We start from the raw sequence: 124,572 nt of genomic DNA, 5'->3' as shown, positions 1-124,572 counted from the left end.
GGTACAGAGCTTCCGTATAGCAGGCTTTAAACAGTTTTGAAGGCGGATTTGTAAAGCCCTGCCTGGTGTTTCATGAGGCCCGATGCCGACGTGACCATGAGATGAAGCCCAGCTCTTTCGACATCAAGTAGGGGGTGTAAAGGCGTTGTATAGCGAACTACAGCAGATGTTACGCGTCCTAAATGGCAGAAGATATTAGTCCTTGAAATTTAACAAGTACAAGTGCTTGCAATGACGTATTTCGCATGGAAGAAAGCTTAGAGCTCACACCTGAAAATGTTTGTGGCAGTAACGTTACGGGCAGCGTGTATAAAGGAATGGCGCTTCGATGAGCTTGGAAATGATCGCAACAGAATATATCTTTAAGAATTCAATGTTGCGTCCCAACTTTCGAAACAAACTTTCGTCTAAACCAGCGAAGGCTATGAGTTAGTACGTTTTAGCAGCTTGATTATAAGTACCTGCCATTCGCCCGACGCACGCCATGCCGAACTCCTGACCAGTTGAGTGCCCTCGCGACCTTCAGGAACTTGATCGCAGATATCTGATTCATCATCACGCATAAACTTGTTTTCAACTGTCATACGATAACGAACTATTATTACGAGAAACTTTAAAGCATATTATTTGGTGCCAGCATTCGACCAAATGGACGAAGAGCTAAGCTGCAGCATCCTTTCCTTTTTGGGGCTGAACGTGCAATGTTCTTCCTCAAGCGTCGTTTCTTGTCTGCTTCTCTTACCTTAAGCCAACTGTTCTATGCACTCGCATGCGCCCAAAGCACGTGCTGTTGTTACCTGTTCTCCTGCATTCTTTTGTGAAATTTCACAAATGTTCCGCTTTCAGCATGGATAGCACACTTACAGGTGCGTGTATCATAAAGGACGAAGTCCAAAACGCGAGCCAACATCCACAACGCTTCATTGTGTATACGAAAACTGGAGAAACTCGTAAAATGTGTCTGCTTTTATTACGACAGCCATTATATATACCTTTCTGGCGGATTTTTGCGTCGGCGCCCACGTGAGGTTCCGTGCAAAGTCCCAATTGATATCGTCTAGCGTCGTATATTCTACGCTCGAGTGAAAGTACACCCCTCCGCTCCTTCCCACCCATACTGGTGGGAAGGGGCGGAGGGGGAGCAGCGTGGCTCTGGCTGAAACTCCACGTTGTTTGCGCTATATACTGGCAGGCTTCAGTAAACGGCTCATACCTTTGTACGTGTTGTCTCATCACTTGGTTTCAGATGAAATGATAGCGCGGAGGTCTTTTAGCTAACTGCAGTGGCCGCTTTTCCTTACGCCGGCTTTTTGTTGAGTTACGAAACTTAGAAATACGAGCACGTAACTTATACAGGGACTTAGGAAGACAAGGACAAGCGCATACTACCAACTGAACGTTTATTTCGACAGCATTGACATACGTATACCGACATATAGAAGTATCGCAAGAACAGCCGATAAGAGAACACAGCAAAGACAATACAAACGTTAAAAAAATAACAGATATCACTGCCATACCGGACCATAGCCTGGATTGTCTTGCAGAAAATAGTTTACCTCTGCGGCAAGTGCCGCTTTCCAAAAACACGAGTTCTCTATCTGACAGGGCGATTGAGGGTTTGCTGACACAAAGGTGATCACGCGCTATGCTTGCAGCTTCAATAATTATTCTTGCGCGTTCATCTTTATGTTTATCAATCACGGCTGTGTTACCAAATTATACTTTGCACCCACACCTGCTGACATGTCACGCCAAAAAACCATCGTTCCTGTTACGTACGTTGGACGCATGCTCACGCAATCTGTCATTTAGATATTTCCCGCGCGTGGCTCGTACGCCCAGCAGATATTTCCCGCGTGAAACGTTAAGCTAATGTCTAGAAACCTCCGGTGCTGTCCCTTTTCATAAGATGCCTCAACCCGCTCATCTTGGCTCATGAAATGCCAAAATATTCATCAGTTGGGTTTCTAGACCTTATGTTAACGTTTCACGCGGAACATACCTACTGGGCGTAGGAGCAACGCGCGGAAAAACCTCGGTTGCCGTACACGTCAGCTCCTAGCAAACTTTTGAAAAGAGGCATTGTGAACACCTGTTTCACTAATGCAATTGACCGATCTTGTGTTCATACAATGGCAGCCAGCTTCGACAATCAGATCGCTAGGCTTAAGTCAGCTGGGTATCCGGAGCCAGTCTTTGTCTCCGTGGCTGAAGGCGTCCGTAGAAAACGGAAGGCCAAAGACCGTGTAAGCAACGGTGCTGGAAGGAGGAAAAACAGCAGCCGTGAAAAAAACGCTGTCGTTCCATACATGCCTCAGGTCACCCACCGCTTAAAAAAGGTTGAGCAGCGCATGGGGGCGCGTGTAGTTTCTTCGGCTCCACATACGCGTAAGCTTTCTCAGCTGTCAAAATTGACGTGCGCTGCAAGACACAAAAAACGACTGTGCAAAACGAAGCACAGAACTCAGTTTGTTAACGGTGCCATTAGCGTTGTCTACAAAACCCCACATTCATGCGGCGGTTATTACATCGGTCAAACCCGGGAGATGTCTAAATGACAGATTGCGTGAGCACGCGTGCAACGTACGTAACGCGAACGGTGGTTTTTTTCGCGCAACATGTCAGCAGGTGTGGGTGCAAAGTACAAATTCGCAACGCAACCTTGATTGATAAACATAAAGATGACCGCGCAAGAACAATTATTGAAGCTGGAAGCAGAGTGGGTGATCACCTTCGTGTCAGCAAACCCTGAATCGCCCTGTCAGATAGGGAACGCGTGTTTTTGGAAAGCGGCACATGCCGCAGAGCTTAACTATTATCTGCAAGGCAATGCAGGCTACGGTCAGGTGTGGCAGTGATATCTTTTGTTTTTTGTCGGTTTATTTTCATCGCTGTGTTCTCTCATCGCCTGTTCTTCCAACACTTCTATCTGTCGGTATATATATGTCAATACTGTCGAAGTAAACGTTCAGTTGGTAGTATGCGCTTGTCCTTGTCTTCCGAAGTCCCTGTATAATTTACGCGCTCGTATGTCTAAGTATCATGAATCACCAACTCGCCCAATCAGTCATTTTAACACGTTGAGTTACGCCAGGTTGGATGCTAAGAAGTTAACTGCTAGCCTTATAACATTCTCGCTTGTTGCTGTCACATTCCCTGATTCGTCCATGCGGCCAAACTCTTTTTTTTTTCAACTAATGCATGAGGTTGGATCATGTGATAAATAAAGCGACCTTACGTGTCCCTTGTCATTTTTTGTACCTTTCTGCATTTCGAAACGTTGTCTCCGGTTGCCTGAGACTCTTAATCCATTTCTATTTTGCACATAAGACACCCCGTAGTTGTCTGCGCGATGCACGGGGTCTCTTATTGACTGATTGTTCAAGAACTATAAACATCTCCTTCAGCAGCTCACGATATGTTAGCATTTTTCATCCCAACAGCCGTATTTGCAACTTTAAAACGGGCACTAAAACGGCCCATACAGGAAACGTATCACTGCTTCGAAGGTCTTATTAGGCATGCATGCATAGTAATATGATTGGTGAGCAAACGCCAAGTGGATCGCAAATATTTCGCACGCGCGCGCGCGCACACACACACACACACACACACACACACACACAATATATATATATATATATATATATATATATATATATATATATATATATATATAATTCACGCTGCCTCCCCGCTATTACTTGTAACCATGGTGTAGAAAGAAGAGGTGACTCAACGCCGCGAGCAACCCTGGCCAAATTTTGTTCGGGTTGACGTACGTGCTCATAGGTGGCGCTACGCGAATGGAGGCCGCCAACCACTAAGCGCATTTGCACAATCTATACCGAAAAACGCGTCACAGCATTCTGGGCTCTTCATGCGCTGCTTCTTGAAAGGCGCGGCGTGACCGTGCCTCTCAGCTGTCCTGTTTCGATTTTTAAAGACGATAGTCTTTCTTGGGGAACTTAAACGCAGAAATTTTGGTCTGTCTGTCTTTCTGTTTGTCGGCACGTCCCTCGATTCAGCCACTCGGCCAAAGTTGAACCCCTTGCACAAGGGCCAGCCATCGTGAACGGCTCACTAGGTTCATACTTGTCTACATGGTTGATCAAAAAGCAAACATTACGCATATCTGAGGCGCAACATCACTAGATAAGTATTAGGTGGTGTGTTCCTTTAATAGAAAATACATAGATACGTAATTCTAGAGACCCTAGTTTCTTAAGCTGCGCTGAAAATGCGACTGCGCCGAAACTTGGCTTCCACCGTGCCCTCTGCGCGAGCTCATTGTTGTGTTTCGGTTTCAGTTCAGTATTGCACTGTACGAGTGCCATGGGGTGTCGCTCTGGCATTCCTGCTTTACCCAGGCGACGTGAATATAAAAGAGTGTGTGGAGAGTACTCGTTGAGTGCGGACGTTTCTTCTGCTTCGGCGCTTCGCGCCAAACCGCGTGTTCGGGCTGGCTGGCGTCCCCGCCGGTCGCGTTGGTCACCGCCGGTCTTGCCTGCTGCTGCGCCGGGAACACCAGCCCGCAACACAGCATTCACGTTTCCCGACGTATTGCCAGATGGCGTTCATATCTCACGCAGCGCCTCTTCTATCGTCTTTACACGACATTTGCAGCGAAGCGCGCAAATACGCGGCCAATTTTTCTCTCTCTCTCTCTTTCGAAAGATAGCTTGGGCAGTCTGGAAATATAAGAGGCACTCCATCTTAAGAGAGCAAAGCTCTCTGGGGCGTGCCAACCAAGACATTATCGAAGTCAGAGGCGTAGCCAGAAATTTTTTTCTGGGGGGGGGGGGGGGGTTCAACCATACTTTATGTATCTTCGTGCGTGCGTTTGTATGTGTGCGTGTATATATACGCAAGCAAAACTGAAAAATTTCGGGGGGGGGGGGTTGAACCCCCCCCCCCCTTGGCTATGCCCCTGATCGAAGTAGAAAGCCTCCCATGCTTCGGTCACCAGATGTGGCTCGAAGTGCTTTTCGCAGAGGTGGTCGGTGAACTGCAACATCCGATCTTTGCGAGATATGTTATTCCTCCATAACCGAAGGCGCTCTCCATCTTTCGGGGCGGAAAACAGTGAGAGTTTCTCAGTACACGACTTGCACCATGTCGTGCAACGTGGAGCGAAACACTTCTTGCCCATCGCGCCCTAGGCCCACGCACCTCACATAAGTTCACAGGATGAAATAAAACGACCACGCAGTAGCTGTAGTTTCACAAAACACGAATACAGGATTTTCGACATGAAACGCGGCTTCGCGGACTCAGTGAAGTGGCGCCCAGCAGGTTTGCCCACGTTCTACCGGCCCCCATGCGCCAGGCGCCCTCCAGTGGACAGAGGGCACACGTGAAGAGCTTTTCGACGCGGCTGCTTCGCTGCGTCTTCGAGCCGATGTGTCACCTCTCCTTCCTACACCGTGCTCGTAACATCCTTCAAGGAACGCACCTTCAACAAACCTAATCTCAACGCGCAATAAATAGTGCTGGTCGTGTAACATATTTGTAGCGAACTGCGTTATTTATCCAATGTCCTATGAGTCAAGCTCCTTAAAATCTTTTATTTTAAACTTCTCCAAAAGATGATTGAAGTCAACAAGTTTTACTGAACAAAGGGATGCACATTGGCGCAAACAAAGACTCGCTACAGTAGAAAGCGGAAACCGTCGGGCACGACACCTTTACGCTTCCTACTATTTCTATCTCGAGTCTTTGTTTATTTGTTTGCGCTATGTATCCCTTTGACGTCATTCAATTCCCCAGCAACAATCTTTTACTGATTCGTCAAGTCGGCAGTTCGTTTAGAAAACAGCCTTCATCCTTCCAAGACAAGTACATCATCTGCCAAACATCATCATCATCGTCAGGCTGAATACGCCCACTGCAGGGCAAAGGCCTCCCCCATGTTTCACAAATCAACGCTGTTCCGTGCTTTCTGCGGCCACGTTATCCCCGCAAACTTCTTAATATCATCTGCCCACCTAACGTTCCGTCTCCGTCTCGCGAGTTGCCTTGTCTTGGAGTCCATTCTGTTAACTTAAGGTGGAATGAGGCTTCGCTTAGTCAAAAAATTCTATTTTTGATATTTTGCAATCACCTGATAGAGCATTTCTTTATCTATCTGAATATGTATCACACTTGTGTATTTGCGATTTCAAAAATATTTTTGGTGTTTTTTCTTCGACACGCTGACTGGAAATGTGGATATACCCGAAGTTATTTCTGCGTTTTTCTCAAAACAATGTTTTTTTGAAGGCTTGTGTACCTCTTTATCGAAAACGAAAAGGCATAAACAAACAAAAATTCTGTTGTCTAGTGGTATATACATAACTGGAATTAGAATGAGCAGCCTAGGTGTAATTGCTTAGCTTTAGTATGAAAAAAATTCATAAGTGGCAGTTTTCATACAACCGTCAAACGTAAAAAACATAACAAATCTAATTTTTTTGTACGCTCACAATTTGAGTTCCACTTTTGTAAAGCGTTGGTTGCTATCTTCGTACGAAATCGCAACGCCTTGCAATCAGTAGTTCTTAAGAAAAAAGTACATGTGTAGAAAAACTAGGAAAACAATAATTACAATACACTAAATGCAATTTAAAACTAATTTTGAGCTCTAATGGAACATGTGTACATCTTTAAAATTCCTTGCAAATTTTATAGTCATAGCTTTTATTACACTGCCATGCAGCCAAATTTTTAAACTCCTTTTTAAAGTCTCCCCCACCTTAACGACCACCTGTTATTTTGCCTACGCTCTACATGCCCTGCTAATGCCATTTCTTCTTCTCGATTTTGACTAACATGTCCTTAATACCCGTTTGCTTCCTGACCCACTCTGCTCTCTTCTTGTCCCTTCATACTGCACCTATCATTTTCCTTTCCATTGCTCGCTGCGTCGTCCTCCATTTATGTTGAACCGTCTTCGTGAGCATCCAAGCTTATGCCCCGTGTGTAACTACCGGTAAGATGCATCTGTGTACTTTTCTGTCGACGCATAGGGGGAAACTACCATTAATGATATGAGAATGCCTTTCAAATGCGATCCCCCTATTCTTATTCGTCTATTACATCAGTCGCCCGGTTTGGCTCCGCGGTCGCAACCTGTCCTATACATTTCCAGTGCCCCGCTACCTATCACAATGCGCTGTTCCCTTCGAGACAGCTAAACGTTACTTTATTTTTCTGCATAATAGTTTTCAGACCTACCATTTTGTTTTCCTCGTTCAATTCTGTAACCATTGCTTGTAGTTCATCCCCTGCGTTACTCATAAAGGCAGTGTCATCAGAGAATCGCAGGTTACTATGGTACTCTACATTAAATCGTATCTCTAACTGTTCCCAATCTGGGGCCCTGAAAACCTCCTGTAAGTACGCGGTGATCAGAATTGGTGAGATCGGGTCTCCCTGCCTTAAGACACTTCCTTATTTGAACTATTTCGCTTTCTTTGTGAAGGACTATGATTGCTATGGAGCGGCTGTAGGCTTCTTCCAGTATTTTTAAGTAAGATTCGTCGTGCCCCGCCTCCGCTGTGCCTGCATTACTACTGACATCTCGACCAAATGAAATACATTATGGGGAATTGTGGCGCCTAAGGCAATGGCATTTTTATATTTTTTACCTAGGCATATTGTCACCTTTATATGTAATAAACAATATAAAGTACTAGAAAAAGGAACTGAAAACCGTGTCCTACGAATACACTAACTCTTGTTTTTTATGCAGCAAATTCAGTTGGTGTGTATTGCCCCCCCCCCCCCCCCCCCGAGCGAAACAATGCAATGGTAAACTTCAAAAATTATTTTCTCGACTAAAACAAAAACTACTCGGATTAAACTTTCTCTGGACAAAGTTTCTATGATTGTCGATCGTATGCGCTTTTCCGCTTATTTTTTCTTGGACCAGCTTAGGGTGCTACAGACGTCTCAACATAGGACAATGTAGCGTTTTTGCCAAGTTCAGGATTTTATCTTAGAGCCTATGAACCGTACACAGGCAAAACAAAACAATTAGGAGGTAGTGCGATTTATGGAGAGTTTTATCACAATAATTTCTGCATTTGATCGATAATTGTCTTTTGTAAAAAAAAATTCCCAAGCACGAGAAATAACTCAACATTACCTACGCTCTAACGAGCAAAAAATATCAAACTGCCATAAGGAACTGTTCTATGATGAAATAACGATGCTCGAAAAACACAAAAAACATGGCTGATCCCCCCGTCATAGGAATCGGTAAAACACGAACGTGAAACGTGTCTTCACAGAAGTAGTGCTTATTGTGTAGTGATATATGAGAACTTGTACAATGTCTATTCGTGTATGTTGACAGCATGTCTCTATCGCGACGACTAACGCCCATGATGATGATTAAACCGCTGTGGTAGCTGACGGTGTGAGCATATATATGGACACAGCGAATCGTGAATCCCGCGTAAGGATGATGTCAACAAGCTCATAATCAACATTGGTACCCGGTATGCACTTCTTCAAAGCGTCGTCAATTAAGGAGAGAAACGGCACGGTGTGCGCTTTCTAGTAATGGGTAGCCGACGCCTGTGCTCATGCATACATAACACACACTGCGCTTCAGCAACGCGGGAGGTAGAGGTTCGTAGCCTGAGCCGCAAACGCGTGCGTCCCGCTGGCCTCTGTCTCGCAGGCGCTGCTCTCGCTCCACCAAGGCACGACATTCGCCCGTCGAAATCGCGTCCTTTCTGCAACGCATATTGCAGCAGTTTTGTTAGTCGGTGCTCTCGCAATTGAAGCAGTCGGCGGCAGAGAAATCCCGTTCGTGCACGTGGAAGCTGCACTACTCCGATGAGCCGACGCACGCTAACACGAATCCAAATGCAAAGAACGTAACCGCGTCAAGGGTGCTTCGGCGACGCCAGCGCGGCCAGTCTACCTTTCTGGTATCGAGACGCTTTAACCATGACCTCCGATATCACGTGCAATCTCGGAGTAAGCGCTGGTAAGTGTCGATCGTGAAGCATTACTTCTTTTCACATTTCACAGACGGCGGCACCGCCCCACTCTGCCCGCCGCGGAAGAGAATGTGTGAAAGACATAAGGCGCGTTCGCACCGTGTCTCGCATCTCCCGAGTTAGCTTAGTCGGTAGGGCGCAACGTCGTGGGTTCGATTCCCAGCGGGGTGGGGTATCTTTTTCTTGGATTTTTTTCATTCTCACCCGTTGGCGTCCATTTTATCAACGTCATATCCGTCACGGATGTACTTGGTGGACCCTGGCATAAAACACTTTCGTGTTAAAAAGCAAGTGTTGAAACTACGCCTGGAACAGTCGATTTATAGCGAATTTTTTTGCGTATCTGGTTTTCCATCATTTCGTGAAGTTCAAATGGCGCTCACGTGACCAAAAAAATTTTGCCGCTCGAATTATTTTGGGAAAATACTGTAGAACTAATGTCTATGTGTGTGTAATTTTCTGAGACTTTTTGAGAGAAATTGATTTTTTTCGAGCGCCCCGACTGTGACAGTTGGCGTGGAATGACCATTAAACAAAATTACACTTCTCTTGGAAACGCGCCGAATGGGACGCTCGCAGCAACAGCGCGTTTTTTTTTTTTATTTAGAGCCTGGTGGCACACATGTCACCACCCCGTTATAAAGGGGACGCTCATAGCATCCATTCATCTAGCACTGTGAGAGGAAAGTGTGAAAGGTAAAAGGCGCGTTCATGTCGCTCCTTTATGTGTTTGGCGGTAGCTCAGTGGGCTAAATGCCCGCCAGCCATCGTCGCGGACCGAGAGGTCATGGGTTCTACTCTAGTCAGCGGAACTTTTTCTTATAGTTTCTTTTTCCTTTGCCAAGTGATGGCTTTCAATTTGCTGATGTGTTTTCATGACGGAACTACGTCAAGTCTTGGTGGGCCCCGGCATAAAACACGTTCGTGTTAAAATATGACTATGAGGCACGTGGTGATCAAGGAAGCACTAGTGAATGAATGACATTTATCTTTCTGACTGGTACTATCGCATGCGACTTATCCTTCAACAAGCATATATATATATATATATATATATATATATATATATATATATATATATATATATATATATATATATATATATATATATATATATATATATATATATATATATTGTTAAGGTGTTTAATAGACAGCACTCAACGACAATGAGTAATGGCGACAGTCACGGCAAGGCACGAACTCCTTGCGCGAGCGGCGTTCTTTCTTCAAGCAACCAAAGAGGAGGACCCACTAGAAGGCGCTGGAGAGGGTAACCCAAAATAAATAATGGGGGGGGGGGAATAAGGTCATTCTGCCTTAAGAGGCAGAGAGATAGACCGTGAATTTATAAATATTTTTGGTATAATAAGATAGATTTAATCAATGTAGACAAGGTATTAGGCCAGCATGAAACAAGGAAGTTTTTCTTTTTTCTTCGAGCATGGTGGCAGACATGACACCGCCCCGTTATAAAGGGGACGCTCATAGCATCCATCCATCCATCCATCCATTACCATGTCACAAGGCTTCTCTAATATATATATATATATATATATATATATATATATATATATATATATATATTGTCACGTGCTACAGAACGACTTAAACTGCACTGGCCGGAGAGATGCACACAAGACTGGGAAAATGGCTGCCAACACAACAAGAACGACAACTCTGAGCGAGGGCGCGCACTGTCCCAGAACATCCTTCATTCTGATGCATTTCTGGCTAGCGCTCGCCGTACTGCAGTTCAGCAGGTGGCACTACTCCCCCTGTTACAAAAAAAGAGGCATCCTTTCGATGCTCTGCAAGTGAATATGCAAAGACGAAGAAAAGCAAGCCAGCAGACAGTACGCACATAGACAAAAACAAAGCAACAAGGTCGAGTCCCACTACCGCGTGAAGTACGGCTTCGGTCTTACAACGTGCACAATCTCTGTGGGGTGCTTTCGACGCCGGGGCGATGAGGCCCCATCGGGGAGAACTTTGTAGTTCACCTTACTAGCGCGTCGCAACAGTTTGTAGAGTCCAAAGCAGTGACTGAGCAGTTTTTGAGACAACCTTGGCGGCGAACTAGAGTCCACACCCAAACTTGATCGCCCGGATGGTATTTAACTTCGCGATGGCGAGAATTGTAGCGGCGTGCATCTGCAGTCTGTTGCATTCTGCTACCCCGTACCTCCACCAGCTGTCACGTGCTACAGAAGGACTTAACCTAGGAAATACTGCACCGGCCGAGAGACGCACACAACACTGGGAACATGGCCGCCAACACAACTCCGAGCGAGAGCGCGCACTGTCCCAGAACATCTTCATCCATTCTTGTGGATTGCTGGCTCGCGCTCGCCGTACCTCCCGTGTTGAGCAGGTGGCAATATATATATATATATATATATATATATATATATATATATATCTGCGTTTCAGATTTCCATAATACAGTATTGCGTTGTCGTTATCCTCAGCTTAATCAAAAGGTACTAAATTAGTCTTGCCATGAGCGCCTATATTTGTTTGAGTTCTCATAGTAAGACCTGTTAAATTGAGAAGAAAACCACAGAAGATATCGGAAAATATTAACGTGATAGCGTTAAAGAGCTCGTTTCGCAGAAATTCCAACGTCGGTGTTGTTGGTTGTGAGCAAAAAAAAAAAACATCACCTTGTCCGTGGCTGAAAAATCGAGAAAGATGCAAATAAAATAAATCATTGGTTCGAGTGAGAATTGAACCCAGGCCGTCTGCGTGGAAAGCAGGTGTTCTACCACAGCTCCACGCTGTTGCTTGAAACTTCCAGAAAAAATCAACACTTTATGAATGCCTTATCAGAAGGAGTCTCCTTAACGCATGTAATATTGCGTGGCAGAAGCGTAGAATCGCGCCGGGCGTCAAAACATGTGAATTGCTCCACGGGTGGTTGTTTTAAAGGCCGACCCATTACAAAGCACTCGCACATACTTAATCATCATCAGTTGCAAAAGCAACAACAAAGTGATCAGCTAGGTAAATTCGCGCGTTGACTTACGGACGCGTGGTGAATTATGGCGTAGTGGGCACCTAACAAATGTACTTGCAGGAGGCATTCCAGGATGGCTTGAGAAGGCCAATGTTACGCGTACAGTCGTTCGTTTCCTTACAGCACGGTTGAGGCATGCACCGAGAACCCAATCCAGGCTAGCATTTGAGAAGGCGCTGCGTACGGGTCCTGATAACGCTATCGCGTTCTACTCTTAATGGCGAAGCTGAAGCGTCCGCCAGAGTTTTTTTTTTAACATTTACAGAAACGACAAACGTTCTGATATGGGCTGTGGAAGGCTCGCTGAATTCTGAGAATCTGGGCGATGTCATGAAAACTCAAGACAGAAGTAGTGGAAAGGTTATGGAATATTTTCAGAGATTACATAATTACACTCAAAATCCAGTATACTTTTTTCTGTTCTCGATTACAAATTTGAGTAAAAGAACTCTTATCGGTTATTTCCTTCTACAAGATTCACTAGTTCGAAACAAGCAATGCGCATTTTCTATGTGTGCGTGCGCAAAGAGAATGGTGAAGTTCATGTAGCAGTGTTAGAAGACGTTTGTTTCTTGTGACCTGCATTAACTACGCGTTCACTTACCTCTCAGTTATTAAGCGCTCCAGACAGAGGTATTGCAAGCAGGCATTCCCCCACCAACTCAACACGCCTGATATAGGTGTACCTTCCGGGTTACATCGCGAAAGGGAAAAGAAAAAAAAAACATTGGACATTTGTGTATTGCAAGCATACTTAGATCCTAAAGTGTTAATGCCCGCAGACAATGCATCTAATGATTGAAAAGAATCTTGCGCGCATCTTTCCCCTTGGTAAAATAAGGAAGTTGTCAGCGTTTTTGTTATTGTTATATATTTGCGTACTGAGTTTTCTAAGGTCATCAGATCGGATTTCTCGCAGCTTCCGTATGCGCATATGCACCGATATAAAGGAGGAGAGGCAATCAGATCCTGTCGACCAGCTCTAAGCAGGAACAGTTCAAGATGAAGAACCTCGCCATCAGTATGTTTCTCGTACTAGGTAAGCTTTCTCATTTCGTAAAGTCTTTTTTGCGCCCTGTGTTCTGTGCAAGGGAAGATAATTGACGTTAGCCAACGTGCGTCTGCATTGCCTTATCAGAATGCTGGGTTCCTTTTATACACCAAACCCTCAGAGATCTACTGTGATCTGATGCTGTATAAAATTTGCGCACGTTGGAAGGGGACTGTTTCATGCTATTCTTGACACCGCTATGCTTAGAAGAAGAATTGGCCCATATGATGAATGTGCCGACAGCGATTAGTTTGTTTGCTACATTGATTCGGCCAGTGTATAGCAGAATGTAATAGTCTTGGCAGCAGAACTTTGGATAATCGAGCTACAGTGCAATAAGCTGATTGATATCCATAGTTTTTATTGTTTAGCATCTCTACGTTGAACTATTACTATCAAAACATGTAGGTGTTATGGAAAACGTAGGCGCAAGGCCGGATGGAGACAGTGAAATACTATGAATAGAAAAAAATATATTCAAAGTAATGATTGCTGTATTTAAATGATAGCGTTGCAGAAACTTGAAATACTAGTAATGATGAAACAAAACTTGTCACAACGTCCCCTCGTTTTTTTTTTTGATATTTCGCACGACCATACCACACACGTATTTCTTCCTTTATAAGCCAAAACTCATTTGATTTACCTAAAAATATTTCGCACACCGCTGCTTCTAGCAAAGCCACTTTGGAAAAGTGTCAGGCTCTGTGTGGGACTTGGTACTGTGCTAATTAGTTTACCATCGTGAGAGGAGACGACAAACAGTCAACTCGAAGCGAACGGCTGTTTGCTTGCTTGCTTGCTTGTTCCTCGCATTTGGCTCACACCCACAACGGGGTATTGGCCAAGAAGCCGGCGGTTAATGTAAATTCTAACTTTAAGTAAAAGTCTTCTTTCGGCCGAAGCAGCCACCAAATTCATTCTTCTCGACCTCTACCGCCACTCTAGCGTGGCATTACCCTCTCCCCCCACAAAAAAAACGAGGCATTGTCTCGATGCCGCAGCTTGAAACAAGAGTGAAAGCTGAGCCATAAAAGCTAGCGACGAGTTGAACAGATCCCACACCTTGCGGGAATCGGTTTCGTGCGAAGCAGTCAGCGAGTAGTTCTATGCTGCATTTTTCGGCTCTGAGCCAAGAGTAAAGAGGTAGATCGACGTGTTTTTGTAAGTGTAGTAGTTGTGTGCGCATCGTGGGCTTACAAGGCACGTCGACAACACTGGCGTTTAAAGGGTAACTTGTCGTCTGACCTAACGTCAGCTTTCACGTTATAGCACATACGTCAGTATTACCGAAACGAAGTGTACTTTACGGTGCGGTGATGTGAATGCCATACGTAACTAGTTAGTGCATTCGTCCGGGGTCGATCAACCCTTGAATATCGCTTGCTGAATCATAGGAATACAAATGTAATGGTTATTAGACTGCTAAAAAAGCGGAGCCAACACTAGAACCACAAGTGACGTTAACCTGAGATGACGTCTGTATCGTAGGAGTGCATATTTAGCGTTTCTTGCTTTTTTACAAGATTACACAGCTAGCACTACAACCACAAGCGATGTTGCACTGACATTAGGCCTGCGTAGAGTTTTTTCCAACGCAGTTTCTAGACATGGCGTGGCTCTGTGGTAAAATATCTGACTGGCATGGGGAATGCTTGGGTCCGATTCCTGCTAGGATACTAATTTTTATTCTTTGCATTCGTCGGGTCAACGCTGCCGATGTCAGTACTTCTTAGCACTGTCGCATTTAAATTGCCAATGTCTGTTCTCGCCGTTCCTGGATAGATATAAACTGTCAATCACCTGTGGCGCATACCCGCGTATACCGCGGCCCGTGGCAAACGGGTATGTGGCACACGTGTCTGGAGGAAAGGGTTTGACGACGTACGCAAGAGAATTTTTACGTTAATCGTGTCACGACGAGGCAGTCATACTTGTAAAGCCCTGTTACCCTCCCATGCGAATTTTGGTGTACACCAAGTTAAGGAGGCGATCACGAGAGCACCCAGACGTAGGAAGCAAGAGATAGATAGATAGATAGATAGATAGATAGATAGATAGATAGATAGATAGATAGATAGATAGATAGATAGATAGATAGATAGATAGATAGATAGATAGATAGATAGATAGATAGATAGATAGATAGATAGATAGATAGATAGATAGATAGATAGATAGATAGATAGATAGATAGATAGATAGATAGATAAGTCGCAGTCAGCGCGAAAAGTGCAGCTTTATCCTGGTTGGGTGAACCGCATCAGATGAACGTGGTCTACGAGAGTGGCGTGATGTTTCTGTTGGGAAACCTTCGTAGTTTACATCGCCTAAGCGATACACAACACGGTATGGTCCAAAATACCCGCACAAAAATTTTACAGCGAAGCTCTATACCTCTCGTTGGTACACAGGAGCACAAAACTCCAATGGCGCGTATATACCGCAGAAGTAGGGCCAATCATACTACTCACCACGAACGCTCGCGTGCTCCTCTGCTAGGCGGTGCACGCGCTCCTTGCGTTTTCAGTTCGGACGCTGAGGAATGGCATTCGGAGAGCTGGACAGACGAGCCGATGAATACAGCGTAGCGAAGGAAAGAGCGAAACGAGCAAACGTGTGTAAAGGCTCTGTTATCCGCATCGTGCGCTGCTGCTTTCAGTGGTACTGGTGGCGCCACCAACGGCGGACGGTGGCGATAGGTGGATATGCGCGGCTCATAGAAGCCGTGGGTAAAGCGCCTGTTACTCTCCGTTTTTCTATTCATGTTTCATTCTGGTTTGATATTTGTACTGCCGACGCTGCTCCACTAGACAACCATGCCGTCTGTTACGTCGATTGTTCTATATTATTTGTTTTAAAATGACAGGCCCGTTTTTTTATGCGTGCGCGCGATGCACTGCGTACGTTTCTTACGTGCATGTGTCCAAGTTGTTTGCGTGATCTGTTAACACAGATGAAATAAAAATTGTTGCAGTACAAAACAGCATTCTTGTTTCATTGAACACCCCAAACAGTACAACAACAATGACTATTACGGCTGTATGCCTGCTTAAGAAACGCACAAAAGACACACGATTTTATCTTCGCCCAACACTCGTAGCACTCAACTAGGCCAAGAAAACCAAAATCTAACTTGCTGAACGTTTTAACAGCCGTCACACAGCTGCATAATAATGCGTGAAAGTACTGTAGCAAATGACCATCAAACATGCACACAGCGTTTTTTTTTTGTTCACAGACCGTATTAACATATGAGAAAGTTCTAACTGCATTGCAATCACATATTTCGGAATATCTAATCACTTTCACCATTGAAGCCACAATCCTCTAACACATGCGCTCTAAATTGAGCATGGCATTACTCAGACTTATATAGGAAATGCGCACGCGTAGCATTACTCAGATTTATATAGGAAATGCGCACGCGTGCAATGTATCTCGTATGCTAGATTCTCCTTTGGTACGTGCAGCTCAAAATAAAATTCGATTCTAGAAGTAATGTTCGTGGAGTAGCGAGCATATAGCAGGACAACTACTTACAGCTTCACTTACCTTTGCAAAAACGGTATTCCAATAGCAATTCAATATTAACCGACGCAACAACGATAACAACACACTTGTTGCACACAGGCGTACCAGGTTGACGCGCGAAGCCAAGCGCGGTATTTTAAGTGTAGCACAATCGTGCGCGTACAGTACGCTAGAATATTCTGGCACAATGTCGTCAAGCTTGCAGTCACTTCAGCGGTTCCCACGATGTAGCACCAGTTGACGTCCTCGCGTCATCAAACTGCTACGACGCCGAGAACTACACACACAGCTGACTTGGAAAAACGCAGTCTTGCAGGAGGCCATCTTGTCCAGCAACCAACGGACAAAAGTACACAGCTGAGGCGTCTGAAACGTTGCTGTAGATGAGATGGCAGCTGAACGAAATCAGGGCTCATCGTCCGACGTGTGGCCACCGCCTTAACACAATATTAACGTTGCAACGTTCAAGGAAGACGCGACGAAAGCGACGAGCCCAGCCGGTCTTGTCGGGTGCGCTACAGCACAGTGCACAGCGCGCGCTCTCACGGCCACCGAAAGAAATAAAAGAAAGTGGAGAGAGGAGTTAGCTTGGAGCATGGCCAGTCGGTGGAAGCAAGAGGACGTGTCGCGTCGTCGGTGTGGCGTATTGTCGAGAGATGGCGCTAGTTTGTTTTTGCGCAACGGAATCGCAAACTTCATTGAAAATGCATGGGATCCTATGCGGGTTTGTGAGAGGGCACAACCGCCTTAGCCGAGCGGTGGCGCCACCATACCGATGCACGAGGCGGATACTCCGACTTCCGACGCGAGCTCGCGCGTAGACGTTGCGTTTCGTCACGCTGAGCCGGCGACGCTACGCCAGGCGCAAATCGGTCTCCGCTACAGTCGGGCCGGTTCCAACCACTGACCTCCATTAAAAAGGCTCGACGGCGCATCCCCGCTCTGCGAGACGGGCGCTTGTGAAGCCACCGGAAGGTCCTCTGTTTGTCCCGGAAGCTGACGTCTTCTGTCCGTCTACGTGGCGCAATTCAAATATTCTCGGGTGGCAGCTGTTGTTATGATCGTTTTTCTTTTTTATTTTTTCAAACTCTGCGATTACGCCTCACTTTAGACGCCGACGAACGCTACACGAAAGATGGCAGACGCCGTGCCGACACCGTCCGAATACGGTGGAGTGCTGCAACGTACAAAATGCGTAAAAAGTAATGCAACCTTAAGGTACTTACGCGTGAAATGTCTTCCCTGACGACTTTTCCGGTCGATTCGTACAGTTTACTGCGCTACAAGCAGGTATTTCTTTAAAAAAAGAAGAGAAAAGCTCTCTTCCGGGACAAAAACGGCAGCTTCCGGTGGCTTCACGCCCGCGTGCTCGATGCGCCATCCAGCTCCTCCTAGTGGAGATTAGTGGTTCCAACGCGCTGGGGCGATGGCATCTGGTGGAGCGCATGCGCAGTAAAGCGAAGAACGCGCCGCGCTACCTGTCGGGAACCGACGAGACAGCCCGCGAAGCAGGTTCCTGTACATGCGAGTCCGGCGCGTCTGACGCGAAATGCAGCAGTGTCTATTCGGAGCCGAGCGACTCCCGAGCACGCTAGCAGCCGTCGGCTTCGTCGGCGGTCAGCCGACGCCGAACTATGAAGCGCTGTTGGTTGTTGCTCCTAGAGGCTCGCTATAACGACTACCTTTCCGAGTGTTCAAGCTACGTGTCTCGATGTCGATTGGAGTCCACTGTCCGTTGATATAGCCGTAAAGCATTCAGCAACGTCTCCCATGGGGTAACCGAAAGCGATTGCAGTGCGACGAAATAGGTACCGGTGCTCATTACTAAAATTTCTCACAAAGATCAAGACCGTCTCTCGCGAAGCCTGACGAGGCTGCGGGCTGCGCATGTACCTACGCTGAACAAAAGCGCCAAGCTGCCTTCGGCGACTGCCTCGCCGTGACGTAACTTGTCACCTACGACATCAACGACCAGAACGCTTGAACGCGGAGGCAACGTTATGCTGTCGGCAGAAACGCGAAACGTGCTGATATGGCTGTCATCGGATTTTTCTGCTCCTCTTTCTGTCTATAACGTCGTGGTGCGCTCTCGATGGTCGATAATAGCACCCTGGTCGCGCAGAAAGTCGGCAGCTAGGACGATGTCTTGTCTCGGGAGCGTTCGCGAAGAACAAGGCAGCTGCAGAGAAACGTACATCCACGAATGCCGCCCCTGATCGTGCACATGCTGAGTGGGGTGACGACGTGCCCACTGTACGGATTTGTGCTCCGCACCATGGAGTGACAAGCTTCTCCATATGCATTGGTAGGTTTCCCCTCGTGATGGAATAGTCATGCCCGGTGTCTGATAATGCACTAACGTCGCGGCGGTCTTCGACTACCATAGGTATACCATAGGTATGTGCTGCCCTCCCAGAAAGCGCCGACTGCAAATACAAAAACTTCTCTCCGTCGGAAAGAGCGTCGTTGTCGTGTATGGCTTGCTGGTACTGCTCCCAGAAGGGCTGCCACTCCGTGACGGCGCCGCTAAACCGCTGCAGCTCGAGTTTCGGCAACTTCACCTTTGAACCGTTGGCTCTCAGGTTCCCGTTGCGAGGGGCCCGTGACGCCTCCGCTGCTGTGATGGCGTTCGCTCGTTGCGCTCCGGCTTGTTGGCTGAGCCTTGCGACGTAGGTTACTATTCTGTCGTTGTACGCGATTGTACGTGCGTAGTTCTCCTCGGCTTCTTCGTCCGGCACAAGCGGCTCGACAGCAGCGTCCACCTCGTTCAGCTGTGTTAGGAGGGCGCCGAGTCTTGCTGACAGCACGTTCAGTGTCGTTTCGTCTGCTTGTGCTTCTAGCGATGAATCTGCCTCGGATATCAACTTCGTCGCTTGGGTTCTCAGAGCGCTTCGTTTTTTCTTCAGTCGTTCCATCGTACCTCCGTCGTTGCGTTGCTTTCAGTACCACGATGGACCTCGGAGGTAAGTAGAGTCTTTCTTCGCCGCTGGCTTTAGTTTTCAGTTTCACAGGGCGTGGCTTGTGGCGTCGTTAGGCCTCGTTGTTAGAACCGTGAAGTCCAAGGCGGTTGCACCTCCAAGGATCGTTGAGTTAACGGTAAAGTCCGTCGGAATGCCGACGCATGATGGCCTCTTTGCAATGCTGAACTGATGGTCGCTTCAGCTCCCGGGTTTCGGCACCAAAATAAAGAAACTAGAAAAAGACGCCACACGCCATCGTTGTTCGTTTCGAAAGACTGATGTTTATTGCGATGAGAATGCCAGTGGTAAGAGTTCCGGATTACATGGTTGCCAGAGGACTATAGAAAACAAGCTGGTGTTAGGAGATTTTACATGTATGGCTAGTGAGCCAAGTGTCGCTTGCGTAACATTATGTGTACAATGCCATTGAGATAATTGTATGAGTATCGTAATTACCGAACATTGTTTGTGCGTTCGCATTGTTTTATATGAAAGCTTTGTTGGTGTTTCGTACTTATGTACTTGTGTGTATCTTTCGACATTGAAATGCCCTGTGAATTGTATTGAGAGTTTTATTGTGAATGTGACGCGCATTGTGTGTGGACTGAGTCGTGGACTCTGTATGTGGCACATTTTTGGTTATGTGTATGTGCGCGCTAATTTGTGTTGTTTGAATATTATGTGATAATATTCTTGAAGTGGGGGGCAGTGTCACAAATTAGCGTGTTGTAAAGCGCGCGCGCAGCCGCTTTCAAGCAGTTGCGCGACAGAACGGCGCGTCCGCGCGCCCAAGAAGCGCGAAATACGAAAAAACAAGCATCAAAAGACGCCGGCGCGCCGCATTCTCCTCACCCACTCGAGCCAGACGCAGTCAACACGATCGAACGCCCGGCAAAGCCTGGATCTTTCTAGAAGGAAAGGGTGACGCATCCGCGAGCGATGCCGCCGCGATTCGAACCTACGAGAAAGCTCTCGCCCTTTCTCTGGCCTCAGCTGTACTGCACGCCGAAGAAATCTCCCGACGCTTCTAGAAACCGGGGGAGAAGGGGTAAAAGCGTGCAATCGACGACAGTCAGAGTAGTGCAGTGAAGGAGTGGCCCGGTGATGGTGAAGTTATGCGAAGTGTGGCTCCGTTAGCCAAAGAAGACGTGTTTATGATGGTGTGCGGTCGGCCGATCGTCAATTTGGAAGAATTGGATGAAGACGCCGTGTGAGCCGTGACAAGTCACGACGACGGTTGGGCTACGACGATCAACGCTGGAGCTGGCGTGAGTGTTTCCTTGTAGAGAAGCATTCGATTACCGTCCAAGTATTGTGGACTGGATACGCCGTTATCTATTCAGGACTTTAACTGTCGTTGAATAGTTGTAATGCATGCGATTGCATTTGTAGCGTGTGATCTGTTTGTTTAGCTCCCGTTGTGTAAACACCATCTGAATTATATTGTGAAGGTGTAACTGGTACCAGCCGAGTGTGCATGTGTTTGTATTATTTGTATTGCCTTAACTGAGAATATATTTCGTTTTCGTTTGTGTTATCGACTCTCGGCTCTGACTCGGTCTTTGGACCACAACCGGCATTCGCTGGCGCACCAAAGGACCAACTCTAAATTGTCCGCGCTTTCGTGGTGCGTTTTCGGAGGGCCGTGACGCCAGCCCTTAGAATCCGCCCGGCGATTGCCGTCCCCATTAACGGGACAAGTGACAGTTGCGTACCACTGATCTTGTGAGGTCGCAGAGCGCTTCGATGTTGATGCTACTCCCGGCAGCTCCAATCTCGCCCATCAGTGAAGCGACATTGACCTGCCGGTCGTACAGAGCCGTCTGCTGCTGCAGCACTTTTTCCATCGTCGTGGCTTCGTTTAAAAACTCAGGCAGTCTTCGAGGGACGTAGAATGAGGCCAGCGAAGAGCTGCTCCTTAACTCCTCGCATTGAGTGACGCAGCTTCTTCGGCGATTTCCGGGTCAGCGCGATGGAAGAGGTGTGTCATGTCCTGAACGTACATCATTACGCTCTCGTTCGGCATTTGAAGGCTAGACTGAATGGTCCGCTCGGCTTCTTCACGGTCATCGAGATTGGAGACTCTTACCAGCAGCTGACGGCAAAACACGCGTTACGCCGAAGAGGGTTCATGGTTTTCGAACCAGGTAGCAGCGCCATCCTCCAGGCTAAGTACACATTCCTCAGCTTGTTGGCGTCGGTCCACCCGTAAAAATCAGCGGCGCATTCAAAGTGAGCCCACCAGTCTTCGACGTCCTCTAAGACGGTGTCATGGAACACCTTGGGCACGCGTGGCTATTGCAGAGTATAGTTAGCAGCCGTAGTGCCATCCATGCCGTTTAGGGGTGCCACTGACGTCGTCTAGAAAATAGCATTAGGCTCCAGGCGCAATCCTCGAATTCCTCGGCTGGCCCCGTGAGCAGGTGTTGTTATTGCAGATACAGGGTTACCAGGAGGCGCTTGGCTAATTGGCTGAGAATACCCAGTACTTCCACCGGTTGTCACGCGCGACAGAAAGTCTTTTAACAAGAAGTAAGACGCAGACAGAAAGACGGACTCAGATCTAGCAAGATGGCTGCACCAAAACCAAAAGACCCGATCTAGAGCGCGCGCTGTCCCAAAGCGACTTCTTGGCTTGTCTTTTCTGAATGCCAGTTCGCTCTAGCCCGAGTACGTGCTGGTGACAGTATACAGGGTGTTCAAGATTAAGCTGTAGGGCTTTCTTAAAATTCAGCAATGCGAATTACGTAAAAAGTACCTTTGAAGATAAGTTACGTAACCAGGGGGACACAAAGTGAGAGTTTAACTAATGCCGTCAGCCACCCAATTAACTAAGATTGAATAATAAACTTTTTAGGGACTGCAGCAAGCGGGCATGTTTGTGTAGAAAAGTTGGAGGCCGTTGCACTTCTACACATTTCCACTTGGAAGAAATCTTCTGGCTTGTCTGTACTCCGAGATATCCCGCTGCAAAGTTTAATTGTGGTTTGCATGATTACGCATGCAAGGCAATGACGACTAGCGCAACGATCCTCCCCGATGTGCGGTGTTTAATCTGACGACGGGTTGAAGGCATAGGCAAACATGATAACGGTTACCCCTTTGCTACTGGCTGGCGATGGCAAACCATAACTGCTCGTCTCATAAGAGAGCAACACTGCGCTGATCCTCACCTCTTTCCATGCGTAATCATGCAAACCGCAATTAACTTTGCAGAGGGATATCTCGGATCGCAGAGAAGCTAGAATTCTTCCATGTGGAACTATGTAGACACGCGACGGCCTCCAACATTTCAATGCGAACATGCCCGTTTGCTGCGCCCACTAAAAAGTTCATTATTCAATCTTAGGTATTTAGACGGCTGAGAGCAATAATTATTTTCCCACTTTGTGTGCCCCTGGATACATAACATATCTGCAAAGGTAGTTTTTACTTTGTAGAGCTGAATTTAAAGAAATGATAAAGCTTAGCTTTCAAAACCCGGTATATATAGATGTATTCTTTTTGTTCTTATGTGCCATTGGTAAAATCTCCAGATACATGATATGCCATAATTAGTTTTCAAAGTGTTATTTCTCAGTAAATTATTTTTGAATGCATATTCATTGCGTTGCTATTTGATATGCTTATTTTCTGCGCTACTTTCTATATTTTTTTATTTTTTTCCCCCATACGTATGATCAATAGCTATGCTCTACACGCATCATGATAGAACTGCTTTTTAAAGTGTTATAATGTTACTAAGTATTTTCCTTTCTATTCTCATTGGTGTGGTACTTAACATGCCATTTTTGATCATTACACTTCATTGAATTCCAACTAGCCTTAGGCAAGGGATTCACATGCGTTTCTCCTACTAGAGTATTTTGTCAATTGTTTTATGTCAGTAATTCCGATCAACTTTCAAGGTTCCTTGACTCAACAGAAGTATTCAGTTTTTATTATCCCGAATCATTGTTAGAATTTTTGTTTTCTTTCTGTATGTCAATGCTCTTATAGTCTATTAGAATCTGGTAAGTGCTCTTTAGATGTCAGTTGCCTGAGAGAAAAATACCTGTAATTCATTGTTCATCTAATCTTTTAATAACATAACAAACGTTCAAACATTTCAGCTGATTATTCGAAACACATTCACTCGTATGATCGACAGTGACACTTTCGAGCGTCGAGCGAACGGCCGTAGCGAATGGCTTAGAGCATTGTACTGCCACACATACCTTGCCATACACGCAGTGCTGTTAACCTGGCGCGTCTTTGTCTGTGCGAATGATAGGAAAAAGGTGTCATGCAATCGGAAAGGTCATTCGCCGTTTGGTAGCCAGCATTGCAAACGGATGGTTACATGAAGCATGACTTCAAGGCATGTTAGCATTAATAGCAAGAACTAGCAACCAATCTTGTCGGGTGTTATAACCGGCAGTGCAAAGATCCGGCCTGCAAGGGACGCTCATCGGCGTACCTGCCATACGCTGTCCGCGTTCCACAAGAACGCGGCAAATCTTCTGGTGCGCTGCGAGGAACGCGCGTGCACGGGAGTGCCCGGGGGCTCTCTCTGGCCCTCGCGTCTCGAGTGTGCTCTGGGCCCTTGTGATGTAAAGGCGCGTCTGTACGCTTTCTTTGTAAGGTACTGCTCTTGTAAATATGTAAATTAAACGCATCTTCTACTTGTTCGTAAGAAGCGTCGCAAGAGTCCTTCTTAGCCGGAGCCTGGGCGTCAGCCTGAATCCCACCGCTGCCACCAGTTGATGTGACCGAGTCGTTTCTTTACCTGTCAGTCTGATGGTTTTGTTGTGCATTGTTACACTGAAGTAATAACCGCAGAGTGCGATTATTTATAGCCATTACGAGACGTTTGCTAAACTTATGTCCGTATTATTTGACTGGGCGAAATACGAAAATACTTGCTACAATGAAATGCCGACAACAGCCAGTATATGTCTTCCCAGTCTGCAGTGAAATCGCAATAAACCTTAGTTTAAGGTATCAGACGGAACACTTATACTAAAACAAAGTTTCACCACAAGGGTGAAGCAATAAATGCGATAGCAACAAAATGGAATGTTATGCAAAGTAAGGCCAGCAGCTCACTCCTTTAGCGTGTGACCTGGCATAAGTGAACGAAGCAAAGCCAACTTCGCGGCGTCTCTAGCTTCAACGCGAACTTTGAGACGAAAACATAACACGTGCAAAGATTTCTGATCATTATGCTACGAGCGTAAGGCGCATCTGGGGGCGCAGACCGCCTTAAAAAATTTCCAGCCTGTACGTATGCGTGTTCAGACGACTGTCACGTTTCCCACGACGATGATAATTTCCCAAGTACATCCTACAGGTACTTTAGCGAGTTAAGACACTTCGCGCATTTTGACAACGTTCACGAAGTGTCACAGACTCGCTGATACGTCATTTGCACTGACACATATAAATGGCAAGAGCCAATTTCTGGTGTAATTTTGTCGAAGGCACGACATCCTTCGACATGAATGCACCATCGAGGACGCATAAAGCCGCATTTCTCCCATCCCGACGCCCAGCGTTAACGAACATGCACAACGCCTGTTATTTGATGCAATCGACACCTGTACGTAGCCGATGGCAAATGCCGTAACCACAGGCGCTCGCAAATCGCAGCAGCATACCCGGAAGAGGCTAAACGGCTTCTAAAACTCCCGGACCACTGTCGTAAAAAGCACTTTTTCCTGGTCGGCGGTCATCACGTGGCTTCGCTTTGCTCGCGGAGCCCTCTGGTCGAGCTGAAGCGGAAGTTTCTTTGACAGCCGGAGACTTCTGATGCGCTCGGCCTTAACTGGGCCCCAAACACAGTTTGTGGTGTCCGGGTGCGAATGCGTTGCACGCTCTGCTCCCCCGTCTCTCACTCTTTCAACAGTCTCAATTTGATAGCATTTGCCTGTGAAAATGGCTGATTTTCTGTAGGGCTTCAATGAGGATCAATATTTTCTAAATTTAGAATTCCTAAAAAATCTGCGCCTTCTGTCTCTAGCTGTCCAAGTGCTCCACCATTATCCTCTCCAGTCCCCGTGACCCAATTTGGGACCACTTGCTCGAGCAAGCGAAGATAATTCTGAAGCAAATATTTTTACCCTGAACTTGAATTTCTCGCGTGGAGAACTTTTCCCTTTTAAGCTCAACTGAGATGGCGCTCCATGTCCCGCATCTTTGACGCACGGCGTGTTTGAAAATTGCGTTTGCCAGCAAACACCAATTTTGTCGTCCTCGTGATGAGTAATAAGATTTTTCTGGAAATTCTCATGGTTTCTTTTTGCTCAGTATGTGTGACAGCAATACTTAAATGTCTTCAATCAGTTTGCAATCAGTTTTAATGCATGTGTGTTGTAAACAGCGCTTTGCAGCTCTGTATCATACTTGACGTCTCCGATCGGGGTCTGTGGACCTAAAGACCCCACAATCTTTATTTATTTATTTACTCTCATACCGACAGCGCGATTCAGGCATTACAGTGGGGGTGGGGGGGGGGGGTATACATAGCAGTTTGAACACCCAATAGTAGTCCACAATAAGCAATCAGTTACAAGATTGATGAAATATACGCATTACATTACAACAACACCGGCAGCTACACAGAGGGCGAGAGTGCGGGCAGCAACGGCGAGCAAGATGCCTCAAATTGCACGACGTCCAGAACAAGGGGTCCACTGAAGTGGAGGAGGAGATGGTTCGTATTTTTAAATAAATTCCAGTAATAAAATATCCGTCGTCAAACGGAAAGGGAAGTCAGTCTCGCTACCGCCGACTGCATTTGGTCATAAGGTTCTAGTGACAGGTAGTCGAAAGACGGAAAAAAGAAGGTGAAGGTGAATCTACTCGATATGCTTGCTAAATACAACAGGTTGATGGCCGGGGTCAGTTTAGTAGACTGCTTAGTGTCCTACTACCGCATTTCATCGCTCGCAAAAAGTACTCTCCGCATGTTCGCACAGTTTGTGGATATCGCATTTTGTAATGGGTGTAATGGAAGTACAAGAGGACGCATTAGTCTGCAAAACTCAGATGTCACCTGCTTGACTGCAAATTTCAGAACGCAACATCCTTAATTCAAGCTGCAACCTCTGTGCCCAACAGACGAGGACAAGGAGCAAGCGAAGAAGAAAACTAAAGAGAAGAAAGGCCGACTGGCCGACAGAGGCACAAGATGAGTCTGTTACATTCTGACGACTCGTGTTATAATACACCACGACACTTCCCTCAACACCTGAAGCTTATATAAGATGGGAAATGCAGAAAATCAAAGTTTGGAGATAAATTTAGAGTGCATACCTCAAAACGTGGTGTTTTTTTTTTTTTGCCTTCAGAACAGAAACTGCTTTGCAGACTTCGACACCCGTTAAGACCCGAAGGCCCCGTTTGTTGACAGCCAAATGTCGGTAGGTTTTTTTTTTTTTCATTGTTTATACGAAATAAGTATTCTCCCGTTTTCTGGTTGGCTCAACAGCACAAGAAAGAAATTCGAAATAAATTGACCAAACATTTTAATCTTGGATCTAAAGACGTTATATCGTCATGAGCCGTCTTATATCGCGTCTTGATGTGCGTTAGGCACGTACTGGCCGGCCATTCTTCTTCGTGTAGTGCCGGTGGAGTAGCTCCTCTTCTTGTTGAATTTCAAGCTTCCCTTGTCGTTTCAGCATGTCTGCCTCTGTTCAATTCTATGAAACACTGCCTGAACGTATCGTTCCTCTTTGTCCTCTCTCTATAATCAGGCATTGACGAAGAGAGCTGAGCTCTGTGTCTGCTACGCAGAGCTCGACCAATCTATCGAAACAATGACTCAGCCGAGCAGCATACTGGGTGTCTGTTTCACCCTCCGCGGGCTTCTCATTGTAGACTTCTTCACTGTTCATTGTTGTCTAGAAACAGAAATGCTCTAAAGGTGAAACCTGTCAGAAGAGCGATAATATCCTTAGTCTATCCACCTGCATCGCTCGGCGGCAACCTTCTATAAACTCTAATATTAAACTGCTCAGCGCAAAAATTTTACACGGTACACATACAAACGACGAGGACAAGCGCAGACTTCCAACTGATTTTTATTACAAAAACGCACACATATATAGGCTACAGACCAGAATAAGATCACATGCTTATCCAGGCACTTAAAAACAAAAAAGAGACCAAAAAAACCTAAAAGGCAAGAAAGAACCCCCAAAGAACCAAGATATCACCTTGGGACACCACGTGCCGAAGAATTCAAATACGTCAATTCTTTTTCCGATAAGGAAATGGACGGTTTACTGATGTAACTTCCTTGAGCTATTGTTGCGGCCTCAATTATGATTCTAGTGCCTTCGTTAGGCTGCGTCGCGAGAACACTTGCTTTTTCGAACAAAGGCTGGCATTCGCATTCAGAACAATGAGAAGCCAAAAAACCGTCCCTCCCAACATTTCCTACTTTTTGGCCATGTTCCTGTAGTCTTACATTTAGGCACCTGCCTGTCTGACCAACGTACTTTAGTCCACAAGACAAGGGTATACTGTACACAACTCCCTTTGCACACTCAACAAACTTTTTCCGGTGCTTAATTTTGCAATGTGTCGCGGTACTTCCTACAGGACTAGTTCGGACACACAACTGAGACAGTTTATTCGGCGCGGAGAAAACTACCGACGCACTTGCTTTTTGGCCTATCTTTTTGAGTTTATGTGAGATGCCGTGTAGATACGGTATCACTGCAACCCTCTTGGGATATGTTTCCTGTGAAGCGCCCCCCGTGTTACCTCCCCTTGACTGTCTGCGCAGCTTCTCAGGCGTTGGCCTGCCTACCTACTGCGGAGAAACACGAGCCATGCCAGCGCAGAGTCCGGCGGCGCTCATAAGATAAAAAAAGACGTCTTGGGCGAAGAACAGTGCGGCTGACTTCAGAGAATTTTCGAACCATGCCAGTGAGTCTTTATGCGAAAAGTGCCTACCAATATTCACAGATGTCCTAGATTGAATAAGATTTTGTCTTCAGGATCCGCTTCACCATGGCGTCCTTGTTGGCTGTCATGTGGCATGCGCAACACAGAACACCTAATCATAACTGAAAAACAGCAGGGACATTCTGTAGTTCTGTGAAGCAAGTCTCATGTTCGTTTGCACGTTTGGCATGAGTGGAACCACTACAGTTCGTTTTGTAACGCCGGCGTATGAATGCTGCTGGAACAAAGCAAGTTTTCCGCTCGACTGCGGTGGTTTTTCAGGCTGACTAAACCAAGCTGGAGAGACTGTGCTAATAATACTTCATATGACAGTTTGCGTGCTTTAAACTACCACTGCGGTATTTAAAACACGTAGACGTCTGATGCGCTTTGTCGCTGTCGGTGAGTAACCGTAAATGGCATAGCATACAAATGTGCACATTTAAATGAATAAAAAATTATTCAACAAACGTAGCACTGAAAAATAATAAGTATTGTCAAACTATCCCGAGAACAGGTCGGTTTAAAAGAAGGAATTAATGGGAATTCATTCACTTTCAACTTTGAAATAGCCCCCTTCCGTAGCATTACAGCATACCAGTGTTTATTCAACTTTTTCAGTATGTCTTAGAAGTTTAATTTCCGGAAGGTGTGGAGACAAGTTGGGCGACTTGAGCATCATTAGCGTGAAACTGTCTTATTTGAGATGTTTTTATTTTGAGAAAACAGTTAAATAATCAAAGGTCAAATCTCATGGGCAAAATGTAAATCACGTTTCTGTCGGAAAAATTGTGTGTGTGGAGCATAGGTCGGCAGAAAATATGGAGCTCACTCACTCACTCACTCACGAAAAGTATATTGCCCTTAGGCTCACTCGAACACAGACTCACCAAACTTTTCCTCAACCGGACTCACTAGGACTCAGACACACTGTAATTTTTCTCAACCGGACTCACTCGAACTCAGACTGGCGAAATTATAATTCACTCGGACTCACTCAGACTCAGACTCACGTTTCGATCTGAGTCTGAGTGAGTCGACTTATGAGTCCGTTAGCCTATAATTAGCATCATCTACCGATGTCAATGCTCTTTAACACCAATATCTGGTCTAATCAGCGCTCTAATTAGCACATTTCGATCTCGCCCCTTCAAATACGAGTTATCAGAGTTTGCAATTCAGTAAGGACTTCTTTTTATTGAAAGAGATGAATCACACGAGATTTTTTGTCGATTATTTGCCGTGAAAGAGTTTGCGGGGGGAGGTTAAGGCATCTCCCCCCCTCTCCCTGCGCAATACACGCCTCTGATCAATAAATACTGAGCTGACGTTTGAACGGTAGCACTTGGAAATACATGTGAGTACACGTGAGTATAAAAATGAGCCGACATAAGGCTGATAGTAATGCTGAAGTTGAGGTGACAGGACCATAAGTCGGCAAAGAATGTGGAGCTCACTCAGACTTACTCATCAAGTACATTTTGCCCTTAGGGTTCACTCGGACTCAGACTCACCAAAATTTTGCTCAACCGTACTCACTCGGACTCAGACTCACTATGTTTTCTCAACCGGACTCACTCCGACTCAGACTCACAAAAACATTACTCACTCGGACTCGCTCAGGCTTAGACTCACGTCTCGATCTCAGTCTGCGTGAGTGTGAGTGAGTCGACTCATGACTTAGTGTGCCGAGGTATGGTGTGGAGTGATGTGTGACAATGTATACGCTGCGGCCGTCCCAGCTTCACGTCCTCGTAAGCTCCTGAGTGTGAGGTTCATTATCTGAAAACGGCTAAATTTGAAAGCTCGCCATCCTGGCTGTGCAACAATTTCTCCACAGTCTACCTAACCTGAACCAATTCTTCATGCACGATCCGTGATTGCGAAAAGCATTACGAGCACGAGCTTTCTCCAGCCGCTGGCATGCTTAGCTCATTTCATTGAGCAGATATTTCGCTTTTCCGCAGCGACGACTGTTGCGTCGTCTTACGTTGTTGCCCGTAAACCTAAATGCAATTACTAGTTATGAACATTGACATAAAATATGGGTCATTCACGGTCGTTCATATCTATTCCTCCCAGCTTTTTTTCATTTTCCCCCATAAATTAACGCCGAAGCTCTAATGTCGGCGCTTTAATCCGATCGCCTAAATTATGCTGCAATCACAAGAGGGAGAATAAACCCTTCCAGGATATATTCTCAAAATGGCAGCAATGGCAAAGTGGCAGGATGCTGTGTTTCTGCGCAGAGACGCTATTTAAGGCTAAGTGTGCACGAATTACATATATAATTTATTTGTTGTATACACAAGAAATCTACAAACATTTTGCTATCCCGGGCTCCACGGACAGTTTGTCTAAGTGCGAAGTATATCAGTGGAGATCCCTGAACATCATCGGTCGGCGCTAAATTCTCGTTAATACCAATTATTTATCAAGTACAAAGTGCATCTGATTTGCAGTGCATGTTTTGTAGGGAGCTGTGGGTAGTGGAGCTTTTGCAAAATGCTTAAAACTGCCGTGCTCACGGCGTGGTAAGGCTACCATTTTGAAGCACATATTTATTGACAAAGGTTGGTTAGAGAAGTTATTTTTATGTAATACTGAAAATTTAAGTGTCTCCGCTGACAAAAACGTCGAACGGTCAATTTATAAAGAAAATGTTTTGTCAAGAATTATTTATCTTTGAGTTTAATTTGATCTTTTCATTTCTTTACTACGGAACACTTCTGCCGTCAAGGACCCGAGGTGAGCAAGAACGCTCTGTCGTCCTCGGAGCCGCGCTTCTCACCCACCTTCAATAGGAATAGCTTTATTGCACACCTTGGTTCTTTCGGAGAGCAAGATGGCTGACCATTACTAATCTTTACTCTGTTCCTGTAGGAAGCGAATGCAGTGAGCCTAGTTTTCACGAAATAAAAGCATTAGAGCGGTAACAGCATCACAAAACAGCGTTAATGCTCCTTGATCCTTAAAGTTTTGTAAGTGTTCTGCATACGGGTCATCGAGACGGTGTTCTGCGTGATTGAACGTACTGTACAGTCTCCCCGGCTATTGTTCTGTTCGTAAGAGCCGGAATTCCTCTGAAACGAACTACGAGCTTCAACTAGGCACACGACAATGCATCTCGACTCCGCGACGGAAAAACAAAAAAAGACACAGTCTCATGCTCTTTTTGACTGCGGGTATAGATGTCGTTGGGAAACAATGCTTCGGTTGCTTTGACCCGCACGAGACACGACAACCTGTACAAGCTGTCGCACTGGCTCACGCTTCTCTCACTCTTTCTGTCTTGAGATGCTTCTGTCTCAAGCCTTCTGCTTTCTCACGATTTCGGAAGGTGCATTTTTAATGTACTTGAGGTGTTTGATCAGGTTCGGCGCCGACATGACCAAGTAATGGAGGCGAGGTCTTTCCCCCCTGTACAATTCAAATGCTGGGCGTAAAGGCGTTGTATAGTGAACTATAGTAGATAAACGTCGAAAGCTGGGCGAGTTGGTAAGGTTTCATCTTCTAGCAAACTGCGCAGCAGCCGGGACACAAAGGAACGAAAGGGACAGACGAGCACATATGATGCACGCAGATGATAGTAGATGACGCACGTGCCGGATGGTTGAAGTGGTTGAAGTTAACCGCCATTTTAGTTCCTGTTGTAAAAAAGTACAACTGCTAACACGGAAGTGTTTCACATTGAAAAAAGCTGGAGGTCACACCTGAAAAAGTCTGCGGCTATAAAATTACGGTTAGCGAGACGGTGAGCTTAAAAATGAACCAAGCCAAACATGTCTCTAAGGATTCAATATTGTAATCTATCTTTCGCAACCGACTTCCGTCTAATTCAGCAAAGGCTAGTTGGTTCGTTTTTGCTGTTCGATGATAAGTACCTCAAGCTCCGAAGCTGCGCACAATGCCGGCCTCCCGACCCGTGTGGCTGACCTCGCGAGCTTCACAAACTGGGCAGCGGCAATCTGACTAATCATCACGCATGAACTCGTTTTCAACTCTCGTAAGAGAGCAATATTATTACAAGAAACGCTGCAAGTAGTACACTCACTTTAAAACCATATTTTCTGGTGCTCACATGTGTACCTATATGGAAGAAGACCTGTTGCTTGGCAACCAAGCGTCGTCTCTGGGCTAGAGTTCTTCGCGCGTTCGCTGTGGTGCCACTGCTGCGGAAAAGCGGGGGACGGAAAAGCGCTTCCACTGTTGCGTTGGTACACGCGAGAACGGCTCTAACCACATCATAAATAATACCTTTTGTACAGGTGTGAGCAGGGATGCGTGAGCAGATAACGCACTTTTATCGAGAGCTTCTGTCTGAAACATTCTATCGCTATGTCTATTTACTTCGCGGGATACTATGCATCCATTAATAGAAAACTACAACAAAGACCACTTGTAGCCAGTTTTTGAAGAAATGCACCAATTCACCCGAAATCAAAAGCACCCTTCATTATTACCAAACGTCGTCGGTATATTTGCGTTTCTCTTCTAGATGAAGCAGCGAGTCACACAGGCACGTATATGAGGAGGGCACCCAAAAGGTCCGGGCGTCGCTTCCCCCAAAATTCAACTTTTAACCCGTCTCACCACTCTCGTGCCAGTGTATCGAATAGCCTTTTTTCCGAAGAGCTCTCCTCGCCAGCGTGCATGGCATTAAGACCACCTTGCAACGCCCCTCCCCCAAAACCCTTCCTCCCGATTGAAAAAGTTCTGGCTGCATCCTTGTTTATGCATCCTTAAGTCATGAATGGGAAACAAAATATCAATACGCGTAAGTGCAACAAGCTATGAGTATACGTAAAATATCAATATAGGAGAAGTAAATTGTCAAGCAGCATATAGTATGTCAACTACTGCTCGCTTCCTTTAAAGATCAGTGTTCCAAATATTCCATATTGAATCTTCCATATTTTCCGGTTCCTTTGAATGACTGCTGCAAATGCTTTCTCGGGCGCTCCCACTGATAGTTGATGTAGGTTCCTTCCAACGAGCGGTCGCATTCGTTACCACTCTCAATCTAAACAGCAAACTTCGCCGAACAGCTTGGGGTACTCACTCGCCAACACGTCTTCAATAATTCTGTCAAGCAAAAAATCTCGACTGCCAGTTTTAAGAAGATTCACCTGGACCCCAATGCTAGGTTTTTCACTTCTACATAGGCCTAGTGCAACCTCAAGATCCCCCATAGTAAGCAGAATGTCCATGCAGCCATCGCGGTAAAGAGGGACGTCACTTCCGGCCAGAGAATCTGGACGAACCACTTGGTCTGCCATCCTTGCGAAAAAGCCTTCTGCGACATCAATGTCTCGCCGCTTTTGGAAGTGCACCAGCGCCTTGACTGGAAAACACTGTTCGGGAAGACGGCTCAGACCACGCATCGTTCTCCAGATGTGAGATAGAGACTTGCGCGAGTCTAGTGTCTGACAAAACATTCTCCAACTTGCAGAGGCTAATTTTTCCATACGACGCTGACTCTTCCTTTGCATTCGCCTGGCTGTCCTAAGGCTCTGGGCTAACTTTGTACGCCGACACCTGCGTTCCGCACAGCGGCGATGCGCTCGCAGTCTTTCCAATTCTGCACCGAATTGTCGGGCCTGGACGCAATCGGGATAGTGCGCATGGTATCTTGCATTCTGCACTTAATTGTTTGCCCTGTGCATACACCCACTTGGCAAGCATTTTCCATGCCAGACTTGAAAGTGTTCCAGTCAATTCATCGAATATTCTGCTGTGGACAAGATCTCGACAGCACTTTGAGGCGAAGATAAGTGGGAATATGGTCACTCCCGTTTGTCTCAATCTCCACAAGCCACTTAACACATCTGGCGAACGAGTTAAAACGAAAGCAAAATCAAGGCAGCTCCCGTATGTCACAACTCGAATAAAAGTGGGGCTGGCGCCATTCATGAGGGAGAGGTCATCATCGTCATCATCATCATCATCATCATCAGCCTGTCTACGCCCACTGCAGGCCAAAGGCCTCTCCCATGTTCCGCCAATCAACTTGGTCCTGTGCTTTCTGCTGCCACGTTATACCTACAAACTTTTTAATCTCATCTACCCACCTAATTTTCTGTCTCGCCCCCCTCCCCGGCGCGTTTGCCATCTCTTGGAATCCAGTCAGTTACCCTTAATGACCACCGGTTATCCTGCCGACGTGCTACGTGCCCGGCCCATATCCATTTCTTCTTGATTTCAACTATGATGTCCTTAACCCCGGTTTGTTCCCTGACCCACACTGCTCTCTTCCTGTCTCTTAAGGTTACACCTATCATTTTCCTTTCCATCGCTCGCTGCGTCGTCCTCAATTTAAGTTAAACCCTCTTTGTAAGTCTCCAGGTTTCTGCTCCGTAAGTAAGTACCGGTAAGACGCAGCTGTTACATACCTTCCTCTTGAGGGATAGTGGTAGACTACCATTCATGATTTGATAATGCTTGCCGAATGATCCCCATCCCATCCTTATTCTTCTAGTTATTTCACTCTCATGGTTCGGCTCCGCGGTTACTACCTGTCCTAAGTAGACGTACTCTTTACAACTACCAGTGTATCGCCACCTATCGCAAAGCCCTGTTCTCTGCCAAGATTGTTCCACATTACTTTAGTTTTATGCATATTAATTTTCAGACCTACTCTTCCACTTTCCGTATCCTGTTCAGTAATCATGCGCTGTAATTCGTCTCCCGCGTTACTCATCAATGCAATGTCATCAGTGAATCGCAGGTTACTGAGATACTCTCCATTAACTCTTATCCCTGATTCTTCCCAATCTAGGGCCCTGAAAACCTTCTTTAAACACGCGGTGAATAACATTGGAGAGGTCGTGTCTCCCTGCCGTACGCCCTTCTTTATTGGGATTCTGTCGCTTTCTTTATGGAGGACTATAGTGGCTGTAGATTTCTTCCATTATGTTAATATAGGCTTCGTGGATGCCCTGATTCCGCAGTGCCTGCATGACTGCTGATGTCTCCACCGAATCAAATGCCTTCTCGTAATCTATGAAGGCTATGTATAGGGGTTGGTTGTATTCCGCGCATTTCTCTATCACCTGATTGATAGTATGAATATGATCTATTGTTGAGAAGCCTGTACGAAATCCTGCCTGGTCCCTTGGTTGATTGAACTCTAATGTCGTATTAATTCTGTTAGCAATTACTTTTGTAAATAGCTTGTAGACAACGGACAGTAAGCTTACGGGTCTGTAATTTTTCAGGTCCTTGACGTCGCCTGTCATATGGATCAAGATGATGTTGGCGTTCTTCCAAGATTCTGGTATCCTCCCCATCGAGAGACACTTCGTATACAGGGTGGCCAGTTCTTCTGACATAATCTCTCCACCGTCTTTCAACAGGTCTGGTGTTACCTGATCCTCACCAGCTGCTTTGCCACTTTGCATTCCCTTTAGGGCTTTCATTCCTTCTCCTGTGAATACTGGTGGGATGTCAGATTCATCTGCGCTATTACTGCTTCTTACGTTATCATCCTGACTGTCTCGGCTGCTGTACTGATCTCTGTAGAACTCTTCCGCTTCCTCAACTATTCTATCCATATTGGCTGTGACCTTGCCTTCCTTGTCCCTTAATGCATACATCTGATTTTTGCCTATGCACAGTTTTGTCTTCATAGCTTTGAGGCTTCTTCGGTTCTTTAGAGCATGCTCAATTCTCTCCATATTATACTTTCTTATCTCGGCTACTTTACGCCTATTGATTAACATCGAAAGCTCAGCCAGCTCTATTTTGTCTGTTGCATTTGAGGCTTTCATAGCTTGACGTTTCTTAATGAGGTTTTTCGTCTCTTGGGATAGCTTACCAGTGTCCTGTCTAACGACTGTACCCCCGACTTCCACTGCACACTCCTTATTGATACTAGTCAGGTTATCATTTATTGCGTCAACGCTAAGGTCGGTTTCCTCGGTTAAAGCCGCGTACCTATTCTGAAATGAAACTCTGAATTCCTGTACTTTCCCTCTCAGAGCTATTTCATTAATCGGCTTCTTGCGTATCAGTTTCTGCCTTTCGTTCCTCATATCTAGTTGAATTCTAAATCTTACCATTCTATGGTCACTGCACCGGATCTTGTTAACTACTTCCACATCCTGTACAATGCCCAGGTGGCCGCACATTATGAAGCCTATTTCATTTTTAGTTTCGCCATTAGGACTCCTCCACGTCCACTTACGAGTAGCCCGTTTTCTGTAGAAGGTATTCAAGATGCGTAAATTGTTGCGTTCTGCAAACTCTACTAGTAACTCCCCTCTGGCGTTTCTAGAGCCGATGCCATATTCCCCAACTGCATGATATCCAGCCTGCTTCTTTCCTATCTTTGCATTAAAGTCGCCCATCAGTACAGTATACTGTGTCTTTACCTTACTCATTGCTGATTCTACGTCTTCGTAGAAGCGTTCAACCAGGTGATCATCATGGCTGGATGTAGGCGCGTAGGCCTGTACCACCTTCATCTGGTACCTCTTATTAAATTTAATTACAATACATATCACCGTCTCATTAATGCTACAGTATTCCTCTATATTACCAGCTATATTTTTATGATTATGGAATCCCACCCACAATTGTATGCAAAGCCTGCCAATATTCGTCCTCTTGCAATTATTCTTGTATACTTCACCACGCCAGAAGACGTGAATTGAAGTCTCCCATTCTTACCCTTGGAACTGAATACAAGGTCTAGCTAGCTGCTAGCAAATCTTGGGTTTGAAATTCCTTGAAGGTGATATATAAAGGCGTATTAGTGTGAACATGAGTATGTTCTTCCTGACTGTCAGGCATACTTATTACCTGCCATCATGAGGCGCATTTATGTGCAGCATATACAGGGTGTTTCAGGCAAAAAAGCACCAAGTATTAAAAAATTAGGCATAGGCGCTACGTGTCTACAATTAGCGCAGTATTGTTCTAAGCCATATAAAGCACGTCAGAATATTTTTTTCAATCCGCCGAGCTTGGCAATTAACAAAAATTGCTTAATGAACTTTTTAATAATTAACTTTAGAGAAAAATCTTGAATACAAAAGTTGTAGCGCTTGTTATGAAACGTCCAATTTTTCTATCTACGGTAAGATAGCTCCTCTGTTTATTTTTTTCCTGCCTTTCTCTAAAGCATGCGAATTTTTAGAAAATACTACTTGACTGCCGCCTTACACGCGGCGCTTTTAGAGCCTTATATTTCATTGAAAGAATTATCAAAGGCTGCTTCGCGCAAGGACATCGACTGCACCGGATATCGATGATTTCGATATACGGTAAGCGACCAAATGGGCATACCATTTCAACAAGAAAACATTTTCTTCAACGAAAACGCGGCAGCCACGGAGAAAATGCCGCATGAGACCGTAGGCAGCATTTGATGCAACGTTTTTTTCTTTTCGCACCAACGAAGAAAAACATTGGAAGGGACGAGGGTGACAGCGTGATTAAGGATCGGGATAAAAAATTCACTCACGTGGTGGCCGCTGTTTTGAGCTAACAGCCCTACCATTATTTAGCGCCCATCGCAGTAACCGACTGCCTGCTGAATCGACGTTCGTGTGCGAAGCAGCCATTCATAGTTCGTTTACCTTCCACTTGAGGGCATTAAACGTGCTGCGCGTTAGGTAGCAGTCACGAGGTATTTCTTTTAATTCGCGCGCGTTAAAGAAAGGCTGGAAAAAAATTAAGCAGGGAAGCTATCTTACCATGGATTGACAATTTCAGCGTTTCTGAACAAGCGCTACTACTTTTGTATTGAAGGTTTTTCCCTATAGTTGCTATTTATTAAGTTTATTAGGTAATCTTTTTAATTGCCGAGCTCTGTGGATTGGAAAAAATATCTTGACGTCCTCTATATGGCTCAGAACATTACTGCGCTAATTGTAAACGCATAGCGCCTATGCTTACTTTTCTAATACTTGGTGCTTTTCATCTCAAACACCCTGAATGTGAGTTCCCGACGAACATAAGCGATGACTGCCGCGCGCTCCATTTGTTGAGGACGTGACACCTTCGTAACCCGGTACTCTGATTGGCTTCCATACGTTGGACTCACAAATTATCACTGGGAATAAAATGGAGTACAAAAACTGACGAAAGTCTGAAAATCTGATGCTCCACTGGATGATGGACGCTGCCTTGACTTCTCGGAATAGAGGGTGCTTGTTAGCCATGTCTCTACTCGAGAGATATACGAACTGCTCTTAAAGGGCCCCTCATCAGGTTTGACAATTTTGAGCTGACGAGCACAATGCATACACTGGGCGTTCACGATCACGTCTGCCAAAATTTCAAACGCTACGCGCCGCAGAAATGGGTCAAATTTCAAGCTGATTGCTGCTTGCCCTTCTGGCGGCCGCGCGCACAGAGAATGAGGGGAGGACGCACATGAGGGAATGTCCCTACGTAGATGGTAGTGCTGTGACGTCGGTCCTCTACGAAGACGACTGTGCTCTGATGTAGCCGACAGTAGCACGCGACACTGCGATAAATATTTGACACGACGTGTAGTTTCTGTAATTTGTTGCTTTAATAGATGAATAAAACTTGAAAGTAATATTAAAACACACAAACGGAATGTGTGCGTTGTCTTTTCTTAATTTTGACTGCGAATCGAAGCAAGATTCGAGACTAATCTACCTCCGTTTCGCACGCGTTCGTGTTCTCGTGCTTTGCGCATCGTGCAGACGCCACGCCTTACAACGAAACGAATTTTCCACCGCGTTCCAGCGCTCATTAGGCTCATTTGTCCTTCCGCGTCTAACTAGATGTTCATGCGGCACACCGCTAGTCTCGCGTCCGTACAAATGTCGCAGCTATCGTGCTCAGCAATAGCATAGCCCTTCAATACTTTTTCTGGTCACAAAACTGCCACCTCAGTTTAATATAGAGCTACCGCTGGCCGCTATGGGCGCTACAGTCAAAGAACGGCCAACTCGCCGAGCGGCCGCCGCAGGCGACGCTTGTATTTTTTAAAATGCGAATGCATTTCTTAGTCGGGGGTTTTCGTGCGTCCCTGGTCGGCGTGCGCACAGATCTCGCCGCGCGCGCTCCTCCTCGCCCCTAGCAACAGCTGCGCCGCGCCTAGCAACCGGAGCAGGTGGCGAGCGGCAGAGGGTAAGAGGGAGGAGGAGCGCGCGGGCGTGTGATGGCGCTCGCATCGCGGAGCAGCGGAGGGTAAGAGAGAAGAGGAGTGTACCCAGTGAGGGCGCTCGCATCGCGGAGCTCGCTCCGCGATGCGAGTGCAGGAACTGATATCGCACGCCGTTGCCACGTCTCCCGTTCGAGACGCGTCTCCGTACAAGGAATTGTACACCCTTGCCTACACCGGAGACGGAGTCTTTGTGGTGACCGTGTACCTCGCGCCCAACCTCGCTCGGGACGCCGTTGCCGCGAAGCTGGACGCGGCTATGGAAAGTGTGCGTGTGCGCTCCAAACCCTCTGATCCCATTGTCTTGGTCGGCGACTTCAACGGTGACGTGCGCAAGAAGAGTGGCGAGTGGCTGGTGGAGTACATGCAGACCCAGCACTCTATGCATTGTCTCTCTGCCGCCCCCGACAACACGTGCCCCACTACCATTCACGGGAGTTGCATTGATCTGGTCTTTACGCGAAACTGTGCCGCGCGTATGCTTCTCAAAGACTCTTTGACCGTGCACTTAGCGACCACAAGGCGGTGATTGTGGCCGTCAGGTACAACGATAACACGAACAGGTGCTGACGTATGAATATATAATGCTTACGTGCACACTCTTGTCTCTCTTCATTAATTAATCGCACACTCATCGGGTGCACCCAAATGCATTCGCATTTCCTCACGATCCCCTTCGGGGACGTGCGGCTTTTTTTTTTCTTCTCGGGTACGTAGCGGCCGAAAGTCCGCTCCTTCAAGACATTATTAAAGACGATAATCTTTCTTGGGGAACTTCAACGCAGAAATTTTGGTCTGTCTTTCTGTTTGTCGGCACGTCACTCGATTCAGCCACCCGGCCAAAGTCGAACCACTTACTTACCGCCCACCCATCTTGAACTGGTACGGCTGTTCCTAGTTGTGAACGTTGTCGATCAAAAAGTAAATATTACGCATATCTGAGGCGCAACATCATTAGGTAAGTATTAGGTGGTGTGTTCCTTTAATAGAAAATACATAGATACGCAATATTAAAGACCCTAGTTTCTTAAGCTGTGCTGAAGATGCGTCTGCGCTGAAACTTGTCTTCCCCCGTGCCCTCTGCACAAGCTCATGTTGTGTTTCGGTTTCGGTTCAGTATTGCATTGTACGACACCTGACAAAGAACATTATGGAGAAGCAGCTCACGGGATCCGGACCGGACTGCATTGTACGAATGACGGGGGGCGCCGCTCTGGCATTCCTGTTTTACCCAGGCGACGTGTAAATAAGAGAGTTTGTGGAGAGTACTCGTTCAGTGCGGACGTTTCTTCTCCTTCGGCGCATTGCGCCAAACCGCGTGTTCGGGCTGGCCGGCGTCCCCGCCGGTCGCGTTGGTCACCGCCGGTCTTCACCTGCCGCTGTGCCGGGACTACCAGCCCGCAACACAGCACTCATGTTTCCCGACGTATTGCCAGATGGTGTCCATATCTCACGCAGCGCCTCTTCTATCGTCTTTAGACGACATTTGCAGCGAAGCACGCAGATACGCGGCCAATTTTTTTCCGCCTTAGACTGAGGAGATCCGCGGCGTCTACTGCGGCGCGGCTGCCATATATGAGCCCGCAGCGTCTTACCGGCGTCTCACCGCACTACGGAGGCTGCGCTGAGGGGCGCAAGACGCGGGGCAAAAAATGGCGTCGTGGCTGCACCAGCCCTTTCAAAGAATGGCAACAACCTAAAGGAGGCGTATGCATCGAGGCATACTAGTGACGGCCAAGGAAGTTTATTGAGGCCCTGAGAAAATGGATCATTGGGGCCTTATGGACTTCCTTGGCAACTAATACAAGTACATTCGCGAGGCACCCACTACGCTATAAATCATGATGTTTGTGAAGTAGGGAAGCACCCGCTGTGAAATTCTTCGTCATTCTACGGTGAACCGTGGTATTCGCTACATACCTGTAAGGCATTATGTGCACGTTGTTTATGCTGTGCCTGATGACGACGCAGAATTATGTCGGAGCCCCTTGTAATGAATTGGAAGCATTCTACGAACCACTCGTTGCACAATTCAAAAAATGTGACGCATGGTTACAAAAACGGCATTCTGTTACGCCTCATTGTTATTTTACTTTTCTATCCGGCCATATTAGAGTTGTCAATGTGGTTCCTTCCCGACATGAAGCCTGCATAGGGTCGTTTTGCAAGGGTGTTTCAAACGCCCGCATGGTACTGTGGTAAAATACTGTGCTGCCACACAGGAGGCCCAAGTTTTAATCCCGTTATATCCTGGACATTTTTCTTATTTCGGTTCTTTTTCTCTTATTTCGCGCGATAACGCTTACGGATACCGGCGGGGGCGGCCAACTACGACAGCAAAAACGGCTATTGTTGCGGTCTCTTCACAGCTTTCGCAGTAAAAAAGAGAGAGCAAGCTAAGCAACGTATAGTCTAGTACAGCAGGTTGGAAAAGAGAACTGATGGTGCGGAGGAGGGAAACCGGGAGGTGAGAGGGTAAAGCAAAGCTAGTTTTGTATAGTACAATATAGCAAGGGGCGGGAAAGGGAAGGGAGCGTGAGGAGAATGAAAAGAAGGAGGTCAACGTCACCAGCTTTGCTGCTTCATCTGTCTTCTAAACGTCGGCACGCCAGCCATGCAGGACCATGCAGGACAATGCGGACAAACAGGACAATGCAGGGCCATGCAGGGACGAATGCAGGGACAATTCAAGTGTAGGTGTCCTTAGTGCGCCAGAGAACGCTGGGTATGGTCCAAAGAGTGAGCGGAGCCCGGAGTTGACAAATACAAAGATATATTCTAAATTCAAGCAGTTACAAACATTTCATATATACACATACTGAGAACGTGTTGCACCATGCAAACGGTCGTTTTAAGTCAGCGCAGTCAGCGTATCAGGTCAGCCATAGCCGAAAAGCGTGCGCATATGAATACAGAAGGCCATAACAGCAGACGTCGTTTCGTGAGCAGTGTGACTGGGAACAGGCGTGAGCGTGGCAAATAGGCTCAAACCAGACGCCGCGCGATTCGAGGCGGTCGCTGTCGGAAACAAAGTGGAAAGGGAGCTGCGGTCGCGCTAAATTTCGGTATGCCCGCCGCTCTCTTGGTGATAAAAAAATTAGAGCAGCTACGCACTAGTGGTGCGAAGTGGAGGTGGAGGAGGAGAGGTTGAGGATAGGAAAAAGCGCCATGTTGCTCGCAAGAGTCACAACCTCCTCGCCTTCGGCTTCTTCCGCGGGTGCCCATCGGCCACTGTGTTTCAAATGCGAAGCATTTCTTAGCGAACCTCAGACACTTTGGGCGTTTCTATCTATCTATCTATCTATCTATCTATCTATCTATCTATCTATCTATCTATCTATCTATCTATCTATCTATCTATCTATCTATCTATCTATCTATCTATCTATCTATTTATCTATCTATCTATCTATCTATCTATCTATCTATCTATCTATCTATCTATCTATCTATCTATCTATCTATCTATCTATCTATCCATCTATCTATCTATCTATCTATCTATCTATCTATCTATCTATCTATCTAGCCGCCTACGTCTGGGCGCTCTCCCGGTCGTCTCCATAGGTTGTAATATACCGAAATTTTCGTAGCATAGGATTAGTATGTGACGAACACGATTCACTGGTGTTGACATGAATAACGCAAAATAATTGTCGCGTACGTCATGAAACCCTTTCCGTCACGTGTGGTACGTATCCGCATACCAGAGTTAATATTATGCGGGTATGTGCCACAGTTGATAACAGAGTCTCAATCAACGCAGTAATCGTGAACATATACATTGACACGGACGGAAAGTGATAATAATTGTAATTGCAGGAGTTTTACGTCCCAAAACCACGATATGATTATGAGAGGCGCCATAGTGAAGGGCCACGGAAATTCGGAACATCTGGTATTCTTTAACGTGCACTAATGCGATCACCGCGGCTGCGATCGAACCCGCGACCTTCGGGTCAGCAGCCGAGCACCGTAACCACTACAACACAGCGACCGAGGCAAGGGAAGTTAGGGAGCTGAAGACAGAGCACCCCTAGAAGACACTGAGCTACCATCCACTCGTCCACGTGGTCCGTAACGTCGACAACATGGATTACGCAACAACAAGGGTCAATGCTTCCCACAATAACTCTGCCGAGGGGACCATGTCCCTTGTGATTACCGGTGACTTCAGCATTGATTTATGAGAATCCAACAATGCCTAGTTCTTAGACGGCATGAAAGACGGCTTGGATGTGGACAGGGCATCACAAGACCTCGGTGCCACGTCCAGGAGAGGAGGCTTCATAAGTCATTTCTTCGCAAAAACCATCAGCGGTTTCCACCAGCTCTACTATAGCTCGCACTTTACTACACTTAAACCGTTCGTAGCCGCGATCACAAACGAGTCCGATAACAAGTCCTGTCCAGCTACCGATGCTCACTGATCACGGTGATGATGACCTCATTGAAAAGCTGCCAACAACCCCCTCCACACATGCACACGGGTTCGCGCGTGCGAGCGTTCGTTTTCCGTCATAACGGATAAGCATATGCATGCGTGCGTGCGTTCTCCGTCTTAACGGATAACTATAAGCATACCAACTGTAACGCAACTTTAACAACTGCAACTGTGACTGTAACGTACGTGCAGTGCGCCTGCGCGTGCCACTCGGCTGTGTATATATCTAGTGAAACTCTTCTGAATAAAGCTTAGTTGCGAGTAGCGCCTGTCCTGTGCATCTGTGTTTCTTAATTATGCTATTCGAATTCGCGCTATCCAGTATAGTAGAATATAAACACCACATATCAGCTCACTACGTCTGGTGTTCCTAACACCTATGTTGCTGTTGGGATTGTTAGGCAACTGTAAACAACTATACACACTGTAAACAACTGTAAACAACTTCAAATATGCGTCTACGCATACCATTTGCACATTTCTCTAGCGTGATTCCGTAACGTTTCGCTCAATAAGAAAACTTGCGGCAGTCACCTGCCTGCGCATGTTTCGCATAACATCGGTTCCCATGGTACGTAAGATCTGCCGAATTTTTTATCCAGAGGCATGTACAGAGGTCTCATGGATTCATTTTCGGTTACCGGCCGACGAGTGTTGGCCACTGCGGGCAGACTCGCGCTGCTCGCTCGCTGCGTGCGATGCGCGAAGCAGTTCATTGGGAGCTGGTGAAACTCGTCGAAGACGAACAGATGTACGTAGTTTACGTCCTGGTTCTTATTCTTGTACCATAAAATACCGAACAAGCAACCCCCCCCCCCCCCCCCCCCCACGGTGAGGGTAATCCGACAACATTTGTAGGGAGGGGGGATTGCTCAGTCATAGAATACAATTGAATATGGTGGCAGAAGAGCCGCTAAAAATAAAGAATGCACACCCGTGTTTCCAATACAATGCTTTATTAAATACGCATGCATTCACTGCTTTTATTCGCCCTTGTCGGACGAATAAAAACCGTGAATGAAACAGTGAAAATAGTGGGAGCGGAGAAGGGGACGCATATTTGAAGTCTCCTGAAGAAGGGAGGGGGCGCTTGCACGGGTAGGGGCGCTTGGTGGGGATTTTGCGGCAGTCATGATAATGTCATCCATATAATCCACTCCAGTGCAATTTCTGATCGTTCCCTATTAGCACGTCAATAAACAATGTGTTGTGCTGAAACAGGGTTTCATTTTGTTTCGCCCTGGTGCATGATGACAAATTATCACGGCATGATACCACGTTGAGTTTCGATCTGTTTGAATGGCCCTCACAAATATTTTTCGACATCTTTGCTTCTTTCAATGGCAAAGGGACGTCTTCCAGAAAGGCATCCACTCACGGTGACACACGGCAAAAATAAGTGCTTGATTTAAGACAAGTACCGACACAGGACAGCGATTGAAGCTCGCAAATGCTGCTTTTGGGATAGTTCTTTCGCTTGAAAGCAGATCCCGCTTCTGCTTTTTAAACAAAAAGCGGCGTTCTCTCGCACACAGCGTGGATAATTCGTCAGTGCACCTGTTTAAAATTACGGCCGCAAGTGCACAGGTGCACTTGCGGCCGTAATTACTTGCGGAGCTGTTGTAAATATGCGTGACGCGGAAAAACGCCCTTTCCAGCAACGACGCCACCAGCTCCCTCCCACGCCGCAGCACAGAAAAGATGTGCTTCTTTTTTCCGGTAATAAAAAAATCTGGTAGATTACAACCGTGCCCAGTAGTATTTCCTCTTTTAAATCAGGAATCCCTTTTTCTTTTTAGGATTAATGTAATTTCTCCAAAGGTGAAGGGGTTTCAGAGTAAGAAAAAGCAGGTTTGCTGCTGCAGCAGGGACGAGCAAGGGATGACAACACCGCTGACTTACACCTGAACGTATTTTAGACATGTGGGCACTGTCCGTAGACGGTAGCACCGCACACCGAAGAGACAGTACAGTCTGCTGATTCTCCACGAGGAGGGTTAATTAGCAGACGGTGTCACGCTTTTACGCGGCTAGCGTGAGCCCTGCCTACACCTGCCGTGTGGGTAGAGGGGCTTTTGTTTGCGTTTCCACTCACAATGCTTAAGAGTAGCAATATCGACTATATGGGCGGCGGGCTCCTGTGCACAAACCGCTGATGCTCAGCAAAAACATTTCACCTTCTTTCTATCGAAATATGCCGATGGAAAATGCATGGTGACCGGATGTCTGGATCTGTAGGCGAGCCTGCACCGCGTCGATACGGCTGATTGTTTGCCATTCTGTGAAGCGGGATACATTCTAGGAAGAATAAGAAAACACGATTTGGATACAGTCAGAAAACACACACTCACACAACGCGTTTCAACGTTATTGGTTGTGTGATTTTCGGAAGTCATGTTGCACAAATCAAGTTTTGTGGTATTGTATTCTAAATGTATTGTATTCTGGTATTGTATTCTAAAAAAAGTATTCTAAATTCTAGGAGGAGGAGGGAGAGAGAGGTCAGTGTCCTCCTTCTTGCCTCCTCTCCCTCCAAGTATCAAGTGAGCGGTGAGCCGGTGAGCTGTTAAACTGAGCCGGTTCACTTAAGTGAGCGGAGCCGTTCGGAGCCGCTCACTGAAGTGAGCCGCTTTGGCCATTTCTACATCCAGGTGCTGTAACACACCGCCAATTAAAGCTTCCATGTACGATTGGATATGTAACAATTTAACAGCACTAACTGAGCTGTAGCTTTCCTTCTTTTCCGGATAACACCAGCACTTTCATGGCCACGACAGCTTTACCAGATTTCCACTACGTCAATTTGCATTGATGTTGCGATAACCTCATGTGATCTTTTCTTTATTAACACTAATATTTACGCGTAGCGCTTAACTCTGTATCTTTCTCAACGTTATTTTCTACTCCGAATGCGTACCTGACAAGGATTCTATAACATTGCGTGCGATAAACATCTGCTTCGTGTGCTCAGTACCGGCAGTGAACGCCCTAGAATAGATTCCGAATCGTTTTTCTCCTTAACCTTGCGCTGTGACTGGGGAGCGCGTTCGGCGCATACCGTTTTTTCCAACGGCTAGCGTCATTGTGATAGTTATGTTGGCAATCTCACTGCGCATTGTTCCGTGTCTGAAACTTCCTGTGGTTATTGATGCAGGTCATTTCAAATGGCTATTGATAGCGTTGTGTTGGTAAGCTGAATGTGCATAAAAAAATCTCTGCCAGTCAAGTAACTGCCTATCCATTCAAATATGCGGCTGTGGGCTCTGACTTCAGTCAGCGCGTCTATAATTGCGCCATCTTTATGGGTACCGGCGATGGTGCCACATCTAACTGTCAAACATGATATAGATTGCCTAAAGCTGGTATTTCAAACCCGATGCTATTCAACCTGGTGCTCGTTAGCCTTATGAAATGTATGCCCTAGAGAGTCCTGGTATCTATATATGCAGACGACATCTGCATATGGGCATCTGCCATGACACGCCTACAAGTATCAGCCAGGATACAAAAGGCAGCTACGTTGACAGTTGTATGTGAAAAAGCAAAGTTTACAACTGTCACCAGACAAGTGCTGTCTTGTCACATTTTCACGCAACACAATGCGGCCGTACATTGTAACAATCAACGGGCAACCAGTTACAAAGGCCCAGAAGTGCCGATATTTAGGTGTAATTATCGATGGCAATCTATAATCGGCACCACAGGTTCTGTATGTAAAACACACCTAACTGCTGTAAATGACCTTATCAAATTCCTGGGCGGGAAGTCGTGGGGCACATCAGTAAGGTCTACGCTGCGGTTTACAATGCCCTATTTCTCGTTTTTGCAAGATACAGCCTTCCTGTGATGAAATATGCCTGCAAAACAAATCCGCTTGCACTCCAGGGACCACAAGCTCAAGCACATGATTCTGCTTCCGAAATGTACATATATACTGGCAACGATTGTCTTGGCGTGAGATCACTCTACGTCAACGTACGTAGCCACTGATACTCTCAATGCGCATATCCGGCACATTGCCAGGACACGTTCCTACCATCTTGCGTCGTTACCTGAAAAAGGCCGCAGACGACATTCAGCCACAATATTGCTTCCACTCGCCTTCACTTCCCTCAAACTACACACCTGCAGAAGACCACCATCGCGTGCGCGTGTATGGAGCCTACAGCGACCAGAATTGCGCCTTAAGGCATCAGGAATCACGAAAAAAACAAGAGTCGTCGGTTGTCCTCAAACAGGCGGCAACACTCCTTTATTTACATGAGGAGAACCATGGTGGCATCTATACCTACACGAATGGTTCAGTTACGGCCAGCACCTCAACCACTGCCTTCAAGGTCTATAAAAAAACCTTGGCGGACGCTTCACATTCGCCTTCAAGAGTAGAAAACGATAGCCTAATCGAGCCCTGAGCGCATCGCCTTCTTAATTGCCTGGCTTCGGTTCTCGGTGCATGCCTCAACCGTGCCGCAAGGAAGCGAACGTCAGTGCGCGTAACAATGGCCGTTTCAAACTATCTTAGAATACTATCCTAGAACACCTACTGCAAATACAGTTGCGCAATGCCCACTACGCCCTAATTCTTTTTTGCAAATTAGCAAAGGCCGCACTACGCGTCCGTTAAGCAACACGCGAACCTACGCAGCTGCTCATTTTGTTTATGCTTTTGGTGATGACGATGATAATTATGCCTCAGCGCTTTCTTATGGGTGAGCTCTTAAAACACCCACTCGCTGCGCAATTCACATGAACCACCTAATTCGTGGTCTATCCTCTGTGACTGCAAAGCAGCCCTTCAAAGTTTGCTTTCCGCTTTACGACACGGCTGACATGAGCAGCTCGTTGCAGAAATCAGGCACGTTCACCACGAAGCCATTGGGAAAAGACACAACGTAATATTCAAGTGTTTACCAAGCCACGGCGGCATTCAGTGCGATGATCAGACATACGCAGCTCCCCGATCCGCTCACGATGGCGTCAGCAGTGTCGCCATCCTGCTGTCAAAATCTGACGCAGCAAAAGGACTTCGTGTGCTAGCACGTCATTCAGCGCAGGACCGGTGGAATTCACCGACGTCTACAAGTCCACTCCTGCATACCTTAGACCCACATGTGCAAATACAGGTCCCATCCAACCTATCATGACGTGATTCTACCCTGCTGGCCCGTCTCTGCCTTCGAGTGGCACCCTAGAATGCATGTTCATTCATTATTGGAATGACCGGTTGCCCATTGTGTAAACTCTGCGGGTGCAGCGAAACAATCGCTCGCCTTCTCTGTGGGTGCACCAGTTTTGACACTCAAAGAGCAGCCCTTTCAGCCGCATTGGGCGAGCAGGACAACCGCATAGCTCAGAGGACAAAATCCTAGGGCACTGTCCTGCCCGGTATTCAGCGCGAGTGCCTATGAGGATGTTAATGCGTTTTCTTAATGAAACCGGACTGAACGACAAGCTATGCCTGGTCTCACACAATGTCGGTGCGTTACCTTTCGGCAGTGCTATTGTCATGTCTTTGTGGTGTCGTTACAGACTCTTCTCTTTCATTCTTTCGCACCCCGTTCGCACTTCCAAAGTACAGGGTAGCAACCGGGGTTCTTCCTGGTTAACCTCTCTGTCTTTCATCTGCCTTTCTCTCACTCTCTGATTCTGCATAGCTTGGCGAATGAAATATTATGTGATTTGTGGTACAAAAGTCAATTCGAAGTACCCATTGACATTATATATAAATAGTCCTGTTGGTAACGTGCTTGTGCTTTGTTCTGTCATTGAGATTGTGATCCAAAAGTGCATTTGAAATCGATATTTTTATCCAATACCCTTACTGATTGGCGTAAAATACCCGCTGTCTGGATCACGCATCGCCCCCAGGGATAACAACATATACAAAGAGGATAATTCTTCCCGCAATAGGTTTTCAGCAAAGCTTCCAAGACCAAGCAACACGCACATACTTGAACGTGGCCCACTCGCTGAGTCGCAAATTCTCCTGGGAAGCGCTATTATATACCATTGCCAGCGCCAGCGGCTGCTTCAGGATTCTTCTATTACTAAGTTATCACACCTACAAAAATGTTCACGGGTCAGAAATGTACGTTTTAAAGAGCGGAGCTCTTTTAGCCAGGCATTGCTCCGGGACGTGTGAACAGACATGATCCTCATGATGAACCGGCACGCGCGTTCTTCGTCCACTCCTTCCTCTTCGTACTCCTCTTCATTTTCTGATTCTCTCCGTGCGCCAATTTGACCAACGTTGGACGCAATACCTGATGGGTGAGAGAACAAGTATAGAGAGAGGAGAATGAGAAAGAGAACGATAGAGACAGCAAGCGGTAGACATAAAGAGAAAATGAATGACTGTGGGTGAAAAAATATCTCGGCGAGGCGCAATTCCAACCCGCTTACCCACGATATGAAGGCGAATGTCCTAAGCACTCGGCTATCCAGGCACGCTAGCAGAGCATAGCATAGCTTTGTATAGTATAGTGTAAAAAGGGGGGTGGGAAAGGAAAGTGGGCGTGAGGAGGAGGGAAAGGAGGATGACAGAAAGCAAAGAATAGCATATTAAGAATGAGAAAGGGATAGAGAAAAAGAAAGGCAGAAGAGAACCAAAGAGAGAAAGAGAGAGTAAATACAGAGAAAGAGAAATAAAAAGATAGAGTAAGCAAGCTAGAATTAAAGAGAATACGAGGGAGAGAAAGAAAGATTGAAAGAGCAAGAAAAAGAAAAAATAAATAGCGAGAGAGACAAAGAAAGGAATAAATGAAAAACAAACGAGGCAAGAAACACAGAAAAACAAAAGAGACAAGACAGAAAACGAAAGAAGGATAGGAGGAGAGAAAGAGAAAACTAAAAGAAATAACTAAGGCCACCCAGCTGCGCACATCCTTCAGGCTTGACACCCCTTAGTGCGAACATGCCTTTCTTTTGGCTGGATATATCAGGTACATACAGCTAATTCTTCCAATTATAACCGTCGAGCAGTACTTCCGCGAACAGTATTAACGCAAAAGCGTTTGAGAGCTACCTTCGCAGGTATTTCAGCGTCGGTGTTGGTGTCGGCGGCTTTGGTCGTGAGCGAAATATCAGGGCTGTCCATCAGCAAATATTTGAGATATATCCACGTAAACAAAATAAATACCTTCAGTTCGAGTGCAAATCGAACGCATGACGTCTACGTGGCAAGCAGGTTTCAAACACAGAGGTACGTCCGCGCTCGAAATTATATCCAAAGAAAAACGCTATATGAATTTCATGCAGATACCTTAGTGAATGTAATATTGCGTGGCAGAAGCGAGGAATTGCACCAAGGCGTCAGAACATTTATTTGCGCAATGAGTGGCCGATATAAAGGACCAGCAACTTCAAAGCACATAGACATTATTACTTATCGTTGTCAGCAAGAGCATCAACAACGTGTGCAAACTGTGTAGGTGCGCGTGTAGCCTTGCGGACGTGTAGTGGGCACTACAAATAGAAGAATAATTGTCGTAGTGGGCACTTCGAAATTGAACTTGCAGTAGGCATTCTAGGATAGTTTAAAACAGCGAGATTACATGCGCACAGACGTCGTTTTCCTTGCAGCAAGGTTAAGGTGTTCACCGTAAAGCGAAGCGAGGCTAGGGATTGGGAAGGCGATGCAAACCGCGCCCCATCACGCTATCGCGTTCTACTCATTGAGGCAAAACTCTATCGCCCTCAACGTTTTAAATGCGAAGCATTTCTTAGCGAACCTCTGCGAGTTTGAATCTATCTATCTATCTATCTATCTATCTATCTATCTATCTATCTATCTATCTATCTATCTATCTATCTATCTATCTATCTATCTATCTATCTATCTATCTATCTAGCCGCCTACGACTTCGTACTCTCGTGGCTGTCTACTTCACATTGTATTGCACGTCCACTTGTTTTATTTTGATGTATTCGGGTTTGACCGGCAAAGACGGTTATCTATTTTGATGTATTCGGGTTTGACCAGCAAAGATGGTTATCAACGATCGACAATGTCCGCGAAGCAGTGTTCGAGAAGCTTCGCGATTGTAGTAGATGGTTTTGTTAAGATTGAGCGCCGCACACGAATGTTCCAGCTTTGTCTAGAGATAACGCCGCCACCAGCGATATCGCTGGAAAGTTCGATAGCGCCTGTATAAAAGCCGATGCGCTTGAACGCTTGTCAGTTGGATCGACGGTCGACGCTCTGTTCGCCGCTATCAGTGTACTGGCGTAGTTTGACTTTCAGTTTCCCGGCCACAAGTTCGGCCAAATAAAGTTTCATCTCGGACGTGCTGACTGCTGTCTTCGTCGACGTCACGACCACATGACATCTGGTGGAGGTGCTGCTCGTTCATTTTCCGGACGCCCCCGTCAAGCCGTGAACCCAGCCCACGTCACGAAGAAGACACCGACACCATCAGCGACAGTCGAGCCAGCCGCAGACTGAAAGGACTGCCCCTCCCCCAATACGAACCCCTACCGGACATGACCAGGATCACAACCAAGAAGACAACAGCCACAATGACAGCCGCTGTGGCGCCAACAACGGTGGTCATGCACCAACCGAGTAAGCCGCCGACGTTCCGCGGATCACCGTGCGAGGATCCAGACAGCTGGCTGGAGGCATACGACCGGGTCTCCACGTTCAACAACTCGGAGTGCGACGAGAAGCTACGCCATGTCTACTTCGCCCTTGAAGATGGCGCAAGGACCTGGTTCGAGAATCGAGAGTCCACGATAACATCATGGGACCTCTTTCGAACCGGATTTCTGAAGACCTTCACGAGCGACATCCGGAAAGAAAGGGCTGAAACCCTTCTCGAGACCCGTGTACAGCTCCCCAATGAGAACATCGGACTGTACACCGAAGAAATGACTGGCTGATTTCGCCATGCCGACCCCGCCATGTCCGAAGAAAAGCAAGTTCGCTTCTTGATGCGGGGAGTGAAGGAAGAACTTTTCGCCGGACTTGTGCGCAACCCGCCGAAGACGGTCTCGGAATTCGTTTCCGAGGCCAACACAATCGAAAAGGCCCTAGAAATCCGCACTAGGCAGTACAGCCGCCGCATGCCGACGTCGAACTACGGGGAAGCACATGCGCTGGGCTCCGATGACCTACGTGAAACGATCAGGGCGGTCGTGCGCGAAGAGCTGCGAAGGATGTTTCCTGCAACGCAACCCCAGGTCCATTCCATAGCCGACATAGTTCGCGAGGAACATCAGCATTCGCTATGAGTTGCTGCACCGTTGCCACTTGAGCTGGAAGCGTTGAGCTATGCTGCCGTTGCACCCCATGGTGTCGCCAATCCGCGCAATCACTAACACCCCATGCCGCCGCAGTTCCGTCGCCAGACACCGCCGCCTCCTCCGACGCCATCCCGCCCGCCTGCAAGCCAACGCTACACAGCCCAAAAGACCGATGTGTGGCGTGCCCCTGACAACCGACCACTCTGCTACCACTGCGGTGAGGCCGGCCACACGTACCACCGCTGCCAGTACCGACAGATGGGGCTACGAGGATTCGCTGTCAACGCGCCGCGCCCGCAGCCAGGCGAACGGCCTCGCGACATCGACGACTACCTCACCGGAACACAGTGGCAAGAACGACGACCTTCCCGCTCGCCGTCGCCCGGCCGCTACATGTCACCGCACCGCCGGCAGTACACTGGCCCCAACCGGGGCGAGTGTACTGCCGGATGTATACCAAAATTGGTATGGAATTGGTATGTATACCAAAATTGGTACTGCTGTTAATCGGATGTATACCAAAATTGATATGGAATAACATGACCGTAACACGAACATAAATGATAGGTCATAACATGAAAATCATGACATGCATGTCATGAGCAGCATGATTTACATTCTACGGCCTTGGGGCTCTTGCGGCCATTCCGTTAGTTTCATATATACCAAAACTGGTATGACCTGACAAGAGTTCATGGCAAACATAATGACAGGTCCTAACGTGCAAATCATGACACGCATGTCACATGCGGCATGATTTACATGACATGGTCTCAGGGCACTCGCGGCCGTTTAATGAATGGATATATGAAAACTGGTATGACGAGACATTATGATATGACGAACATAACTGACACGTGGTAACATGAAAATCATGACACGCGCGTCATGCACGTCATGATTTACATGCCACGCTCATGACGCACTCGCGGCCGTTTCGCTAGGTTGATATACACCAAAATAGGTTTTGCGCGACGCGACTGTGTGACGAACGTAAATTAGAGGTGGTAACATGAAAATCATGACACGCGTGTCATGCACGACATAATTTACATGCCACGCTCATGACGCACTCGCGGCCGTTTCGCTATGTTGATATACACCAAAATTAGTATTGCGCGATGTGACTGTATGAAGAACATGAATAACAAGTGGTAACATGAAAACCATGACATGCATGTCATGTATGTCATGATTTACATGCCACACTCATGGTGCATTCGCGGCCGTTTCGCTGGCTTGATATACACTAAAATTGGTATTGCGCGACGTGACTGTATGACGAACGTAAATTAGAGGTGGTAACATGAATATCGTGACACGCGTGTCATGCACGACATAATTTACATGCCACGCTCATGACGCACTCGCGGCTGCTTCGCTATGTTGATATACACCAAAATTGGTATTGCGCGATGTGATGTATGAAGAACATGAATAACAGGTGGTAACATGAAAACCATGACATGCATGTCATGTAGGTCATGATTTACATGCCACGCTCATGGTGCATTTGCGGCCGTTTCGCTGGCTTGATATACTCCAAAATTGGTATTGCACGACGCGACTGTATGACGAACGTAAATTAGAGGTGGTACCATGAAAATCATGACATGCGTGTCATGTACGACATGATTTACATGGCACGCTGATGGTGCGCTCGCGGCCGTTTCGCTAGATTGATATGCACCAAAATTGGTATTGCGCGATGTGACTGTATCAAGAACATGAATAACAAGTGGTAACATGAAAACCATGACATGCATGTCATGATATACATGCCACGCTCATGGTGCATTCGCGGACGTTTCACTTGCTTGATATACGCCAAAATCGGTATTGCGCGACGCGCCTGTATGACGAACGTAAATGAGAGTTGGTAACATGAAATCGTGACAGGCAAGTCATGTGCTGCATGATTTACATGCCACGCTCATGATGCGCTCGCGGCCGTTTCGCTTGCTTGATATACACCAAAATTTGCTTTGCGCAACGTGACTGTATGGCAAACATATATGACAGGTGGTAACTTGAAAATTATGATATGCATATCATTTACGGCGTGATTTACATGCCACGCTCATTGTCCGATCGCGGCCGTTTCGCTAGCTTGATATACACCAAAAGTGGCATTGCGTGACGCGAACGTATGACGAACACAAATGACAGGTGGTAATATGATAACCGTGACAAGCATGTCATGTGTGGCATGATTTACATGCCACGTTCATGGTTGACTCGCGGCCATTTCGCTCGTTCAATATACACCAAAATTGGTATTGTGCGATGTGACTCTATGAAGAACATAAATGACAGGTCCTAACATGCGAATTACGTTATGCATGTCATGTACGGTATCTTTTACATGACACTGTTATGTTGCGCTTCTGGCCGTTTAGATAACTGGATATATACCAAAATTGGTATGGCATGACAGGAGTGCGTGATGAACATAATTGACCGGTCATGCAGTGTATATACCAGAATATACGTTTCATTGGCATGGTATATACCACATTGTACATGCACGCGTGCAGGGCAAACATGCGATTTACGGTGAACTAGATGCCATGGCATGAATGATTTCATTTGGCTCAAAAATAAACAAAGATGTATGCCGCTCTTTGCTGGCTGCTTCGCATTACATCGATTCCAACAGTGTGTGGGATCTGCAGGGTTTTTTTATGCACATATAATTTCAATTGCTCTACAAATTAGCGATGTCTTTCCAGGCATGAAAATACCTAGTGGTGCCCCCGTTAGAATTATTTAAGTCTTTATGGCTTTGCAATTATAGATATGCTAGGATCATCTTCTAGTGAGGGTGATCAACGTATTCTTATCGTGCGTGCTTCTACCGTTGCACCACTATCAAAAATATGGCTATGGTGCAAATGTCCCTTACGGAAGTACTTGTGAGTGATCTTTAAGCTTTTTTTTCCACTGGCGCTACAGGGCACCCGTTATTCTTGTCCAAGCAGCATGAAAACGATGCGCTCCACAGGATACCATGCAGAGTAATGCGTTGCCATTTCCTTGAACGTAAGGGGTTCAAAAAAATGCAAATTTATTCTTTAAATCGGTGTGAATATTCGCATCATTTTTATATTAACACATGTTAAACATGTTAAATTGACATTAGACACAGAGACGGCATTTCAAGATTTACAGAAAGTATAAATGTTGAGTGAAGGGCGTCAGAGGAGACGTTGAAGCCTCTGCATGTGAGAGTAGTCAAAACATTTTAGGCATTAGTAGAGCGAAGGCCACCGAATATTTTCGAGAGATTACTAAGTTTCCATAAAATGAAAGAAGATTAATTGATGCAATCTATTACCACTTCCAATAAAACAATTTTTATCGGTAATTTCATTCTGCAACGTTTACTCGTTTCAATCCAGCAATGTCGATTTCAAATATATATGAGCGCAAGAACAAAAAGGATGACAATATGACAGCTTTCTACGGGTTCTGTTTCTTGCAACCTCCATGAACTGCGCGTTCATTTACCTCTCCATTACTCAGCGCTATTGATACAACCAGCAATCCTCGCAGCTACTGCAGGCACTTATAAACGTTAAGAGTGCCTTCCGGGGTACATCGCCAAAGCGGAAGCGAACATAGATTTGTTTATTATAGACATAGTTGTTAAAGTGTTAAGAGCCGGAGACAATGCTTCTTTTAATCACAAACATGCTTTCGCTCGCTTTTTTCTTTCGTTTTGGCGTCATGGCGAAGTTGACAATATTTTTTGTCCTTGTACATTTGCGTATTCAGCGTCTCAAAAGGCATGACATCGGATGTCGTCTGGCTTCAGAATGCTAATAGCTACCAGTATAAAAGACGCTAGAAATTCAGATCCTGTCAACCAGCTCGAAGTACGAAGAGTTCGAGATGAAGGGCCGCACCATTACTTTGGTTCTAGTAGTAGGTAAGCTGTCTCCTCTCGCGATGTCTTTGATGTGCCTTGTGCGCAGCGCCTTTCTATGGTAACAATATGGCATTATTGCATTGCATAATGCTTCCATTGGATAACCGGCATCTTACATGTTTTTGATGAAGCAAGCCGATGAGAGACCACGCGAGAGTCATATGTTGCTGCACAAAGCTTGCGCACTTCGAAAAGGAGCTGTTTCATGCTATTCATCTCGCCAACATATTCCGCTCCAACACAGCATATGATGAATGTGCAGATTATTATTATTATTATTATTATTATTATTATTATTATTATTATTATTATTATTATTATTATTATTATTATTATTATTATTATTATTATATAAGATCAATATATGCCTGCGCGGCATATCGTGAATGGCCCTTTTAAGCTACTGCACTTCAGTGCTATTTTTTGTTACTTTCACATGAGGATGGATGCCCCATATGCGAACTGTACCGTTAGAGTGAAAGTGTTCAGCCACCTTCGCCTTGTCGTTGATATTGCTAACAACATTTCCCTGATCACGTTTTAGTGCATGTATTTTGTCCCTTCCCAGACATATCTTCCATAGAGCTGTATCGATGTTGCCGGCGTTTTTTACTGCGGCACTTGCCTCTTTGGGGCTGTAGCTTCTGAGACCTCTCGTTATTTTTATTTTGGTTGGCTTTCTAGCTAACCAAATTCTCTTTATATATTGATGTAGTCAATTTCAAGTGTCGCCGTTTTTTAACTAAATCTTTCGTAGTTTGGGAGAAGTTGCTTAGTTCTTGCCTTGGTGCTTTGCCTCATGCTTCATTTCCTGCTTTAGAAATCAGCTTAATTAGGGTTTCGTACAACTTATTTTTGTCAGTGTTTCGTTCTTGTCCGAAAGCATCGTATTTTCTCCTCAACGGCATTCTAATATTATAATAATTGTTTGGGTTTTACGTCGTGAAAGCACGACATGATTATGAGGGACGCCGTAGTGGACGACTCCAAAAAAATTTGCATTCTGGTGTTCCTTAACGTGCACCTAAATCTAAATGCACGGGCCGCGAAGCATTTTGCCTCCATCGAAATACGGCCAACACGGCCGGGATCACACCCCGCAACCGTCGGGTTAGGATTCGAGTACCATAACTAGTAGACCGCCGTGCCGGGCCAAGGACAATCCTAAACTGTTTTGTTTTATGATGCGAAGCATCTTATAGCGGAGTTCAATCCGGTGGTGGTGTAGGTGGTGTGCGGCATGACAACCCTTACTGCGGATGCGCATCCTTTTCTCCTCTCCCACGCTCTCCCCCCTCTCGTGCGCCTCATTCTCTCCTGCGCAACGCCGCGATGAGCGCCAGCGTCCTCGAGGGAGCATCGCGTCCCCTCCCCCTCTCTCTCTCTCCTCTCCTACGCTCCCCCCTTTCGCGCGCCTATCGACCGCGTTCCCGGCTCGCCCTGTGAGAATTACTGGACAGGCTAGAGGGAAGACACGACGCGCGTAGCGTTTCCCTTCGCGTTCCACGACGAGAGGTCGGTAGTATGCCCGAGGTCGGTAGCATGCCCAACGAACGCCAACAGAACGCGATCGTGCCACTGCTTCGGCTTTGCATCGCCTCATGGTCCCCTTTGCGGGAGATGGTGTAATGTTTTCCCTTACTAGATCTGGGTTTGCCGGTTTTAGTTTTTAGTTTTGCACATGTCCTTATCAGATTGAGGGCTTTCTTTTCCCTCACTAATCAATGATCACTATGGCTTACATTGTTTACTACTTATGTGCGGCATTGTGTCTGAGTCAGCTCATAAGACATGTTTCGCTCTTCCTTTCTGCACTAGGGGTCTTCCTTGTTCGCTTCCAATTTATATGCTTCCGGAAGAAGGCGTTCGTTATGGGGAGTCGAGATCTGTGCGAATTCCTCCAGCATTCCTATTTTACTTTTCCTAGAATGAATGTCGCACTTACCCATTGCCGATTCCTTAGAGTAGATTACCGATTGCTATGCCTAAGCATTCATCGAGAGAGACCACTAGATAACGCTAGGCGCGTTGGCTTATTCGTGATAACTGTGGTTTTGATATATGTTATTTATGTGGCAATGTCTGTTGAATAGGTGTAAATACGGCCAAGTGCGGGTCTCTAGCCTCCACCACAACATTTTCTCTAACACAATAGACATCCCGAGGTTTTTTTGTTCGCGCTACTCAGCGTGCTGAAGTGGCTTGTACCCGAAAGCTCCAATACATATGCGAGTCAGCATGTTTATGATGTTTGGGCCATGCTTTCTGGCCAATTTTCTGAGCCTTACCTTAATTATTTTCTGCTACCTATACTTTTATTTGGAATTGCAATACAAATATGAGTAGCCATATTTCTCCAAAACGTATTTTATTTGTTTTACATAAATTGCTATAGCACCTTATCTTTATTACCGCGAGAGTGAAGTGCCAAGAAAACACGGCTTACTGTTTGCATCGATATTTAAAAATATGCAGGTGGTAGGCAGGCACACGAATGAGAGCTTGAGTATCTTTACAACAGGTTTCAATGCCGCCAACCTAACGTAAGAGCAATCCTCTTTGTGACAGCTGGCCTTCTTTATTTCTGCTTTGCGAAACATCACCTGGGCGTAGGGTTTACGGTGGACGTTATGGAACGTATACTAAAGCAGACACCTGTGGCTTGAGTCTGGTGACGCAAACAACCTCACTAGGATGTTGGGACGCAGTGAATACTCGCCAGATGGTGAAAACTCGTTTCTCACTTCAGACAGTTGGCACACAATCTTTTATCTCACGCAATGCCAGCCATACTCCTCGGAATGCAATGACTGGCAGCGTCAAAATGCCATGCAATTGAGCGTCTCAGGTCATGAATGCTAACCCGCCAATCACACAGGACACCGTACAACAGTGAGAAGCCTCGTTGCTTGGCGTATAAACTCACGGGACCAGTTCGATCTCGTAGCGAGAGGGCGTAGGGCGGCCGAGGCTCATGCGGTCCTGGACTAAGGGCACTGCCCACGCCCACGGTCTATCGAACGACTCTGGGCTTTCTCAGTACCTAATAAATATTTGAACTAACTCACTCGACCAATCAGTGTAAGGAAAAGCCTGAAGACAAATGTAACAAGCTGCCGCAACCATGCGGCAGATAGTTTGTTGTCAACTTCTATTTCTTCTTATCTCATAATTACCACTGTGCGCAACATATAAAGGTCATAGTTTGTTCGAAGTTTTATTTATAACGTAATAATTTTCTGACATTTCTTTTTCAGTGCTGTGTGCGATAATCAGTTCCGATTACGTCGATGGAAAACCTGGGGAACTGGCAGGTACTTTTGTTTCTGGGACTACCAGGCACTCAATTTCAGCATGGAGTTGTACTTAGCAGACTCATAGGCATTCACTTTGTTATCTGTAGACGCCGACAAGTACATTGCGTTGGTACAGTGATTACAATCCTCCGTTCCTTACCTGGTAGTCCCGGCTTCGCTCACCGCCACGGCGGTCGCACTTCAATGACGGCGAAATGCTTGAGACCCGTGTCCTGTGCAATGTCAGTGTACGTGAAAGAACATCAGATGGTCGAAGTTTCCGGAGCCCTCAACTAAGGCATGCCTCGTAACAGAGGCTTTTAGTTGTCCGCATACTTTTTACCTTACCGTGTTATCGGAATACCGGATTGCGTTTACCGTGTTACCGGAGCACATGTTTTACCAAAGTTTCAGCTTACCCTACGTGAACCTTAACGTTTGTTCAAAGCAAAAATGATGATGATAACTGCATTTAGGTGACATGTAATTTAGACAACATTCGGCCACCACTGCGGCAAAATCGCAACAGAGGTTTTTAGCCTGTACGGTATTTCGATAGTCCCAAAGGGGTACAGGAATACTGGCAGCTACCTCCCTATTCGAAGATCTCAATAATAATATCTGTGGTTTAACCTCACAAAACCACGATACAATTATGAAAGACGCCATAGTGGAGGGCTCCGGAAATTTCGACCACCTCGGATTCTTTAACGTGCACTTAAGTCAAAGTACACGATTTGAAGATCTCAAGCATGTCTGAGAGTTGGTCATTAGCACGAATGTAAGAATATATGTGGAAACTCAAATAGGGATCTTTGATATCTTAGATAGAATAAGTGGAGTCTGGTGTTTTTTTTTTCTTTAGATACCAAGCATGTATTTCTATTTTCTAAAGCTTTTTTTTAGCCGGAATTTTTCGTATCAACTTTGTTTTCCTTCCTTTTAGTTATATCTGTATCACAGGCAGGAAGTCTTGAACTGTTCTCGTCGAAAATAGCGATGGCAGGACTTTGACTATTTTAACCAATGAAATCACCATAACAACGGTAAATTAGTGACGTCCTCATTGTCGTATTTTTTACACCTGCACAAAATTATCTCATTTACATCTACTCACACGATTTTTTCTTATGCAGTGTAATACAGTGTATATTTTCTTATTTCAAAAAAAGCAAATGGCCGTAAGGCACCTGTCGTCAATACAGACCATGTTGATGTCGATGCGGGAAATCCCTCGCCTCAACTAAAGCTACTTATAAAAAACAACGAATAACGGCTATTATTAGCTTATTCAGTATGAAATTGAAGGCATTGTTTTAAACCGAACCTCAACATGTCAACCCAAAATAGGTGGCGTCTCTATTTTCAGAAATCCAATAAAGTTGTGCAGATTTTAGATCTTCACGTTAAATTTCAAGGCACCAATTCAGGCAATAACGAAAGCGAATGCATCGAGAGCGCAGGAAAAAAAACACCCTTTGAGGAAGAAGCGATTACATTTGAACAAAGACGTGTCACTTCACATTCTGTTTACAAAAAACGCAAGTCATCTGACGTGCACTAGGGGACCGCCTACCTTTTGCTTGTGATGTCCGGTGTTAACGTTGTTTCTTTATTAAGGACAAAACAAAGCGCTTATTCGCCTTTAGCAAAGTCTACGCCAAAAGTGGCGCAATGACTGCCCCTGGAACTTTATGCTGTGTACTGAAAAAACGCAGTGCGCAAAAAGAAGTAAAAAAAAAAACAGGTAAGCAGCAAACATTATACGCAAAGCTTACGTGACCCGCTTGTATACGCCAAAGGCTTGCCACTTCCCTTGACAAGACTGTGCCGCGAAATCATACGTTCAAGTTAAGTGATGTTTTATTACTGGACGTTTCAGCGTGACCTAGCAGATCGGCCGCCTTAATGTCCACCCTATATCAACAACAACCGACTAATCGATGGGCAGTATTCTGCGACTCAAAGGCGCCTCTACAATGTCTTTCGTCAGCACTTCGTCGCGGGCCGTAGGAACAACTTGTGTGAGGGATACGAGAACTGCTGCACTACGCGATTGAAAAGATACACAACGTTGAGTTTCGGTGGATACCAAATCACTGCGGTAACTCCGGCAACGACCCTGCCGATGAAGCTGCCAGAAAAGACACACGTAGAGACAAACCTTGTTTCTATACCGTTATCCATTATTGACGCGGCTCGATACCTAAATAAGCTGGCGCAGAACATCACACTGCAAAAGTGGCAAGCGTCACAGTTCACACACCGTCCACTGTGTTCTCTCGACCCATCTCTACGACTGCGGCTACTACCTGGTCTTTCCCGGGAGGAAGATACAGTGTTTTGCCGTCTTCGTCTGGGTGTAGAATTCACGAACGCCCATTATTTAAGATCGAGATGGCCGACAACGCCGAGTGCAACGCCTGTGCCTTTGATGAAACTATTGAGCACCTTTTGTGTAACTGCCCGACCTACGCAGACGAGAGGCTTCACCTCCGCAATGCACTAAATCAACTGGATGGAAGCGCTTTCATTGTCGAGAAGATATTGGGACCATCAGGCTGCCCATCACAGTTCCGAAAGGCAACGAAAGCGCTGTTGCGTTTTCACAAGGATGCCGGGGTGATTCGTCGTTTGCGATGTCAAACGCGGAACTGTTACGCCGGCTGGAAGAGTGACTTTTCTCTCCTCCTCCATAACTTTCCTTGCCCCTTTCCCCTTTCCCCAGTGCAGGGTAGCCTTATTCTCTCTTTCTCTCAGCTAGCTCGGGAGCTCTAGTACTTCAAGTTATCTGCATGTTTCTATTTGAAAAGCACGAGAATGTATGTATTAATTGTGCTGCCCTGCAGGGTTTCCCTCTAATGAACTGCTCTTAAATTCACAATCAAGAGCATTGCCCCAGTTTCCCGTGGTGTGAAAACAGCAGAAACAGCGCGGCTGTGGTTGTCCTCCGTTTCCCTCGTGTTTTAAAGCAACTTTGTCACTTTTTGTGATTTTGTGGTGGCGTCTGTGATTACGTTATTTTTAGAGTAGAGATGCACGGAGAGCAACATGGTGATACATTTGTTGCACCGTTGCCCCCCACCGCCACCTCCATCCCATCACTGCCCCCCCCCCCCCTGCGCAGTGACCACAATGTCTTTGGTTTAAGCCCACCAGACACACCACTCCCATTGGTAACAGTGATATACTGTTACCACTTTTCTGTTTTCTTGAGAATGTCTCTTTCGAAACATTACTATTTTATAACATGCTTATGCACTAGCAATGATCCTGGTGCTGAATATGATACGATGCCCGTTTTGGTTACGTGTCAACCAACGAGTTGCGCGTGCATGAAAGTAAAATAACCCGCTGATATTGCACTATGATTTTAGCCGTAATTATTTCTCTGCGTAATAAAAGTCACAATTGCAACTCTGCTACTTCACATTGCAACGGCATTTGCGCGTGAACTATCATAATACGTTGCTAGAGGCGTTCACTTATCCTGAAGGTACGGAATGTCTTCTCTCACAGGCAAACGGAGTGCTAGTCTCTTTGACACCAATGTCAAAATACTATTCTGAAAAATCTTTCACCGGCGCTTCTGTTATTGGTGTAGATTAGTTACTGTTGTAGCCGCTTGATCATACTGACACTGCGCAAACGTCTTGTTCAGTTTGGAGACAACCGCGCAAATCTACTTACACGTCAAGATAACACATAGATGCACAATGTATTACCCCCGAAATCACTACAAGATGCGACGCTGTAGGTACCTGTAGTACACATGCGCGCACACGAAAGAGACAAAAAAATCCAGACACAGGCGGGCATGACGCAAGCTAAACTTTATCACATGCAAATGCAAAGCATGTTATCATGGGGCAGAAAAAAGGTCTGCATGATGGAATGCTCCATAAAGCTTCCTATATATTAGCATGCCCCGTTTACACGTCTTTCGGAAGAAACTAATGTTTTAATAAACGTTAGTTTCAGTGTTTTCGATCTAGTTATCACCATTTTTCAAAGTTTTCTACACCACTGGGGCGCGCAAGTGGCTCGAAATCACGTGCCTCCACTGAATTCTGAGGCGCGTCCGCGGAGTCCGCGGCGAAAAATGGTGGCGTACGCAGCGCGCGCCAGCGGCGGGCGAGGAGAATCGAGGAGGAAACGCTCGCGCGGAGGAGAGTGTCGTTACTTTCCTAGATTAAGGGGCTTCATCGCAACTGACGCAGCTACGCCATGTATGCGTGTTCCTAGGAACCGGCGCATGACTACCCTCGACACTCATTTGTCGCCAGGACTAGCCTTGAGACAGCTCCGTTGCTAAAAAGGCAATACACAACGAGTACAACAGGTTCTTTGTCAACTTAAAGGACGATACGGCATCTTGTACTTTGTGTTGCCATTCCTCCTGCGTCATACGACCCCTGATCATGAATGAAGACGCTCTAGTTGTCGCAATATTGCCGTGCATTATGCAAATTTTCTTATATATGATGTTCCAAGTTAAGTAGCGGCAAGGAATGTCCACTTCGGAATAGAGTTCGTCTGCGTAAATATTAGGTGCTATCCCATCAATACGAGAAGAGAGCCAGCCATGTGATGCTAACATAAAATGCAGCCATAACAAGCCTGGTGCATTCTCTATTGCGGTTCAATTCACTTATACAATTATGTTATCGATGACACTGAAGTGGATGAATAAAATCTCGCCAATAATGGAAGCGGAATTTCGTATTTACGGCCACTTCTGTAGGTGTGGCGCACATTTTTCTACAAGCCACTTTTTTTTTCTTCGCTGGCCTGGTGTTTCCTCCTTGCAGCACCATTTGCAATGCCCATAGACTGTCGCGCCGCCAAGCGGAGTTGAGGAGCGTCCTCTCGAGGAGGGTTAGTAGACGACAAAATGGCAACACTACGCAGTCGCTCCTTTGTTCGGCTGTACTAGCCTCAGTGTTAACACGTTGGCAAGAAACAAACACTACGACTTTGCATGTTCCCTGCCTCAGTGAAAAAACCGGGCCCTCCGTGACACGAGAAATATGGTTCGTTCTTGCGAGACGCGAAGCTTTCGTGAAAATATGTAGCAATTCGCGCTTTCAATGCTAGCCCACAGCGTAAACATACTATCAGCTTCGCGAGGCTTTCCGAGGCTGTAGCCTCGCGAGGCTGAGCTTCGCGAGGCTGTAGCCACGTAGGTTAGCTAAATGTTATCGTCTGACATTTTCAGTTGAAGGTCACCCTGTTTTACTTGCACATAGCATTCGTCAGTGTTTCTTGTAGTTGTAGTGCATGAATCCCATAACATTGTACGTGGAAGGTCGCGCGGGCTCGCGATGTGCTGTTCAATAACTGAGGAATCTCAAGTCGGTGATACAATAAAACAGGGCCTCTATGTTTTGTCAGGAAAGCACTGTTATGAATCGTGCGAGCGACGTTTCAATCATTCGAAGACGCGTCTGCTCCACGCCTTTCATGGAGCGAACGCTTTCAACGCCGTCCTTCCCCGCTGTGTTGGTTCCATAGCCAGCGCTGCGCCGCTTGTTTTTGTACGTTTGTTGATAGGTGGCAGCACACTGCAAGCGATTTGCTTGTTGACCAGTTCGAGAGCAAAATGTTCACCGCGCGTCCGCGCTTACACTGCTTACACGTCTGTCTAATTGTAAAAATGGTGACGCGGTGTGGTCGAAGTCGTTCGTTGGAAGATATTCTTCAGATTGCTTTCAGCAGTGATGTTGAAAGAAACCATCTTGACGACGAGGACTTTTCAATGGACGTAGAAGGCTGTGAAAGCACCGACAGTGACAGCGACGATGAACGATCAGCTGCTAATACTCACGAGGAGCGAGTTGCACTTCACGTCCCCTCGTGCGTTAATGTTCTTTCACGCTTGTAAGTGACTTTGATTGTATTTAATGTAAAATATCCTTGAGCGAGATCAAAATAAAAGCATAGTTCTTCATGTGCATTGCATGTAGAACAATTATTTGGATATTATGGAGCGCCGCTTGCCGCCAACACGCTCGAGCTCGACCAGCGAAGCGAAATGGTTAGAACGATGGAACGTGCAGTCACGGCCACAATCCACGCCTCTGGGCTAACTTCTGTACTTCACCGGTACCTTCCGAACGGCATTGTTATTCGACGAATTTTTTGCATCATCGAATTATTCGACGTTGAGAAAAGCATACGTGTGCATTCTTTTCGATATTCATGTTTCGATCGTGCTGATCGAACCTGCAACATGCGAGTGAAGTGAGTTGCACACGGCTAGAGTCTCAGCATGGCTCTGACACAAGTGCTACTGAATGGGATGTTAAATGCTTGTGTTCCGTTGAAGACGTAACTCCGCGTTCCTGACTGCGCAAGTAATGACGAGGGCGTAATATGTTTGCAAACCATCACCACGTTAAACGTGCAGCCCCGTGCAGCAGCGATGGCACTACTCGCTGGCGGTGTACTGCTGCGGCAAATCCGTCAGGCAGGCTCGGTACGTACTACCTCGGAGTGCCGTTCAGCTCATACGTCAGTTCTAGTTCATGCAGTTTTATGTAGCACGCACAGGATTTCGCACAGCATCGTTGATGCACGGGAACTGAGCGGAAATATAACCTTTCACACCACAGCCAATAATTAGGTGGCGAGTACTTAGCACTTTCCATGGTTTGGGAGAGTATTTTGGTCTCATATCTAATTCAGTGCAGCTCATGACTTCATCCGGTGAAAGTGGCACGGGCTGTACGTCCGCATGTCCTATCTTTTCCTATGCTAACAAACGGGTTGACCCTCCTCCGGGCGCCATGTTGAATCGCACAGCGCCACCTATAGTTCGTGGGCATTGCGAATAGTGAGAACCGTCTGATTCGAGGCCTCATGTTTGGTGTCGCGACACATAATTTCTCAACAGATTTTTAGCTAAATGCGTGACATTTGACGTCATGAACACAGAATACGCAATATAAAGCAATTTGGCGACGTGCGCTGTCAGTGGCGCCATTACGACGCTAAGTAAGCACTGCCAAAGCTTGCGCTCAACGTTTGTATTCTTGCGAGCGCCGTGATGACGCTCCATAATTCGTGGAGTCGGGACCAAACACATTCTCTGCGCACCACATCGCATAGGAGTAGGGCAAGAAATGTTGTAATATTTATTTTTCCTTCCGTCTCGTTGTCGCAGTCAAATTCGACAAAGGCCAACATTTGATTGAAGGAAAAGAGCGCCCATCCAAGCACCAGTATAGCTTCTCCATATAAGGTATCTTTACCGCGAAGAACTAAAAAGGGAACTTAACAAAGAGAAAGAAGAACACTGCCTCTATCTCCGGTTGATCTTCTTTATTTTCTTGCGGTAGAATTATTTTTTTTTGCTTACTCACTGCATGATCCTCTATGGGAGAGATGTATGTTTACTAACTACTGTGCTCTGCAACATTCGGACACATTCTTGGAGGTACGAAATTTCTGGCTTAATAAATCGTGCTTGTTAGCTTTTTCGGACATTTAGCAACCTTTCATATTTTTGCCGAGTTCCAGCAATCTGGATGATGTCGACTGAGGTCAAATAGCCTTTACACGGGCGCCACTAGCATCACGATTACTACTTCTCGCTTCGCTCCAAAATATGCTCTGACACTTCACTCTAAATTGTTTCACAGAGAATAAACGCGCGTAAATCGATCTCTAAGCCAGTAAAGGGGCACTGGTAGGCACAACATCCTAGAGAATGCAAACTTCTTTTAGTGCTCTTCACGCCTTCGGTGAACTAAAAAATGCTTTCCTTCTTCAACGCTCAGCTCAACTCGACTTCTTCAACATTCAGTAATGCTTCTTTTTTTCTTTGGCAGATAAGGTCGTCGTCGCACTCGGAGAAGTAGAAGCAAGAAGTCTGTATCTGCCACACCAACGTCAACATGTACAGGTCGAGGCGCGTGAAAGAACGAAAGAGCCACACGCTAAACGACCAGGTCCAACGCGGAGAAGTCCTTATTTCTACCAGGGAAAACGTCACACTCGCAGGCAAAGGACGAACTTCAATATCAGTGCCCCTAACCCACCTTAATTCTGTTTGGACTAAAGAAGCACCACCCGGGCTATTTTATAACTGATGTTTGTTGTAGTTATTGCTGGTTATGGCTCGTTACAAATAGTTGAAGGAATTCAGCTGAACCCAATAAATATGAAAAAGATGTCTTAATGAAGAAGTAAATGAAAGCGTCAGCGTCAGTCTTTTCAAAATGATAAGACGGCTTTGGCAACGAAAGACCACTGCGTATTTATTTGTACTGCGGCGGCACTTGCGCAAAACGTTTAAAATAAATTTTTCGCCTACAAGCTCGCGCTATATTGTTGACAAAAAAAAGGAGGTGGACGCTTAGGCTTCGCCCCAAGAGTCGAAGGCGATATCGTAATCAGGCCCCATTCGCATCGCCTTTTCAATCGGTAGCTTCGCTTCGCTTTTCGGTAGACACCTCAATCACGACGCAGGGAAAGGACTATCTGTGCGGGTAACATTGGCCGTTTAAAACTGTCTTACAATGCCTACTGCCAGTACAACTGCGAAGTGCCCACTACGCAATACGTGTTACCCTTGCGAATCAGCAAAATACCCACTACGCGTCCGAAAGGCAACACGCAACCTACGCGGCTGCTAACTTTGTCAATATTTTTGCTGCTGATGATTAAATATTGCTGAGCGCTTTGTACTGGGTGGGCCTTTAAACTGCTCACTCGTTGTGCAGTTCACATGTCTTGACGCCTGGCGCGATTGTACGCTTCTGCCACGTAACATTACATGCCAGGGGCGTAGCCAGAAATTTTTTCGGGGGGGGGGAGGTTCAACCATACTTTATGTATGTTCGTGCGTACGTTTGTATGTGTGCGTGTATATATACGCAAGTAAAATTGAAAATTTGGGGGGGGGGGGTGTTAGGACGCTCTCTTTCGGACCGTGGGTCCGAAAGAGAGCGTCCTAACAACTCGGCTATCCAGGCACGCTAGCCGAGGATAGCATAGACTAGTATAGTATAGCAAGATAACGGGGAAGGGAAGTGGTGATGAGGAGGAGAGTAAGAACGAGGGGGAGAGTAAGGCATAGCATAGACAGAAAGAGAAAGAGAGAAGTAGAGTGAAAGAAAGCGAAAAAAGACAGAAAAAGTTAAGATAGAGACAGATACACAGAGAGAGAAAGAGAGAAGGAGAAGAAGGGGAAAGATATATAGACGGAGTAAGACAAAGAAATAGACAGAGACAGAAAGAAAAAACTACAAATAAACAGCGACAGGAAAGACACAGAATATACAGAGAGACGAAAGAATAGAAAGGTAGAGGAAGAAAGAAATTGGAAAACAACGAGAAACAAATAGGGCAGCCCAGCTCCGCACTGCCTTCAGCCTTGGCACCATTAGTGCAAAACACCACGTAGTAGGTAGTCACGTGACGAAAGTCACGAACGTCTAATCACGTGACTAAAATGACGAAACATGACGTAACGTCCCGTCGCAGGACTAAAAACTACGGAAGAGTAACGCGACTAAAATCACGTAACAGGACGTAACTAGACACTTCACTAGAATCAGATGACGTCATGCAACTACTCGTGTGAATAAAGATCACGCAACATCACGCGACGTCTAGTCATATCACTAGAAATCACGTAACATTTTGTCGCGTGACTAAATCAAGCAACATCGCGTAACAGCTAGTCACGTGAGATGTTCCACAAAAGACCACGTAAGGGCTAGTCACGCGGCTAAAATCGGAACATCACGTGAGAGGTAGTCACGAGACATGTCTAGCCAAGTCTAGGCATACTAGTACAACTAGCAAAAACTTAGCCCTTATGCAAAATCTTGGCAATACTAGCAATATTTTGCTAGGTCGAACACTAGCTCCACTGATGGTTTCAGCCTTGCGTCACTGGTGCAAGCTGCGCGTTTTTTTTATTATGATTGTGTATTTATTTGCATCCGTCTCAATTTTTCGCACATGGACAACGCTGATTTTTCGCTCACAACCAACCCCGCCTCGGTGGTCTAGTGGTTATGGTGCTCGGCTGCTGACCCGAAGGTCGCGGGATCGAATCCCGGCCGCGGCGGCTGCATTTTCGATGGAGGCGAAAATGTTTGAGGCCTGTGTACTTAGATTGAGGTGCGCGTTAAAGGACCCCAGGTGGTTGAAATTTCCGGAGCCCTCCGCTATGGCGTCTCTCATAATCATATCGTGGTTTTGGGACGTTAAACCACAGATATTATTAATATCGCTCACAGTTTCTACGAAGCGAGGTGTTGTGTTAAAACTCCCGGGGTCGCTTATGCAGTCGCCAAAGATGACTGGAAGGCGAAAGGCTTCTTCATTTTCTTCTCAGTCGATGTATTGATCCTCCTCCGCCCCCCTCCGAAAGCTGTCTGCACATAACGTGGTTTGACCACCTCCAAAATAGGAGGCACTGCAAGCGTTCGGCACCTCACCTGGTTTTGCAGTGACTCCTACAACGCAGGGCGCCGACGACCCCATCGACGGTCAACTTTCGCGTTTGACGAGGCATCTAAGGATATTGCATTAATAAGTGTACAAGATGTAAAAGTTGCCGCTTCCGTCACGAACACCTTTATTATGAACGGTGTACGTCTGTCGACAAAATAACATGTAATTTGCGTAGCTCCAATTCCGTGCACTCCATGATTAAGGCGAAAGCTTGAATGCCTCTCATCAAAGGTGAAAATTCACCGTTGGCGGCGTCAGCGCCCCCCGGCGTCGGCGCCAACAAGAGTGGCGCGAAAAATAATCATCACGCGATGACGTCACAGACTGCAAAAAGTTTGACGTCATCACATAACATATTCGCTTGACGATGTGCCGATGACGGAGGCAGTGCGAAACCAGGTCAGGTGAAGAAAACGCTTCCGATCCTGAAGGCACTGCAAACGCCCTTGAGGTGCACAGAGCTTTCGGAGGGGGCGAAGCAGGACCATTACACTGACTAAGAAGGAAAAATTGCCGACAGTGTGCTAGCCCGACTCATCTAGCGTCGAGATGCGCGGCTTCCTCCTCGGGAGTATGCAGCCAGGCTATGCCATATAGAGCGATGGTTGCGCGCGATGTCTCCATCGGTGGGTGTGGCTTAGCTACTACGCATGGGCGGATTGGCCAGGTGGTGCGGTATCTCGTTGCTAAAGGACGCGATGCTTGCTTCCTCCTTTTTTCTATATTTTCTCTCTCTCTCTCTCTCTAGTGATTTCTCTCTGTTCCGCTGATGTCCTCCCTTTCTTTTGCTTTATGCATTTCTTTCTCTCCATTTCCATCTGCCATTATTTCTGTGCTACGCTTTACTCCCTGTCCTCCCCCTTTTCCTCGTCCTCGCCATCAAACCTCTCCTCCTCACGCTCACTTCCCTTTCCCAACACCTTGCTACACTACACTATACAAGGCTATGCTATGCTCTGCTACTGTGTCTGGACAGCCTTGTGGTTAGAACACTCGCCTTCAGTTCGAGGGTACGCGGCTTCGAATGCTGCCTCGCGAACATTCTTTTTTCGGCAAGAATTCTCTTTCTCTTTCTGGTATCTATGTTTCCATCTCTCTGTTTGTTTCTGCCTTTCTCTCTGTCTTTCTCTGTAATCGTTCTAAGGGCTTTTACAGGCCAATCCGTAAGCGGTGAGTAATGGGATCTGCCCAAATACTGTAGCACATACCCGTTCATGATGATGATATTTTTCGGGCACGGTCACACACTTTACGCCGAGGTAGACCAGCTTCGCTTTTAAAACAAGATGCCCTTCGCCCTCCAGGCGTCTTAGGTGAATGCATAAGGGACCCTTTGAGTTTTTAATTGTCTAATTATGATGAAAAAAACTCGCCTTTCACGTGAGACTGCATTCGCGACATGGTCGAGAAGCGTGCTATTTTTGCACTATTTTTCGAATACCCTATGCTTTCAGCAAATCAAACGTATTATTTAGAGCTTCTCCAGTAAATATTGTCACGTGGTCGTGACGTCCACGAGGGCTGCAGTCAGCACGTCAGAGATGAAACTCTTTATTTGGCCGAACTTGTGGCCGGGAAACTGAAGATCAACTACAGCAATACACTGATAGCGGCGAACAGAGCGTCTACCGTCGATCAACTGACAAGCTGTGAAGCGCGTCGGCATTTATGCACGTGCCATAGAATATTCCAGCGTTATCGCTGGTTGTCGCGCAATCTCTAGAATAAGCTCGAGTGTTCGCGTCCTGCGCGCAATCTTAACAAAATTATGTACAATAATCGCGAAGCTTCTATAATAATAATATCTGGGGTTTAACGTCCCAAAACCACGATATGATTATGAGAGACGCCGTAGTGGAGGGCTCCGGAAATTTCGACCACCCGGGGTTCTTTAACGTGCACCTAAATCTAAGTACACGGGCCTCAGACATTTTCGCCTCCATCGAAAATGCAGCCGCCGCGGCCGGGATTCGATCCCGCGACCTTCGGGTCAGCAGCCGAGCGCCATAACCACTAGACCACCGTGGCGGGGTAATCGCGAAGCTTCTCGAACAATGAGACGCGGTTTGCGCTGAGCGTTGCTGACAGCCTTTGTGGGCGAAAACCGAATACAGCAAAAGGGATAATAAGAAACGCATGGCAATATGCAGAGAGGTGTGCCGCATACCATTTGCTGCTGAGCAGTCACGCCGGTAGCTGTTTTCGAAAACGAACTTCCTCCTTCGAAGCTAAGCACAACATCTGCCAAACAGCGCGTGGAATATCAGTGCGTCGAATAGGCGAGGAGAACTTATTATGCAATGTATTACTCTCTGTAACGCATCTTGCGTTCCAGGAGCCTCGTTCGTTATAGAAGCAAATTATGCTTCACAAAAATGGGCATTTTCAAGAAAGAATCCTTCTTGCACTGTGTAGCCCTTTTCATCCCCTATTTCTTAATGGAATGCACGAAGTTGGCGATGAGACAATATAGAGGGCTAGTAAGAATATTGAAAGCGATTCTTTTTCATTTTCGCTTTTTTCTAATCTATCGTATTTTGCTGACCCTTAGTCTTTGATCTTTAACTGGCAAATATACCTGGAGGCATAAATACTATATATATATATATATATATATATATATATATATATATATATATATATATATATAGAGAGAGAGAGAGAGAGAGAGAGAGACATTTACCGCGCAATGAAAAAAGAAAGTCTTCTGTACGTCAAGTCGAAACTTCGTTTTTTCCACCACTCAATTTTCTAGATCAAGCGTGTTAAATAGACGCTGTATATGACTAGGCAAAACAATAATTCGACCGTCTTTTGTGCGTAAAAACTTCAAACGCGCACGTGCCACAAGTACTGGGCAAACCCCCCTACAAACCACTGGTCCAATAAAAATGAAGAAGGGGGTACGTGGGCGGCAAACACCTAATAAGATTTCTGGACTGACCTGACCGATAATTGAGAACCACTTTACTGAACCGTTGGGATTAAACCATTGATAAAGGCAGGGCCGCACACTCTAGCTTTTTCTGGTAAAGCATCTCCACGGTGTGCTTGGGCGGTGATTTTTCTCAATGGAGCTTATTAAAATTGACTTGGTGATTTGGGACCCATAGAAAATGCTCTTCAGAATTCTTAAACACTTCAGCATTTATTTGTTTTCTTTCTTTCCTTTTATTTATATTTTCATTTACAATGGTGTGTCTTTTATTCAACCAAAGCTTCCTAGAACAGGCGTTTTTGCACATCTGTGCGGCATGATACATTGAGGTACTAAGAGAACAATAATGTTTTCCTGCAGGGATAAATGATGACGCACATCTCTCTGCTCTAGAATAATTTCATGCATGCCGTCACAGACGTTGGCAGACCCACCTAACGAATTATGAAGCGTTATTTGAGTCTTGGTTCCTTCACGACTGACGAGTGTATGGAAGTGTATTCGATATATCAAAGACGAGAGAGAAATGAAAAGCGCCTATATCGAAATCATTAGAATAGTAGCCCAATCGCCTGGTAATACAGAGTTTAGTTTCTGCAAGCTCTAACGTATAAATTGGTTCTCACTTTTGAAACATCGCTTCCTCGTGTTGCATTGATTCTTTTTTTATTAGTTTTCACTCTTTCATTCCTTTATTCCAAAGATTGTTCATTTGTTTTTTTCTTGAACGAGACTCAGGAATACCAAAAATAGTGGATGTGCACGGAAAGTTTTGAGGTATCTGTATAGGAACAGCGTTGACTCACATCGGAGGAGAAAAACTAGGCAGCAAGCCAGCAATTATTCTGTAGGCAGTGTCAACGATATGGCGATAGTGTTAAGCGAAACCTCTACGAAGCGGAGACGATCTCTAAATAGCAGTCATGGCAAGAAGGAAACAAAATCGTTCTGGGTAACTACCGAAAGGGTAATGACGAAGTGAGAATGGATGGGCAGCATCGGAAATAGAGTTTAGTAGTGCTTCCACTGGGGCTAGTTGGTATAGCATTTCGAAGTGAAACGATGCGCTGCATAGATGAACTTAGACGAAAGACAGATGAACATGAAACGGACAAGGACCTTGTCGACCTTGTCCGTTTCATGTTCATCTGTCTTTCGCCTAAGTTCATCTATGCAGCGCATCGTTTCACTTAGCGAAAATAGAGGCATCCTAAATGCTATTTCAGACACTATTTGGGTACCCTTTATCTGCATCATAATATTTCGCAAGGTGAGATATTGGTATCTGTATTTGCTATACATCGTACGATGTATCGTGTATTTCAGGAAACACGACAAACCTTCAGAACAAGTGGCTAAAGCGGTTCAGCAATTTGACGCACTCCAATTTTAATGCACGAGGTCACACACAAACGCAAATTTCCCAAGCAACGCTTGATATGAGTATAAAACCCGGAAGTGTACAGAAATGCGGCCCTCAAATGAATTTGTACCAACTAGCTCGACTTTCGGTTTTACTTCGGCCCTCAAAGGTTCGCCGTTCACATGCCTGTTTTCACGCGCTGTTTTCCTGTTTCTGATGCTCTCTCGATTAAGTGTTTGTCGTCCAGCAGCTGCTTTACAGCGAAGCTGATTTTGTGATTGCCCCCTTTACGTGTCGCAACGTAATACGCTCGCTTCAACGTTGGCAGGAATCGGTGTGACAACACTAAGTGAGGAATCGGCGTGGCAACACCTATGATCCCTGTCCTCAGGCATCACCATTAGACATTGACACGTTCAGGAGGAACTTTCAGGACGCATGACCTCGCGCTTTGTGTCTTCGCTATAATAAGGTATTAGCACAGAGATGTCTCTTCAAAATTTACAAACATTTATGCAGGCCAGCAATAATGAAAGCATAGTAAGAGCATAACGTGTTGCTGCTGAAGCTGAATGGAGTGGTATTTTTTTAAGCAATAATATTGACTTCAGTCTAATATCTGCTGCTACTTGCTTCAGCAGTTTCACTTGCTGCCACAGAGGCAGCAGCGCCTGTTTGCATGAACTTTCTTTAGAATCTGATAAACACAGAACAAAGTGGAAACGTATGATTTGACTTTTCAAGTGTACATATGGTGCACTTGTGAGAAAGGGTACAGTAATTTGAGGGTGCACAATGAGCACCTTCAAATCAGTGCCATTGTTTTACTGTGCAGTGAAATAACAGCATTTTTCACAACTTTGTGTGTCAGTTTAAAAGTTGTAAATCACTGTTCATTTGCAGGAGCCATGCCCGATTCTATCACTAAAACCTATAGTCCTCATCAAAAAAACTGATCAGTACTGGGTGATCTTTGGTTTCCTTAGTTTTTGCACTTATTCGTCAAATTCATTGACATAGGTTTCAATTTTATGTTGCTGGAACCGAGGGAACCCGTCTGTTACCACCAGGTGAGTGTTTAGAAAAGTTTCCTTGTGGTGCTTATTGCTCATGAAAACACTAAATTCTTCGTAGAATTTTGTTCAGTCTGTGTCCTGTTGGGAAACGGGTGTCTCAGCTTGCGACTGCTTCTGCGCAGAGCTGATAGACGGAGCGATCAAGGCGACGGTGAGTTAAGGCAAATTTATATACATCTATACAGAGGCGTTACATATTCGGCGCTGGGGCCGACAGCTTATTGGGCTCGCACAGCGGTGCGACGACGACCCGCGATTTCTTCGTTCGCTGTCTCGCTGTCTCCCTCTCTCCGCGCAGCTTGGTTCTTTTATAGCCCTGGGCGATCGCTTGCATCAGCCAGGAGCGCGAAGCCTCCAATCAGGAACCGCCGTTGGTCGCTGGCTCGAACCGGATCCGCGGATGAGAGGGCTTGCCGCACGTTGCGGGAGAGATTTCCTTCGGTTGCGTCAGACGCAGCGCCGGAGTTGCCGGGGATTGCGTAAGGCTCCCGCCTCGTTGCATCAGCTGGTGTTGACGCTGGTTGCGTCAGACGTTTTACCAGCTTGAATGCCTTGTCGAAGCAAGGAAGTTTGGGTTGGGAGCCCTGGCATAACAGCACCCCCGCCGCCAGACAATGCGCCGGAAAGACGAGCTGCTTGCACGTGGCTCGGATGCCGGGCGCGCTCGTTCGCCAGGTCCATCCAGGTTCACCTCCAGGGCCATGGGGACATTCGGCTCCACGCTTCGTTCCGTGAACAGATCCCAGTCGCCAGGCCGGATCCCGGCTCCAGTGGCTTGTCGCCAAGACGTGTCGACTTGCTTTGCTCGTCTCTTCTGACGATCTTTCGTATCAGCACTTGTTGATCGTTCTGCAACTTGTCAAGAACGGTCCGACAACAAACAACACACGACACAAGCAAGTGCCCTCGGTCACCCGACAGAACACCAGACCTAAATAGAATAATATTGTAGCGGGGTTGCAGCTATGACTATGGTGAGGTGTGCGAAGAAGAGGCAGACGACGTGTCGGTGTTCTGGAAGTAACAACCGCCATCTTGACTGCTGGACCATCCTACACTGTAAATAAGTTATAAATATATTCGCAACATTTTGGTGGTGGTGCTGGGTACTACGCAAGACGGAACTCCGCAGCGGACGTATCCTGGACAGCCGCAATATGTCAACAGAAAGCAACTCTGCTGCTGCCGCTTCGACCGCGCCTCCGGTACAGCCGGTACAGCCGGTCGTATTGACTCAACCCCGCGATCCCGGTAACTTCTGCGGCACCGACCACGTTGACGTCGATGACTGGATCGCGAAGTATGAGCGGTTTGCAGCGGTCTACCGGTGGGACCCTACAATGATGCTTGCCAACGTTGACTTCTATCTCTGCGGAACAGCAGGTACGTGGTTTCAGGCTCATGAAGCTGACATAACCAGTTGGGATGCCTGTAAACAGAAGCTTCGTGACCTATTTGGTAGAGCCGTCGGACGCCAGCGGGCCGCTTCTAAAGAACTCTCCTGTCGGTCACAATCTTCGACCGAATCGTATGTCTCCTACATCCTTGACGTCCTGGCCCTTTGCCGACGTGTCGACACCAACATGTCAGAGGGTGACAAAGTAAGCCACTTGCTCAAGGGAATTGCGGATGATGCTTTCAATTTACTAGTGTCTAAAGACTGCTCCACCGTGGACGACATCATCAAAGAGTGCCGCCGGTTCGAAGAACTGAAGAGTCGCCGCATTGCCCAGCATTTTGTGCGACTTCCGAACACAGCCGCTACATCATCTTGCAAGGACCTTCAGCCGCCATGCGGTCAACCGCCTACCAACGAGAGCGTACTTCGCATCGTGCGCCGAGAAATCGAGGCGGCGTCGCCACCATCTTTCCTGACGCGGCCATCTGATGATCCTCGACAACGATCTCGTTGATCCAGCAGGTTGTGAGGGAAGAGCTTGCGAGTGTCGGACTGCAGCCGGTGTGTTCGTTGACGGAACCTCGTGTCAGTTCCATAACGCCTCCTCGTGCACCGGAAATGTTTCGCCGCTATCGTGATCCTGCCCAGTGGAGAACGCAGGACGACAAGCCGATCTGCTTTCGTTGCCACGGTGTAGGACATATTTCTCGCTACTGTCGTTCTCGCACCTTTCCATCTCGCTCGTTTTCTGGCTATCGACGTGACGACAACCACCGGCCCCTGCAGTTTCCCGCTCGTGACGGTGGACCATACACTGAGGCTCCTGCGACATCGGTCCGACGCTCCAGCCGTTCGCCGTCCCCAAGCGATCGTCGCTCCCGGTCACCTCAGCCCCGTCGCCATTCGTCGCCCCGCCCTACCGGACGCCCATACTCGGAAAACTGAGCAATGCAGCTCCCGGAGGTGACGCTGCATTCGACCCCCGACCTGAAAACCCTCTGCTGACCCTCACTACGGACCAGAACCTGCTTGCTGTGGAAGTGGATGGCCTACCTGTTACTGCCCTCATTGATACCGGCGCACATATTTCTATTATGAGCTCTGATCTTCGTGCACGATTAAATAAGGTCCTTACGCCGCCCGAGTCCCTATTTGTACGTGTCGCTAGTGGAGGAACTCCGGCTGTACTCGGAATGTGCACGGCACGTGTGAGGTTCTCCGACCATCAGACGTCCGTTCTGTTTCATGTTCTCGCTCATTGTCCACATGATGTCATCCTCGGACTCGATTTCTTGTCTGACCACTCTGCTGTCATTGACTGCTCGGCCGGTGTTGTACAACTTGACTTGCCTGCGTCCGCCGACGTGTCGGAGGTGGTTCAGACCAAACTTTCGTGTGCTGAGGCTATTCGTCTGCCACCACAAGCCCTAACTTGCGTCGCTGTTGAACCCTATCCCAATGTACCGGATGGTGATTACGTGGTTTCTCCTTCTCCCAGTGTTCTACTGGCCCGCAGCGTCTCCTCTCCGTACACAGTTGTAACTGTTACAGCGAACAAGACGTGCCTTCCTCTTCTGAACTTCGGATTCAGCCCTCAAGTTCTACCACAAGGCATTGCTCTTGCTACTCTGTCACCGTCGCACGAGTGCCAAATCTCATCGGTGTCACCTGAACTGCCCGTTGTCGTCTCTCCGAACCCGCATAGAGTCGACGCAGTCACCTCTTCTACACTGCACAACAACATCACCAAGATGATTGCCTCAGAACTTTTGCCCTCTCAAGTTAAAGACCTCACTGATCTCCTTATGATCTACTCTGACATATTTGACTTCGACGGTAGGCCCTTAGGTCAAACCTCGCAAGTCAAGCACCGCATAGATACCGGTGATGCAGCTCCAATTCACAGGCGTCCTTACCGAGTTTCACCATCAGTGCGCGAAGTTATTCAACAGGAGGTCGACAAGATGCTCACAAAAGGCATTATTGAGCCTTCTTCGAGTCCGTGGGCTTCCCCTGTAGTCTTAGTTAAAAAGAAAGACAACAGCTGGCGTTTCTGCGTGGATTATCGGCATTTAAACAAGATCACCAAAAAGGATGTCTACCCGCTTCCTCGTATCGATGATGCCCTGGACTGCCTTCATGGTGCTACCTATTTTTCTTCGATAGACCTACGCTCTGGGTACTGGCAAATCGCCGTAGACGACCTCGACCGTGAGAAGACTGCCTTTGTAACGCCTGACGGTCTCTACCAATTCAGAGTCATGCCGTTCGGCTTGTGCAATGCGCCGGCCACGTTCGAGCGGATGATGGACACGCTTTTGCGCAGCTTTAAATGGTCTATCTGCCTGTGTTACCTGGACGACGTCATTGTATTTGCCCCCACCTTTGAGTCTCACCTCGACCGACTTTCGTCCATTCTTTCAGTGTTTCGTGCGGCTGGGCTACAACTTAATTCATCGAAATGCCAGTTTGGCCATCGCCAAGTTGCTATTCTCGGGCATCTCGTTGACTCATCTGGCATCCGACCCGATCCCGACAAAGTTCGCGCTGTCCTCGATTTTCCCGTACCAACTTGTGCCAAAGACGTTCGAAGTTTTGTGGGCCTATGCTCATATTTCCGACGATTCGTCAGAAACTTCGCAGATATTGCCCGCCCCCTCACTGATCTTCTCAAGAAAGATGTGCCATTTTGGTGGGGTCCTGACCAAGCCAGTGCTTTTTCCCGCCTCATTACGCTGCTCACCACACCGCCGATCCTCGCCCACTTCGACCCGTCTGCTCAAACCGAGGTCCGCACAGACGCTAGTGGTTACGGCATTGGCGCTGTGTTGGCCCAGCGTCAATCCGGTCATGATAGAGTTCTTGCGTATGCCAGCCGGCTCCTCTCCCCTGCCGAACGCAATTACTCTATTACTGAGCGCGAGTGCCTGGCGCTTGTATGGGCAGTTGGTAAATTCCGCCCCTATTTATATGGTCGACCTTTCACCGTTACCACAGACCACCACGCTCTATGCTGGCTTTCAGCACTCAAAGATCCAACAGGGCGCCTAGCTCGTTGGGCTCTGCGCCTCCAGGAATTCACGTACACAGTGGTCTACAAGTCCGGCCGTCTACATCAAGACGCCGACTGCCTTTCTCGGTACCCCGTTGACGATCCAGACCACGTAACGGATGGCACGTCCATCTGTATCTCCTCGCTCTCTGCTTTCGGCAACATCGGTGACGAGCAACAGCGTGACGCGTCCCTACGAGATCTAATCACCCGCCTGAATACTGACTCGACGGACAGTTCGCTTCGCATGTTCGTCATCATAGACGGTATCTTATACCGCCGGAACATGCGCCCAGTGGGACAGGAACTACTAGTTTTAGTACCCACTCATCTCCGCTCGACCGTACTTCAGCAACTACATGATGTACCAACGGCCGGCCACCTTGGTGTTGCCAGAACGTACGACCGTGTCCGCCGACGCTTTTTCTGGCCCGGCCTCTACCGTTCCGTACATCGTTATGTCTCTTCTTGGGAGTCGTGCCAACGCCGGAAAAGGCCAGCTGTACACCCCGCCGGGCTCCTTCAACCCATAGACATACCTGCTGAGCCTTTTTTTCGTGTCGGCCTCGACCTTCTGGGACCTTTCCCACTTTCTCACAACGGTAACAGATGGGTCGCCGTCGCTACGGATTATTCCACCCGTTTTGCCATTACGAGACCTCTCCCGAGCAGCTGCGCTACAGACGTCGCCGACTTTTTGATACAAGACGTCATCTTACATCACGGCGCTCCTCGTCAACTCATCACGGACCGAGGCCGCTACTTCTTATCCAAGGTAATCGAGGACCTACTTCGCTCTCGTGCAACCAAGCACAAGCTTACAACGGCCTATCATCCCCAAACGAACGGACTCACAGAACGTTTAAACCGCACGATCACTGACATGCTCGCCATGTATGTCTCGACTGATCATCGCGACTGGGACATTGCTCTACCCTTTGTCACTTTCGCTTACAATAGCTCGCGCCACGACACTGCTGGATATTCTCCCTTTTACCTTTTGTATGGAAGAGAACCGACCTTGCCGTTCGACACGCTCGTACCCATCCCTGACCACATATCCACCGAATATGCTCGCCACGCTATCAGCACAGCCGAAAAGGCCCGTCAGATCGCCCATCGACGCCTTTCGGACTCTCAACTCAGCCAGAAACATAGATACGACAGTTGTCACCGGAACGTTCGCTTCAGTCCGGGTGACCTCGTTCTCCTGTGGTCTCCGTCTCGGCATGTTGGCCTGGCCGAAAAACTTCTGCCCAAATACTCCGGCCCCTACCGTGTGCTACGCCAGGTGACTGAGGTTACCTATGACATCGCCCCTCTGGACCCTACGGCGCCCTCTACGTCTTCAAACGTCGTCCACGTCGCTCGCCTGAAGCCGTACCTTTCGCCCATCACCTGCTAACAGGCGCCGAGTCGGCGCTTTCGCCGCCGGAGGTCGATGTAGCGGGGTTGCAGCTATGACTATGGTGAGGTGTGCGAAGAAGAGGCAGACGACGTGTCGGTGTGCTGGAAGTAACAACCGCCATCTTGACTGCTGGACCATCCTACACTGTAAATAAGTTATAAATATATTCGCAACAATATATTCCTAACTACGTTTCTGTCGAAATTTTGTTCCCTCTATATCAAGAGGCACATGTGAGACACAAAACTCTTAAAAGCAGAACTCAAAATATTACACGTGTAACAAACGCAATGAAACAGAATTCAAAATAATGTTGGCCCCTTGAGATCGCTCAAGACGGAAGCGCTCAGCTCAGGCGGCAATGAGGGCAAAATTTTGCCCCAATTTGCCAGCGAAAAACCGAAAGGATAGCCGAAGACGGCACTGATTAGAACGCGCGACTCAGTGCGTCTGCGTTCGCGTTTAGCTTTCCTTTCTTGTAACGAACGTTCAAGTTGTGCTGTGGGAGTATCATGCTCCACCTTAATAACCGGCCGCTTTTGGACGACATGTTATTCAACCAGGTTAGAGGACAGTGGTCCGTTTCGACCACAATCTTGGAACCGGAGACATAACAGGCCAGCTTTTGAACGGCCCACACGAGGCAGGCACATTCCTTTTCAGAGGTACTATATGCCTCTTCCCTGCAACTCAGTTTTCGGCTTAAATACAAAACTGGTCTTTCGTGACCAGTGTCATCTTCCTGGCACAATATAGCTCCCATTCCGCGATCACTCGCGTCGCACTGAATGATAAAGCCCTTGGAAAAGTCGGGTGCCATGAGAACGGGTTTTTCGCTTAAGGCTTGTTTAAGCTTGCAAAACGCATTCTCTTTCTCCGAGTCCCATGTCACTTTAACTGGCTCCGACTTTCGAAGTGCGTCAGTTAGAGGGCTGGCAATGGTAGAGTAGTTTTGCACATAATGCTGATAGTATCCCGCTAGCCCTAAGAAAGCCCTTATCTCAGACTTGGTGGTTGGTCGTGGGTAGTTCACGACGGCGGCTACCTTGATCTCTGAAGGTCGACGCCGGCCACGCCCCACAACGTGTCCCAGGTAAGACACCTCGCCGCATCCTAGGTGACATTTAGCAGGTTTCGCTGTAAGACCCGCTTCTTTCAACTTGTTCAGCACGACTCGTAAATGTTCGACGTGTTCTTCCCAGGTGTTCGAGAAGATGGCGACATTGTCGAGATACGGCAGTGCGAACTCGGACAGGCCATTAAGAACGCGGTCCATTAGACCCGAAAAGCAATAAGGCGCATTTTTCAGTCTAAAACTCAGCATAAGGGGACGATACGTTCCGAATGGAGAAACGAACGCGGCGTAGCGGCTAGCACGCTCGGTAAGAGGGACCTGCCAATAACCTCGCACGAGGTCTAGCGTGGAAATGTAGTTTGACTTTGACACTGTTTCCACCCTTTCCTCTAGATTTGGTATCGGATAGGTCTGGTCTCGAGTTATGGCGTTAAGGCGCCGATAATCGATGCATGGCCTAGGATCCTTTCCCGGCACTTGAACCAATATTAGAGGAGATGTATAGTCACTCTCACCCGGTACTATGACTCCCGACTCAAGCATTCTATCGATTTCCTCTTTCATGATCTGCTTCTGCACAGGGGAACATCGATATGGCTTACTACGGATTGGTTCCTCACATGTCAGCTCGATGTCGTGCTTAATAACCGTCGTTTTTCCGGGACGGCTGGAAAACACGTCTTTAAACTCAGAAACAATCCTCCTCAAGTCCTCCTTCTGACTTGACTTAACCTTGGCTCCAGGTTCAACTGTTCCAACATCACCTCTGAACCCCTTTCGCTTACATCGCTAGAAGTCAGAATTTCTGCTCCTTCCTCCTCTGAGGCATTCAAAAGCAGGTTTACGACCGCCTGACGTTGAACGTACGGTTTCATCAAGTTGCTGTGATAAATTTTGTTAGACCGCTTTCCTAATTTCACTTCGTAGTTGGTATCGGAAAGCTTCGATATTACCTTAGCGGGCCCCTCCCAATGAACCTCCAGCTTGTTCTTCTTGGAAGGCCGCAGCAACATTACCTGACTTCCCACTTCGAAGGTACGTTTTTTTGCTGATTTGTCGTAGTATTCTTTCGACAATACTTGCGCTGCCTTCATGTGGCTCTCCACAAGATCTTTTGTTTTTCCGAGCCTCTGAAGGAGGTCGAGAACATAAGCAACTGCATTCGGGACCTCATCATATCCCTCCCAGGATTCGCGTAGCATTCGCAAAGGTGTTCTTAAGCTCCGGCCATATACAAGCTCTGAGGGACTAAAGCCAGTGCTCTCATGAGGAGCAGACCCCAAAGCAAACATAGCGGGAGGAATACATGCTTCCCAGTCGCATTTGTGCTCATAACAAAGAGCTCTCAGTATATGTTTCAGAACTGAATGCATACGCTCTACCGCATTAGATTGTGGGTGATGGATCGAGCTGTGCACCACCTTGATTCCGCATTTATCCAAAAAGGTAGAGGTAAGGCAACTGGTGAAGACGCTGCCATTGTCGCATTGAATTTCAGAAGGAAATCCGACACGCGCGAATATCGAGAGCAGAGCGTCCACGACGTGAGGAGAATTGAGTTCCCTAAGAGGTACCGCTTCTGGAAATTTCGTTGCTACACAGAGGGCAGTCAGGATGTATCGACAACCTTGCCTTGACTCCGGCAATGGCCCAACAATGTCGATAACCAGGCGCCGAAAAGGTTCTGTTATAACTGGCACAAGCTTCATGGGAGCCTTCCACTTGTCTGTGGATTTCCCCACCCTCTGACAAGTGTCGCAAGAGCGCACAAAGTCTTCGGTATCTTTCCAGCATTTCGGCCAGTAAAACTCAAGGGAAATCCTAGCCTTGGTCTTCTTCAAACCGAGATGCCCTGCCCACGCGTTTTCGTGCGCAAGTTCCAACAGCTGGCGACGATACTTTTGCGGTATCAAGAGTTGCTCACACCTGCGACCTTGTACATCTGTGTAGCTACGATACAATAGCCCAGATTTCTCATAAAAAGAAACATTATTTTTCTTTACTCCCAATTTTACGCTTTCCATTAGCGCTTTTATGGAGATGTCTTCACGCTGCTCTCTAATGAGCGTCGCTCGATCAACCCTCGACAGCTCACACCAACTTTCAGCTACAGGCTTGAGCGTATTGCCCGCCTCGCCCAACGGCGCCACTTCGGTTTCTCCGCTGACAGAGACGACGCTACCCGCTTCAGCTGCAGGCGGCTCGAGTAACCCATCCCGAGAGTTTTCTGTCCTAGGCTCGCTCGACTCGCTGCCAAGGTCACGCAGCTCGGCCACTTTTGCCGGTGGTGGCGTACTACATGGAACGAGATCAAGTTCCTGTGAAAGCTTCCGCGCTTGCGATCGCGTGAGGGCCATGTACGCAACGCTGGGAAAGAACGATTTACCCTGTTCTTTGAGAAGCTGCTCCGAGTTGTTCGAAAAAAGATAAAGAAAACAATCTGGGAGAGCAGCAGACACAGCCGCTTTGGTGTGAAGCTTACCGAAAGAGCCTTCAATGATCACCGTAGCTATCGGAAAGCAAGTGCTCTGCTCCTCCGCGACTTGCCTGATCCATGCGCATTCTCCTGTCAAGTCGTTTGGAGACACTAATGCAGGATGGACAACGTCCATAGTTGCCGCTGAGTCTCGAAGTACTCGACACGTTTTCCCATTGACACTAATCTCCTGAATATACGGTTCTAACAACCGCATGTTCTTTTAAATGCGAAGCATTTCTTAGCGAACCTCTGGCACTTTCAGCGTTTCTATCTACGTATCTATCTATCTATCTATCTATCTATCTATCTAGCCGCCTACGTCTGGGTGCTCTCATGATCGCCTCCTTAACTTGGTGTAGACCAAAATTTGCATAGGAAAGTAAGAGGATTTGACGAATATGATTGCCGGGGTCATGATATGAATAACGTTAAAAAATTGTCGCGTACGTCGTCAAACCCTTTCCCACTAGACACGTGTGGCACATACCCGTTTACCACGGGCTGTGGTGTACGGGTATGCGCCACAGGTGATTGACAGTTTATATCTACCCAGCAACGGCGAGAACAGACAGTGCTAACTTAAATGTTAGAGCGTTAAGGAAAACCAACATCGGCAGCATTGACTCAACGAATGGAAAGAATGAAAATTAGGATCCTAGCAGGAATCGAACCCAAGCATTCTGCGTGGCAATCAGGTATTCTACCACTGAGCCACGCAAGGTCTGTAAACTGGTTTGAAAAAGCAGCCTACGCAGGCGTAATAACAGTGCAACGCCAATTGTGGTTGTGGTGCTGGCTATGTAATTTTGCAAGAAAGCAATAAACGCTACATGATACTCCTATGATGTGTACTCCTACGATACAGGTGTCATATCAGATTAGTGTCTGTAGTTCCAGTGTTGGCTCCGCTTTTATAGCAGTCTAATAAACATTACGTTTGTATTCCTATGATTCAGCAAGCTATATTGAAGCATTGCTCGACCCCGGAGGAATACATTAACGAAGGTTACATATGATATCCACATCACCGCACCGTAAAGTGCACTTCGTCCACCAGAACGACGCTGTGTCCTCTTCATTTCTTACGAGCCTGGGCGATGGCCTCATGCTGACCGAGGATGATGCCAGATTGATTGACAACCGCTTTGTAGACTAGGCTACTTAGGCCATATGCGCCCAGGTAGCCTACGAATACAACAAACACCATCCACTGATGTTGGTCTACGTAGCACTATCCAGGCCTACCAGCCTCGACGGCCTATACCTCACCAACGCGAAGGGTGGCTTCAGGTTCCGACATGTCGCCGGTTCTGTCGACAGACAATTTGTCGACAAAATGACCGAGGCATCCACGAATTCCAACAGCTTTACTATACCACATACTTCACTACACATGGACTCCTCGTCATCACGATTACGACCGGATCCTATAACAACTCATTACCAGCTGCTGGTGCTCACTGATCACGGTGATGATGCCCTTGTTCAAGAACTGTCAAGAACTTCCTGCACACATGTACACGGGTTCGTGAAACGTGTGTGCGTTCTCGGGACACGTATAAGCACTACATATCAGTTTACTGCTTCTGGTGTAGGTAATACCCACGTTGCCATTCGCAGCGTTACCCAACCGTAAACAACTGCTTATATAAGACATATGCGGCTCTTCAACATATATATGTGTGCGTATAAAATTTATACAAATCTTTAGCGCCATTTTGTAACTTGTCGTTCAGTAAAAAAAGTTACGCCACAGTCACCTACCCGCCGCATGCTTCGCATAACATCGACTCCCACGGTACGTGGGATCTGCCGAATTTTTCTTATTCACGGATCGTTGCGAAAGCAACCTTTTTTTTACAATTTACCGCGATGTGCCCTTCTTTTTTGCAATTGTAACAGATTAGCGGCTTCCGTGACTCAAACGCCCGTGTAGTATCAGTGCGCTGTTTGGGAAGCTCACTCGACTTGTGCGCTTCCGTTTGCCCTTCCCTCACAGTCTCCTTCGTAAAAGATGGGTCTTTTCTGAAATTACGGTGCGGAGCAGGTTTCCGGTCATCAGGTTTTTTTGAAAAGCCCTCTTTTCTCTCAGCTTTTTCAACACGCACGGCCCTACTGTGCAAGTTTCTACGAGTGTAGTACTCTTCAGCTAACTCTGCTGCCTTGTTTAGCTGTACTTCTCCAAGGTTATCCTGCAGCCAAAGCTTGACATCATCCTCGATACAGCGGTAGAATTGCTCCAATGCTATGCACTCTACCACTTTATCGCGATCGTCATAGACATCTTCGCCCTTGAGCCATTCAATTAAATCGGCTTTAAGACGAAACGCGAAGTCAACGTGTGACTCATTCCCCCTTTTTGCATACCGGAACCTTTGCCGGAAAGCCTCGGGTGACAATTTATATCTTCTCAACAGGGCCTCCTTAACCTCGTCATAGCTCTCAAACGCCTCCCTCGACAAGCACGTTATCACGTCGGATACTTCCTCGGGGAGAAGAGCTAACAGGTTCTGTGCCCAAAGAGACCGCTCGATGCCATTCCTATCGCAGACGTGTTCGAACTTCACGAGATACTTTGCCATGTCCTCGCCCACTACGAACGGTGGCAGTTGGTCCCGAATTCTATGTCCGCTAGCCTGAACCGTCGCAGAAGCTACGCTAGGCGCTTGCGAACACTGACGGAGTGTCAATTCTATCCTTTTCATCTCGAGGCGCTGTTCGCGTTCCTCGCGCTCGCGGCGTTCTTGCCTTTCCGCCTTTTCACGCTCACGAAGTTCTCGTTCTCGTCTTTCGGCCTCCTCGCGGCGTTCTTTGATATCCGCCCAGGCCTCATCGACTTCCTCAGCCGTTAATCCCTCCTTCTGCATGATCTCGAGGATCGCTTGCTTTCGCTTCGCACGGCCCAGAGTAAGGCCGAGTTCTTCACAAATTTCGATGAGTTCCTTCACTTTAAGGTTCTCCATCGTTCACACTAGCCTCTTGCTATTTGCCCTCGTTAGAATCTACTTGCTGTATCCCCTATAAGTCTACTAGAAAGACACGCAAGCAATTCTCAACCTGCCGTGTTTACACCCTCCGCATTAACTTTGGTTTCTAAGCGCTCCGACTTGGCTCGAAACAATCAAAGCTCACTCCAATGCTTCCCACAACATTCTCTAAACTACGATAACCTGTGCTAGAGAAGTCTGGTGAACTGAAGGGAAAACATCAGGCACTCACCACCTCGAGGTAGCTGACGCCGGCCGATCCCGCAGCTGCCATCCACTGTTGGGAAACGGGTGTCTCAGCTTGCGACTGCTTCTGCGCAGAGCTGATAGACGGAGCGATCAAGGCGACGGTGAGTTAAGGCAAATTTATATACATATATACAGAGGCGTTACATATTCGGCGCTGGGGCCGACAGCTTATTGGGCTCGCACAGCGGTGCGACGACGACCCGCGATTTCTTCGTTCGCTGTCTCGCTGTCTCCCTCTCTCCGCGCAGCTTGGTTCTTTTACAGCCCTGAGCGATCGCTTGCATCAGCCAGGAGCGCGAAGCCTCCAATCAGGAACCGCCGTTGGTCGCTGGCTCGAACCGGATCCGCGGATGAGAGGGCTTGCCGCACGTTGCGGGAGAGATTTCCTTCGGTTGCGTCAGACGCAGCGCCGGAGTTGCCGGGGATTGCGTAAGGCTCCCGCCTCGTTGCATCAGCTGGTGTTGACGCTGGTTGCGTCAGACGTTTTACCAGCTTGAATGCCTTGTCGAAGCAAGGAAGTTTAGGTTGGGAGCCCTGGCATAACAGTTCTTGCTTTGTTTTAGCATTGTCTAAGCTTGAGTAAGTTAGGCTTCTGTTTGCAGTGCCTGTTCAGCCACCAGATGATCACCAACACGTGCACGCAGCAAGCTTTGCACCGTAAGGTACTTTATTCTATGCGGGGCAGTATTGCAACTAAGACGACCTTTCTCTACGACTAGTGTGCCGGAGCTTACTTCGTAGAATTTCGTTCAGTTCAGCCTGTATCGTTGCTTTGTGTTAGCATTGTCTAAGCGTAAGTAAGTTATGCTTCTGTTTGCAGTGCCACTTTAGCCACCAGAAGATCATCAACCACGTGCCCACAGCAAGCTCGGCACCTGAAGGTATTTTGTTCTATCTGGGGCAGTATGGCAACTAAGACAAGCTTTCTCTGACTAGTGTGCAATCGGTAGAAATGTTATACTAAGAGAAGTGCAACTTGCTCCCCAAAATCTGTGGTCTTGATTATTTCGGTTTGACGGGCTGCTAAATAGCAATCCGCCTTTTTCACGACGCCCCAGCGCATGCGCTCTCCACTATCAAAAAAATCGCTAAACGCCTCTTCATCTCTGAGTCTTTGCTTCTCGCGATACCGGCTTTCCCGTCTTCTACCAAATCCCTACCGAAACGGCAGAGGTCAGCTCAGGAAAATGAAAGCGGCGCATTGTGCGGAAACTAACACTGTCCTTTTCGGTACTCGACCAAACTGCTTCATTTCATTTTTAATACATCGAAGACCCGGTTTGGGTTATTACATAATGGACGGTTAGCATGGTTATACAGTAAAAGAAGATGTTATGGTGTGATACATGTTTGCACAATATCAAAAAATTAAGAATGACTTTTAAAGGCAGCAGCATGGTAGGGCAGTTCGTTCCAGTCTCTGCCAGCCCGAGGAAAAACTGAGGCTTGAAAGGTTATTGTTTGTGTTGAGGACGGATAACTTGCAGTTGATGGCTGGTGTGCGGTGTCGTGCATGATGATGATGGCTTGATGTAAGGTGGGTGGTTTCGGGATCTGTAAAACAAATTGTGAAAAACAGGGAGCGTGGCAACATGATCACGAATAGCGAGGGATGACAAGCTAGATTCTGCCTTTAAGAGAGAAATGCTGATGTTATATGAAGAATGAGTGAATCTTGTGACACGATTCTGAACTGATTCAAGAGTAGATATATGCTTGGTGAGGGTTCTAATGGCAGCGGCATATTCTAGTTGTAGTTTCACAAATTATGTGTGAGTGAATAGTTTGACCGATACCAATATGTTCATTTCTATGCGCCCAATTAGTGAAATATTTTTTCAGAATGCTTTCTCTTGATGCAAAATACGATTGCATGACAAACAATTTTTTTTTCTCTCATGATTTAATCATTCGTGCATTAGAGGGTTAACGCAAGTCTTTCTGCTTTGATGTTATTGCAGCCACACAAAAGGTTCCAACCCTCATGGATCTAGTCCAGGACAAGCATGAACTTTCCGGGCCATAATTCCTGTCCTGGGTGAAACAAGCCTACACAGAGAAGGACATTTTGAATATAGAGTCCTCAACGCGGCTGCAAGCACATTCACCTATGTGGATGCAATACAGGGAAGCCATGGTGACGGTAAGTATAGCCCGTGCATGCCTGACTCGCACACAGAACTTGAAGAAGGAGACACGACCCCATAATCTGCGAGGTGTCATCAATCTTGTAACGCACTCGTCTACATTTAAAAATGCTGCAATGAATGATTGCTCACGAAAAGAAGCAGAGGCTAAGTTGTTCTCCGTGTCAAGCCTTGAAAAACTGGACGTGCTGCCTCTCTAACAGACGCAGGACTTAAAGTATTTAAGGACATGCCCATCATTGGTGCATCACCTGATGGGATAATATTGTTCACCTGCGAATGCTGCAGAGGCGAAGTTCGCGCCCTTGAGGTAAAGTGTCCTCTCAAAATTGAGAACTCGTTCACAGACTTCAAGGGCAGAAAGCCGAAACTTGTTTACGAAACGCAAATGAATGTAGTGATGAGTATATTGTATTGCATTGTCCATCAAAGAAGAGTCACAATTGTGAATCACAGTGGCAGGAACCTATTTATTGCAGGGGTGTCAAACTCGCGTCAACTAGCGGGCCACAGTGACAAAATTTACTCTCCTTCAGGGGCCGGGACAGTGAAGATTGGGGGGGAGGGGTAACAAATTGTCAGATAACATTGCCATTTGAAAGAAGGCCTTTGCCATATCTCACACATGGGTCACTGACGAAGGGGATCTGACGTCAGGATTCGAGAAACATCGATAGTGGTTTCCAAAATGACTGAAATCTAGACACAAAATTTAAAATACAACGTTTGTTACACGGTTATATTTCAAAACCTGGTGACTACATAGGCAGCCTCGCCAAAACAATCCTCGAGACCAGTCACATCTGTGCAACTCATAAACATACTTATTAGGAAAATATAAAAAATGTGAGACGAAGACAGTCGTGTGGGCTGTGCCACTAGCAAAAGGTCCACAAGCTACATGCGGCCCAAGGGCGGCGTGTTTAAGACCCCCTACTTTAATGTGTCCCAAAGGAATGTTCCTTATTGTGCAATTTCTCTAGTCACACAATATACACACATTAAATTGCTACAGCGGCTAACAGTCAAGCTTGCTAGTCAGAAAGATCATGCATTATTTTGGCTGCAAATAAGTGCTGTCATTCATTGTTTTATTTAGTTCACTGCTTTTAAATGCGAAGCATTTCTTAGCGAACCTCTGGCACTTTGAGCGTTTCTATCTACGTATCTATCTATCTATCTATCTATCTATCTATCTATCTATCTATCTATCTATCTATCTAGCCGCCTACGTCTGGGTGCTCTCATGATCGCCTCCTTAACTTGGTGTAGATCAAAATTTGCATGGGAGGGTAAGAGGATTTGACGAATATGATTGCCGGGTCATGACCTGACTAACGTTAAAATCCTGTCGCGTACGTCGTCAAACCCTTTCCACTAGACACGTGTGGCACATACCCGTTTACCATGGGCCGCGGTGTACGGGTATGCGCCACAGGTGATTGACAGTTTATATCTACCCAGGAACGGCGAGAACAGACATTGGTTACTTAAATGCTAAAGCGTTAAGGAAAACCAACATCGGCAGCATTGACTCAACGAATAGAAAGAATGAAAATTAGGATCCCAGCAGGAATCGAACCCAAGAATTCTGCGTGGCTATCAGGTATTCTACCACTGAGCCACGCCAGGTCTATAAACTGGTTTGAAAAAAACAGCCTACGCAGGCGTAATTCGGTACAACGTCAATTGTGGTTGTGGTGCTGGCTATCTAATTTTACAAGAAAGCAATAAACGCTACATGATACCCCTACATGAACGCTTCTACGAAGACGTAGAATCAGCAATGAGTAGGGTAAAGACAGAGTATACTGTACTGATGGGCGACTTTAATGCAAAAGTAGGCAACAAGCAGGCTGGAGATCATGCAGTTGGGGAATATGGCATCGGCTCTAGAAATGCCAGAGGGGAGTTACTAGTAGAGTTCGCAGAACGCAATAATTTACGGATCTTGAATACCTTCTACAGAAAACGGACTACTCGTAAGTGGACGTGGAGGAGTCCTAATGGCGAAACTAAAAATGAAATAGACTTCATAATGTGCGACCACCCGGGCATTATACAGGATGTGGAAGTAGTTAACAAGATCCGATGCAGTGACCATAGAATGGTAAGATCTAGAATTCAACTAGACGTGAGGAAGGAACGGCAGAAACTGATACGCAAGAAGAAGCCGATTAATGAACTAGCTCTGCGAGGGAAAGTACAAGAATTCAGAGTTTCACTTCAGAATAGGTACGCGGCTTTAACCGAGGAAACCGACCTTAGCGTTGACGCAATGAATGATAATCTGACTAGTATCATTAAGGAGTGTGCAGTGGAAGTCGGGGGTACAGTCGTTAGACAGGACACTGGTAAGCTATCCCAAGAGACGAAAAACCTCATTAAGAAACGTCAAGCTATGAAAGCCTCAAATGCAACAGACAAAATAGAGCTGGCGGAGCTTTCGAAGTTGATCAATAGGCGTAAAGTAGCCGACATAAGAAAGTATAATATGGAGAGAATTGAGCATGCTCTAAAGAACGGAAGAAGCCTCAAAGCTACGAAGACAAAACTGTGCATAGGCAAAAATCAGATGTATGCATTAGGGGACAAGGATGGCAAGGTCACAACCAATATGGATAGAATAGTTGAGGTAGCGGAAGAGTTCTACAGAGATCTGTACAGCAGCCGAGACAGTCAGGATGATAATGTAAGAAGCAGTAATATCCCAGAGGAATCTGACATCCCACCAGTATTAACAGGAGAAGTAAAGAAAGCCCTAAAGGGAATGCAAAGAGGCAAAGCCGCTGGTGAGGATCAGATAACATCAGACCTGCTGAAAGACGGTGGAGAGATTATGTTAGAGAAACTGGCCACCCTGTATACGAAGTGTCTCTCGACAGGGAGGATACCAGAATCTTGGAGGAATGCCAACATCATCTTGATCCATAAGAAAGGGGACGTAAAGGACCTGAAAAATTACAGGCCCATCAGCTTACTGTCCGTTGTCTACAAGGTATTCACAAAAGTAATTGCTAACAGAATTAATAGGACATTAGAGTTTAATCAACCAAGGGACCAGGCAGGATTTCGTACAGGCTTCTCAACAATAGACCATATTCATACTATCAATCAGGTGATAGAGAAATGCGCGGAATACAACCAACCCCTATACATAGCCTTCATAGATTACGAGAAGGCGTTTGATTCGGTGGAGACATCAGCAGTCATGCAAGCACTGCGGAATCAGGGCATCGACGAAGCCTATATAAACATAATGGAAGACATCTACAGCGCATCCACAGCCACTATAGTCCTTCATAAAGAAAGCGACAAAATCCCAATAAAGAAGGGCGTACGACAGGGAGACACGATCTCTCCAATGCTATTCACCGCGTGTTTACAGGAGGTTTTCAGGGCCCTAGATTGGGAAGAATTAGGGATAAGAGTTAATGGAGAGTATCTCAGTAACCTGCGATTCGCTGATGACATTGCATTGATGAGTAACGCGGGAGACGAATTACAGCTCATGATTACTGAACTGGATACGGAAAGTAGAAGAGTAGGTCTGAAAATTAATATGCATAAAACTAAAGTAATGTGGAACAATCTTGGCAGAGAACAGCGCTTTGCGATAGGTGGCGAGACGCTGGAAGTTGTAAAGGAGTACGTCTACTTAGGACAGGTAGTAACCGCGGAGCCGAACCATGAGAGTGAAATAACTAGGAGAATAAGGATGGGATGGGGCTCATTCGGCAAGCACTATCAAATCATGAATGGTAGTCTACCACTATCTCTCAAGAGGAAGGTATATAACAGCTGCATCTTACCGGTACTTACCTACGGAGCAGAAACCTGGAGACTTACAAAGAGGGTTCAACTTAAATTGAGGACGACGCAGCGAGCGATGGAAAGGAAAATGATAGGTGTAACCTTAAGAGACAGGAAGAGAGCAGAGTGGGTCAGGGAACAAACGGGGGTTAAGGATATCATAGTTGAAATTAAGAAGAAGAAATGGATATGGGCCGGCCACGTAGCACGTCGGCAGGATAACCGGTGGTCATTAAGGGTAACTGACTGGATTCCAAGAGATGGCAAACGCGTGAGGGGGAGACAAAAAATTAGGTGGGTAGATGAGATTAAGAAGTTTGCAGGTATAACGTGGCAGCAGAAAGCACAGGACCGAGTTGATTGGCGGAACATGGGAGAGGCCTTTGCCCTGCAGTGGGCGTAGACAGGCTGATGATGATGATGATGATACCCCTACGATATGTACTCCTACGATACAGGTGTCGTATCAGATTAACGTCTGTAGTTCCAGTGTCGGCTCCGCTTTTATAGCAGTCTAATGAACATTACGTTTGTATTCCTATGATTCAGCAAGCTATATTGAAGCATTGCTCGGCCCCGGAGGAATACATTAACGAAAGTTACATATGATATCCACATCACCACACCGTAAAGTGCACTTTGTCCACCAGAACGGCGCAGTGTCCTCTTCATTTCTTACGAGGCTGGGCGATGGCCTCATGCTGACCGAGGATGATGCCAGATTGATTGACAGCCGCTTTGTAGATTAGGCTACGTAGGCCACACACACTCAGGTAGTCTACGAACACGACAAACACCATCCACTGATGTTGGTCTACGTAGCACTATCCATGCCTACCAGCCTCGACGGCCTGAACCTCACCAATGCGATGGGTGGCTTCAGGTTCCGACATGTCGCCGGCTCTGTCGACAGACAATTTGTCGACGAAATGACCGAGGCATCCACGAATTCCAACAGCTCTACTATACCACATACTTCACTACACATGGACCCCTCGTCTCCACGATCACGACCGGATAACAAGTCATGACCAGCTGCTGGTGCTCACTGATTACGGTGATGATGCCCTTGTTCAAGAACTGTCAAGAACTTCTTGCACACGTGTACACGGGTTCCTGAAACGTGCGTGCGTTCTTGAGACAGGTATAAGCACTACGTATCAGCTTACCGCTACTGGTGACCATAGCCTTTGGCTATGGGTCCAACCAGTTTTGATATTTCTGTATGTTTCACGTCTGCAAATAAAGAATTGAATTGAATTGAATACCCACGTTGCATACGTAACCGTAAACAACTGGTTATATAACACATATGCGGCTCTGCAACATATATATGTGTGCGTATAAAATTTATACAAATCTTTAGCGTCATTTTGTAACGTGTCGCTCAGTAAAAAAAAGTTACGCCACCGTCCCCTACCCGCCGCATGCTTCGCATAACATCGACTCCCATGGTACGTGGGATCTGCCGAATTTTTTTATTTTAGCCTTTGTGTACACTGCTTTGTAACTCCCATTAGCTTGGAGCAGGTACACTGCAAAAATTTTGCAGATTTTTTGCTGGGATAGGTCACGTATGCTGTCTCAATGTGAAAGAGACAGACTCTGCGAATGGCACTTATGTTTGTTAATATTGACCTGTGCTTGCAAGCAAATCATTGGGTTTGCTTGTTCGAAATTTTTCTTGCAAAACTTGAACTCAGCCTGTGTTATGCTACATGCTGTAAGTGTGCCTGTGAAAACAATAAAGTTATGCCCTGACAAGCTACATCTCTTGTATGAAGGCCTTGTCAAGCAGCAAAAGTGATTAGTTCATTTTGCTTCTCCGTATTCAACCGTTTAGATCACTTCACAAGGGCTCGATTATTGTGAGTCAGCAGTATAGGTGATTATAAGGAGGCAGTTTTTTCTAGATTGTACGTTTTTGAGCATAGTCTTTCATAAAAATAATTGATCATTGTACCTTCTGCGCACTCCTTCATGCAAGCACATTGCATGGTCTTTGCCTCCCTTTTTTATTTAATGTGGTTTGTTCTCAGTATATGACTTCCCATTCCTTCCACAATGAAATAAATTCATTGAAGTACATCCATCTCCTAGTGAGCATTCGGTGACAGAAAAAATATTGGAATGTGAAGGCGTTCACTTGCACAACTTATCAAAAAGATCATTATCAATTTTATTGGAGTGCTCATGGAAAAGCACACAGTTGGTAGTGTAGGAAGGGAATTCTATTGATAATATTGATATGGGAAATAGCAATGCAACTTCTACCAACTTTAAAAAAAATCACAGCATATCCACGGAGTGAATGATGATGAGTGGGCGAAGCTGCGGAGGTTCATCGGTAAACCGTGAATCTTCCGTGAATTCCGCCCAGTACATCATCACCGACGTGAGATCGGGCGCGTTTATACTAAAGGTTCGATGAGTTATGACGACTTGCAGCGCACTTTAATTTTACATGTACGCTGTGAATTTTCATTGTTTAGAAAACCATTGCTTAGAAAACATCTGGCGTCTTTCGTTAAGCAGCTGGCGTCTTTTCGTTTTGCTTTAGAAACATCTGGCGTTCTTTCGTTTTGCTTTTACAAAAGATCTGGCGTCTTTTGTTGGTTTATTTCATCAATCAACGGCGTTTTGAACAAAATTTTTATTGTTTAATCACGCACAGGAGAAATCTCACCAGGCACTACCTTGGAGGTAAAGAATGGCTGCTAATGGGAATGAGAGACAGAAGAAGTCGGCTTTTAGCTAACGCTGCGAATTTTTCATTGTTCAACAACGCACAGGAAAAATCTCCCACCGGCACCACCTTGCAGGTCAAAGCGTAAGACTGGTTACATACTACGCTACGAGGGACGAACGGGTGCCGCTATAAGGAGCTTCGCCCCTAAAACATAATCCATTCTAACGTATTCATCAACATCAGGGCTGGGCAAAGATACTTTGAAATTGTATCGCGATACAATACAAGATACTCAGGCAAGAAGTATTGGAGATACAGATACAAGATACTGCCGCGATAATTGTATCCGATACGATACTTGGCATTTGTATCTTAACATACTTCGATACATTCTCAAATATGTCATTATAGATCCATATACTGTAGCAGCAAACGCTCTACACAAAAATTTCTGCTTGAAAATTCCTTAACTGTGACCTATTTTGTTTCACTTGAATGAAACGTCTGTTAGTATCTCAAAAGTTCTGCACTCCTAGCTCAAAGTACATTACTTTCCTTCCAAAACAACTTAATGCGGCTTCTTTTAGCTTCTTCATAGGACAACTCTTTATATACTTCGCTGACAGCGGTTTTTGCTTGTCATTGTTGCAATTGATGGGAGTGGAGCGCGTTCCCCATGCATTAGGAACTGTATAATGCGCGCCGCCATGTCATCACCAATGACAGGCACGCACACCCGATTAGGCAGCACTGCGCAATCAAAAGCATGAATCTGGCTCACGAGTGGCAAACCACAAGAGCGTATCTATCTCTAATCATAAGGGTGCGAATTGTACAGCGCGCACCACTGCTGCCGTTTCATTCGGAGCCGATAGTACGTGCAACAAGTTTTAATATGCATCCAACTCGCCCAGGCTACGCTAGTTATCCGCATTAATCCGCTGGTCGATGAAGTTAACAATTTTATTATGTCGGCAAACGTTTTGTATACACAAGTCCACATGACTACAATTGGGAGTGGAGTGTGCATTTTCGTTCAACTCAAGTCTGTTTACACAACGCTATGTTTTGCGAAATAGCCGTAAAATTGATCACGCTTCGCTTCCAAAGCAGCACTCCCTTTAACTCGCTTGGCGGGACGTTCGCGCTTTCTTAATGCTTTCTCAACGCCACCCAGCCCAGGGAGTCACGCTATGAACTCGGGGGCGTGATGCTGACCGCGATGGCCCTGTGCATGTAGAAGATACGTTCAATGTTAACGTTTCCAAACTTCCTGCAATGATAGCAGCCATCTAAAGAACTGTCATTACAAGAAATGAACGCCGTGCGACGCGAGCGAACTATAACGAAAATGCTGCTCTTCTAGACAGAGCCTAGTTGACGACAAAAGCCTAATCCCCGCCTTTGCGTCAACGGAGCGCCGTTCGCAGCGCCAGCATCGATGGCGCACAAGGCGAATATGCGTTCTAAAAATCTGTACCAAACACATTTCTCTAGTTTAATTCGCTAAATTTATGAAATACTGACACCGATTTCAGTTCTTCATGTTCAATTAGTTCAGCTTCCGTGGTAAATCAAGATCATTTACATCTAATGATAGACCTCAACCTGAAGTTTAATAATGCCAAAAGCGGACAGAAATTACCCTTTATACATGCTAACCAGACTAAAAAATCGTTTCACCAATTAGGTCTTCATAGAACACTTAATAACACTTTATTGAATCACCTCAGATCTATGATGTTTTCCATTAACGTATATCTCTAGAGAGTCACTCCACGCCCCAAATATTGCAGTGGTGTGTTTTAAATTACCGAACTTATCAATATAAAAAAAACATAGTCCAAATAACGCATTTTCAAAATTTCCACTGTATTTTTACTGACATCTTCTAATGCTAGTAGAACCTTGGTAAACTGTTTGGTTATAAACACCACAGTATCCAATATTAGCACTTTTCGACAAAAAAGACGCAAAATGAAGCATCACATTAGGAAAAGTGCTAATGGACTGTAAACCAGCGTGTCTCGTTCGGGTGGATATATCAAGCATGTGCAGCTAATTTTTTTATTCAATCACAGTGTTTTTCAGGATTATTATTTTGCAGTTTTGATTTAAATTGCGCTGCATATTGGGGAAGCTCTTCAGAGAGACACAATTTATTTACAGAAAGGCAGAGAGGTCGGCCTGAGCTATAGTTTGCTGTGGCTTGCTACTCTATGCTGGGGAGGGGGGACAGAGGAAGGGAAGCTCTTCAAGAAACAAAAACACCTAGTGGTGCCCGTTACAATTATACATTTAGGTTTTCATGGCTACACAGTCATAGAAATGCTAGGGACGAATTTATGTCGCATTTCTCTCGTTAAACAAGGATGAAAATGATGACAGTAAGCCCCGTGCTAATAAAAAATGTACTTGTGAATTAGAGTAATTTCTTCACTGGTACTACTGGGTGCGTGTTATCCTTCTCCAAGCAAAAGTAAAATGATGCGCGTCACACAATGCCCTTATGCAGTTCTGATATCAATACTACAGCATTACGTTGTCTGTATCTTGCGCTTAAGGTGTTCAAAATTGGCAAAATTATTTTGTCATCAGCGCCTATATTTGTGCGAGTCACGCAAATATAGAAAACCAGAGAAGATACGCGGCAAATATTTTGAAAATCAAGTAAAGAAACGGCAAACGTTCTATTAAAGGCTGCAGAGGACTCGCTGATTTCTCCTATTTGGGAGATGTGAAAACTCAAGACAGAAGCAGTGAAAAAATTATCCAACATTTTTTATAGATTACTTACCTACACTCAAAAGGCAGTATACTTATTTTTGCATTCGAACAACTTTGAATAAAAGAAATGATATCGGTTATTTCCTTCTCCAAGATTTACTCGATTGAAACCAGCAATGTACATTTTCTATATGTGTGTGCGCAAGGGCAATGACCAAGTTGATGTAGCAGTTTTCTAATCGCTTTGTTTCTTGTGACCTGCCTGACCTACACGTTGACTTACGTCTCAGTTATAAGCGCTCCAGACCGAAGTGTAGTCATCAGATATTCCGCGATCTACTTTACACTGGTTACATATCATTACTCATGCTCCTGGTTATATAGCAATGACACAAAGACATATTGGACATTTGCTTATTGCAGGCATGCTTGGATCCAAAGTGTTAAGACCCGCCGACAATGCTTGTAGTGATTGAAAAGATGCTTGCGCTCTTTTGTAACCTTAGTAAAATGAGAAGGTTGACAGCGTTTTTGTTATTGTTATACATTTGCGTACTGAGCTTTTCTAACGTCATAACATCGGAATTCTTACAGCTTCCGAATGCGCATATGTACTTGTATAAAAAACAAGAGAAAATCAGATTCTGTCGTCTAGCCAGAAGCACGAAGAGTTCAAGATGAAAAACCTTTCCATCGGTATCGTTGTCGTGCTGGGTAAGCTTTCTCATTTCGCGAAGTCATTTTTCTGCCTTATGCTCTGCGCAAGGCTCGGAAATTGGCATTAGCCAACACGCGCCCGCATTGCCTAATCAGAATCTTAGGCTTCTTTATTAGGAGTCTAATAAGAGACATAACCGTGAGCGACATCGTGCTTTATGAAATATTGTCACGTGGTCGTGACGTCGACGAAGGCAGCAGTCAGCGCGTCAGAGATGAAACTATTTATTTGGCCGAACTTGTGGCCGGGAAACTGAAAGTCAAACTACAGAAATTCACTGATAGCGGCGAACAGAGCGTCGACCGTCGATCAACTGACAAGCGGTGAGGCGCGTCAGCATTTAAACATGTGCCGTCGAATAGTCCAGCGTTATCGCTGGCTGTCGCGCAAATTCTAGAATAAGCTCGAATGTGCGCGTCTTGAGCGCAATCTTAACAAAACGATCTACAATGATCACGAAGCTTCTCGAACAATGGGGCGCGGTGACAGCTGAGCTGCTGATTCCCAGCTGTTAGTTTGCTCACCCTTTTGTACTGCTTCAACCACTCGTCGACGTCCTCACTGGCAGTCTCGGCAAAGCAGGGTGGCTCCTTGTAGAGTTGTGATGTGGCCACTGACCTCGGTGTTTGAGTTCCCGGTAGCATGTCTCCTGCTGAGGCGGGCGGAAGTCCCACAAGGCGACGAATCCGACGGGGGTCAAAGTGTAGCGATTCCGTTGTTCGGTGCTCACGTACCCAGCACCTCCACCACTCTGTTACGAGGTCTGTAAGAGAGCTTTATTCGTAAGGCACTGGACGGCGAGTGTCAGCCAGTACTGCACGTCGTTCTTCTCTTCCTTTCTACTCCATTGTTGTTGTCGCTGCTACTCCTTCGCTGTAGATTAGACCCATTAACAATATAATAATTGTTCGGGTTTTACGTTGCAAATCGGCGACATGATTATGAGGGAAGGCGTAGTGGAGGACTCCGAAAAATTTTCAGTTATGGTGTTTTAACGTGCCTTTAAATCTAAATACGCGGGCCGTAAAGCATTTCGCCACCATCGAAATGCGGCCTCCACGGCCGGGATTTCATCCCGCATCATTTGGGAAAGCAGTCGAGCATCATAACTATTAGACCACCGAGGCGGGCCAAGGGCAATCCTGAATTCCATTGTTTTTGCACTCACTACAAACGGGGTTGGCCTGTTTTTAGTTGTTAGTTATGCGCATGTCCTTCTCCGATTGAGGGCTTTCTGTCCCGTCGCTATCCAATAATCATGATGCCTTACATTGTCTACTACTGTTATGTGCGGCATCATATCTGAGTCAGCTCATATTACAAGGAATATTTTGCTGTTCGTTTCCTCAGTAGGATTCTTCCATCTCATATTACAAGTTTCACGAGGCGTTCTGGGTGACCAAGCCCTCAGATGGTAGAGCCGAGCAGCGAGAGATGACAATCGGGACAATACCGAAACGTAGCTTTTATGAATAATCTCGTCGTCGTCTTCTCCTTCCAAGCCAGATCCCCGCTACCCATTATTTCCAGTACAGTTATCTCCCCCGGGGAAAAGAAGCCGTCCCGGCTACCTAGGGGTACGATAGCACAGGGGGATCATAGTAACGCTTTAAACGTTCTACATGCACAATTTCGCGGTTGCGACGACGCTTATCCGAAGGTGGTTCAAGAGGCTCCACGATATAGTTCACGGGAGATGTTTGGTTCACTACACGGTAGGGACCCTGGTAGTTTGACATGAGTTTCGGGGACAACCCAGGGGTCGAGGCAGGCACCCAAAGCCACACAAGCGAGCCAGGAGAATAGGATGCAGGCGCGACCGCGGCATCACGGTGGTGCTTCTGGCGCTGCTGGTCCTCTGACGTCAATATACGGGAGAGCTTTCGACACTCTTCTGCGTGTGCAGCAGCCTGGGACAGGGTGGTAGATTCCGAGGCATCAGGGCGATACGGAAGAATTGTATCCATGGTGCAGGATGGTTCGTGCCCATAAAGCAGGAAGAAGGGGGAAAATCCTGTGGTGGCCTGCGTGGCGGTATTATAAGCATATGTGACAAATGGGAGAACATGGTCCCAATTGCTATGGTCAGATGCGACGTACATGGCCATCATGTCACCAAGAGTGCGAATGAAGCGCTCAGCCATCCCATTAGTCTGCGGGTGATACGCAGCTGTTGTACGGTGAATGATACGGCATTCTTTGAGAAGAGCTTCTATGACGTCGGATAGAAATACACGCCCTCTATCACTGAGTAATTCTCTTGGGGCTCCATGGCGAAGTATGATGTGGCGCAGAAGAAACGAGGCAACATCACGCGCAGAGGCGCTGGGCAAAGGTGAAGTTTCCGCATAACGCGTAAGATGGTCGATGGCCACGATAACCCAGCGGTTGCCGTCTGAAGTGCTTGGTAGAGGGCCATAGAGATCGACGCCTACGCGATCAAATGCACGTCCTGGGCAAGGCAGAGGTTGCAGCGGGGCAGCTGAACGACGAGGAGGATCTTTGCGGCGTTGGCACGCGAGGCATGAGAGTACATAATGACGGACGAATCTGTACATCCCACGCCAATAATAACGAAGGCGGAGGCGTGTGTAAGTTTTGAGTACCCCTGCATGCGCGCACTGTGGATCATCGTGAAACGCCGCACAGAGATCCGAACGGAGATGCCGAGGGACCACAAGTAACCATTTGCGACCGTCCTGGAGGTAGTTACGGCGGTATAACAGCCCATCGCGAACGGAAAAGTGGTGTGCTTGGCGACGTAATGCACGGCTGACGGGGGGTGCCGATTGGTGTTGCAGGAAGTTTAGCAGAGAAACAATCCATGGGTCCTTCTTCTGCTCCAAAGGCATGTTCGTTGCAGATATGGACGACGCCGATAACGGCACGTTAGGTGAATAAGTCTCGCTATGTAGAGGAGAGCGAGACAAGGCATCTGCGTCGGAGTGTTTTCGGCCGGAACGGTAGAGTACTCGAATGTTGTACTCTTGGAGTCGAAGCGCCCATCGAGCTAGACGACCGGAAGGTTCCTTTAAAGAAGAAAGCCAGCACAGGGAATGGTGGTCGGTTATCACGTCAAATGGGCGGCCGTAGAGATAAGGTCGGAATTTAGTTATGGCCCAAATTATAGCCAAGCATTCTTTTTCTGTTACAGAATAGTTGGATTCAGCCTTCGTGAGTGCGCGACTGGCGAAAGCAACGACATACTCATCGAAGCCAGCCTTTCGTTGGGCAAGAACGGCGCCAAGGCCGACACCGCTGGCGTCCGTGTGAACTTCTGTCGGAGCGCTGGGGTCGAAATGCCGTAGGATCGGAGGAGAGGTCAGGAGATGACGCAGCGTATTAAACGCGGCCTCGCAACTTGGTGACCAGGTTGAAAGGTTGTGGTCCGCACGAAGAAGCTTTGTCAAAGGGTCTATGATGGTCGCGAAATTGCGGATGAAGCGGCGAAAGTACGAGCTTAACCCGATGAAGCTGCGAAGTTCTTTCAAGGTCTTTGGCCGCGGGAACTCAGCGACAGCTTGAAGTTTGGACGGATCAGGGAGCACCCCATCTTTTGACACGACATGGCCGAGAATGACTAGCTGCCGAGCTGCAAAGCGACACTTCTTCAAATTGAGCTGGAGGCCCGCGTTGGCGATGCATGTCAGGACGCGTTCAAGTCGAAGTAGGTGGGATTGAAAGTCCGGTGAAAATATGACAATGTCGTCGAGATAACAAAGGCAGACCTGCCACTTAAGTCCGCGTAGAATGTTATCCATCATTCTTTCAAACGTTGCAGGCGCATTGCACAGACCGAAGGGCATGACGGTAAACTCATATAAACCGTCAGGGGTGACGAACGCAGTCTTCGGGCGGTCTGTCTCAGCCACCGGGACCTGCCAGTATCCGGACCGTAAGTCGATGGACGAGAAGAATTCGGAGCCTTGGAGACAGTCTAGCGCGTCGTCAATACGTGGTAGAGGATAAACATCCTTACGGGTTATCTTGTTGAGTCGACGGTAGTCTACACAAAACCGAATGGTGCCATCCTTCTTCCTGACCAGCACTACAGGAGAGGCCCAGGGACTGTTCGAAGGTTGTATGACGCCGCGTTTGAGCATGTCGCCTACGTGCTCGTCGATGACGCGGCGCTCCGTTGCTGACACACGATACGGCCGTTGGCGCAATGGCGCATGGTCTCCGGTGTCGATGTGGTGGACAACTGTGGAAGTGCGGCCTAAACGAGCTTGTTGTAGGTCGAATGATGTCCGAAAGCGGTTAAGGAGGGCCACAATCTGGGCGTGCTGACTCGTAGTGAGGTTGGGGTCAATGCACCGAGAAAACGTGACTTCACGAGACGGCTCCGCAGGAGTAGCGTCAACGCCGACGGCGTCAACCTCAACAGAAGCCGGGTTGTCAGGCACAGTATAAACAAAGCTTTGGTCAAGTTCGTCAGCATGACCGAGACACTCAGCGTGGTGCAAGGTAGCAGGACAAGAAAACATGTTCACAACATAAAGAGCGCTGACACCCTGTCGAACGGTAAGAAGGGCAAAAGGGAGCAAGAAAGGATGACGGTGAGTAGCAAGCTGCGACGGTGTGAAAAGAACTGTGGAGTCCGAAAATGCAGCGCAGGATACGGGTACAAGGGTGGAAGAGAAAGGAGGAACGTCGGTGTCGCTGGCGACTAACACTCGAGAAGAGGCGCCGGAGGAATCTTCGAAAATGTTGCCGCCGAATGGAGACAGCGAAAGTTCAGCACGGGCGCAATCGATAACGGCATCATGAGATGACAGGAAGTTCCAGCCTAAAATCATGGCATGAGAGCAGCGAGGCAGAACGACAAACTCGATGTGGTACAGGGCATCGTCTATAGAAACCCGAACGGTGCACGCTCCCAATGGGTCAATCGGCTCGGCGCTTGCTGTACGTAGCGAAATCGCAGAAAACGGCGTCGTGACTTTTCTGAGCTTAAGACGAAGCTGGTCAGAAATAACTGACACCGCTGCTCCCGTATCGACAAGCGCATGAACGGCAATACCTTCGGCAAAAACGACAATTACATTGGTCGGGAATAAATTAGGACTTGCGCAGTTCGCTGATATCGCAGTTCTTGCCTCCGGAACTGCGTCATTCAGTTTTCCTCGTGGACAGCTTCAGGTCGGCGGATGAGGGGAGACAGAGAACGTCGACGAGGAGATGGAGACCGACGAGTACTGTAGCCTCGGGAAGAAGGCGCGGCGTCGAAGTGTGGACCGGCAGGAGCCGAACGGTAAGTGTAGTCCGGACCATTGCTTTGTGGTCGTGCAGAGTCGGAATACCAAGCACGGCGGCGGCAGAATCGTGCTACATGGCCAGCACATCCGCATGAGAAACAGATGGGCCGGTTGTCTTGGGTGCGCCACGGATTGAAAACAGGGGCCGCAGATTCAGCGAGGTATTGCCGAGCCGGGTGAAGGGGCTGCGGTGGTGGACCGTAGTTTCTTGTCGGCGTATAGTTTGCGGTCGCGGGTAAAGGTGAAGAGAAGGTGGGCGTAGGTGCGTATTGCACAGCCGCAGACGGCGGCCTCGGCTTTGCGGCGGCTGCAGCGTACGTAAGCGGAGCTGTCACTGGAGCCGGCTGATGAGCAAGTGGTACGATGCCTGCGACTTGTTCGTGTATGACCTGACGGATCTCGGGAGTCAGGAGCGATTCAGACGCTTGGGCGGCTGGCAGAAGAGACAGCTGGCGCGCGACTTCTTCCCGAACAAATTGCTTGACCTGGTCGAGGAACGACGAGTCGGAAGCAACAGCACATGAACTGTTTGTTAAAGCCGAAAGCGTGCCGTCTGGTATTAGAGCTCGTCGTGTGGAAAGCCGTTGTTTGCGCAGTTCTTCGTAGCTCTGGCATAGTGTAATCACTTCGTTGACCGTCTGTGGGTTTTTCGCCAAGAGCATTTGGAAGGCGTCGTCCTCTATGCCTTTCAGGATATTCCTTATCTTCTCGTCTTCGGTCATGGACGGGTTAATGCGCCGGCAAATGTCAACTACATCTTCTATGTAGCTGGTGAAGTTTTCACCTTTTTGTTGAGCACGACTGCGCAGCTGTTGCTCAGCCCGAAGCTTGCGGACGGCGGGGCGACCGAATACTTCTTGAAGTCTAGCTTTGAATGCTGTCCAGGTGGGAAACTCTGATTCGTGGTTGTGGAACCAAACGTTGGCGACTCCGGAGAGGTAGAAGCTGACGAAGCTGAGTTTATCCGCGTCATTCCATTTATTAGAGACGCTGACTTTGTCGTACAATGACAACCAATAGTCCACGTCTTGATCTTCAGCTCCACTGAAGATGGGAGGGTCTCGTTGGCGTGGCGTACCTGAACAGACGACTGCAGGTGACGCCTGGGGAATAGTGCTCTGCCCAGCATCGTCAGGCATGGTTGGCACGGGAGGGATCGTCCGGTTTCGGAGTTCCAGGTCTGGAAGTAACCCGCAGCTCCACCAAATGTCACGAGGCGTTCTGGGTGACCAAGCCCTCAGATGGTAGAGCCGAGCAGCGAGAGATGACAATCGGGACAATACCGAAACGTAGCTTTTATGAATAATCTCGTCGTCGTCTTCTCCTTCCAAGCCAGATCCCCGGTACCCATTATTTCCAGTACACAAGGAATATTTTCCTGTTCGTTTCCACAGTAGGATTCTTCCATCTCATATTACAAGGAATATTTCGCTGTTCGTTTCCACAGTAGGATTCTTCCATGCTCGCTTCCTATTTCTATGCTTTCGGAAGAAGGTGTTCAATATGGGGAGCTCATGAGCTCTAACCTGTAAATCTCACACGTAACGGTACAACAGTGGAAAGCCTCGTCGCTTATCGTGTAAAATTCCGGAGCCAGCACGATCACGTAGCGAGAACGCGTAGGGCAGCCGCCGCTCATGCGGTCCTGGACTGAGGAATCCACCCACACGCAGCGCTTGTCAAACTACCATGCTGTACATTATATTAAAGGTTTTAAGTAATTCACTCTACCGGCCAATGTAAGGAAAAAGATAAATACTAATGAAAGAAGTAAGCGCAAACATACGGCACATAGCTTTTTCTCTACTTTCTTATATCTCATAATCCACACTCTTTAATTATATGAAATACAAATGATGTCCGTTACATTTTTGTTTGTTTCGTTACTTTTGGGTTTTACATAATTTTGTTCGATATTTCAAAGGCTTTGTTTTTCGGTCATACCTAATAATGGATGGTGACGGAAAAGAAAGCCCTTTCCAACGAACTATCAAATAATGGATAGTTCTTTGGAAGTTGTTATTATAACTTGATAATTTCTGTCATTTTCTTTTTCAGTGCTATGTGCCATAATCCGCTCCGAATACGTCGACGGAGAAGTTGCGCAGCCGACAGGTACCTTTTTTTCTTGCATTACCAGACAATCACTTTCGGCATGAACTTCAATTTAGCAAACTCAGGCATCCACTTCTCACCTATAAATGCTTACATGTCCGCAGCGTTGTTGAAGTGGTTCAATAGGAACGACTGTCGGGTTTTAACAAAGTGAAGTCAGCTCAAATGAAGGCTACAAAACGGCAGCCCATTTTCTGATTAACGCCGGCACTCACGTTACATCACAGGTTTTACCTTCATCGAAACGAAATGTAAGCAGAGTTAATTGTCGTATTCGTGCTGATTTGCATGTATTGAAGATGTAGGCGTTGTGGCCGATTTATTAAACACGTCGCGCTGCGCAGAGAGGGGTGGCAGGTTGGAATCCACTGTCCCAAGCTTCGGACAAAACTTCTTCTGGACGATCTTTTGCGCGTAACACACACGGTGCCCCAGCTATTTCTAGACAGAACTTTAAAATAATTCCGACTCACTATATGACTACGCGACCGTCGCGAAAGATTATTGGTCAGCTGCCAGCTCGTAATAAGTTCACGTGCTACGTGACGCCAACAGGCAGAAAAAGTGTGTTCCACACTCGCCGTCATGGCTACTGGCGGCGCTGACTGACGCTCCCACGTTTAAATACACATATATACCCCATAAAGTGAACGGGGGATGGCCGCCGCGGTAGCTCAGTTGGTAGAGCATCGGACGCGTTATTCGAAGGTCGCAGGTTCGGTCCCGGCCCGCGGCAAGCTATCTTTTCGTCTACTCTTCTTTGTTCACATTTACATTGCATTTACTACTGATAACGTCCCCTATACTTTCCTTGATATTATTGTCTGTTAGCTCTCATTAATATTGTGTATAACAAAGAAAAACGAGCCCTTAAAATTTCCACTTCTTTCCTTCATTCATAGCGAGGGTCTCTGTCTGGCAGACTTGATGCTTTCAGGTAGTATGCGAGGGATTATTGGTCAGCTGCCAGCTCGTAATAAGTTCACGTGCTACGTGACGCCAACAGGTAAAAGTGTGTTCCACACTCGCCGTCATGGCTACTGGCGGCGCTGACTGACGCTCCCACGTATAAATACACATATATACCCCGGAAAGTGGACGGGGGGATGGCCGCCGCGGTAGCTCATTTGGTAGAGCATCGGAAGCGGTACGCGAAGGTCGCACGTTCGGTCCCTGCCCGCGGCAAGCTATCTTTTCGTCCACTTTTCTTTCTTCACATTTACATTACATTTGCTACTAATAACGTCCCGTGTACTTTCCTTGGCATTACTATCTGTTAGTTCTCAATAATATTGTGTATAACAAAGAAAAGCGAGCCCTTAAAATTTCGACTTCTTTCCTTCATTTACGCGACCAAATGCATCTTGCGGACTGCTGCATAGAGTAAGTTACACGATTTTTTTCTTCTTAATTGCCTAATTAGACACGTTTGTTTAACTAACTCTCGAAGCAACGAAGCTGGGCGAAAAATTGAAAAGTACAAATTAGTGTGGCTTACTCCATGCGATAGTCAGAAACATGCAGTGCATTTGGTCACGTCGGCATAGCTTTAACCCTCTGAACCGCGACCTATGAAAAACTGTCTGTAAATGCGTCAGATATACGAAACATTCTTTCAAGTCACTCGATGTTCTATTGCAACAAAAATATTGTCAGAATACATTGATATATGTGTTTATAGTAATTATTTTACTAAAAATTTCATAAAATATCTATTCATCCTGAAGTAATTTATGTTCTGTTTTATCAACAGAATGAAATGTCAGGCAGAAATAGGCCTCCCAAGCTCGGCCAGGGGGCGCTGCGTCGCACGCGTTTCGCCGCCTTTCTAGCAAAAACCGGTCGCTCCCCTTCCCGCGGTTGCCTTTTGACTGCGCTGTCTCAGCACGTTCCCGCACCCTGCACGCGCTGTTCTCTGCTCGACGTGCACGTGCAGCTTCACGTGTCGCTTCCTCTGAAGGTTTAGAAAGATCCCAGAGATGGAAAAAACGTTTTCACGGTGGGAGTCTCACCAGAGGAGGACGGTTGATCGACCACCTTTTCGGGACCGAGCAGGTCGTAAAGGGCGATGCTGTTTGTGCGAGCGCTACGTGCGTGCCGATGCTGAACGGGCACATTTCTTTGGCATGAATAGGGAGGTGACTGCGCGAGTTCTGTAATTATGTTACCGGTAAAGAGCACATTCGTTGCGGCAGTCGTGTCTACTCGGATCTCGAGCTGTCAGCAAACACCCAGCACGCTTTCGCGTGCGTTTTCTATTGATAACTTTTCGATCGCATGGATGCCAAGTTTGCCGGCCGGCTTTAAATTTATTATGAGCTCAGTGTGAAGAGCATAAATTTACATCTGTCCTGTTGAGTCACTGGCTGCATCGCAATGCGCAGTGTTCAGTTGCGTGGGAGTTTCACTTTTGCCGAGGTTTGCATCGAATGATAACAACGTCGGATCGCAAGTTTAATGTCACCTTAGATTTTTTTAGAGCTCCCTTTGACAGCATAATGATACGCTCAAAAAAAAAATCATGCCCACTTCGACCATGATTTTAGGTCTGGCGGTCCCATGCCGCCAATTTCCCACAGGGTGGGTTCCCTCCCAAGCGACTTTGAACTTCGTTCTGCCGAGCACCAGGCCGGAAGTGCGCTTGTCCCTATTTTACCGGTAGGTACCCGGCGGCAGCAATTCTCTGCCTCCCACAACAGCGGCGGATGCTCAACTATTTTTTCACCAAGGCTGTGGTGGTTTAAGGTGCGCCCAGGGGTTCTTTGCAGAACCTTATGGGGCCACCTTTCGAGATGAGTACCCATTAACAACCGAGCGCCAGGTAGGTGTACTCCTCTACCCCTTTAGAAAAACCGGTGGGTTGCCGGTCGGCACTGGGAATCGAACCCGATACCTCCCGCATTGGAAGCGGACGCTCAACCATGTAGCCACCGCTGCGGTTGCAGAGGCGTGTTTCATTTCGAATAATATCGACGCCTGATCACGCACCGTGTTCGCTTATCCTAACGTCGCCTTGGTTGTTTCGACAGCTCGCTTGGTCAGCATCATACTATACAGGGGCGTAGCCAGGGAGGGGGGGGGTGTAGGGGGGGGTTGGGGGGGGCTCAAACCCTCCCCGAAAGTTTTCAATTTTGCTTGCGTGTATGTACACGCACACATACAAACGCACGCACGAACATAAAGTATGGTTGGACCCCCCCCCTAAAAAAATTTCTCGCTACGCCCCTGATACTATACAATACCCACTGGGATTACTCATGTTTATGATTATGCCGAGATTTGTGCCCAATGATAAGCGCATCTGAATTCGCGAAGCCGTCGAAAATTTAACTGCCGCCTTCGTGGGGGACTTCGGATTAATTTCGGCCACCTGAGGTTATTTAACGTGTACGTAAATCTGATAAGTACGCCGTTGTTACTGCATTTCGCTCCCATCGAAATGCAGCTGCCGTATGCGTGAATAGAACCCATGACCACGATCTTAGCAGCGCAACACTTCAGCCTGCTAAGCAATCACGGCGTGTCGTATGCAAGGCCAATATAAACGCTCAGTGCAAACATGCAGCTTAATTCTGTTTACAGGGAGCCGCGACGCGAAATGTACCGCAATCAGCTGAATTAAACACTTAGTACTCACGGTAAGTTATTTAAACTGTGGTGTAATAAGCGCACATGCTCCGCTGCTGTCACAGTACAAATGGTTGACTCGGAAAGCCAGTGCGCAATCTAGAAACGTACAGCGGCTGTCTATTTGTTGTAGCTTCGGTTCACAAACGCACTTCCCTTTCAAATGAGCAGGATCATCGCGTTTGTCCCCGTTAATAGTTCGCAATACTGTGTACGACAAAAATTGCTTCAAGGTGACAAGACCGCGAAAGCATCGCGGCGAACTGCCATAATCCATTCTTGACGCTTCTGCTCCTCGCACTGCTTGCATTGGAAACGGTAGAACTTGACGGGCAGTTTTCGGCCCTTCGTCATTTTTAAACGTTTGTGACAGTTCACAGTGCAGCAGGACTGCGTGCCTGCTTTCGAGTACGACGAAGGAATGGCACCCATAGCGTGAAAAATGCAAGATAAAAGCCCCGGGGAGCACGTTCTCCGCGCGCGCAATGGGAAAACCAAGCAAGAGCGACCCGTCCGAGCTACCGGAGCTTTCCCCTCTCTCCGCTGGGGCGGTGGACGGCGCTGCGCAAACTTGAGCGTTGGAGGCCTATACAGTGCGAATTCGCTTTCGGTTATGTTAATAACCTTTGACGTGCCTCGCAGAAAGCGGCACATCGAACTACTCCTCAAACACGGTAGTGCCTTCACAACAGTGATTATATGCAACAATACACTGCAAAATAAAGTTAAATGAAGACACATTCACTGCGTGCGAGGTTCAATTCACCGAAAACGCCATGTATCTTACCATGTTTTAGCCATCAGTGGACACAACTACCAAAAAAAGGGATGTGCACAACTGTGTGCAAAGCTTCTCAAAAACCCTATATATATATATATATATATATATATATATATCTATATATATATATATATATATATATATATATATATATATATATATATATATATATATATATGACTTTTGTCGGTGCTGTGCTTACTTTCTTCATGTTATTCTGCGACCAAAGAGAATTCCGTCCGACTTTCGACTTTATAAAAAGTGGCATATATTTCCTATGTTTAATCCACGAAATGTGTGATAACGTTTCCAATGCATGTGTTCGTTGTCCTGGGTTGACGTAAACTGTGAATCACTTGTGGCGCGTAACCGCATACCATGGACTGTGATATGCGGGTATGTGCCACACGTGACTCTGCGGAAGTGTTTCATGACGTGCGGGACAGCCATGTCATGCCCATGTTCTGCGGGACAGCCATGTCATGCCCCCCCTCCCCGAAATTCGTCCGCCCTTCTATATTGCCGGGCAACTCTCTGCGTTTTTGCCTGGATATACTGTCTTTCCAACAATTATGCCTTCCCCCCCCCCCCCCCCAAAAAAAAAAAACCCTGGCTACGTGCCTGGCTCTCCGAATAACGCATGTTCTTAGCCTTCTAAGATGATTGAGATTGAATAATGATTTCTGTAGGGATAGCTGTAAGATATAGGTCAAGTTCAATTGCCTGTTCTGGTTCAGGAGTCCAAGTAGACTAAGGCCTGAGCGTTGTTGTACCTGTTTCTGTTCCATCGTTATCTGCGAAAAATGTCTAATACGCATTCTTCGTGAAAATTCATTGACGTTTCTGTGAAGCTCGAATCCATTTACTGTGTTGTTGGTTGGACAAAAGTTTAAGCCCTTGCTGAGAACCTATGTTTCCTCTAGATTAATGATCTTGAAATATGTACAAGATTCTACTGCTCAATTTGTGTGGTGATGTCTGCTGTGCTTGGTGTTCGTCTGTTTTTATTGTCAATTGTTGGTGGGACGAAAGCGGTTCTTCGGGGGAGTGTTCCTTGATTCGAAATCATTTTCTGGTTCTGCTTTTGCCTCCATTTTCATTCTGTTTTCCTTTGTATTGTTCTAGATCTCTTTTTTCTTCGGCTGTAAGGATTATGTTCTGGAGTTTCTGAGAAAATTCTTCAACTTGTTCCATGCAGTGGCTCTTGGATTTATTTAAGAGATAATATGAAGCGTTGTCTAGTGTTGCTTGCCAGTTATCTTGATACTGGTTGGAGCGAATGCCTAAAGCGGGTGTCGCTTTCAGTTTTAGTGCATTGGGGATTGTGTTGTTCTTTATACAGTGCCTGTACGCGCTGAGGTGGAAATGTGTAGTTAGCGAGTTTTTGGGTTAGTTTTCTAGCTATTAACAATTGAATGCGGCGCCTCTGGGAAACTGTGATTTCAAGGATTTGTGACTTGTTTATCTTTGTGCGGGAGGACCGGCGTGTGTCCGCGCGTTTCGGCTTGGCGGCAGTTTGAACTTCTGGTTCGTTAATTTGAATGTCTGTTACGGTTTGTGTGTGTGTGTGTGTGTGTGTGTGTGTGTGTGTGTGTGTGTGTGTGTGTGTGTGTGTGTGTGTGTGTGTGTGTGTGTGTGTGTGTGTGTGTGTGTGTGTGTGTGTGTGTGTGTGTGTGTGTGTGTGTGTGTGTGTGTGTGTGTGTGTGTGTGTGTGTGTGTGTGTGCAGGTAAGCGGGTGGCGTTTGCGTGAAAACTTCGGTTGTGTATTTGGTTTCGTCGATGTCGGTTGTGCCTGGACTCTGGTGGTTTTGTTGAGGTGGGCATGCAGTTTCTATGGAAGCTTCGGCTGTGGACCTCTCGTCGGTGTAGGTTGCCTACGTTTGGTTCGCAGACGAGTGTGTTTTCGGTGGTGAGTTTGTCTTTTGTTCTGTAAAGACGTTTATTGGCGTGCGCTCGGCGACGATGCACGACAGCGACAGTCAAGGCGGGGGCCGACTCTCCGCACGAGCTGTGTTCTCTCCGAAAGGAGACGAAGGGGGCGACCCGCTAGAAGGTGCTGAGAGAACGACCCACTGCAGAGTTGCAAGGCTTCGCTACAATAGGTGGATAGCAAAACGGCGCGTCGTCTGCTACGGTAATTCCGGTTCGAGGCCTAGCTCTTCGCTGCTTCAAGGTGCCTGCTGTTCAGTGTAATCGGGGAGGAAACGCGTCGCGTTTGTTACCGGTTGTCGAGTGATTGTGTTCCTGCATTCTTTTGCGAATTGATACAAGGTATTTTGCACTTTATAGAACGAAGCGATAAGTAGAAATTGGCAAACACGGGGAGAGTCGGTTCTCGAGCGCAGCATGCGAGTGTACATATACGGTTATGCTTTGAAAGACGCAGTAATAGTTTGAAGGAATAGCTTCATTTGTTATTTTCGAGCACGAACGGTTCCTACTTCAGAATCGCTCACACGTGAGCACACGTGTGTCAATATACGTACGTTCCCAAATCACTTAAATACTTCATACAAAAGTACACGTAATTTGCCTAATCAAGTACTCCGATGCAGCATACTTGCATTGCATATACTGCATGGCCTACTTTTTGACAAATTTATAATAACTGATTAGCGCGTAAAAGGCCAATGGAACAAAGCGGCCGCTCAGTTACTGATATCGTACGACGTAAAACTACCGAAGTCGCTTTTGAAGCATCGAGTTGCATGGTACGGCGTCTCTACTAATTCGGAGACTTCCAAGCAGGAAGTGCCAATACCTCTTAGTCAAACTTGAAAGACAAATGTATGTTGAGCGCGCAGCATTTCGCATGCAATGAAACAATGCTCGAATGCGCGAGGGAACGACATCCCACTTAAAGGAACATTCAGAGGCCCAAAAGAAAAGCCAGAAACTCCGAGGGTTCATCGTTCACATTCAGTGTCACGATTGCCATTCATTATATCGAACCCGCGATGGTATTTGTGCAAAACAAAAGTAAATAGATAATTTTACGAGTTCAGCAAAATGAAAACAGATACAGCGGATGTTTTACGACACTGTGATGTGCAACAAATCTTTACAGGTCACGAAGCATGTGCTAAAACACCCTTTGCTGCGAAACAACATGCATGTTGCCGGAGGTGCATGCCCCTTGAACGAACAAGTGACCGTTCACCCCTTTATAACGACCCCGTAGTGATTGCATTTGTTATTCAACTAAGCTGCACAACAGTCCAAAGTATTATGCAGTAATTTCTGATAAAAGATGACCGCGACTGGTAGATGGAACACACAGAAAGCGATGGCACTCGAAACAGTGCCTGTTCGGCGGCACGACGTCTCGAACCGGAAGTCGATTAAGACGGGCGCCATAGCCAACAATCCTTTGCGAGCGCCAGGATTTTGATATCCACCTACTACCGCGGGTGCGAAAAGGGAGCCGCCTGGCGACCTAACCGCTTGTCACTATGAGCGCGTCATGGTAGGCCTTGAGGCGCTCCACGCTGACAATGTCACGCCCTCGGCGGCGCACGTCCGAAGATTTTCAATGGGTTCGATCAGGTAGTGTACAGGGGATGTGCGTTCGACCACACGGTACGGGCCTTCGTATTTGGACAGTAGATTTGAAGAGAGGCCAGTTGCAGTGGTAGAGATCGAGAGCTAAACGAGCGCTCCAGGGGCGAACGTGGGCTCAGAAATGGTTGTGTCACCGCGAATGCTCCTATGCCGCTCTTGTTGATGTGTAGTAAAGGTCTTGGTAAGTTCGCGACACTCTTGAGCAGGTCTTGCTGTGGCAGTAATAGGCGCACACTCAGATCGATCCGGCTTGTATAAGAGGATTGTGTCGATTGTGTGCGATGAGACCTTCCATACAATAAGAAAAAGGGGGAAAAGCCGGTAGTGCTCTGACGGGCAGTGTTGTAGGCGTAGGTGACGAAGGGCAGAATGGCATTCCATTTGGTGTGATCTGTGGCGACGTACATGGAGAGTGTGTCGCCGAGCTTACGGTTAAAGCGTTCGGTGAGGCCATTGGCCTGCGGGTGGTAAGCAGTAGTTTTGCGGTGAACAACGTTGCACTCTTTAAGAATGGCTTCGACGAGAAGACACGGCCTCGATCGCTGGAAAGCTCCTAGGGTGGACCGTCGCGCAGCATGAATCGGTGGAGCAGGAAGGAGGCAATATCGCGTGCTGCAGCCGATGGGATGGCGGCAGTTTCGGCGTAGCGCGTGAGGTGGTCAACCGCAAATATGGCCCAGCGGTTACCAGCCGACGTTAGAGGAAGTGACCCATACAAATCGATACCAAGGCGCCCAAAGGGCCGGCCATGACAATGTAGAGGTTGCAGAACTGCCGGCGACAGGTGCGTTGAAGTTTTGCGGCGCTGCCAATCAATGCGGGAGCGAACGAACTTCTGCACGTAGCGGTACATCCCTCGCCAAAAGTACCGTTGGCGAATGCGCTGGTAAGTTTTCAATACCCCAGATTGCGCACACTGCGGATCAGAGGGGAACGCCTTGCATATGTCAGAACGCGGGCTGCGCCAGCGGCCACTGGCGGCTGTCGCCGTTGTAATTCAGTCGGTGGAGGACGTCGTCGCGAACGGCGAAATGGTAGGCGTGGTGACGCAACGTGCGAGTGGATGGTGTTGCAGATGGATCAGTCAGCAAGTCTATCAGTGAGGCCATCCTTTGATACTCGCGCTGTTCGGTAGCGATGGTGTGAATGTTCATAGAAGAAACGGCAAGGTGACACACTGAGCTGTGGGCAGTGTCGTCAGGCAAGGAAGAGCGCGACCCACTAGAAAGTGCTTGTGTGCGGAGCGTTGCTGAGTGGGCTAGTGTGGTTGTAGTGCGTGGCGCTATCGCGGAGGCAGGGACGGTGGAGGAGCCTTCTGCGGGCTGTTTAGTGACGTAATGTTGTCCTTTCATGAGATGTTTATTGCGCTGAGCGACTACTTCAACTCCTCGGTGGTTCAGGTGTAGTCTCTCCTAGGCTAGGTGTTCATGTGCTCTCTATTTCTTTCTCTCTCTTTCTTTTGCTTTCTGTCTTTCGTTCTCTAGATTTTTTGCTTTGTCTTTCTTTCCATGCTGATATTACTGTCAACCCTTCTCCTCACCCTCACTTCCCTTTCACATCCCCTTGCTATACTTTACTATACAAGGCTATGCTATGCTCTGCTAGCGTGCCTGGATAGCCGAGTGGTTAAGACGCTCGCCTTCGGATGGGACCCCGCCTCGCAAAGAATTTTTCGCCTAGAATTTCTCTCCATCAGTTATTTCATCACGCGTCGGAGCAGTCGGCGCACGTGTGTTGACAGCGAAGCTGAAGATGAAGATGACGACGATGAACAAGAGGACGAAGAGATCGCGTGCCCGTTTCCAGAAACAGGTACGGCACAGCGGTGGCGTTAGCGGTTGCTAGGCGCGGCGAGGTGCTCACAGCTGTTCAAAATGCGAAGCATTTCTTAGCGAACCTCAGGCACTTTAAGCGTTTCTATCTACGTATCTATCTATCTAGCCGCCTATGTCTGGGCGCTCTCCTGGTCGTCTCCTTAACTTGTAATATCCCAAAATTGGCATAGCAGGGGATCAGTGTATGGCGAACACGATTCACTGGTCATGACATGAATAACGCAAAATACCTGACGCGTACGTCATGAGACCCTTTCTCTCAGTCACGTGTGGCACATACCCGCATACCAGAGTTCATGTTATGTCGGTATGTGCCACAGGTGATACAAAGTCTCAACCAACACAGTAACCACGAACACACACATTGACACGCAAAGAAAGTGATAATAAGTGTTGGGATTTCAAGTCCCAAAACCACGATATGATTATGTGAGACGCCGTTGCGAAGGGCTCCAGAATTTTGACCATCTGGTATTCTTTAACGAACACCGAGATCGCACAGTACACGGGCATCTAGCATTTTGCCTCAATCGAATTGCGGCCGGGATCGAACCCGCGACCTTCGGGTCAGCAGCCGAGCACCATAACCGCTACACCACCGCGGCGGACGCTAGGAAAGTGAAGAAGCTGAAGACAGGACGCCCCTGAAAGGCGTTCAACTACCATGCACTCCTTCACGTGGTACGCAACGTGGACGACGTCGATTACGCAAAAAATCTGGGTCAATGCTTCTTACAATAAATCTGATGAGGGAACCAGGCCTCTCATCATTACCGGTGACTTCAACTTGGATTTATCAAGACCCAACAACGCCTGTTCTTTATACTACGTGAAAGACGGCTCGAATGTGGACAGAGTATCAAAAGACCTCGCTGCCACATCCAGGACAGGAGGCGTCATAGATCATTTCATTGTAACAGGCATCCAGGATTTACACCAGCTGTGCTATACCTCGCACTTAGACCCCTCGTAGCCGCATCACGAACGAATCCGATTAAGAAGTCCAGTCCAGCTGCTGGTTCTCACTGATCACGGCGATGATGGCCTTGTCGAAGAACTGTCAAGAACCCCTAAGTTATGTTCGGGGGAAGATTTCACCAGTGCGGATCAACGGTGACTAATCGCAGACGGCGACCGACGGAAAAGGGACGCTCGGAAGGGCCATTAGGCCGTTCGCCTCTACCCGCGCCTTTCTAGCCGAACCCAGCGACCTTTTGTCGACCGCTCCTTTCGCGGCGGAGTCACCCGTGCGGCGGAAGCGATCTCACGGAGACTGGCAACGTAAACAATGTGTCGCCGTCGCGACGGTCCTCACTGAATGAGCACCGACGTGGTTTTGCAGTAATTGCAACAGGCGGCGGCATCTTGTCGCAGACAAGGCTCGAGACGGCATTGTAAACTGGGCACGTTGGTGTGGTGTATTTCAGTGTACTTTGACTGTGTATGTGATTGATGGCGTTTTTAGTTGGCTTGCCGCATAGTGAGGGCAGCAAAGCGTGGGAACGCGGAGGCGGAGACACGTCTCCGAGAGAAACAAATTTCTCTGCTTCATTGGTGGAGTATCGAAAAGGGTTGGTCCCGTAAGGCGGTCTCAGACGAGACAGGGTGGATTTAAAGGAAGAAATAGGAGAGGAGAAGGGAAGAGCTTGGTGCTCGACGGAGAGATTGCGGAGGGGACAGAGGTCGTGCTTGGCGCCGACTCTGATCCAGGAACGAAGGACTTAGAGATATTCTCTTAAGGGCTTGAACGCTTGGTGCGGGCCCAGCCCAGTTGTTGTCGCGAGCGCTGTTCAGTGGCCGCCCCGGCCTTTGTTTTGTCATCAAGTGTAAAAGTGTGTAAATAAACTCAAGTTTGCCAGGATCTGAACAACCGGGCCTGTCCAGTCCTTCAACGTGTCGCCACGATCATCCGAACCACCGGGATCACCTCCATCGAGCCAAATTTAACTCCCTTCTACGCATACACACGGGTTCGTGAAACGTGCGTGCGTTCTGCATCATAACGGAGAAGTATAAGCATAACAACTGTAACGCAACTGTAGTAACTGCAACTGTGCCTGTAACGTACATGTACCTACGTGCAGTGCGCCTGCGCGTGCCATTTGGCTCTGTGTATATCCAGGGGAACTTTCCTGAATGAAGCTTGGTTGCGAGTAACGCCTGTGCATTTGTGTTTCTTCTTTGTGCTATTCGGATTCGCGCTATCCAGTATTGAAGAATATAAGCGCTACATATCAGCTTACCGCGTCTGGTGTTGGTAACACAAATGCTGCTGTTGGCATCGTTACGCAACTGTAAACATCTGGTTATATAATACATATGCGACTCTTCAGCACATGAGTGTGGATGTACCACTTGCACATTTCTCTAGCGTCATTCCGTAACGTTTCGCTCAATATGAAAAATTACGCCACAGTCGCTATTCCGCGCATGCTTCGCATGACATCGATTCCCACGGTACGTAGGATCTGACGAATTTTTTTTGTACACACAAAAGCTTTAACGGCCGGCTTAAATAGCTTGGCTGTTAAAAGAACTTATTAACTACGGCTTCCATTCTCACAAAGAAAACTAGGACGAAATATTCATGGAGCCGCAACATTCATATGGGGACGAATTACCAGCGGAGATTTATTCGCGTTCCTACTGTATACGCCTCTCCGATCGTTCCTATGGCGGGAATGACTGCAGGAGGCGTTCTTCGTCGGAATCAGCTGGAGTCACTATATATGCTACCTTTAGGTAGCAGAGTTGCGCATCTGTCTGCCAAACGCCGCTAGCAACGATGCATTGCGGAGAAGCTGACGCTCGGGCTAATTTGTATTTCTCGACGTCGCCGCGGCAGCGAACTGAATTAACACTTGTCATCGACAGCCAATGTATATCGCCGGTCTTCGACACGCCTGACATGTTAATCGGCGACACGGCAGGCACGTCTACTGCAAAAACGAAGTGCGACTTCACCGCATAGCTGTGGTTGCTAGCCGGACCTATTCGCAGTGCCCGTAGACTGTCGCGCCGCCAAGCGGAATTCAGGAGCGTCCTCTCGAGGAGGGTTAGTAGACGACAAAATGGCAGCACTACGCAGTCGCTCCCTTGTTCGGCTGTGCTAACCTCAGTGTTAACGCGTTGGCAAGGAAGGAACACTACCACTTGGCATGTTCCCTGCATCAGTGAACAAACCGAGCCCTCCGTGACACGAGAAATCTGATTCGTTCTTGCGAGGCGCGAAGTTTTCGTGAAAATACGTGGCGACTCGCGCTTTCAATGCTAGCCCACAGCGTACACATTATCAGCTTCGCGAGGCTTTCTCTAGCCACGTAGGTTAGTTAAATGTTATCGTCTGACGTGTTCAGTTGGAGCTTACCCTGTTTTACTTGTATATAGCATTGGTAAGTGTTTCTTGTACTGCATGAATCCCATAACACTGTACGCGGGAGGTCGCGCCAGCTCGCGATGTGCTCTTGTAAAACTGAACGATCTCAAGTCGTCGATACATTAAAATGTGCATCTATCCTTTGTCAGCAAAGCGCTGTTACTAATCGTGCGAGCGACGTTTCATTCATTCGAGGACGCGTCTGCTCCACGCCTTTCGTGGAGCGAACGCTTTCCACGCCGTCCTTCGCCAGTGTGTTGGTTTCATAGCCAGCGCTGCGCCGCTTGTTTTTGTACGTTTGTTGATAGGTGGCAGCACACTGCAAGCGATTTGCTCGTTGACCGATCTGAGAGCGAAATAGTGTTCTGTGGCGAAATGTTCTCCGCACCCAGACGGCCCAGACTGCCGAGACGTCTCTCTAATTGTAAACGTGGTGACGCGGAGTGGTCTAAGTTGTTCGGCGGAGGAAATTCTTCAGATTGCTTTCTGCAGTGATGTTCAAGGAAACCATCTTGACGACGAGGATTTTTTACTGGACGTAGAAGACTGTGAAGGCACCGAGAGTGACAGCGACAGTGAACGATCAGCTGCTAACTCTCGACGAGCGAGTTGCACTTCACGTCCCCTCGTGCGTTAATGTTCTTTCACGCTCGTAAGTCACTTTGATTGTATTTAATGTATAATATCCTTGAGCGAGATCAAAATAAAAGCATAGTTCCTCTTGTGCATTGAATGTATCAATTATTGTGGATATTATGGAGCGCCGCATGCCGCCAACACGCTCGAGCTCGACCAGAGAAGCGAAATGGTTAGAGCGTTGGAACGTGCAGTCACAGACACAATCCACGCCTCTCGGCTAACTTCTTAGACGTTGCGAAAAGGATACGTGGGCATTCTTTTCGATATTCGTGTTTCGATTGTGCTGATTGAGCCTGCAGCATGCGAGTGAAGTGAATTGCACACGGCTAGTCTCAGCATGGCTGTGACACAAGCGCTACTGAATGGGAAGTTAAATGCTTGTGTTCCGTTGAAGACGTAACTCCGCGTTCCCGACTGCACGAGTAATGACGACGGCGTATTATGTTTGCAAACCATCACCACGTTAAACGTGCGGTCCCGTGCAGCAGCGATGGCGCTACTCGCTGGCGGCCTACTACTGCGGCAAATCCGTAAGGCAGGCCGGTACAACGTATCTATAAACGTTGGCTCGGTACGTACTACCTCAGAGTGCCGTTCTGCTCATACGTCAATGTTAGTTCATGCAGTATGTAGCACGCACAGGATTTCGCAAAGCATCGTTATGCACGGTAACGGAGCTGAAATATAACCTTTCACACCACAGCAAATAATTAGGTGGCGATCGTACTTAGCACTTTCCATGGTTTGGGAAAGTAGTTTAGTCTCATATCCAATTCAGCACAGCTCATGACTTCATCCGGTGAAAGTGGCATGGGCCGTACGTCCGCACGTACTATCTGTTCCTATGCTAGCAAACGGGTTGACCCTCCTCCTGGCGCCATCTTGAAAAGCACGGCGCGCCACCTATAGTTCGTGGGCATTGCGAATACGCAACTCTGCTACCTAAAGGTAGCATATACAGTACCTCTAGAATAAGCCTTGTTGGCCGCGTCTGTAGTCGCGTTGCTGTCGCAACACCTGTCCCCTTGTTGCTTCGGCGTCAACACGCTGCGTTGTCTGACCATTTCCGTTTTGTCGCTGCGCTGTACGTCATACTGCATCAGCGCCACCACACAACGCCGAGGGAAGCAGTGCCGCGAGGCTCTTCCCCATTTTCTCCATGACGGTCGCCCTGCAACTCTGACCAATGGGCAAGCGCGAAGAGCACGAAAAGGCAGAAGCATCGGAAGAAGCATCGGCATGAAATGCCGTATCTGGATGGACAATAACCGCTTCTCTTAAAACGCAGTAAATGTGGCATGTATCATTTCTGTAGAAGACGTGTTATCTGAGACGTGTTAGAGCGTGCCACATTATCATATTTTAGTTTTGGAACGTAACACCGAGAATTTATTATTAATTTTCGGTAACACATGTTTTTCTTTTCTCACCAGGTAAGCCCGCCAACGGACTCGGAGGACCAGAAGGAATAAACCTGAATCTGCCAAAACATGAGGAACGAGGGTGTGTAGTTGTTGAAGCGCGAGAAAGAGAGAAAGAGGCGCACGCAAAACGGCCAGGTCCGGGCCATCCGAGTCCATTTTTCCCTAGAGTAAAAAAGCACAAGATCAGTCAAAGAACTAACTATTCGCTCTATGCCCCTGTGCGACCTTAATTTCCGTTGAAATAAAGAAGCACTCCCACTGCTGTTTGTTGCTGCTGGCACTGTTTCTTTGTGACTCATCACACGTACTTATTAAAAGCTTGTTTGCTAATTTGACATTAGTAAGTTGGCATAGCTTGTTGGCAAACATGAAAGCGAAAACATGGTTTAGAAACGAAAAAGAAAATTGGCCAGCATCCCGCCCTGCGGACGTAAATGCCCAGCGAACCTGTATCACACACCACACATGCTGATAGGGGGAGCAGGAGGCGGGGGGTATGTTTTATCATTACTTTAGGGTAATTGTAGTGACAACCGCTTTATAGTCGCTGTGGAAGAGCGTGATTGGTTCCGCGACCATTTTCAGCGAGACGAATTTGTTCCTTTCGTCGTGCATTCCATTCACGCTTCTCTTCTGGTGTCTTTAATTTCCGTCGAGTGACCCGCCACGGTGGTCTAGTGATTATGGTGGTTTAATGCTGACCCGCAAGTCACGGGATTGAATCTCGGCTGCGGCGGCCGCAATTTCGATGGAGACGAAAACGCTTGAGGCCCGTGTTCTTAGAGCACGCTAAAGAACATCAGATAGTTAAA

General features: G+C 47.0%; 1 protein-coding gene and 1 long non-coding RNA gene across 11 annotated transcripts; both read left to right on the top strand.

Moving 5' to 3' along the window:
* The first annotated feature begins 12,950 nt into the window (after positions 1 to 12,950).
* LOC119390599 (uncharacterized) lies at positions 12,951 to 68,874 on the top strand. Of its 8 annotated transcripts, none has more exons than XR_007415851.1 (7): positions 12,955 to 13,054; positions 26,618 to 26,963; positions 28,337 to 28,479; positions 35,715 to 35,852; positions 57,105 to 57,258; positions 60,516 to 60,572; positions 68,387 to 68,874. XR_007415851.1 is itself a non-coding variant. In XM_049414874.1 (3 exons), exons 1-3 carry the CDS (start codon positions 53,409 to 53,411, stop codon positions 68,388 to 68,390), a joined length of 456 nt encoding a protein of 151 aa, XP_049270831.1. In that variant the 5' UTR covers positions 53,057 to 53,408; the 3' UTR covers positions 68,391 to 68,874. The 8 variants fall into 8 exon arrangements, 1 of the variants encoding a protein (XP_049270831.1); XR_007415853.1 differs by lacking the exon at positions 12,955 to 13,054 and adding an exon at positions 26,240 to 26,254; XR_007415855.1 differs by lacking the exon at positions 57,105 to 57,258 and having other exon boundaries at positions 12,951 to 13,054.
* A 7,004-nt stretch (positions 68,875 to 75,878) lies between these two features.
* On the top strand, positions 75,879 to 124,033 carry LOC119390598 (uncharacterized). Of its 3 annotated transcripts, XR_005183396.2 has the most exons (6): positions 75,879 to 76,395; positions 89,653 to 89,712; positions 91,012 to 91,193; positions 101,021 to 101,140; positions 108,461 to 108,517; positions 123,770 to 124,033. It is a non-coding gene; the product is annotated as an uncharacterized LOC119390598 (long non-coding RNA). The 3 variants fall into 3 exon arrangements; XR_005183395.2 differs by lacking the exon at positions 75,879 to 76,395 and having other exon boundaries at positions 89,443 to 89,712; XR_005183393.2 differs by lacking the exons at positions 75,879 to 76,395; positions 89,653 to 89,712 and adding an exon at positions 89,738 to 89,931.
* Positions 124,034 to 124,572: the final 539 nt, after the last annotated feature.

This window comes from Rhipicephalus sanguineus, chromosome 4 (assembly GCF_013339695.2).
Source record: "Rhipicephalus sanguineus isolate Rsan-2018 chromosome 4, BIME_Rsan_1.4, whole genome shotgun sequence".
Classification (NCBI taxonomy): Eukaryota; Metazoa; Arthropoda; class Arachnida; order Ixodida; family Ixodidae; genus Rhipicephalus; species Rhipicephalus sanguineus.
The sequence above is the reverse complement of the archived record's forward strand: the minus strand, read 5'-3'. Positions and strand labels throughout refer to the sequence as shown.

Excerpts from the sequence above, each read along its gene's own strand:
- LOC119390599 (XM_049414874.1), top strand. The coding sequence starts at position 53,409 with ATGCCGCCGCAGTTCCGTCGCCAGACACCGCCGCCTCCTCCGACGCCA. Across the intron at positions 53,804-60,515 it reads CCAAAATTGGTATGGAATTG|TGCTGTGTGCGATAATCAGT; the intron begins GTATGTATACCA and ends TTTCTTTTTCAG.